Below are 144,179 nucleotides of genomic sequence, written 5' to 3'. Positions count from 1 at the left end.
TATATTAATATTATATGTGTCATATATAAGTTTATATGTGTGTGTATATATATATACTAAATATTTTTGGTTTTTACCTCTTGACATCCCCTGATCTCCTAGCACAAGATGTGTTATTAACTTTATTTTTCAACATTTAAGATATAGGATATTAAAGGCACAGTATGAATTAGGTAGCAGCAGATTGAACAAGATTTAAGAAAAATGTGGGGCTTTAGTGCCCTCTTTTGGAGAAGAGTTTGTATTTTCTTGGTTGCAGCTGGGAGAGTTGTACCACATTAGGGAGAACTGTGATTTGTTATTGTCTCTACTTAAAGATTAAGAACGGCATAAGGAGACGCGCATGGATACCAAAGTGACAAGGGTATCACTTGCAATTTGTCAACTTGGTTCTGCCAAATTATATTAGCTATGGTTCTCTTTCTGGGAAGTATCTGGTGTTCCCCCTGGAGGTTCTTTGAAAATTGTGCAGGGCAGTGGATAGGAGGCAGCAGCCATTTGTAGCTCACACACATTGTTGCTGCTCTCTGGATTCACCTTATTGGTATGAAGCTGCAGCCAGACTTGCAATTTCTCTTCCTTTCCCTGGATGCTCTTTCACCTTCTCTATCTTCTGGGCCAGGTGTATGTGTTTAGCTCCATTACAAAGAGCCCTTCTTGGCTTTTCGTCACCAAGATCAGAGGCAACAAAAATGAACATGTACCTCCACCTGCCCTCATAATGTTCCAGATCATGTTTGTGGGTTTCAGCCTGTTTGTTACGCCGCCATCCTCAGTAGAGACGACAAAAGCCTTATAGAGACTGTGTTACCACCTTTCACAATTGCGTAAGACCAATTCTTTTTAACAAATCAATCATTCAGTTTGTGTATCTATCCACTGCCTTTATTAAGCCTCATTGTATCACCTGCTTATAGAGTTGCATAGTTTTACTCTATGCTGATAACTAGTACACACGGCCTGTCTTGAAATCCATTTCTAAAAATATCCTTGCTGTTAAGGTCAATATTTCTTAATTAAGCATGAACAAATACCACTGTTGATAGTGAGTGCAGTTTTGAAGTCTAAATTCTTATGTTCTTATCTTAATATTCTTTTAAAAAAATAGTATGATTTACTTTTTCTATGAAGGAATAACAAAGCACAAGAAAGACATCTAGACTGGGCGTGGTGGCTCATGCCTGTAGTCCCAGCCCTTTGAGAGACTGAGGCAGGAGGATTGCTTGAGCTCAGGAGTTAAGAGACCACACTGGGCAACATGGCGAGACCCCAGCTCTACAAAATAAAAATAATAATAATAATACAAAAATTAACCAGACACGGTGGTGTGCACCAGTAGGCCCAGCTACTTGGGAGGCTGAGGTGGAAGGATTGCCTGAGCCTGGGAGGCCAAGGCAGCAGTGAGCCAATATCCTGATGCTGCACTCCAGCATAGGCAACAGGGCAAAATTCTGTCAGAAAGAAAGAAAAGAAAGAAGGAAAGAAATAAAGAAGGAAGGAAAGAAGGAAGGAAGGAAGGAAGGAAAGAAGGAAGGAAGGAAGGAAGGAAGGAAGGAAGGAAGGAAGGAAGGAAGGAAGGAAGGAAGGAAGGAAAGAAGGAGGGAAGGAAAGAAGGAAGGAAGGAAGAGAGGAAGGAAGGAAAGAAAGAGAAAGAAAGAAAGAGAAAAGACAACTAGAAATTTCCCCAGCATTAATGGACTTGTGAAAAATAATAAAATGTTTTATTTGTATATATGACAAGTTGAAATCTTTTTTTATACAAAATGTTTGCAAATTAATAAAAAACATAACATTACTTATCAATGTAAACATTTGTAAAATGTTAAGGAAAAACCACACAGTATTTTGCTCTTTTTGTGTTTTAAAAGCATAGAAAGGATCGGGTGTGGTGGCTCATGCCTGTAATCCCAGCAATTTGGGAGGCCGGGATGGGCGGATCACTTTGAGACCAGCCTGGCCAACATAGCAAAACCCCATCTCTACTAAAAATACAAAAATTAGCAGCATGAGGGCACCTGTGATGCCCTTGTAATACCAGCTACTTGGGAGGCTGAGGCCTCCACGCCTGGCTCATTTTTGTATTTTGGGGGTTTCTCCATGTTGCTCAGGCTGGTATGGAACTACTGACCTCAAGTGATCTGCCCACCTTGGTCTCCCAAATTGATGAGAGTACAGCTACAGCCGTGAATAACAGTGCCTGGTCCTGGGCTTAGATTTTGAATATATTGTATAGTAGACTGGGTTTCTGGTTTGATTAACAGGTATGAGGTAAGGAAGGGTCTCCAAGAAGTCCATTCAAAAGGACTAAGTTTTGTCTTTTCTTTGGGTGCCACTCATATTCTCACGAGGGCTATAGGCAACAGAGTGTACCAAGACTCAAACGTTTCCTGGCACAGTTTCGCCAGGGTCTGCCTTAAAGTTTGATGAGTCCTATTAACCTTGCTGGAGGATTGTGGCCTCTGTGAGGAGTGGAGATGAAATTTAATTTTCAAAGCTTCGGCTACGTCTTGGGTTATATTTCCAAGAAAACAGGGTCCTTTGTCGCTCTGCAAGGAGCAGGGGAGGCCAAATCCTGGTATGATCTCTTTTGGCAGTGCCTTGGCTACTTCTGTAGCTTTCTCTGTTCTGGTGGGGAACGCTTCTACCCATTCGAGAATGGCGTCTATGAAAACTAAAAGGTATTTAAAAACTCAAAAGGAAGGCCTTTGGGTGCAGTCAGTGTGCCAGTCCTCATCAGAACAGGCTCCTTGCCACTGGACTGAGGTTAATAAAGGAGGAGACCCTTGTTTTGTTTGCCCCATGGTAATTTTGAGAGCAAAGTTTACAGGCCAGAGTGACTTTTTTATTGTGGTTGTCAGGCCTTTACCTGTAAACACATGGTCCATGCAGGTGGTCATAGCATCCTGCCCCATATGGAGGGAATTATGCAAGTTTTTATCAAATTTTCATGGGTGGGACTAGCAAGAGTTTAAACCTATGAGCCTCCAACCCTCAGGATTTAGGGTCTTCTGATTTTCTTTAGCCTATGCTTGTTTTCTATAGTATAGGACAGATTTATATGAAAAGAATGGGGCCCGAGCACGGTGGCTCACATCCATATGAAATTCACCACTTTGGGAGGCTGAGGTTGGCGGATCACTTGACATCAGAAGTTCAAGACCAGCCTGGCCAACATGGCAAAATCCCATCTTTACTGAAAATACAAAAATTAGCCAGGTGGGGTGGCATGTGCCTGTAATCCCAGCTACTCGGGAAGCTGAGGCAGGAGAACTGCTCAAGTGAGAGAGGTGCAGACTGCAGTGAGCTGAGATCGCACCACTGCACTCCATCCTAAGCAACAGAGCAAAACTCCATCTCAAAAAAAAAATAAAAAATAAGAAATAAAGAGAATGGGCTGAGAAGAATAAGGTCATCTGGGCTACAGCTTCCGTAGCTGACGTCCTAGCTTCCCTGCCAGCCCTTGCATTGACCAATGCAACTGAGGAGTTTCCTTTTTGATGTTCTTGACAGTGAATGATGGCCAGTTGATTAGGATCATGCACAGCCTCATAAAGCTGCAGTATTTCGTTTGCACGTTTAATGGGGGAATTCCGGGCATTTAGAAGATCCCGCTCTTTTCAGATAGCTGCATGTGGTTGAAGCACAAAGAAGGCGTTCTTGGAGTCAGTGTATATGTTAAGTGCCTTTCCCTGACCTAGATCCAGGGCCCTAGGGAGAGGAACCAGGATCCAGGGTGAGGGCGATTAGCCCTGCTTTTTGTGTTGAGGTATTAGGTGGCAGTGTTTGGGTGTTTATTGTTTGGTATAGACTAAACACAGTACATCGTACCCTTGTTTTTCCATTTTTTAGAAAACTACTTCCATCAGAATGTAGAAAACTACATCATCAGGATTCTTGAGAACTGTATCTCTTAGATCTCTTCTACCTAAGTAGACCTGTTCTATGGTTTTAATACAGGAATGAGTTAGGTTCTCTGAGGAATTGACTGGCATGAGCAGAGCTGGATTAAGGGTATCACAAGTTTTTATAGTAACCTTGGGGGAGTCCAGGAGGAGAGCCTGATGTTTGGTGAGTCTTCCTCTCGAGAGAGATCTAGGAATCAGGGTTCTACAGAACCCGTACATTACAAGAAAAGTTCTGTGTTGTCTCTTGGTTTGGGAACTAGGCAACTGTAGTATGGCCAGTTTTCTTTTTCCCGATAGCTGCCTTATTCCAGGGGTTATAATGTACGCTAAGTAAGTTAATCTCCGTTTGGTTAATTGTGCCCTTTTATTTGAAAACTTGTATCTACTTGCTCCAAGGGAATTTAAGACTGTGATGGTATTCTTGTCAGATGTTTCCTTGGTAGGGCTAGGTATCAAGATGTTATCTACATAGCGTAGGACACTGCATTCCCTAAGTGGTAACTCTCAAAGATCTTTGTCTAGGGCTAGTGCAAACAGGTGAGGGCTATCTTGAAAGCCCAGGAGCTATAACATGCAGGTGTGTTGGTGGGTGTTCCCCATATTTGGATCTGTCTATTCAAAGGTAAATAGAAACTGAAAGGACAGGTGCACTGGGATTAAAAACACAACATCTTTAAGGTCTAGTACACTAAACCATTGGCAATGCCCTAGAGTTTGGGTTAACAAGATATAAGGGTTCTCTACCAAGTGAGAAAGAGAGTTCCTGCCTCGTTTATGATTCTCAAGTGTTGTGCCAGTTGATATTCCCCATTTGGTTTTACCACTGGTCAGAATAGGAGTATTACAAGGTGATTGGAAGGACACTGGTAAACCATGCTGCAAGAATCTAGAAATTAAGGGCTCAAATCCTTTCTTTGTTTCTAACGTTAGGGGATACTGCTTTTAATTGGGGCACCTATTGGGATCCTGTAGTTTAATGAACATAGGTTGAGCCCAAAGGGCTCTTCTGAGCACCCTGTCGTCCCAGATGCTGGATTTACTTGTTCTAAGATTGACAGACATAGGGAGATGATCTGCTGGCCCTTCAGTGAGGACCATTTGGTAGATTTGGTAGGGGCTGGTGCCTTTGGGTTGTATGTTGCCACCCATGTTATTTAATAAATCTCTGCCCAAGAACAGGGTAGGACACTCAGAAATTAACAAGAAAGAGTGTGACATAAACTGATGTGTATACTGACATGTGAGTAAGGAAGTAAAATAGTAAGAATGGGGTTGATTATTGACTCCAGTTATGGTACAACTTTTGGAATTAAGTGGCCCAACATGAGAAGTTAATACACAGTAGGAGGCCCCATTATCAATTAAAAAATCAATATTCTTACCTGCCACATCAAGGGTCAGCTAGAGTTCCAGATTGGTGACTGGAATGTTCTTTTCAGAGGGGCCGTCTGGATCCCTGAGCCTCCTCAGTCTTGAGTTAGTGCCATCTCAAGGGAGGATGTCCACTTTCCCCTTCGGGACCGAGGAAAATCCATTCCCCAGTGGCTATCTGGTTTACAGACTGGGCATGGCCAAGGGGAAGCTGTGTGCACTTTCTGGCCTGGTGCTCCAATTGCTTGCATTGAAAGCAGGCTCCTTGATGGCTGTTACCCTGTTGGCGACCAGTTTCGAAGCTTCAAGGTTCCTGTGGGTGACTTAGAGGTTGCAGGACACTACTAACAGAAAGAGCTATCCTTTTAGCCTGAGCCTTATCTCACCTGTTCTTGCACTGGACTCTGCCTTCCTCCTCAGCCAGATTCCTATTATGAAATACCCCAAAAGCCATTTCTATTAGTTGAGACATAGATGTTTGTGGCCCTAATTGTAATTTCTGTGGTTTACTCCTGATATCTGGGGTAGACTGGCTAATAAAGTTTTCTCCTGGTAACAGTTGGCCTTCAGCGGAGATAGGGTCAATGTTGTACTTTTGGAAGGCGCCCTTTAAGCACCCCTGAAAGAGGGCAGGGTTTTCCCTGTGTGATTACTTTGATTTTCTCATAGTTAACAGGTTTTTTTTTGTAATGCATGGTCTGATCCCTGCCAGGGGGCATTGGACCATGTAGGCCGTCCCTATTCTTTATTCCTCCAGACCTGTTGTAATTCCAACCTGGGTCGTGGGAGAGATCAGCAATAGCTGCCACTTCATAGGTGGCAGGCCAGTCAGCTGCCCTGCTATTTATGTATCCTTGACTGGCTACTCAGATTCTCTGTTGTTGCTGTGGAGTACAGCAAGGGAAAGGACAACTTGCATATACCTTTCCAAGTTAAGTCAATGGCCAAATTTAGAGCCTGGACTGCGTTGGTAAATGCATTGGGTTCCTCTGAGAACTGCCTGAGGTTTTGCTTGCACTGGATTAGATCATTTATTAAGAATGGAACATGTATTCTAATGATCCCTTTTGCATTTGGACTTCCGGTAAAGGGAGCAGTTTCACTGGTCCTGGATGATATGAAGTCCCACTGTGAGTTATTCCAGCTGGGCTAGTCCCTACTGTACAAGGCAAAAGAGAATAAAGAGGAGCATAAGCAGGAGTTGAAATGGGATTAAATTCTACAGAAGACTTTGATAGGGTAGGGTGTGCTGGGGACTTGGAAGGAGATGCAGGCCCCTGAGAGCCCCTATGTGGAGCTGGTGTTGTACTGTGGGCCCTGAGAGCCCTTCCCCTTAATAGAAGATAATCTTCTAGTGCATCTGTGTGGTTTTCTGTCTTACTGGGTTTAAGCCCACAGGTGCTGCATAGAGCTGGGTTCTGTTGTAAGGCTATAAAGGTCTGCCCATAGGGAACCTCAGACCACTTTCCCTCATTTGTACAGAAAAGATTTAGCCATAAGATGGTGTTAAAGTTCACATTTCTTTCTCCGGCCATTTTTCATTGTTAACTGAATTGTATCCAGGTCAAACAGTGTTACAAAACAAGGTAAGTTTTTATTTTTCTTCTTTAGCTCATCTAACCAAATGGTATTCCAGTTTTTAAAATATACATCCCAGAGTTGTTTTAGTGAGAGCAGAAGAGATGGGTCCCATGGAGCCAAGAGAATCCTGCAATGACAGACACATATACCAATGTCCAGGAGGTTGTGGGTGTTCCTATGAGCTAACCTAGACCATGAAGTGGTACAGGGCACTCACTTGAATCCCCATGAGACCGGGGCCCTAGGAGGTCACTGGTGTTTGCCATGCACCATCCTAGATCTCACCAGTACTGGAAGTCTCCAGGCTCAACCGAGGTGCCCCCGCTGCCAGCTGGGGGCCCAGATGTCTCACTGACAAGACTTTCCCTACCTCACCTAGAATACCTGGATGCATTCCCTGCGACCGGACATCTACGTGACTACACATCTTTTTTTCTTCTGGATAGAAAGTTTGCTGAAGGGCAATCTGAAGGATTATGAAAATGAATAAAGCCTGGAGCAATAGGGACTCTTAATGTGCCCTGAACAGAAAGTTTTGTCAACAGAAATCCAGATTAGAAAATAAATCACAATAGCCACTAAGCGGCAGTCAAGTATTGCCAGAGGGACAACAAACACTGAGTCTGAAATGTGGCCAGAAGGATGCAACACTAAGCAGCAAAATAGCCTGAATATTGAATATTGAGACCCACCCACAGGGTTAGTATAATTATGAATAGTGAATACTGCAGAAGTCGCAGCCGAAAGGAGAGCAGCACATATATTCACATAAAGAATATAAGTGACTTAAAATTTTTTTCCCCAGAATTTCACTGAAACAGCACATTACCATGCCAATTGAGCTACCCATCCTAACCAGCGTGTTTTCTGAACCCCCAAATCATAGTGATGTGTAGGTACAGAAGTACCCCATTATCAAATTGAAGGGATACATAAAGATCACACTCAGGTCCTGAAACGATAAGTACTTTGCAAGAGAAAGTGGCCCAAAACTCATGGCTTCAACTCTTGCTATGTTTAGCTTTTCCCTCTTTCTTCGGAAGAATTCCGAGATGGTCCCCATGACCTTTACCCTCTGGTGTTACTCTCATGATTACATTATAGGAAAAAATAATTTTGTATATGTAATTAAGCTCACTATTCACTTGATCTTCCTATAAGGAGATTCTCCAAGTGGGACTGACTTACACACAGGAGCCCTTTAAATGCAGAGCATTCAATATCATTGATCATTAGAGAAACACAAATTGCAAATTGAAACCATTTCACACCAGTCAACGTGGCTATTACTAAAAAGTCAAGAAATAACAGAGGGCTGGTGACGTTGTGGAGAATAGCGAACACATAATACACTGTTGGTGGGAGCGTAAATTATTAGGTTGGTGCAAAAGTAATTGCAGTTTTGACATTACAATTAATGGCAAAATCAGCAATTACTTTTGCACCAACCTAATAGTTCAACCATTGTGCAAAGCAGTATGGTGATTCCTCAAAGAGTTGAAAGCAGAACTAACATTTGACCCAGCAATGCCATTACTGGGCATATGCCCTGAGGAATAGAACTCATTCTAACATAAAGACATATGCACGCAAATGTTCACTGCAACACTATTCACAATAGCAAAGACATGGAATCAACCTAAGTGATCATCAATGGCAGACTGAATAAAGAAAATGTGGTACATATACACCATAGAATACAATGGAGCCATAAAAAAGAATGAGATCATGTCCTTTGCAGAAACATGGATGAAGCTGAAGTCCATTATCCTAACACAGGAACAGAAAACCAAATACTGCATGTTCTTACTCATAAGTGGGAGCTAAATGATGAGAACACACGGACACAAATATGGGAGCAACAGACACTGGAACCTACCTGGGGATGGAGGATGAGAGGAGGGAAAGTACCAGGAAAAATAATGGGAACTATGTTTAACACCTGGGTGATGAAATAATCTGTACAACAAACTCCCGTGACACAAGTTTACCTGTGTAACCAACCTGTACTTGTACCCTTGAACTTAAAATAAAAGTTTTTTAGAAAGTCTGGCACTCATCCAATCAAATTCCCCCTCTTTTCTGATGAGGAAGTATGAATTGCCAAGGTCCTTTGAGGGGTCAGGGGCAGGACCAGAGCTAAATGTGAGCTCACGTGAAGCTCAGCATTTTTTACCACATACCACCCTTCTACATATTCATGTATCCTGTAATTTTAATGCAAATAGCAATGTGTTTGGATTAAAATATCAAATATCAAAAAAGAAAGAAAGATGAAGAAGTTATATTGATATCAGATAAAGGAGACCAATAAATTCATTATTTGAGCATAAATAGTCCCTCTGTAATGGTCAAAATTCATTTCTCCAGAAACATTTAACAATTGTACAGTTGTATGCAAGTAATAAAATAGTCTCGAAAATATGTAAAGCAATAATAAGTAGAACTATTGAGAGAAATTGAAAACCCCACCATTATTGTGGAAGATTTTAAACGCAATTACCTCAATTACTGTTAAGTTGAACAGAAAAAAACAAGACACACATAAATGTGAACAATACAATAAACAAAGTTAACTTGTGGCCATTTATAGAAACCTGTACCCAGCAATCGAAATATAAACTATTCTCAAGCATACATGCAAAAACGGGCCACGGTCTCAACAATGTTCAAATACCTGGTTTCAAACATACTCTTTAAACAAAACGAAATTGAACTAGAAGTCAATAGCAACAACAACAAAATGTATTCAGAAATTTTAAAACTCTTCTAATAAGTACTTAGATATGAATGATAAGGAATATATTGCATACGAAAACCTTTAGGATGCAGTGAAAGTAGACCTTAGAGGAAATAGTCTTATGTGCTTACATTAGAAAAGGAAAAAAAGCCTGAAAATTGAGTTCTAACATAAGAAACTGGATGAAGAACAGTAGAATATACTCAAAGAAAGTAGAAAGAAGGTGCTAATAAACATAAAGCAGAAATTAATGAAATAGAAAAGAAATTGCAATAGAGAAAATAAATCCAAAAGTTGGTCCTTTGAAAACTAATAGCATAGACAAACCTTTGGGAAGATTGATAAAGAAAAAAATAATCCACAAATACATAACATTAGGAATGAAAAGTGGTATAACTATGGATGCAGCAAAAATTCTGAAAAGGGAAGGGAAACTCCTATGAGCAACTTTATATTAAATTCAAAAACTTAAATGAAATACACATTTACTTCTCAAAAGAAGATATACATGCGGCCAAGAAACATATGAAAAAAAGCTCAACATCACCGATTATTAGAGAAATGCAAATCGAAACCACGATAAGATACCATCTCATGCCAGTCAGGGGCTGAGGAAGGAGAATCACTTGAACCCGGGAGATGGAGGTTGCAGTGAGCTGAGATCGCTCCACTGAACTCCAGGCCATGTGACAGGAGCAAGACTCCATCTAAAAAAAAACAACAAATGCTGCTGAGGTTGCACAGAAAAAGGACTGCTCTTACACTATTGGTGGGAGTGTAAATTACTTCAACCATTGTGGAAGACAGCATGGTGATTCCTCAAAGATCAAGAGGCAGAAATACCATTTGACCCAGCAATCCCATTACTAGGCATATACCCAAAGGAATATAAGGCATTCACTTATATATATACATGCACTCGTATGTTCATTGCAGCACTATTCACAACAGCAAAGACATGGAATCAACCTAAATGCCCATCAATAATAGACTGGATAAAGAAAATGTGGTACATACACACTATGGAATACTATGCAACCATAAAAGGAAATTAGATCATGTCCTTTGGAGGGATATAGATGGAGTTGGAAGTCGTTATCCTCAGCAAACTAACACAGGAACAGAAAACCAAACACTGCATGTTCTCACTTACAAGTGGGAGCCAAATGATGAGTACACAAAGACACATTGGCGGGTGGGGGAACAGCACACACTGGGACCTGTCAGAGGGAGTGTGGGGGAAGGGAGAGCATAGGGAGAATAGGTAATTGACCCTGGGCTTAGTATCTAGCTTATCGGATGCTCTGTGTGGCAAATCACCAAGGCACACGTTTACCTACCTAACAAGCCTGCACATCCATATCCTGCACATGTACCCCTGAACATAAAATAAAAGTTGAGGGACACAGGGGAAGGATTTATAGGAGCTTCCTGCTATCTCTGAGAAACTCTTTGGTAAATGTGAAATTTCTTCAATATAAAAAGTGTTTTAAAAAATAAAACCACCACCTCACTGTGACTGATCCAGGAAAATCCTCCCTCTTTTTGAAACAACATTTAGAACACTTTCTGATCCTGCCCAGCTGGGGACATAGAATTGTGTCCGGAATTGGTGGGTTCTTGGTCTCACTGACTTCAAGAATGAAGCCATGGACCCTCGCGGTGAGTGTTACAGTTCTTAAACATTGTGTGTCCATGGTTTGTTCCTTCAGACTTCAGATGCGTCTGGAGCTTCTTCCTTCTGGTGGGTTGGTGGTCTCGCTGTCAGGAGTGAAGCTGCAGACCTTCACGGTGAGTGTTACAGCTCTTAAAAGCAGTGTGCAACCAGAGAGTGAGCAGTAGCAAGATTTATTGTAAACAGCAAAAGAATAAAACTCCACAGTGCGGAAGGAGACCTCACCAAGTTGCCGGTGGGGGGCTAAGGCAGCCTGCTTTTATTCCCTTATCTGGCCCCACCCACATCCTGCTGATTGGTCCATTTTACAGAGAGCTGACTGGTCCATTTTACAGAGAGCCGATTGGACCGTTCTGACAGGGTGCTGATTGGTGTCTTTACAATCCCTGAGCTAGACACAGAGTGCTAGACAGAAAAGTTCTCCAAGTCCCCACTAGGTTAGCTAGATACAGAGTACTGATTGGTGTATTTACAAACCCTGAGCTAGACATAGAGTGCTGATTTGTGCATTTACAATCCTTGAGCTAGACACAGAGTGCTAGAGGGAAAAGCTCTCCAAGTCCCCACTAGGTTAGCTAGATACAGAGTACCAATCGGTGTATTTACAAACCTTGAGCTAGACACAGAGTACTAATTGGTGTATTTACAAACCCTGAGCTAGACACAGAGAGCTGATTGGTGTGTTTATGATCCCTAAGCTAGACACAGAGTGCTGACTGGTGCGTTTAGGATCCCTTAGCTAGACATAAAAGTTCTCCAAGTCCTCACTAGATTCAGGAGCTCAGCTGGCTCCACCTAGTGGATCCTGTGCCGGGGCTGCAGGCAGTCCCAAGCTGTGCCTGCACTCCTCAGCCGATTCCCGTAGTCCTCTGTGGACTTCTTCTATTCTTTCATCCCTCTGTGGGACGGAGCACTGAGGAGCAGAGGGAGTGCTCCTCCGGGGGTAGTGCTCCTCCGGGAGGCTCGGGCTGCGCGGGAGCCCACCACGGGGGGCCGGCAGGCCAACACTGCTGGGGGACCTGGTGCACCCACTGCAGCTTCTGGCCTGGGTGCTAAGCCCCTCACTGCCCTGGGCTGGCGGCGCCGGCTGGCCGCTCCGAGTGTGGGGCCCGCCGAGCCCGTGCCCAGGCCTGCCGGAACTCGCACTGGCCTGTGAGCGGCCGCGCACAGTCCCGGTTCCCGCCCTCGCCCCTCCCTCCACACCTCCCCACAAGCAGAGAGCCGGCTCCGGCCTCGGCCAGCCCAGAAAGGGGCTCCCACAGTGCAGTGGCGGGCTGAAGGGCTCCTCAAGTGCCGCCAGACTGGACGCCCAGGCTGAGGAGGCGCTGAGAGTGAGGGCTGCTAGCACATTATCACCTCTCAGAATGAACACCTATTAATCAACCAGAAGCTGTCATAGTTCCTGTTTGATTCGTGTGTAGAATGAGAGCTCCAGCCACGGTGGCACCTGGTGCCCTGGGATGGGAAGCAAACTGTGCCTTGGGTGGTGAGTCCCACATAGCCGTGCAGGGGAGGCTGCTGCCTCCACCTTTCTGTGGATTTCCCCCTTCTCCTTTAAAGTTCGTGACTCAGGCCTCAGGTTTGGAGGTGAATTCTTCTATTCTTTCATCCCTCCGAGGGGCCCAGGTCTGTGCATGAAGGAAACCAGGCCCTCTGCACATAGTCTAAGACTGGCAGGGGCTTCTCAACAGCTGCAGCAGTTTATTTAAAACAAACAACACTAACAAAAAAAAGAAACTTCTGTTGTTCACAGAGGAATTGATACATGCCCGTGTCTCGCTGGGTGTTTTCCTCACAGTATCTCAGTTAATCTGTGCTGCTCCCAGTAGCTCTCAGTCCTGGAGCTTTCTCTCCTCTTCCTCCTTCCCCAAACCACCATCATCTCTTCCCCAGAAGGGGATAGTGGACTCTGTGCTGGCTACTGCCTCCGGTTTGTGCACTGCAGCTTGCAGTTGCTTTCGGGGTGCACATGCTTTCCAAGTCTGTCCATCAGCCTCCAGCTCCCTTAGCCTGACTTACAGGACTTACTGATTCCTGACTGTTGACAGTGATGACAGACAATGATGATGATGATGATGATAACGGTATTAGGGTCTGGATCCAATCTGCGTGGCTGCCCATCGGAGAGAGAAGAATGCACCTGTACCTGGAAACTCACAGGACACAGACCAGACCCATGCTAGTTCCATTCCAGGGAAGCCTAATTTATTTTTTAACACTGGACCTCAGAGAGCCAGGGCTTGGCAGAGGCAGAAAGGCATCATAACCGAGAGGTAAAAAGAAAGTGGTCATTTCCCCTGGCTTTCCCTTATACTTGGAAACTTGGCCAGTCAATGGCAATGTCTCTAGGGCCTCCTGCAGAGAAGATGCCTGGACCTGGTTTGGGGATGGTCTTCACATTTCTGTTCCATGGAGCATTGTGACCACTCCACAGCAAATAAAAAGGGGAAAGATTTAAAAAGTTGAAAAAATTTTTTAAAAAGTAAAAAAAGAAATACACATTTACAGAAAAATAACTGCATGTCTGGTGGAAATGAGTCTTTTAAATAAGTCCACTAAGTAAACACAGGGGAAAAATGAACCTTGACATTTACCTCATTACATATACCAAAATTCATTTGAGATGTGTCAGAAATCTAGAAGAAAACTTGAGACATCATCTTCATGCCTTTGGGGTTGGCAAGGTTTTCAAGGGCATAAAAAAGAAAGATTAATTGGAATTAATTAAATTAAGAACTTCTAATCATCAAAAGATACTATTAAGAGAATGAAAAGGCAAACAAGAGATTCATAGAAGATATTCATTTTATATATACATATTATATATTATATATTATATCTGAAAAAGGAGTTGAATTTGGAGCTCCTGCAAATCACTAAGAAAAAGATAACCAAATAAAATATGGGCAAAAGGGCCTGAAAAGTTACTTCATAAGGACATATACAAATGGCTGGCTACTAAATATATTAATAGTTGCTCCAACTCATTCACATCAGAGAACGGCAAATGAAAGCCATACGAGATACGGCTAAACATCCAGCAGAATAGCTAAAACTAACGGTAGTCTATACCATGTTTTGTGTAAATATGGTGCAACCGCAACTCCTATGCGGTTGGAACCAGATTGATACCCTGGCTCCAGAATGCCAGAATGATACACTGGCTCCCCAGCACTTCAGTTGGTGCTTCATCACAATCATTCATGGTGGTAGCTTCACAAATTGTGAAGTCTATGCATGCCATGGATTATACTTTCGTATCATTTCCCTTTGGCAAGAAGCAGGGCGCTGTGTTTTAGCCCAAAGGCACGACCAGATAAATTCCCTAATCTCAGCTAAAGGGTCTAGCCCAGGACTATCCACAGTACTCATTATGTTTCAGATTTCATCAAATCAAGAGAGAGAAACCACACAGTAATTCAAACAGTGAAAGTTGACTATTGAGAATTATTAACGATAACAGGGGAACAGAGTAACAAGAAATTGACTAGTAAGAAATAAAGAGAACTCTAAATACAGAAAGAGCAGATATAAGAAGTGGTCAGTATCCCCAACTGAGATAGTGCACCCAAAGAAGTCCTCCCCACTCCACCCCCCACCTCCCCGACATTGCTGAGATAGAACAGTTAAGAAAAAGCCAACCCACCTCCTTGGCTGAGTGAAAGCACCTGAGGCAGAATCGCCCAAGGATTGAGTTTGATCCCATAAGGAAGATTTTCCTGCTCAAAGCTGAGAAGGCGCACCCAAGGACAAATCCTGCCTAGGCTGAGATAGAACATCCAAGACCAAGTCCCTCCCCTTCCCATGCCCCCGCAACATGGCAGAGCTGAGCTAGAGCTCCTGGGAAAAGTCTTCCCCACAGGGCTGAGTCAGAGGCCCACCGAAGAGTCCTCTCCATAGATGAATTAGAGAACCTAAAAAAGACCTTAGCCCTCTCATAGGAGTGATAGAGCACCCAAAATACAAGTACTCTCCCTCCCCTAGAGTGGAAACAGAGCACACAAGTACGAACTTCTTGGTGGTGGAGTTAAAATACCACAAAGAATAACTCCCCAACTAAAGGATAGAGCACGCAAGGGAAAGTTCTACTCCCCAAAGTTAAGAAAAATTCCAGCAATGGTGAGTTAGAACATTAAGGATGCATCACTGTAGGCTTGAGATAGAGCATCCAAGGAAAAACCTCAACCCCAGAGCTGATATACAGCACCCGAGGACGAGATCGAGTATCAAAGGAAAGTGCCACACACACACGCACAGCTATGATGAGCATATAAGGAAGAGTCTCCTGCAGGTCTGAGATATAGCATCCAAGGGATGGTCCTCCCCTACCTGAGGTGGGAAACAGAGTATCCAAGGAAGCTGCTTCACTTCATGGCTGACATAGAGCAACCAAGGAAGGCATCCCCTAACATAATTATGATGAGAACCCAGGGAAGAGCCTTCCAACTGCAGTTATGAAACAACCAAGGAAAAGTCTCCTTCCCAAGGGCTGAGAGAGAGCCCCTAAGAGTCACCCCTCTGGACTGAGATACAGCATTATGGAAAATCCTTTCCGGGCCTAAGATACAGCACCTCCGAAACAGCCCCATCCAAAAGGGATGAGACAGAGCCCACAAGGAAACATTCACGTAGGGTTGAGGTAGGTCACCCAGGGAAGCTAAGAGCTTTCTCCCAGAAGTAAGTTAAAGCCCAGAGGAAGATTCATCACCTCCATGCTGAGACAGAAGAACCCATGACAGTCCTCTGTAGGGCTTGAAGACAGCATATGAGGAAACACTCACACCACCACCACCACAACCAAGGGTTGAAGCCCACAAATGGGATAGACCCAGCTGTTACTCAATGTACGCCAGAGAACTTGTTGGGGTGCCACACTGGCAGAAGTCATTGGAAATCTACCTTCGGGAATTTGAGGTGTAGTATCCAGGGAAGGATCCCTTTAACCCAGAGCTTAGATAGATTACCTTCCAAAAAGTTTATCCTGAAACACTGCTGAGATACAGTGCCTTGGAAAGAGCTCTCCACTACAGATCTTAAATGGAATACTCAAATAACCTCCCCCAACCCCCCAATGTTGAAATTCCATCCCATTCATCTTATCGCCAATATTGATATTTTGACCTTGCTGGGCATGGTTGCCCACGCCTATAATGCCAGCACTTTGGAAGGCTGAGGCAGGCGGATTGCTTAAGCCCAGGAGTTTGAGACCAGCCTGGGCAACATAGTGAGACCCCATCTTTACAAAAAAATAGGTATGGTGGTGCATGCCTGTGGTCCCAGTTACTCTGGAGGCTGAGGTGGGAGGATTGCTTGAGCCCAGGAGGTGGAAGCTGCAGTGAGCCCTGTTCACCACCACTGCACTCCAGCCTGAGAGACAAAGCAAGACTCTGTCTCAAACATAAAAAATAAATAAATAATAAAAAATTTAAAAATCCTGATCTTGCCAGAGGAGTGTGGCAGCACCCCACAAAATGGCAATAAAGTTGTTATGGTGCCTCACCACTGCTGAAACTTTCTAGAAACCTGCACTCTGGGAGTTGTGGGAAATGTACTCCCCAGGGCGCCTGGGAGTGATGCACATGGGGAGGCGTCTCACCACAAGCACGGATCACGTACGGTCCAAGGGCAATGGAAGGAAGGGAAGCCGCAGGCCACTGCGTACCCTACTCCAACAGAACACTGGGACCTGTGTGCGGCGCCAGAGTCCCTAGGAGAAGCCTGTCGCTCAGCGGGTGCCAGCCTAGAGAACCAGGAAGCGCAGCCCTCCCCTTCGCTGACTCTGGCGCCCTCTAAAGGCGGCCTTCGGTAACAACTGTACAGTGGACGTAGGCAGAGGAACACAGAACCTTCTCACACAACGGGATGAAAGGGTGAATTTGGAGCTGACAGGCAAATATATCTTGTGATATATTTGTCTGGCTTTGATAGCGGGGTAATATTGGCTTCATAGAATGAAGTAGTGTTTCTTCCTCCGTTATTTTTTTGAAGATATTGCTAAGCATTGGTATTATTTCTTCATTAAATGTTTACAGAATTTGCACGCAAAGCCACCATGGCTTGGTTTGTATTTGTGGAGAGATTTTAATTTACTAATTAAGTTCTTTTTCTTTCTTTAGTCCTATTTCAATTTTCTGTATCTTCTTGAGTCAGTAATTTGTCTTCTAGAAATTTTTCTGTTTTATCTAAGTTGTTTATTTTGTTGGCATAAAGTTGTTCATAATATATTCCTTTTAATTTCTATAAGGTCCATATTAATAACCCCCCCTTTCATTCTTGATTTTGATAATCTGTGTAGTCCTTTCTTTTTTTCTTGGTCAGTCAAACTAAAAGATTGTTAGGTTTATTTCACTTTTTCAGTAAACCAACTTTGGATTTCATTGATTTTTCTGTTTTTTTTTTATTTTATTGATTTTCTTCTACTCTAATTTCCATTATTCCTCTCCTTCTGCTTGCCTGTATTAAATACATCAATTTAAAACTTCAGGAATAACAAATTACTTGTTTCATAAAGGAGGATTTAGACATATAGAAATGCTTATGATATTGCAAGTAGCAGTCATTTAGACAAGTTAACTAGTAGGAAATTTGGTGTGCTGAAACCAGACAAGTTTTTTGTCTTGGCCTTTGTTGATTTTGAAAATATCAAGTCTAGTTTGTAGGAAGGTGTTTATTGCACGAGTAGTTTATCTTTGAATATTTTAATATTTAGAATGCCCACTTTCACTGAATCCCACAAGTTTACTTTTTTTCAAGCTTAAAGGAAAGTATGTATTAACCAGCACATACACTATCCTCTTTGTGCTTTATCTCTGGTAATCCTTATAAGAGTGCCATGAGTTAGATACTGTTTTATGCCCATTTTATGGAAATAGAATCGTGGAGCGCACATTTAAGCAGCTCTCAGAGGTTTAACCAGTTGGAAAAGTGACAGAACCTAGGTCTGTCAGATTTCAGAGATTGCACACACAATTACTATATGACACTGCTTACCGCTGTGAGTTCAGCAGAGAATTCCTTGTTAATATGGAAATAACAAAGCTGACAGTGTCCAGGATAATTGGCATCCGTCCACAAACCCTCTGTACCCATTTTGGTGATTTTAAGTGGGGTCATCTGTCCACTAAATTAATCAGATCTTAGGCTGGTCACACTTCTGAAATTGTACACCAAGTTTGTGTGTAAGGGTACTTTTCGAACAGGGAAAAATATCTATAGATTTCAGCAAGTTATCTTTGGATTTCTAGATATAGGGTCATGTCATCTGCAAACAAAGATAATTTGACATCCTCTCTCCCTATTCGAATACTCTTTATTTCTCTGTCTTGCCTGATTGCCGTGGCCAGAACATCTGATACTATGTTAAATAGGAATGGTGAGGGAGGGCTCCTTGTCTTGTGGAAGTTTTATGGGGCATACTTCCAGCTTTTTCCCATTCAGCATGATATTGGCTGTGGGTTTGTCATATATGGTTCTTATTATTTTGAGGTATTTTTTTCAGTACCTGGTTTATTAAGAGCTTTTAATATAAGGGGATGTTGAATTTTATCAAAGGCCTTTACTGCATCTATTGAGATAATCATGTGGTTTTTATCATTAGTTCTGTTTATGTGATGAATTACATTCATTGATTTGCCTATTCTGAAATGACCCTGCATCCTGGGGATGAAGCCAACTTGATCATGGTGAATAAGCTTTTTGATGTGCTGCTGGATTCAGTTTTCCAGTATTTTATTGAGGATATTTGCATCGATGTTCATGAGGAATACTGGCCTGAAGTTTTCTTTTTTTGTTGTATCTCTGCCAGATTTTGGTATCAAGATGATGCTAGCCTCGTAAAATGAGTTAGGTAGGAGTCCCTCTTTTTCAATTTTTTGGAATACTTTCAGTAGAAGTAGTACCAGCTCTTCTTGGTACCTCTGGTAGTCAGGAGCATATTCTTGGGTTATCCTTTGATGAAAACAGCTTTTAGTTAACCTACAATACCCTTGAATTTCATGTTTTATCTACCATCAACATTGCAAAGCATGCCCTACCCCTGCCTGACTCCAAGATCAACATGTTGGAAAAAAAGATTTATCATCACTCAACATACATGATGCTCTCAGAAAAGGCAAGTTGATTTTAATCTAGTCTCAGTGAAACAAAGGAAGGTAAAATGCAAGGTGTTATCCAAAGTCACACATGGCACACTCATGATTAATCAGAATGCTTGGGGAATTAAGCATATAGATAAATATAGACAGTGATGCATATAGATATAACGACATCTGTATATATCTATATGATATACCTAATGATACATATAGATAGTGAAGGGTAAGATAGATTGAAAAGGTAAATGTTCCCACCATGTCTGGGAACACCATGTGTGGGAACATTTACCTTTTCAATCTATCCTACCCTTCACTATCTATACGTATCATCTAATAAAGTATTAATCAGTATTTGTTAATACGTAGCTTTAAAGCACTGAAGGATAAGAAAGACTTTTTTTTTGTCCCCTAACAAGGGCTGAGACAAAATGATGCATACTTCATTAGAGAGATAATCATGTGTTTATTCCTTTAGTTGATGAAAACCACTCATTCCCCAAGCATTCTGATTAATCATGACTGTACCATGTTTGACTTTGGATAACAACTTGTATTTTACCTTCCCTTGTTTCACTGAGACTAGATTAAAATTAGCTTGCCTCTTCTGAGAGCATCGCGTGTGTTGAGTGATGATAAATCTTTGACCTGTGACTAAAACTTTATATTAACTATATAAATGGATGTCTGTGTATGCATATGAAGACTGTAACTTTGCAATGGTTGGATTTGACCTTAATGGAATATTTTCACTGATTTTTTCAGTAAATGAGTGGTGATGAAGTAAATCAAGTTGCAACAGGGCTTCAAAGCAAAAAGAAACATTCCAGAAAATCCAAGAGACACTCTTCATCTAAGAGAAGGAAGAGTATGTCCCTGTGACTAGACAAACAGGAAGGTGTAGGGGAATGCAATCTCTGGGCCTCAACCATGTCAAAGGACATTTGTAGTCATGTCCTTGAGGGATGAACAGATATGAGCACATTTGCAAGTGGAAGGGCAAGGTTCTAATTAGGTGCAACAATTTGGAGTTGCTGCGTTAGATGAATGAAGCAGGTTCCTGGGGCAGAAGGGGATGGTGGGCTCAACAAGAGGATGTGTCTGCTCACTTTCTGCCTGTCCTCACATTCCACTCTAACCCAGTGCAGTCTGGCTTCTTAGTGTACTCCATGAAACTACTATCATCAAGGTCACCAGTGTTTGCTGCATTTTGGCATTAATGTCTCAACAACATGTGACACAGTTGTTTACTTCCTCCCGCACGGAAAGCTTCTTGGGTCCTGAGACACCTGGATTTCTTACCGTGTTACTTGAGACTCGTTTTCCTCCTCTTTTTTGTTTTTCTCCTCTGCCTTCCCACTTCTAAATATTTCACATATTTAGCATGATCCTAGGCTCTCTTCCCTTCAATATACTATCTCCTTAGGTGATGCCATGCTGTCTTAGAATTTTAAATGATTCACACTAAAAAACTCTCACCATTATACTTCTAGACTACAACTTGCTCCTGAAATCCAGATTCAAATGCAGCTACACACGTGGTATCTCTACTAGCTGTCCAATAGGCATCTAAAATTCAACTGGCCCTACACGTTCAAATTTCTGACCTCCCTCTCTCCAAAAATACTCTACTTTTAGTCTTCACGATTTCAGTTAAAGATACTGTCCATTAAGTGAAACATCCACAAAAGTGTAACAACCAGATGTTCACAGGTATGGGGGATTTAGAAGTCCTGGTTTTTAGAGTTTGCAGCTATCCATAGTGCAAGTAATCCCACCATGGCCTAGTTCAAACTCTCAACATAAGGTCACTGAAGCAGATTCAGGAAGAGTTGGCAGCACTCGGCTCTCACAGTCAGTTCCCTAACACCTCCTGAACACCCCTGATGTACTTTCACTTAGTAGTTCAAGTCAAAATACTTAAAGTCACTTATGAGTTATCTTATGATTCTTTTATTACTCTCTCATTTCCCATCTCTTAGCAAGTCCAGCAGTCAGTGCCCAGTATAAATTCTGCATCCAACCGTTTCTCTCTATGCCTCCAGTGCACACTGCCGTGATCTCTGTCCAGGCTAGTACAATATCTTCTTAGCTCTGTGTTTCTAATCTTCACTCATCTATCGCATACTCTCTAACCTTGTGGCTAGATAATTATGTCAGCACGTAAATCACATCATGCCATGTCCCTTCTGAAAACCCATCTTCAACTCTCCTAAGCACTCAGAACAGACCCTGAACTGACTTTGGTCTGCAAGCCTCTGCATGGCCTGGCCTCTGTCACCCTCTCCTAACACAGGTCCCATCCATTTCCTCCTGGCTCTCTCTGCCTCTGTCCTTCAGCTCTGTAGTGCCCTGTCCATCCCCACTCCATCCCCTACCTTTGGCCTCACCGCATCCTGGAACTCTCCCTCTGCCTCTGCACAGGAGGCTCTGCTTCTTCTCCAAGGCCTGCCCAGTGGCACCTCTTCAGAAGGCACTGTCAAACCAGCAGTCTCCCCTGAGGCTCCCTCTGCTGCTGTCTCCCATAGGCCTGTGGACTGCTTCCCCAACACCAGCCCAGTGCTGCTTGCTTCATTTGCTCATTGTGCATGTACTGTCTGACTGCCCCATGAGGATGTGAGCTCCACAAGGGCAGGCAACGTTGCTCTCTGGGCTGTTTACTGCTGATCCCCAGCTCCTGGCATGCTGCCTATCACAGATGATGAATAAATGAAAGAGATGTCAGACCTGGAGTGAAAAGAAAGTCACTTTTTCTAGACAAAAGGGAAGGATCTGTAGAATCATATAAAAACACAGATGTGTGATGATTGAGTGGAGATAAGAGTGTTCAACTCCAATAGCCACCTCTATTTTCTCAGAATATTTGAGGTAGAAAGGAGGCAAGTTAAGGAGGGCTCACTTAGTCTGGCTTCCTGCTGCACACAGCATGGCATTTATAGGTGAACTGTACAAATAATATCAAATGAGAAATGTAAAGGACAGCAAGATGACACAAAATGATGAGTACAAAAACCTGTGAATGTTTATTCTGCTGTCGCACTTCTTTACTGCACGTGTTCATTATGCCAAGAGGTAAGAAGCTAGTTTTATTGTATTACCTACCTGATCTCTATTTGCAAGATCTGAGATTTCCACCTGGTAAATCCTTCTGTTTCATGAAATAAATAATTCCCTAGAAACTGATGAATACATAGCTGTCCCTCTGGGGGAGGATGGGACAAAACACACATCTTGCAGCTCAACCTCTTCATTTGGTTTCCAGATGCTAGCGTCACTCATAATGTCCATGAAGAGAAGATAAAAAATGGCCAACTAGCACCCGGTAATGTCGCGACAACAGTCCCACCAGCGTTTATTAATATGGCAACAGCTGATATTTCATACATGAGTATCAGGGATCAGTGTAATTTTGCTCTCATGTTATACTGTTCTACTTGGTTTCCACTATGCACTATATACATAGTGTCATGAGGGAAGAAAGTAATTTTGTTGTTTTATCTTTTCTGGCCTCAATTTTAGGGTTCTCAGATTGCTAACTGGTGTATCCTCTTTCTTCATGAGATGATTTCCTAGATACTGAGCATCAGGGGGGTATGCCTGTGCAGCTGACATAATGCACTTACCTCACAACTCAACCACCTCATTTGGTTTCCAGATGCTGCAGTCACTCACAACATCTGTGAAGAGAAGATAAATAACAGTCAACCAGCACCTGATAATGCCTTGCCGACTGCTCCACCATGGCTTGGTAATATGGCAGCAGCTGGAGTTTCATCCACGAGCACGAGAGATCTGTGTATGTCTGCTTATTATTTGGACTTATCCTACTTGGTTTCCATAAGCAGGCATATTTTCATGAACGGTGGTAGGTGGTTTTGTAGTATATTCTTTCCTAGCCTCAATTTGAGGGGTATCAGATGGCCACCTGGCATATCCTTCCCTGCTTTTTTAGATAATTTCCTAGAAACTGGGCATCAGACAGATAGGCCTGTGGAGCTGACATAATGCACTTACCTTACAGCTCAACCTCTTCACTTGGTTTCCGCATGCTACCGTCAATCCCAATGTCCATGAAGAGAGGAAGGAAAATGGTCAACTGCAAATGGATAACATCTTGTCAAATGTTCTATCAGGGCTGATTAATATAGCAGAAGCTGGTATTCCAGCGATGAGTACCAGGGATCTGTGTATGTTTGTTTATTAATTGTAGTGTCCTTGGCTTCCACATGCAAGTGTAGTGTCATGAAGGGAAGAAGGTTGTTTTGTTGAATTATTTTTCCTGGCCCCAATTTTAGGGGACTCAGATCATTACATGATGTATTCTCCTGCTTTATTGGATAATTTCCTAGAAACTGAGCATCAGTGGGATATACCGGTGAGGTTTTCATAATGCACTTACCTCACAGCTCAACCTGTTCCATTGGTTTCCAGATGTTACCATCACTCACAATGTACGTGAAGAGAGGATGGAAAACTACCAACCCCAAACTGATAATGTCTTGTCAACTGTTCCACCACAGCTTGGTCATATGGCTGCAGCTCCATCCACGAGTATCAGGGATCTGTGTACGTCTGCTAATTAGTTGTACTGTCATACTTGTTTTCGATAAGCATGCATATTTTCGTGAAGGGTAGAAGTCAGTTTTGTTGCATATTCTTTCCTATCCTCAATTTGAGAGGTCTCAGATGGTCACCTGGCATATCCTCCCCTGCTTTTCTTGATAATTTCCTAGAAACTGAGCATCAGAAGGATATATCTGTGGGACTGATAATGCGCTTACCTTACAGCTCAACCTCTTCGTTTGGTTTCCAGATTGTACTGAGGGGAAGAAGGTGGTATTGTTGTATATTCTTTACTAGTCTCAATTTGATGGGTCTCAGATGGCCACCTGACATATCCTCCCTGCTTTCTTAGATAATTTCCTAGAAACTGAACATCAGAAGGATATACATGAGTGGTTACCATAATACACGTACCTCACAGCTCAACCTCTTCATTTGGTTTCCAGATGCTACAGTCACCTTCACTGTCCCTGAAGAGAAGATGGAAAATGGCCAACCCCAATCTGATAATGTCTTGTCAACTGCTCCAACAGGGCTTATTAATATGGCAGGAGCTGTTATTCCAGCCATGAGTACCAATGATCTGGGTATGTTTACTTATAAATTGGATTGTCCTACTTGGTTTCCATATGCATACATATTGTCATGAAGAGGAGATGGAGGTTTTGTTGTATTATCTTTCGTGCGCTCAATTTGAGGGATGTCAGATCACCAACTGTGATGTCCTCTGGCTTTATGCAATAATTTCTTAGAAGCTGAGCATCACAGGGGTATACCTGTGGGGTTGACATAATGCACTTCCTCACAGCTCACTCTCTTCATTTGTTTTCCAGATTCCACTGTCACTCACAATGTCCATGAAGAGAAGATGGAAAATGACCAACCCCAACCTAATAGCATGTTGTCAACTGTTCAACCAGTGGTTATTACTTGGCAGCAGCTGGTATTCTGGGCATGAGTACCAGGGATCAGTGTATGTTTGTTTACTAGTTGTAGTGTCCTACTTGGTTTCCATATTCATGCATATTGTCATCAAGGGAAGAAGGTGGTATTGTCGTATTATGTTTTCTGGCCTCAATTTGAGGGTTCTCAGAGGGCTCCCTAGTATATCCTAGTTCTTTATGAGATAAATTCCTAGATATTCAGCATCAGAGGGGTATCCCTGTGGGATTGACGTACTGCACTTACCTCAGAGCTCATCCACTACGTTTGTTTTCCAGATGCTAGCGTCACTCACTATGTCCGTGAAGAGAAGATAAATAACAGCCAACCAGTCCCGATAACGTCTTGTCAACTCTTACACCAGGGCTTATTAATTTGGCAGGAGCTGGTATTCCACCCCTGAGTGCCAGGGATCAGTGTATGTTTGTTTACTAGTTGTACTATCCTACTTCTTTTCCATATGCATGCAGTGTCATAAATGGAAGAATGTAGTTTTATTGTATTGTCTTTCATGAGCTGAATTTGTGGGGTCTCAGATCACCACCTGATATATCCTCCTGCTTTATGTGATAATTTCCTAGAAACTGAGCCTCAGAGGTATATACCTGTCGGGTTGGCAAAATGCACTTACCTTACAACTCGACCTCTTCATTTGGTTTTCAGTTGCCACCATCAATCATGATGTCCATGGAGAGAGGATCCAAAATGGCCAACTGCAACAGGATAATGTCTTGTCAAATGTTCTATCTGGGCTTATTAATATGGCAGGAACTGGTATTCCTGCAGTGAGTAACAGGGATCTGTGTAGGTATGTTTTCTTCTTGCACTGTCCTTCTTGGTTTCCATATGCATGCATAGTGTCATGAAGGGAAGAAGGTTGTTTTGTGAATTATCTTTCCTGACCTCAACTTGAGGGGCCTCGGATCATCATATGATGTATTATCCTGCTTTATGGGATAATTTTCTAGAAGCTGATCATCAGTGGGATATACCAGTGGGATTGACATAATGCACTTACATCACAGCTTGACCTCTTCCTTTTGTTTCCAGATGCTACTATCACACACAATGTCCATGAAGAGACGATGGAAAATGGCCAATGCCAAACTGATAATGTCGAGTCAACTGTTCCACTGCAGCTTGTTCATATGGCAGCAGCTGGTATTCCATCCATGAGTAGCAGGGATCTGTGTATGTCTATTAATTAGTTGTACTGTCACACTTGATTTCCATATGCATACATATTTTCATGAAGGGTAGAAGGTGGTTTTGTAGTATATTCGTTCCTAGCCTCCATTTGAGGGGTCTCAGCTGGCCACCTGGCATAGCCTCCCCTGCTTTCTTAGATAACTTCCTAGAAACTGAGCATCAGAGGTATATACCTGTAGGGCTGACAAAATGCACTTACCTCACAGCTCAACCTCTTCATGTGGTTTCCAGATTTTACCATCACTCACAATATCTGTGGAGAAAAAACAAAAATTGACCAAACAGCACCTGATACATTCTTGTCAACTGTTACATCAGGGCTTATGAATTTCACAGGAGCTGGCATTCCATCCAAGAGTACCAGGGATCAGTGCATGTTTGTTTAGTAGTTGTACTGTCCTACTTGGTTTCCATACACATGCAGTGTCATGCAGGGAAGATGGTGGTTTTGTCATATTATCCTTCCTAGCCTAAATTTGAGGGGTCTCAGATCACCACCTGTGTTATGGAACAATTTCTTAGAAACTGAGTCTCAGAGGGATATACCTGTGGCATTGACATAATGCAGTTACTTCACGTCTCGACCTCTTTCTTTGGCTTTCAGATGCTACCGTCACTCAAAATGTCCATGAAGAGAGGATGGAAAATAACCATTACCTAATAACGTCTTGTCAACTCTTCTACCAGGACTTACTTATTTGGCAACAGCTGGTATTCCACCCATGAGTACCAGGGATCAGTGTATGTTTGCTTATTCAGTTGTACTGTCCTACTTGGTTTTCTCAGATTGCTAACTGATATATCCTCCTTCTTTGTGAGATAATTTCCTAGATACTGAGCATCAGAGGGGTATGCCTCTTTGGTTGATATAATGCACTTACCTCACAGCTCAACCACTTCATTTGGTTTCCAGCTCAACCACTTCATTTGGTTTCCAGATGTTGCAGTCATTCACAACGTCTGTGAAGAGAAGATAAATAATGATCAACCAGTCCCTGATAACGTCCCATCAACTGCTCCACCATGGCTTGGTAATATGGCAGCAGCTGGAATTTCATCCATGAGTACCAGGGATCTGTGTATGTCTGCTTATTAGTTGTACTGTCCTATTTGGTTTCTCTAAGCAGGCATATTTTCATGAATGGTAGAAGGTAATTTTTTTGTATATTCTTTCCTAGCCTCAATTTGAGGGGTATCAGATGGCCACCTGGCTTATCCTGCCCTGCTTTCTTTGATAATTTCCCAGAAATTGAGCATCAGATGAGTATATCTGTGGGGCTGACATAATGCACTTACTTCACAGCTCAACCTCTGCATTTGGTTTCCAGATGCTATCGCCAATCCCAATGTCCATGAAGAGAGGATGGAAAATAGCCAACTGTAACCAGATAACGTCTTGTCAAATGTTCTATCAGGGCTTACTAATATGGCAGGAGCTGGTATTCCGGCCATGAGTACCAGAGATCTGTGTATGTTCAGTTTTTAATTGAATTTTCCTACTTGGTTTCCATATGCATGCATAGTGTCATGAAGGGGAGAAGGTGGTTTTGTTGTATCATATTTCTTAAGCTCTATTTGAGGGGTCTCAGAATACCACCTGTCATGTCCTCTTGCTCTATGCAATAATTTCTTAGAAGCTGAGCGTCAGTGGGATATACCTGTGGGTTGAAATAAGGCACTTACTTCACAGCCGGCCCTAAATCATACTTCATGCTATTTCCACAGGCATTTAAGTTGGTATTATCTTATTCTCACACTTTCTTCCAATGGCATGGAGCCTTCCAAATTTATCATAATCTGGGAGTGGATGTGGGCCCTCAGTTGACTCACTTTGTATTTTTCTAGTTTGTACCTTTCCATGAGGATGCATTTTCTATTTGCATGTAGATGGTAAATTCTGTTTTGTATCCACTCTACCTCTTACATCTCATAGATGCTGTAGATATCCTCTGGTTAATGGAATACCTCTTTCATTTCAGGTTTTAAAAAGTTGTCTTAATTCAACAACTCGAGAAGGCACTTAAAGAAATAGATTCCCACTGCCATCTCAGAAAAGTTAAGCATATGAGAAAAAAATAATTGTGTTAGTGCAAAAACCAAGGAGATGCTGTAGGATGGAATAGGTTATTGCTGAAGCTTCCTATAATTTTGAATTGAAGAGAATTCCCTTCCAAAAGCTAAGAAAAAAGGAGGGAGCTTTTTATATTTAATAAATCTCTGTTAATAAAAGCCACGCTTTTGTTTGTTTGTTTGTTCTTCTGCCTGAGAAGGGGCATGAGTTAATAACTCACCAAGGTATTTAGTATTACAGTCCTGATTTCTGCAGCAGCTCACATTGTTGTAGCTGGAATTTCTCTCCATTTCTCATTCCCTTTGCCCTGAGATAGCATGTCAGCTGGTCATGATGCTTGGTCTGGCAGGATGGCTCAAACCTTCATTACTGAACAGTCTGGATCATTAGATATTCTGCCTGGATTGGGTTGCTGTAATTTCCCGTTAAGTGTAATAAACATGGGAGCACTAAGAAGCTCTCTAGATGTATCAGACGTACTCTTTTTTAGCCCCTGGTGTAGTGCAATTAATCCTCCTTTGGTCATCAGGTTTGTCACCCCAGCCAGTAGATGACCCCCTCCTTTGCCTCTAGATGGAAGATGCTGAAGAGACCAAAATGGCCAGGTGGCAGCATCAATCTGTTTTCAATGGAGTCACTGTTGTGTCCCTTGTTGAAAGCATTTCTTCCTTTGGAACTAAGACTTCTAGTTCAGGAGAGCCTAAAGTAGGAAGGACAGGAAGCATTTATTCTAGTGGATCACTGAGGTGAATAGTGAGTAGGGACACTCCCAGTTATACCCCTTCATTCTAAGACTAATGAATCCTGACAACTGGAGAAAAAGCAGGCTATGTTGGATGCAGATATACAGCAAACACTGCTTCCTAAAAGTAATTTCTTAGACCTGCAAGGTATTGCCACCTAGTTAGCAGTGTAACTGAGTTGTACAAGGTCATTCCACGTTTCTGTTGATCCAATCACTTTAACATAATGGGGGACACTTTGGGAGGCTGATTTGGAATAAAAAAACTATGAGGCCAAGGCAGTATCGTGTCTTTAAAAAGATGATGGGGGATAGGGAGATATAAATAATAAGACCAGTGATTTCTCATGAGCATGGGGCCATAACTGCACTTTATTTTCTGGAAAGTGAGTGCCTTGTTTGGAGGTGATGCTGTGTGGGATACCATGATGGTAAATAAAGCATTTTCTAAGTGCACAAATGTTTATTTTCTGAAATTACTGTGGATGGGAAGGAAGATCCATATTCAGAATAAGTGTCTATTTGAGCAAGAACACAGTCCTGTGCCTTCCATAGTATAAGTGGTCCAGTGTAATCACCTGCCATCCGGTAACTGGCTAATCACACTGGAGACAGGTGCCATATAAGAGACTCAGTGTTGCCCTCTGTTCTAGGAGATTGTACTCTCAGCAATGACTATGTTGCAGAATTTTGCTTCTTAGTTCAACTAAAACTGAGTTCTTGTCACACGACCAGGGAAGATTAGGTTCGGGGACACATTGAAGGGTGAGGAGCTGAATTTATTGGTTGAAAAGGAAAAATAGGAAGGAAAAAAAAAAACTCTCAGCAAAGCGAGAGGGAGTCCTGCTAACAGGCCCCCACCTCACAGATTGATTCTGGACCGCCACACAGGAACCAAAGAGACCAGGCTCCCCACCACCACCCCTGCACAAGACGCAAACTTCCCTTGGCCCCACACCCTTCTCCCAGTACACATGTCGCCATTATGAAGAAAGGCTGGGAAAAGGCTAGCAAACAGTGCCAGTTCTTCTTCTGGGTGTGGGTTTCATTCGGGAGCAGCAGTCGAGTTTCTCAACTTTCAGGCCGTTTTAGGCTTGAAGAAGGGGTTTCACCCAGGACCCTTGGCTGTCTCATGTCTCTATCAACTGTAGCCAGGTTGGCCTTGGTGAATGGAAGTCCATGCTACTGAGGCATAATCTCTATACCTGTCACCTTGGCCACTTTGTGAGCTCATGGGCTTATGACACCAGTGTTGGGGAAAGAGGCTGATTAATATCTAGATAATAGGTACTTTATCCTTCAGATTATTAAAATTCTGCTCTACTGAGGTTACCCTTTGCCGAGAACTCTCATGAGACCTAAGTATCTTCATATTGTATATCCATTTGGACTAGTGTGTCCACATATTTTTTCCCAGACCTCCTTGTCACAAATTTCCAATCACGTGTCCACAAAGTCCTTGAACATACAGCCAATAAAGGAGACACCGCCTATACATGGATACATACTGATAGGTCTGGCCATCTCTCCTCCACACAGGAGCACTGCTCAAACATCTTCCCTCTGGGAGGATTTCCCTTCCCCACTGTCCTTCAGAGCTGTCCCAGTTGGGCCTGTCGTAATGAAGCTGTCCACTTCTGGCTTTTGTGGTAGGCAGGCATTATGAACAGACTGAATATTTGTGTCCTCTGAGAATTCATATGATGAAACCCTAACTCCCATTGGGACGATATTTGGAGGTGGAGCCTTTCGGAGGTAATTAGCTTTAGATGTGATCATGATGTTTGGGTCCCTATGATGAGATTAGTGCCCTTATAATTAGAGAAAAGGGAATTTGTTCTTCCATGCTTCTTCAAAATGTGAGGATGCAGCAAGGTGGCTGACTGCAAGCCAGGAAGAGGACGCTCACCAGAATTTGAGCATGCCGGCACCCTGATCTTGGACTTCTAGCCTCCAGATCCGTGAGAAAGAAATGTCTGGTGATGAAGCCATTCAGTCTGTGGTATTCTGTGATAGCAGCTCGAGCTGAGACAGCTGTAGTCTGATTCCCCAGACTCCCCTCTCCTGTATACTCGATCAAGCACTAATCCAAGTACTGCTATGGTTGGATTTTGCTGGATAATTAATGTCTCAAGTCAGTTGACCCTGAGACATGAATGTGGTGCGGTTGGGCCAGACCTGGCAGGGTAATCCTTGAGAAGTACAGCATTTTCCTTACCAAGGAGCAGAAGAAGAGGTAAGAGAGTCAAAGCACAAGAAGGATGTGACACAGCAGGCCTGCTTTGAGGGTAAAGCCATGCTCCCAAGAAGGTATAGAGTGGCCCTAGGTGTTTAGTGCAGTTTCTGGATGACCGCCAGCAAAGAAATGGGAGCCACATTCCTACCACCTTAAGAAACTAGATCTAAATGAGCTATAACATGAATAAGCTTAGAAGTGGATTACTCTGCAGTCTCCACATCAGCATCCAACCGGCCTGACATTTTGAGTTGGCCTTGGGAGACACCCAGCAGAGACGCCGGTTGAGCCTTCCTGGTCTTGACTTGCAGAAGTGTGGATAATAAATATGCGTTGTTTTAGGCTGCCCAATTTGAGGTAATTTGTTGTGTGGCAATAGAAAACTAATACACGTGCTGCCAGCCCATTATAAAGAAAGAATAGTAAGTAAGCCAGGCCTAGGGATTTTTTTATTGTTTGCTTTTGAGACAACTCTGTTCATAAGGGACCTCCCTTGGAGCCATCGGAGTGGGTTCAGAGCACTTTTTCTTTTTCTAGGTCAAACTCAGAAGTAGCAGATTTTCCAGTCATTAGCAGGTAAGTCACAGCAGCACACCTCAATGAGGTACATGTTACCATAATCAGAACCTAAGGAAGCCCACTATTTTGCCTGTCCCCTTTGAGTGGCAGGAAGGGTGAGATGTACCAACTTGCCGTTCACCTGATAAATACTATGCTGACGTGCCTCTGAGCACTTGACCACTAAATATTTTACTAAGTAAAAGGCCCCTGATTTTTTTGTGTGCAAATTGATACTTTGATTGTCATGTCAGTATGTTATCAGTGTGTCTAGAGTAGTTGCTAGGTCCTGCCCAATCAACATAATGTCATCAATGCAAAGTAATGGTGTCACATGGTGGGAAGGAAAGGAGATCAAGATCCCTAAGGACTAGTTTGGGACATAAGTTTATGATGCAGGATGCTTTCCTGACTCCTTCACAGGACTCATGACAGGGGTGCCCAGCCACTTTGGCACCAGCAGGAGCAAACACCTTTTCCTTGGGTCCGCTGCACCCCATCCCTCATGGGAGGCAGCACATAGGCAAGTGAGTGTGGTAACTGGCCAGTTGCTTTGGCACTGGCAGGAGCAAACTCCGTGCAGGCACTATGGCACCATCCGGGTAGGACTGCCTGCAACCGCAAGGCCTGAGAGTGCGTGTTACAATGCTCTCTTAGCTCCGCCATCCACGGACAGCAGTGTATTATCAGCTTAGTGGGACCTTTGCCTCATTGCGGGGGTGGCTGCAAAGGCAAAGGGCCAGTGTGACAGCCTTTTTGGGTACCAATACTCGGTGGGTCCCAAATTCTTGTCTGGTACCCAAGAAGAATGAGGTCACGCAGACTAATTGAAGGATGGTGAGTGCAGAGAATTTTATTGTGCGATGAAAGTAGCTCTCAGCAGAGAAGGCAGCTGAAAAGGGGAGATGAAGGGCAGGTTGCTCTCCCCTGAAGTCAAATCGCCTCTCTGCCTCTCTCCTCTGAAGTCAAGTTGCTTCTCCCCGACGTCTAGCCGTCAAGTCAGAAGTCAAGTCACCTCTCCCTGATGTCCAGCTGCTTCTCCTCTCTACTGGATGAATCTGGGGTCTTCACAAACATGGGACAATGGGCAGGGTGGGCCGTAGGTAGTTTTGGAAAAGGCAACATTCAATTGGTAAAAAGACATTATTCAGAAAGAACCAATTGGCAGGACGTGGCCAAGATAGGATGGAAGTTGTCACTTCAGGCTTTTCAGCTTGAGGGTGGGTTTCACCAAGGACCCACCCTTGTCTGCCTGGAGTTTCTCTGCCTCCTACCTGTATCACTTAGAGAGTTGATATAAGACTGAGGTAGGAAGGAAAAGGGTTTTCCTGGCCTTGCCAGCTGAAAGCAAACAGTTCCTCATGATCTTTAAAAAACATGTATAGAGAAAAAGGCATTCACATGACCTCACACACGCACACACACACACAAACTTCTGTGTGAGTATAAATGCATATATAATGTTAAATATCTATCTAATGTTAAACATCTATCTGTCTACATAAAAGGGAGTTGTTATGTAAAATTGGCCTGATATAGTATTTTTACAGGACTATGCTGTCTGTATAAGGTTGTTATCTCGGTATAATACTGGACAAGGGGGAAAACATTTCTGGACTTGCTAAACCGTATTTTGTGCTAGAAGAATAGAGTGGAAGCACCTGGTGAGGGTGCGTTTGCCGAAATACTTCCCTCAGTAAGCAGAGAGTTCTCACCCCAAATACTTGAGGCTCCTGGGTCTGGCCAAGGAGCAGCCCTGTGCAGCAGGCAGGCTGGACATTTGGCTTCTTAGACTCTGTTCCAGCCCTAGCTGCCTATGACCTGGGATTTGTCTTTCCCTTCTTGGGGCCTCATTTGTAATATCTCTGGAAAATGGCAATCCTGGGATAACTGATGTCTGACGTTCCTTGTGGCCTTGACAGTCGTGTCTGGGTAGATTGCTTTCCCTGGCCACAAGAGTGGTGTGTTTCTGTAATTCCTTTATTCTAAAGACTTTTGAAAGCCACTTTGTTGGAATACCAGTCATTTCCCATCAGGAGCTTAAAGCAGTCGTCAGACACTCGTTATGATGTTTCCCTCATTCAACAAATGTTCCTTGAGGGTTTTCTAGTGCTGGTTCTCTCCTAGACGTTGGGGAGATGATGGTGAAAAGGTCACATGATTGGCATTTCACCATCTTATGCATCAGGGTGCCTCTGGTTGCAATGAGCAGAGAATCTGCCTGCCTGTGGGAGTGGCCCAGGGCGTCACACAGTGAGAAGCCTGCAGGGAAGCAGGCAGGGTAGGGCCAGGACTAGTTTCAGACGAATGAAGTAAAATTTTAGGGGAAAACAAGGCACTTGGTAATCAAGATGAGGAGTAGTTTGCCATAATTTTTCAAAAATCAAAATTAATACAAAACATCCATAATGACCGATATATCAAAATTTAAAATAAAGGCAGGATTTGACCTTGCACCTGCAGAGCCCTGAGCGTCGTGCACGTGGAGGGGACACATGGGTGCCACAGGCTTATTACTTAAAAACGTCTCATTTGCAATTTTCTGAGAAGGCCACTGCTTCCTTCTGAGGGAAGCTGGCAATTGTTCCCTTTCTATGCTCATGCAATCTGTAGTGCCACAGGGTGGAAAAAAAATAGTTTGATTTAATTACAAACATGTCTGTGCAATTTTTGACAATATTCTAAAGAACATTCAAGTGGGTCATGCAAATTTTATTCATTAAAATATTTGACTTTTCAGAAATGGAATTTCATCAAATATCAAACATTTTCTAAAAAAGTGTTCTTTCCTAGGAAAATAGCAATTATCAAGAAACTTTTGTACTTTATTCACTGAAGGCAGTTATGAAAATTACACTGGTGTTCACTTCATTTTTAAACAATTAATTTTCAAGAGTTTTTAAAAGTCAGATTTGTTCAGAAGCCTGGTGTGAAATTTTTTTACTCTTTATAACTATTTATTTTTTATCTTTATATAAATTTTTATGTACATCGGTGTAATAACTAAATATTTTAAATCACACAAGTATCCATAATTAATATAAATTACTTGATTATGTGTGAGAGAGCACATTTACTCTACACGGACTATATCATTTAAAAGTAAATATTTTTGTAAATTATGCTAAAATTATTTAGACAGTTAAGGCATCAAAGGTAAGTGGTGTAATGTTCAATAATGAAGTACAATGCATGTGGAAATTCATCAAAATTACAGGAGTCACTCAGTTATGAGGTTGACTAGAAGAAAGTATTGCAGCTAATGAAAATAAATGTTTTCCTATCATTGACATTATTAGAATATAGTTCCCCTCAAATCCACTGAAAACTAAGGAAACTTTTTGAAATTGTGAGAAGAAATTGAAGAGGAGTGTTAGATATTTCAGAAACACGTGGACTTGAGATTGAGCTAATGAAACAAAAGGGGTTTACTAGAAAAAATATGGAGAAGACCAAGAACAACATGCAGATTCTAATGTATTCATATAATGACTGGAGAATTTTTAAAAGACAGGTGTGTGGCCGGGCACGGTGTCTCACACCTGTAATCCCAGCACTTTGGGGAGCTGAGGCGGGAGGATCACTTGAGCCCAGGAGTATGAGACCAGCCTGGACACCATGGCGAGACCACATCTCTGCAAAACATACAAAAATTAGCTGGGTGTGGTGATGCACACCTGTAGTCCCAGCTACTCAGGAGGCAGAGGTAGGAGGATTGTTTGAGCTCAAGAGATCGAGGCTGCAGTGAGCTGTGATCCCAAAAGTGCACTCCAGACTGGGCAACAAGCGAGGCCCTGTCTTAAAAAAAAAAAAAAAAAAAAAGTTTATTCCAAATAATATATGTCTTTATCTGGTTCTCTGTGAATAATTTTTAGCAGTAATGTGAGAGAATCTGATGTATGAAACTCAAAAAAGGGGGTTCACAGATTGGAAGAATTGAAATAGAATTTGGAAATATGAGAATTTCCTGTTCCAGCATAATGCTTTTCCAAAATGGAGGTGTATTATGGTATGTATATGCAGACTCATAGCTTAATAGATGATGGTTTGCAGAAGGTGATGAAATCAGCAAAAGTGGTAGAATATTTTGGGGTGTTGTTGACGGCTGTTCTGAGACATTGGTTCTTGCTTTCTTAGTTTAAATGAATTTAAACAAGAGGCACACAGGAAAGGAGATGTAGCATATTGTAATTTATTGCAAAGGAAAAAGAATATTTTGAAAGTTAGCTGCAGAATACACCCTGAGAGTGACAGAGAGGATTCAGGGCTGGCTGCTCGTAAGGATGAGACAGCGTTGATTATCACTGGGGAAACTCCCCTTATGGGAGTCTTACATGATTATTCATAAGGAGGTGGGAAGATGTGTTACTAGTAAACATGTTCTGGGTGGTCCTCTGGGTGCACATGCCCATCCATGCTTGGTCATACATCACATGTCTCATTAGCATTTTAAATCTCCATCCAGGGGTGTGTTTTTTACTATTTACAATGAGCAAAGGGTCAGTTTGAGGATGGGTAAAATCAAAGTGCGCATCTCTCTACAGAGGAAATTCTCTACTGAAGATAGCTTTGCTTGAATGAGCTTAACTGCAATGTGAATGCTGAGGCTTATTGTGTTGGCTGTATGGTCCCTACGGTTGCTGTGTGCCAAGGCCATGGTCACTTCCTTGACTGCCTACCCTGCCTCAATTCCCCTCTAAGAGATCTTAGGGCCTATAATCATATGGGAGGTGGAGGGGCTAGGTCATTTCTTCTGAAGCTGCTTCCTGCTGAGTGGGGCGTTGTCCCTACCTAGCCTGGGCCCTAAAGTCTCTTCCTGCCTGATCTAACGCGGTGTGAACCATGTAGTTCACGGGACTGGTGGGCAAGAAGTGAGATAGCTCATTAGGAGACCAAGGTTGAAAGCCTTTCAAAACCATCATGTGGACCTGAAATTGCTGTAAGGAAGAGAGTAAGAAATCAGCATTTTAAACAAAATCGGACCAAAAGTTAAAGCTTAAAATATGTTAATGACTGGCATTTTTAAAGGGAGCAAAGCAGACAATAGCTAATGCTTCCAGATTCCCATGGAAGTTAATAATGTGTATTGACTGTTGGGCCTGATATCCCCATTCTGTGGGCCAGTGAGTTTGTCCCTGGAGATGTGCTAGGATGCCAGGCCAGTCTTATAACGGCCCACATCTGGCATATCCCCAAATTTTGGTATTTATGCAAAGTCAACAAGGTTGAGTTAAGTTTTTGTTTGTTCGTTTGTTTTTGTTTTGAGACGGTGTTTCACTCTCGTAGCCTAGGCTGGAGTGCAGTGGCACAAACTCAGCGCACTGCAACCTCCACCTCCTGGGTTCAAGCAATTCTCCTGCCTCAGCCTCCCAAGTAGCTGGGATTACAGGCATGCGCCACCACGCTCCACTAATTTTGTATTTTTAGTAAAGATGCGGTTTTCCCATGTTGGTCTGGCTGGTGTTGAACTCCTGACCTCAAAAGACCCGCTCGCTTCGGCCTCCCAAAGTGTTGGGATTACAGGTGGGAGCCATGGCGCCCAGGCCTGAGTTAAGTTTAATAGTCTAACAGTATGGTTAATTACTTCCCCAGCAGACATGCCAGTGTCTCTAAAAGCCCTTAGTGTATGGCAGGCAAGTACCAAGAAAATGTAGATGTTACTTTTCTTTCAGATTGGCTTTATGTGGAATTGTGTTTTTAAATAGAAATTTTAGAGCCTCTATGGGTTGGCAGGTGTAATTAGTAGCTACTCTGGTTCCTGTAAAGATTTATTGCATAGTTAAATTCTGGTCATATGAGCCGGACTTGCTATTTCTTGAAACTTGACAGCCATTGCGGTGGTTGGTAGTACTTGCTAAGACCCTTCCATTTAGGAAGAAGTCGATTGCCCAGGGGGCCTTCCTTCCAAGTTATTGATAGGACCCAATCTCCAGGGAGGACTTGCGGGATGTTTTTCGTTTGTCCAGGTGAGGGCAGCACTGTATTGCTGTATTCCTGGATAGCCTGATGTACTGGGCTTAGATTTTTAATTTTTGTTATTTATTTATTTATTTATTTATTTATTTATTTATTTATTTGGATAGCAGAGTGTCACTCTATCTCCCAGGAAAGAGTGCAGTGGTGCAATCTTGGCTCACTGCAATCTCCGCCTCCCAGGTTCAAGAGATTCTCCTGCCTCAGCCACCTGAGTAGCTGCGATTACAGGCCCACCACCTCGCCTGGCTCATTTTTGTATTTCAGGGGTTTCACCATGCGGTCTCGATTTCCTGACCTCAAGTGATCCGCCCCCTGCAGTCTCCCAAAGTGATGACAGTACAGCCATGAATCACCACACCTGGTCCCTGGCTTAGATTTTGATTATACTGTATAGTAGATTGGGTTTCCAGTTTGATAAACAGGTCTAAGGTAAGGAAGGGTTTCCCAGAAGTTATTGCCAAAGGACTAAGTTCTGTCTTTTCTTTGGATGCCACTCGTATTCTCATGAGGGCTATAGGCAACAGAGTGTACCACGACTCAGAAGTTTCCTGGCACAGTTTTGCCAGGGTCTGCCTTAAAGTTTGATTAGTCCTATTAACCTTGCTGGTGGATTGTGGCCTCCATGAGGAGTGGAGATGATATTTAATTTCCGAAGCTTGGGCTATCTATTGGGTTGTAGTTGCAGGAAAACAGGGTCCTTTGTCGCTTTGCAAGGAGCAGGGGAGGTCAAATCCTGCTATGACCACTTTTGGCAGTGCATTGGCCACTTCTGTAGCTTTCTCTGTTCTGGTGGGGAAAGCTTCTACCCATTCGAGAATGGTGTCTACAAAAACTAAAAGATATTTAAAAACCTGAAAGGTGGGTATTTGGGTGCACCGAATTTGCCAGTACTCATCATCATTGTTTGTTTATTTCTTTTTCCAGAGATGGAGTTTCACTCTGTCACCCGGGCTGGAGTGCAATGGCGTGAGCTCAGCTCACTGCAACCTCCGCCTCCCCGGGTTCAAGCTATTCTCGTGCCTCAGCTTCCCGAGTAGCTGGGATTACAAGCATGCGCCACCATGCCCCGCTAACTTTTGTATTTTTAGTAGAGACAGAGTTTCACCATGTTGGCCAGGCTGGTCTCAAACTCCTGACCTCATGATCCTCCCGCCTCGGACTCCCAAAGTGCTGGGATTACAGGCGTGAACCACTTCGCCCGGCCCTTGTTTTTTTGGTTGTTGTTGTTCGTTTTCCCCCAAGGTAATTTTGAGAGCAAAGTTCACAGGCCAGAGTGACCTTTTTTATTGTGGCTGTCAGGCCTGTACCTGTAAAGTTATGGTATATCCAGGTGGTTGTAGCATCCTGCCCATGTGGATGGAATTATGTAAATTTTTGACAATTTGCCACTATGGGACTAAGGAAGCAAGAGCTTTTGGCCTACGAGCCACCAACCCTCAAGTGTTAGGCTCCTCTGATTTTCTTTAGCCCATGCTATTTCTTAGTGTAGTATAGTATAGGATGAATTTATACCAAAAGAATGGGATGGGCATGCTGTCTCATGCCTGTTATCCAGCATTTTGGGGTGCCAAGGCGGGCAGATCAATTGAGGCCAGGAGTTCGAGATCAGCCTGGACAGCATAAACCCCTTCTTTATTGAAAGTACAAAAATTAGCAGCATGATAGCATGTGACTGTAGTCCCAGCTACTCGTGTGGCTGAGGCAGAAGAATTACTTGAGCCCAGGAGGGTGCAGTGAGTCGAAATCAGGCCACTGCAGATCAGCCTGGGTGACAGAGTGAGACTCCGTCTCAAAAAAATAAAAAATAAAATAAAATGAAGAGAATGGGCAGAGAGGAATAAGGCCAGCTGGGCTACAGCTTCCGTAGTTACCATCCTATCTTCCCTGCCCAGCCCTTGCATTGTCCAATGAGACTGAGGAGTTTCCTTTTTGATGTCTCTGATCGTTTTTCCTTTTTGATGTCTTGATCCTCTTGCTTAAGATCATGCACAGCCTCTAAAAGATGCAGTATTTCTGTTCCATGTTCAATGGGGGAATCCCTTGCATTTAAAGACCCCATTCTTTACAGATAGCAGCATTTTCTCCTGGTAACACTTTAAATATGTAATTACATGGCCTTCTGGCTTTCATTGCTTCTAATGAGAAATTGGTTGTTAATCTCAGTAAGGATCTTTTCTGACAGGTAATTTCTCTCTCACTGCTTTCAAGATTCTCTTTGTCTTTGAACAGTTTGATATAATGCTTTTCAGTGTGGATCTGTTTATCTCCCTTAGAATTCCTTGAGCTTGTGGCATGTGTAGATTCATGTCTATTATTAAATTTGGGAGTTTGGGGCCAATGTTTCTTTAAATATTCTTTATGCTACTTTCCTTCCTCTCCTTCTGGGTATCCTATTGTATATATGTTGTTAGGCTTGATGATGTCCCATAAGTCTCTTAAGTTATGTTCATTCTTCTTAATTCTCCTTTCTTTCTACTCCTCAGACTGGATAATTTCAATCAACTTATCTTCAAGTTCACTGACTGTTTATTTTGCCTGATCAGAGTTGCTATTGGCCCCTCCTCCTGCCTTCCTCCCTTCTTCTCTTCTCTCCTCTCTCTCCTCCCCTCTTCCTTCCTCTCCCCCCTTCCGTTTTCCCTCAGCCATCCATCCTCCCTCCTTCCCCCACTGCTGAAGAGCATGCCACATGGGGGACGGGCTAGTTACTTGCTCCAGCGGCGGATGAGCATGGTGTCACCCCAGCCCTGAGTGCTGGGAGCCATCTGGCCTGCATCCAGCCTCCCTGATTGTCTCTTGTCCAGCCCCATGCCTGCACCTGTGTGCTCTAACACATTGCACACCGAGCAGCCATGGGCCCTGAGCAGCCACCACCCCGATCATGCACTGGACTTGCCTGCAGTAGCACAATGAATGATTTTAGAATCAAGAATATGGACCACATAGCCCCTGTGGCTAACAGTTACGGAGGGACACTGAGGCACCAGCCAGGTTTTGACACTTTTTATGGGTCTCTGTTTGCTGTTTTTCACTCTCTAAATAAAGAGCAAACACTGTAAGAAGTGCCAACAGGCTTGGACTCAATTTCTCATGACTTGCCAACTGTACATTGCCCTTGTTAACTCTGTATAGCAAGGCTGTGATGACTCAAGCTTTAAAAGCTACCTTCAGTGGCTTCAAAAAGGAGAAAAAGTGCTTTGGCATTCCAAAGAAACCCTGGCTGTGGAGTGAGCAGCAAGTATGCCAGTGGCTTCTCTGCACTACCAACAAGTTCAGTCTGGTGAACGTGAATCTCCAGAGGCTTAACATGAGTGGCCAGGTATTGTATAACCTTGGCAAGGAGTACTTTCTGGAGCTGGTATTTGACTTTGTGGATGACATTTTCTGGGAACATCTGGACCAGATGACCGAAGAAAACCAAGAAAAGACAAAAGATCAATATAAAGAAAATTCATGCCTGAACTCAATTCCTCATTGGTTTAACAATACGTTAGGTTTTGGCATAAAGCAGGTACCCTATGGTATGCAAACACACAATTACCCCGAAGGCAGCCTCCTGGATGGCATGTGTCCAGCTTCTGCAACCAGCATGCCCAGCTCTGAACAGGAGTTTCAGATGTTCTCCAAGTCTCAGCTCAGCTCTGTCAGCCTCAAATATGCTCCATCAGTCAGGACTTTTTAGGCAACTTGAATTTGCTCACCAACAATTCTGGGAAGCCTAAAGACCACAAATCCCCTGAGAATGGTGCAGACATTTAAAGCTGTCTGCTTTTTTTTAACGTTTAAATCACGAAGCAGACAGCTTTGAGAGCTCAGGCACCTGGAACAGCCAGTCATCCTTACTGGATGCACAGCAGGTTCCTTTTTTCGAGAGCTTCAAAGAAAACTGCAGCCAGTCTCTCTGCCTCAAAAAATTGACCGTGCATTTCAAGGATTACATCCAAGAGAGGAGCAACCCGGTGGAGCAAGGCAAACCAGTTATACCTGTGGCTATGCTGTCCGGCTTCACAGAAAGTGGACCTGTTCACCTGCGGCAGTTTCTCCTGGAATTTTTGTTAAGACAGTCTTGCCAGTCATTTCATCAGCTGGAATAGGGACAGGTAGGAGTTTAAACTTGCCAACCCTGACAATGTTTCCTGCCAGTGGGGAATCAGGAAAAATAAGCCCAAGATGAACTACTAGAAGCTAAGCCTGGGTTTACACTACTATTAGGACAAGAACATCCTCCATAAGATGTCAGGAAAGTGCTATATGTGCTGCTCTTTGTGTGACCTCCAAAACTTGCTGGGGTTCATGCCTGAGGAACTGTACACCATTCTGGGCTTCCAGCCCAACACAGAGGGCTGAGGTCTCTGGGACCACCATGAATCAGGCCAAGGCCCGTCGACTGAGTGGAAGTCCATCCTGACCAACTACTCCAAGGACCCAGGAAAGACACGAATGAATATGTCTAGGAACGTCTCCAAGAAGCAGTGGACTTATTGCATCCAAAACCACACCTCTTGACCAGGCTTTCTCTCTTGTGGCAGAGAAGGCAAAGCTAATACTACTCACAGTGCTTTTAAATGAAAATGGTCAAGAAACAGGCACTGGGAAGCCATCCTGGCTCCTAGCAGGCTATGGGAAGGGATGGTGCTGGCTGTTTGAGAGTCTCAAAGGAGCAAGCATATCATAAATGCACACAAATTATTTTTCCATTTTCTTTTGTGTTTTGCAACCAGGAACAGAAAATGCAAAAACTCCCTCTTTGTTTGAGATGGGTAGGAAGGTGGGAAGTAAACAGCCATGCCATTTCAGAAGTCAGTCTGTATATATTATTATTATTATTTGAGACAGGGTCTTGCTCTGTTGCCCAGGCTGGAGTTCAATGGTGTGATCATAGTTCACTGCAGCCTCCACCTTCTGAGCTCAAACAGCCCTCCCACCTCAGCCTCCTGAGTAGCTGGGACCACAGTTGCGTATAACCATGTCCAGCTAATTAAAAATACATATATTTGGAGAGATGGGGTCTCACCATGTTGCCCAAGCTGGTCTTGAACTCCTGGGCTCAAGTGGTCCTCCCACCTTGGCTTCCGAAAGTGCTGGGATTACAGATGTGGGCCACTGCACCTGGCCTCAAATTTCTTTTGTACTCGGCCATTCCAAGGGTGGGTCGAAATGCCAAAAAGCAATCCTACCATGTTTCAATGACTTCTCTCCTAATTCAGGATTGACTTGGTTGCTGTAAACCTTTTACTGTATTCTAGAGTTCCAATAAAACTTGATTCTGACAGGTTTTTTTTTTCCAGTGTTTTCCATGTTTCTTGAAAGTGACTAGTCCCCAGGGTACTCTACTCTGCCATTTTCACTAACGTCACTCAATTCTGTGAGTGATGTTTTGAAGTTTAAATCCTTATGTTAACATCTTGTTTAACAGCATACGCTCTTTTTCTGAAAGGAATAACAAATCACAAGAAACATATAACTAGAAATTTATCCAGCATTAATGAACTTGTGAAAATCAATAAAATGATTTATTTTATATATGCAAAGTCAAAATCTCTTTGTACACTTTAATTTTTGCAAATTCATACAAACATAACAATACTGCTCCATATAAACTTTGTATAAACATTAAAGGAAATATACACTTTTTTTGTTCTTCTTGTGCTTCCAAAGCACAGAATATATAAGTCCATCTGAAGACTTTCTATCATTACATGCAAGAACAAATGTCAGAGGTTGGGGGCAGCCTCAAGTGCACTTTGTAATGTCTCTAGACAAAAGAGAAGAGAGTTGGAGGTAGATTGTTTGGTGACTCTCCCTGCCCCTTCCCACAGAGAAATAAGTTACCCGAATAGCAGCTTCTTACTTCTTTGATTCAAACTATCCTGAATATTGCATGGTTTAAAAGGCACAACTAGGCATTGTTGAAAACTTTGTTCAGCACACATAAGATTGCCATTTCTTTTCTGTACACCTATTCTTTCTGAAGGACACAGTAAGAGCACCAAGTTGCGCTCCACTTGCAGGTGGCCCCTAGCCACTCTGAGAATGCCTGGAATGGCAAAGTTCAAAAGAGTGACCTCTCATTACCTGCGGTAGGGGCAGCGGTGTTTACTGAATTTAGCCTGCTGAATTAATAACATCACCTTCCTCAATTGAGAAAAACAAAACAATTCATACTTAAAAAAATTATTAAGGCAAAAGCCCAGCTTTCACTGCCAGATAATCATAAAATTCAAAAGCCCCACTGCTGCTTCTTAGCATCTGGAAGGCAATTCCCTTGACTCAAACATTTCTGGAGGCTTCAACAATATCCCATTCCATCCTACAGCACAGAAAACTTGTCATTTTTTTCTCATTGGTCTTTGCACTAACATGACGATCTGTTGTTGATGTGATTAATGTTGCTGAGAAGGTGGTGGGAATCTATTTTTTCTAGTACCTTCTCGAGGTACTGAATTAGGACTCGTCTTTTAAACCTGAAAATAAAGAGAAATTTTATTAACCAAAAGATACTTAAAGTACTCATGATGTTCAAGGCACTGTGTGGGATACAAAGTGAAGCTTACAATCTACATAGGAATATAAAGATTGTCCTCATGGAAAGATACGGTTTAGAGCAAGTACCAATAGTGGCAATTGAGGGCCCAAGCCTACCTGAGACTATGATAAAACTAGAAGGATGAATGAGTTGAGTTCAGGTAACATAAATCCAAATACTTCTGGAGACAACCTTAACTATGAGTGAGGGCCAGGGTTTGAGAAAAAAGCAAGGCAGAGCCTATTCCTCTCTTTGTCCTGCACTGGGCCCTACTGCTCTAAAAACAAAAATGAAAAACTGAAGAGTTCCTGTTTTTACCCACCTTGCAGCTTCCTTGATGGTAAATTCAACAAACTGTTTCTTCATCTCCAGAGGTCCTTGCACTTCTTCAAGCAAAATGAAAATTCTTTCATATTCTGAAGATATTTAAAAAACTTCAGTATTTTTATAAAGATGAAAGGGAAATAAAATTTAACTACTGTACATCCTTAGTAATTGTTCTTTGTGAGTGGAGAGTTAGATGTAGTTTGTATTTTAAACATTCGGATCAAAATATCTGCATGCATCTACTAGGGCAACTCTTGTTAACACTAACCAAATGTAGCAGGCTGAATAGCAGCTGCTTAAAATTGTCCACATTTTAATCCCTGGAACCTGTGAATATGTTACCTTATACGGCAAAAAAGACTTTACTTTGCCGGTGTAATTAAGTTAAGGATCTTGAGATGGGGAGATTATCCAAGTTTATGCATGTGGGCCCAATGTAAGCACAAGTGTCCTTATAAGATGAAACAGTAGAGTTAAGGTCAGAGAGAAAACATGTAAAGACAGGAGCAGAGGTCAGAGAGGAGAAAAAGTGCTAAGGGTGTTTTCATGAAAATGGAGGAAGGGGCCATGGGCCAAAGAATACAGATGGCCCTTAGAAGCTCGAAAAGGCAAAGAAAGAAATCCTCTCTAGAACTAGCAGACGGAATGCTGGTCTGCCAACACTATTTTGGCTCAGCAAAAATAATTTCAGAATTCTGACTTCCAGAACTGTAAGATAATAATTTGTATTGTTTTAAGCTAGGAATCTTTTGGTAACATGTTATGGCAGCAAAAGGAAGCATTACAAGAAATAAGGGGAAAAAACAGGAAAATATATACTGTACCTTTTTAGCTAAAGCAAGAGGAATTGCCTTAAACTATGTGAAAGCCCAATATTGCCCCCAGTGTACCTCAAGGGGTAGTTTGAATCTATAGTGAATCATAGAATGAGAGAGACCTCCTGGTGCATTATTGATAGACGTTCTTTCACTACTTACTTCGTCCAAACTTTCGAACTTCCTTCATTAATTGATGTTTTATATCAGCATTGATTCCTTGTGCCATAGCAGGAGTGATTTGTAATGTATTTGGCATAGTTCCCAAAGTAGATGCTACTGGGTCTTTTTGGTCATCAACAGAGAGACTGCAGTTTTTGGCTCCTCCTACAAATGCGTTAATACCAGGTTTTTGAATCAGCTCATCTCTGCTGAGACTTGTGAAGTCATCAGATAGAGAATCCAATTGGTTGGGTGGCATAAGATCTCCTGTCATATTTATAAGCTCTGATGGAGCAGATTTTGACAGGAAGCCATCAGGTGTGATCTGACCATTTTCCATCTTCTCCTCATGGCCATCGTGAATGACAGTAGCATCTGGAAACCAAATGAAGAGGTTGAGCTGTGAGGTAAGTGTATTATGTCAACCCCACAGGTATATCCCTCTGATGCTCAATTTCTAGGAAATTATCTCATAAAGCAGGAGGATATACCAGGTGGCGATCTGAGACCCCTCAAATTGAGGCCAGGACACATAATACAATAAAACCACCTCTTATTTTCTGGCCCTATGAATACATATGGAAACCAAGTAAGACAGTACAACTCTAAACACACATTCACAGATCCCTGGTACTCATGCGTTAGTGTCAGCTTGTTATGCTTTACAAGTTGAAAACAGCAAGTCTCACTTTATTTCATGACTTCTCAAATTCACATACAACCTGCCATGCTTTACTGAGCTGGAAGCCAGACAACTTGGATACACCACAAGCTGCCTCCTCTTTACATCAAATACATTCTGAGAAAATAGAGGTGGCCATTAGTGCTGAAAGTTCTATAACACACTCCATCACCAAAAATCCCTTTTAGTGTATTATCTTTCTAATTCTTCTTTTCTGTGTCAGAAAAGTGACTTTCTTTTCACTCCAGATGTGACATCTCTTTCATTTATTCATCGTCTGTGGCAGGCAGTGTGTCGGGAGCTGGGGATCAGCAGTAAACAGCCCGAGAGCAACGTTCCCTTGCCCTTGTGGAGCTCACATCCTCATGGGGCAGTCAGACAGTATATGCAGAATGAGCAAATGAAAGAGGCAGCATTGGGCTGGTGTTGGGGAAGCCATCTACAGGCCTTTGGGAGACAGCAGCAGAGGGAGCCCCAGGGGCTCCCGTGTTAGGAGAAGATGACAGAGGCCAGGCTGTGCAGTCTTGCAGACTAAAGCTGGTTCAGGGTCCTTTCTGAGTGCTTAGGAGAGTTGAGAATGGGTTTTCAGGAGCAACATGGCATGATGTGATATACATGTGGACATAATTATCTGGCCACAGGATTAGAGAGTATATGATAGATGGGGGCTAGTTTAGAAACATGAAGCTGAGATAAGAAGGTATTGTACTAGCATGGTGAGAGGTCACAGCAGTGTGCACTGGAGGGATAGAGAGAAATAGTGGGATTTAGGGATGTTGAACATCAAGTTTCCTGAACTTGTGAAAGGTATCAAAGCGAGGGAAGAATAAGAGAAAAATCATGATGACTCTATGGTTTGTCACCTGAACCACTGGGTAAATAGTGTTGAAGTGTGGCAGGAGTCAGGGCACAACTGCCCTCCAGAGCATTCTTCCTGACTCTGGTTCAATGATCTCAGGTTGATAGCTTGACATTGATAAATATTAGCATTATTTACATAAAGGAAATCTGCAAACACTACAATCTAGAGCTTTTCTATGCTCCTCAACCCTGACAGATGTTAAAGCTTTACTGGCACATATCTGGATGGTGCCATTATCTGCAATGTGGAAGGCTATAAGTAGAGCTGTTTTGGAGAGGGGCAAGTTCAAGAGTTCAGTTGAAACTCATGAAACTTACTGAGTTTTATTTGTCTATTAGACACCTAAGTGGAGATGTATGTCCACAAGTAAGTCTGAGTCTGAATTTGAGGAGCAAGTAATATTCTAGAGATATAAATATCAGAGTTGTTGAAACATAGATCAAATTTAGAGCCCCAAGACTGCATGGGGTCACCTAGGAAGAGAGTGCAGTGAAGAATAGGAGAGGTCCCAGGATTGAGCTTTGAGGCCCTATGATATTTAGAGGTGGAAAGAAAAGGCAAAACCAGAAAAAGAGGATGAAAGGGAGTTGCTATTAGAGGGAAAAGAAAGCTATGAGCTTATGGTGTCTGAGAACCCAATGTACCCATGGAGGAGGGAGTGAATAACTGTGTCAAATGCTGCAGAGAAGGAATGGCAATGTGCTGCAGACACTAGTGACCTTGATGAGAATGTTTCAGTGGGGTCAAGGAGGCAGATACCAGACTGCACTGGGTTAGAGCATGCATAGGTGGTGATAACACAAAGAGCAAGTGCAGATCCACTCTTGCCCCTACTGCCAGGGAAACCTGCTTTATCCTCCTCACCCTTGCAGCCACTACAAAAGGTCGCAGCAAACATGCTCACCTCTTTCCATTTCTCCATTAATTACTGTGGTATTTACTTGGTAAGCAATGTATTCATCACTGTTAATTACTATATAATTTTTTCACCTTATGTAGATTGAGATCCTTGAAACAGGTTCTCTGCTCTCTGTGGGGATTATTGTACCTACCACATAGATGATTTAGTAATGGCTTACTTAATGAACACAAACAACATAAAGGAAGGAATAGAGAAAGGAAAATAAAATTGTTTAGCGTTTTAGTCCTCTAGGAGCCATAAGGAAATCACAACCACTACTCTATACCTGTATGTACAAGGGTGGGTTTTATGAGGTTTGGATAAGATGGGAACCACGAGGCTGAGGGTGGTCCCTTTCCGCCCACATGGTTAGTTACAGTAGGTGGTGTTTGTGGTTTCCTCAACAGCAGGGACATACTCCGCCTTCTCTTAGATGACATAGGACTGCTGGGTTCCCCTGGACGTTTCACTTTGTTTTGTGGCCCTGCTACAAACTCATCTGCTTCATCAATCATCATTCCCTAAAAAACACATAAATGAACGTATTTCATTAAAGACCAAAATGCAACTATTATAAAACTGCAAGCACTCTTAATATGCATACATAATCAATCTTACATTGTATCACTGTCTTTTTTTCTTTCATTTTTTAAAATCCCATGCCAGATTAATATAATATAAATATTAATCATGGGCCGAAGATTTACCTTACCCCACCCCAACTTTGTTCTTAGAGAAATGCAACTCAATTTTAATCCAATTTAAATGGAACAAGGAGGAAACTAACATACAGGATGTTGTTCCAAGCAAAACATACTACAATAATGATAAAACAGAAAGTATGCAAATAAGCAGCATTATTCAATCAAAATGAGAGAAGTACAAACCACTTTGCATCAACCCTTCATAAGGGAAATACTTTCCTTTTTTGTGCTTCAAACTCATATCATTAAACAACACTGATTATCACTGTACAGTATGCTACGTGTAGATGTTGAAAGGCAGGCAGGTGGAAAATGTAACTCCCCCGTCTGCAGCCTCACAAGGATTCAAATATGCCCACTTTGATGCTGGGCAGGCAGTGAGGAGGCTTTTCACTCTTGAGGGTAGATAAAAGATGAGAGGCAGCAGTGTAGAAGTCTAGCCAAGAGCTGTTCTTGTCCAAAGACAATCCAAGAACATGTGCCCTTATTATTTGAATAAAATCATATTAAATGACTTTTCCAAAGGATTTTTTACTCATAAACAATACAGAAAGGGGAAAACATTTTCACTGAGAATTTACTATATGCCTGTTCATGTTGTAAACAGTGTACATGTACTCATTTAATATCATGCAGAGTTCTATTAGTTAAGTGTAATTTTTTTTTTTTTTTTTTTTTTTTGAGATGGAGTCTCACTCTGTCGCCGAGGCTGGAATGCAATGGTACGATCTTGGTTCACTACAATCTCCGCCTCCCGGGTTCAAGTGATTTGCCTGTCTAAGCCTTCTACAGTAGCTGGGATTACAGGCACCCACCAGCATGCCTGGCTAATTTTTGTATTTTTAGTAGAGACAGGGTTTCGCCATGTTGGCCAGGCTGGTCTCGAACTCCCGACCTCAAGTGATCTGCCTGCCTCGGCCTCCCAAAGTGCTGGGATTACAGGCGTGAGCCACCTCGTCCAGCCTAGTTAGGTGTAATTATTATCCCCAGTGCTACAAAATGAGGAAAGCGAAGCACAGAAAGATAAACTGAGGATTTAGGTGAGGTGGACTACCATTTAATTGAGGATTGAGGTGAGGTGGAATACCTCTGAATCTAGTCTTGTCACAAAAGAGATTATTGTGTGGTCTGGGCCTTAATACCAATGGTCTCCTCCATGAGTGCAGCTATAATCCCATCTGTTTTCATGCTTTAATAGGTAAGTCAGTATATCTCTCTCACACTCACACACACACACACGTCCCACATTTAGATTTTTAGTAGGACCATTCAAGTAAAACAACATCACTTAGTACTTCATATTTCAAGGGACGCATTCATCGTTTTCTAGATCAAGCACTACAAATATGAACCATGGGAACAGGAAATAAACTGTGATTTCGATATTAAAGAAATTAGTGTGTGGTGGGATGAATATATACTCTGGAGTGAGAAAGACGTGGATTCTAATCCTTGCTCTTATGTGCTGTGTCACAGGTAAGGCATTTGACCACTGCGGCCCTTGATTTCTCCCTTTTAAAGGGCAAACAGTAGCATTCGTCTTACAGAACAGTTGTGAGCATTAAATGAGATCATTTAAAACACCAGCTCCTACTAGTACCCAATACATGGCAGCTCTGACTTTATTCAACCAAAACACTGTTGCATCAGGAGGCTCCCACTAAGAGCCTAGGTGTCATATTTTATTGTTTAAACAAACAAATGGAGAACCTCTGATTTGTATTCATCTTGCCAAAAAGAAAATAATTATATAGCAAGAATATCCCAATTTAGGCAGACATAGGCATAGGTATCCTACCTTCTTATCTTGTTTAAATGGATTGCCAAAAGTATGCAGTCTTTTGGGTTGGTCTGGATCAATCTCTCGCAGCGGAGAAGCCAATGTCTTCAGATATTCCTGATAGTTACCCATTTGTGCAACTGGAACACTATGAAGGGAATCTGCAAAATCACAGGAAAAGGAATTGATGCTTATAGCTGAAGCGTATGGTCCTTTTGAGAAGACATCATAGTTTGGTTTAGCAGTGTGTCTTGGCATCCAATAGTATTTAAAGTCTCGAATCTAGCATTCTAGGATCTAGAATCATCTCTCTTCACCCCAATCATAACTTAGTCTTACCATTACTACTGCCTACAGGCTCACATCGCTAGGATTAGAACAACTCCCTTGCCTTCAAACCAGGTTTGAGAATGGGCTGACCCTACACCACCATCCCAACTCAAATCACCACATATTTTCTGCATTTCAAAGAGTCTAGGCTCTACGGCATTCTCTTATCATCCAGAGAATCTTGGTTAGTAGGTCTTACTCACTGAGAATTTGATTAAATCTGTAGGTTCTCTTCCTAGAAAAGCCCTCTTACACACAAAACTTTGTGTATAATTTCAGGGAATTGGCCGGAATAAGATTTGCTCATTTTAGTAAACAGGTGAGCCTTTTTAAAATAAACAAAATGGAGTAAATGGAATTTGTAGTCACAATTATCCTCAATACCATTAGGTTGATTACTTTCATTTAAATGAGGTATTCTCTACTGAGTTTATCACAGTAGGCTGGGTGTTATAGTGTTTGGGTGTGCAGATTGGGAAATCTCATAGATCTAGGTTCTGCCACTTTCCAACTGGCTAAACTTGGGCAAACTACTAAAATGCTCACTCTCAGTTTCCATGTCCATGAAGTGGACATAAAAACAGTATCTATTTCCTGGGGTTGTTTGAAGCTTACAATAGCTAAAGCATGGCAAGTGGAGTGTACGTGCTGATTAATGCACACTTGCCCTTAAACTTGAAAAAAAAAAAAAATGTGCCTGGTAAACAGACATAGGGATTCAGTGAAAACAGGTATTTTATACATTAAAATACTATAAAATAACCTACTCATTATGCAATAAACACCTTCCTGTAAGTCATGCCTGGCATTTTCCAAAAAAAAAAAAAGTATTTCACAGTTATTTTACCTTCATCTTGTCCAACAATAAACTTGTGCGTTTTCAGCAGATTGGATCTCATTCTGGTCAGCTGGTCTAAAAGACCTCTACGGGGAATATCATAAGCATTTCTGTATGTCTGAGGTTTCAAATCCTATTTGAAATGAAACAAATAATTTCAGCTATTCCTGAGGCTTTTAATATAGAAATATAATACTTATCTCTCTTAAAATGTTATTGAAGAGCATTATATCAATACAACTGACTACAGCAGAATTTTCCCAGTGGCAAAATTCCACTTGCTAGCCTTGTTCTGCGTTGTAACACACCTACAGGGTATTAAAGCCACAGGACTATCCCTTTTCAAATATTTCATTTAAAACACCAAATCCCCAGATTGATACCTGTGGCCACCTTGCAGGACCACTGCTTGTACTCTAGATGTATTCATCTGGCAGCCATGGAGGGGAGGTAAGCTGCTGGGATCTCCCCTCAGGAAAGCAATGGCTGATCCTGCAAGGAATGCAGTTAGCAGAGAGCCTCCCGCTGCTGTGGTACCATAGGGTGCTGCAGCACTGAGCTGAGGCCATGCCCTTCCCAGGCTGCCCATGGCCAGTAACAGAGAATGGCAGGGTGTTAGGGCCTGGCCAGCTCTGCCCAGCGTGGTCCTCCTCTATGGGAAATCTTGGTGCTAGAGGTCCCCACTGGGCTGGCCAAGACTTTCTCCAAGCTACACCAATGTCTGAGCTTCTTCACACCCAATTCTTCTTCATTTCTCATTCCTCTCATAGGTGATGGGTCAGCTTTGTGGCTTGGAAGCTCTCCCTGCCTACTCCAGCTTCATCTCCCCTTTATCTTTCATGGGTGTTATCCACAAAATAAATCTTATCCATTTAATTCCATATTGATATCTGCTGACAATTCCTAAACTGGTCCATCATTAACTACTAACTCCAAAATAGGATTGTCCATTATTTCAAAATTAAAGGAATATGAAAGACATAAATGTATCAGACAAGTTCAAACAAATACAAACTATTTATGTCACAATTTACCTTGTTTAAGAGCCCAATTTGGAAGCCAGCAAATTCTTTGGTGTTCAATTCTGTCAGCCTAAGCGCAGTTTCCCCTGTGATTTCTTTCAATAGTTTTCTAAAATTTTTATTGTGAGTCAAGGACATGCCACCTCCAGAATGATTTTTCACTTTAATTCCAATTTCCTGGGGAGGTTTCTTCCCCACTGATGCTAGTATTCGTTCTGACTCTAGTTTGGTCTAAAATGAAAGTACACAATGTGTTATAAAAAATCTACATTACCACTGTCATTTTTACTACTTAAGAAAGATAATACTTTCAGAACCCCACAGAACAATTTTCAGTTACAAATCACAGAAAAATGGATAATTAAACATTTTCCTGTGCTTCTCTGCACTACCACAGCAAACAGATAGGGGGCGGGAAAGACAAATAATATGGCTTTTTGTTGTTTGTTTTTGTTTTTTTCTTTCTCGTCTAGTGTCAAAATTATAATAAAATCATGGAGAGAATAAAAACCATGAATAAGAATTTCATTCATAGATATTTAAAAGCACATTTTGTTATGATAAAATCTAGTCTAAGTGAACAGGTTCATTTCAGACTCAGACATAAAGGTTTAAGACTCTGTATTTATATATGTAAACTAGTGCTAAAATTCATCGATTGGCATTATATCTGAAAAAATTGAACTATTTATCTCTAATATTGGACTATCCAAAAAAGGTCTTAGAAGATAATGCTTAATTTAACAGATATTACCAAGTAAATAATTTGTAAAAAGCCTCTTAATAGGCATTGTGATACCATATTGATTAATATTGTGTGAGTGTATTCTAGCAATATATATTTGGCATATTTTGTGTTTTACATAAATCTGAAATGGCTCAAGAAACACCGGTGACCTAGTTATTAAATTAGTAATTTGAGCTATTATAAATTAGCTATGATCTTCTCTTTTTCTCAAAAAGATGGAATTCCACCAATGTTTGGTAAACCTAAAATAATTTTGGATTTCTTGTGGTTTGGTCAGAGATATTTATTAATTTTCCCTAATTATTGGAATTAAGTCTATGCTTATTATCGCTAAAAAATTCTTAAGTCATGAAATATGAGATAAGAGAAAATGAAGCGTCTGTTTCCTCAAATGGTCTTGAAAGCTCATGCATAAAATGATACATGTGCCCCAAAAGGTCCCAGAACTTGCATTAATTAAAATATCTGTACACTATTCTTCCTTGTGGCCATACCTTGGTGACACAGCCTTAAAGGCTTAGGTAAACATCAAATTTTTAAAAAATCGATAGATCAATAGATAAATAAATAAATAACCAAACCAAAACATTTACAACAACCACAAAAAAATCTATTAGCAGAGAGGTAAGGAGGTTAGGGGGATACTTGGTAGATTAGAAATCTGGGGTTGCCCTTACTTTCTTTTGCACTTATAAGCACACTGGACTGGTAGGAGCTGGTAAGCTCCAGACCATACTTAAGTTGTCAGTTCCTAGCAAGGTGTGTCGGCATCCCAATTGTGGAGTCACTTTGGTTCTTTGGTGAAATCTGATGTTTTTCTCACTACTCTCCATTTCCTAAAGGCCAAACTTCCAAACACATCCACCTTGAAGCATTATCACCACTGCGAATGCTACTATTGTCCCCTACCTGGGAATACCTTTGTGCATAAGGTAAGTAAAACTGCTACATTAGTTTGTCATATAACGTAACACATTCATATGGAAGTAAAGCTCTAACTCAGTAGTTCTCAAATATTTCCATCCTACAAGAATGGGCTAAGTAGAGGTGAGAAGTATGATAAGGAACGGTGAGTGGAGGATGAGGTACTAATAGAGAGGGGCAGGCAAGGGACAAGGTGAATAATGGCAAATGAGGAACAGGTGGAGGGTGAGAAGAGAGGAAACTGAGCTCCACTCTTCAGCTCCCCTTGGGGTCTATCACCCTCCAGTGTGAGGAACACTGGTCTCATCTCCCCACTCTCCAGGGGAAAGCATATAGTTCTTTATCCAAGGGCTAGCATGTGAGTATAAGTCCTTCACATGCCTGAAAACTAATCTCAGACAAGTCATTCAATCACACCATGCCTCAGTGTGCTGATCTAAACAGGAGGGATGCTGTAGCCCAGAGTGATCTGAGGAGGAACTAGGTTGAAGATAGACAAAATGTGACCCATGAGAGAAGTCTATTAAGCCTCTGCCCCATATCAACCAGCTTGTGGGTAGGACAAACTGGCAGGCAAAAGGAGAAATGGCACAGCATCAAATGATACTGACAGACCCTTAACTGCAGCTTAATGGTGAAGCTAGAAGCCATAGAGAATCACATTATTACTAATCCATAAAGTGTAGAGATATATACACATTTAATTTGAAAAATTACAGTTACACTAAAGAATAAGGAAATGCACTTCTGAGGGCAAAGGATTTTTGTTTGTTTGTTTTTACCAATACTACCTGTTGGCTGAGTTTTTTAAGGTAAGAGATAACACTGTAACTAAGTCCACAATCTAAATTATCTGATATCAGATTTGGAGCTCCCATCATCCTTAGTGCTTTCTTTAATGGCTATAAGGAAACAAAATACACAACAGTAAGAATAGAATAAATCTTAAAATACTCAAAGTTCAGTTATAAGGGGCAAAGGGACATGATTCATTTCTTAGAAGTCAAGGTGCTGCACATAAAACCAAACATGGAACATTAAAAAGTGGCAATGAAAATAGCAGAGAAGTCAGGAGCAGAAAGTAAAAAAAAATCAGAAGAGAGTGGGATAAGAAGAGCAAGTAACAGCAAATTCAAACAAGTAAATTGCATTCAATCTTATTTCCCAAATCATCAAATCATTTCACATTGCATTTTATTGTTTGCCCCATTACTGCCATGGTAAACAGTAACACACCCCAATTTCTCCTCCCAGTGACACCAATGGTACCATTTAAGATTCTGCCTTTTCACCTCTAGAAACTTGGCTTAAAGTTTGTCACATCAACCTCTGAAATGATTTTGGTAATCTTGATTTAGGTTATATCACCAGTTCAAAATCATGAATACTTCACATTATAAAAACCAAAATGAGGTCAAGTCATTTCTTAATCTGTTTAGATTTCACCTCCCACCACCAGTGCCCCAACTTCATGCTGTGTCTAGGACACATTTAAGAGGCAATAGGCAACTGTAATGTCTTCAGATTTTCTTTTTCCAGAGGGAAACCCCATACTGAGAATTTCTAGAGTTAAAAAGGGAAGTTGATGTAATATATGAATCCGGATCTATTTATTCTTAAATTCCAATATTATAATTTCATAAGGTTACTTTTAATAAGAGAAACATAGATGTGTTTTATAAAAATAACCATGGCAGTTAAAGGAATAAAATAGAGAAAACAGTTCTCTTTTGTGCCGCCATGACATCTCCAAACTCTTACACATGATTTGAGAAGACAGTGACAACACAAATATCTGTAAAATAAAAAGATATCTCTCTTATTGCAACAGTAAAAGCTTTTGATCACTAACATTTTTTGTGACAAGAATCATCATTGATACAGTTAATACATATATACACACAAATACATACTAATAGGTAGTATGGAGGCAGAGTTTTTAAGTAGCTGTCAAAAGCCTGTCGCCACTTCAGATTTGGCTTAAGCTTGTGAACTTTAAACAAGTCATCTGTAATAGAAAAATAAAATATTACATCATTCTAGTACTGAGTTCTAAAATATAATCAAGCAACCCACATCTAGAAACTTCAGCTTTTAATGTAGATGAAAATTTCACTGGCGTTTATTTGATTATCTTTTTTAGTGGTTGTATTATTTACCAAAATTATATATAGTATTTTTTCTAAAAAATGAAATAAATTCCTAAGTTACATATTCCTCTTTCATCTGCAATGCTACATGAAATACAATATTAAAACAATGATTTTGATCCACTTGAAATATTTTCCCAACCTCTTACATATTGGTAACTCTAGTAATTTTCACCTCAGGGGCAATCCATGGTCACTGGTTGATGGAATAACATTTATTTCATTTAAACATAGAGGGTGTTATACATTTTGCTGAAAGGTCAAGGTAAGAGACTTTACAAAGTATATATGAACAAAAGCTAAGCCTATAATTTCTAGGCAGTGATGAGCAAGCTCTAAAACTATATTTTGGGCCAGGCGTAGTGGCTCACACCTGTAATTCTAACACTTTGAGAGGCTCAGGTGGATGAATCACTTGAGCCCAGAAGTTTGAGACCAGCCTGGGCAACACAATGAGACCCCCATCTCTATAAAAAAAAACAAATGAAAATTAGCCAGGTCTGGTGGCATATGCCTGTAGCTGGGGAGGTTGAGGCAGGAGGATTGCTTGAGCCTGGGAGGTTGAGGCTGCAGTAAGCTGTGATCGTACCATTGCACTCCAGCCTGGATGACAGAGCAAGATCCTGTCTCAAAAAACATAATAAAATAAAATAAAATAATAAAATAAAAATTTTAATCAGTCTATGCTTTGTTTAGCCATATTTCCCTGCCTCTTCATTTTATTTTTTAATTTCCATGATCACACATTTTGAGCCAAACTTTAGGTCACTCACTGACCTAAAGTCATTGGGTGATACTAAAAGCACTATTAAAAGTAAGTACAGATGTTAGGTTGAAGTTTAAAATTCTGTACAACAACTAAACATGTTTCTTGAATACCATGTACTAAAAGTATTTGAACTAAAAATATTTACCTAAGTAGACATTCCCTATCTTTTCACACTTAAATTTAATTATTTTAATAATCTAAATACATTTTTATATACTGCATGAAAATTTCCTTCACATCTCATTATTTCCAAGTGTAAGAAAAAAATATTTTTTCTAATATAATAAAAATATAAAAATTGGAATCCCCAGACATCAACATGAATCTGCCACATATACTATAGGTACCAAAGACACTATAAATTCATGCTTTATTTTGTGTCTTAAGGTTTTATTAGTATTTTTTTAAAAAAATGCTTTACTTACAGAGACAAAACCATCCCTATCCCACATGCGTAATTTACTTACAAATAGGGCTATTCTTTGAAATTCTGAATTACTTTAGTTAAGAAAAGTGACATATTTCCTTCCTTTTACAGCTATAATAAATTATTCACTCCTGCTGAAACAAATTTAAATGAATTTACAAAGTCATAAAACATAGGTCTTTTGTTAAAGATTTGAAGATATTTCTGGTTCATTGCAGCAAGTGGAGCCTTTAACGACCATTCATATCCTGACAGAAAGGAATGAGAGACCATGGGTATATCCTGTTATACCATGTCTTTATGTGGAGTCTGTTGGGAATTAGGCAGATTTTGGAAACTAACAGACAAACATAAATACTGGAGAAATTTTTAGATATATAATACTCTTTGTATTTCTAACAATGCCAAGTGCAATGATTCCACCAAGGAGATCGTTTAGGCTAATTATTTTCTGCCAGAGTTTTAAAATGGGGGTCAGGAGAAGAAAGATAATCTTCTGCAGTCTAGATTAAGAGTAGAGAGCTTCTAGTGTGACAGTGCCTTAGTCACTACCTCTGTAGCTCAGCAAATTATTTCCATAGGATTAAATACCCATTCACATGGACTCCCTAGGATGGTACAGTAAAGGTGTCATATGAACAATTAGCTGATCAACATTTGAAAGAAGAGGTGATGGGAGTGTAGAATGAATGAAAGTAAAATGATACTGCCAACACCTCAAAAATGACTGGTATTTTCTCTTCCAGTTCCTTTCTCCCCATTTCTTTCTTCAAAGAGAGGGAAGACCTGGGTTTGAGTTCAAGCTCAGCCACATCCTTAGCTCAGTGAGTTTGGAGAAATCGCCTTTGTAAGCCTCCATTTCATCTATAAAATGGGTCAGATGATAATTGCCTTACCACAAGACTATTCTAAGGAACTACATAATATATGTGTGAAAGCCCCATACAAAATGAAAAACAAACAAACCAGTATAAGCTGTTAAGCACCAGATACATAGTGACTGATACACATCAAAGTATCCTGCTTCTATTCTCTATCCTCCTACCTCTCCCTTTCTTCCTCCTGATCATACTGGTTTTAATATGGAACTACATTTTATTTTTTACACAAGCCCTCAGTTCTGAATTTAAAAGAACAGGTTGATTGAATGTGGTATATTTAAGAAAAGGAAAAAAAACTTGTTACAAATGCTCTAATTTCTGCAGTTATTAGGTCTCAATAGAAAAATTAATTTCCTAATTGGGAAAGAGTCCTTTGCTAACTACAACAATCTGGTGACCTCCTTAATGACATGATTCTGGTAGCTTATTGATACAATTAAGCCTCATTTATCTATTCCAGAAAATGAGATGTTTTATATTTTCTAGTAAGTTTTAGTGCATAAGTAATTAAACTTTCATGACCTTAATTTGATTGAAATCTGGTATTAATAAAAAGAAAACAAGGGACACTATTATGAACAATTACTGTACTATGTAGTAATATAGTGATGCTTCTGGACTTATGAAGTCTGTGTAACTTAACTTGCCCTTTTACAAACTGTCCCTCTCCACTAAAACTGTAAAATTATACAATAACCGTACAGTATATTCTTAGTATAAGAAAGCAGTGCCTTCGAGAGCTACTAAGATAATGTAGATATTAATAACGAAAATAATAACAACATTTATTGAGCACTTACTATTTGCCAGGCAAGTTCTAAACAATTTAACTGTATTAACTCATTTAATTCCAACTAAATCCCTTTGAGGTAAGTACTATCATCATCCCCATTTCACTAATGAGGAAACTGAGGCATAGAGAGGTTAAGTATCTTGCCCAAGGTCATGAAACTAGCAAGTAGCAGAGCCAGATTCATACCTGGGCAGCTATGACCTCTAGCCCAAACTCTTAACCACTATAGATGTTAAACTACCCAGAGAATTAAGTAATTATGGAAATGTTGAGTTTTTGTTTATTTCAGAAACTCACAAGGAATCCCAAGTTTGGACTTCAGGAGCTCAAGGACCTCCAGCCTCAAAGGGTGTTAAAAATCCTATACTCCTCAGAAAACACAGGTTACAGAAAGGCCTGGAGATGGATATTTGAAGCCAGGGGGCAGAATGGGAACTGAGTCAAGATCGGGATGGACCCTAGCTGAATGTATGGGATTAGGGAACAGGGGAAGAGTCAAAGATGCCTCCAGAGTTTCTGGTGTGGGATGTCTGCATAGACATGGTGATGCCACTAACTAAACTGTGGAGAGAGGAGGAAGAGCATGGTAAGGTAAGAGTTCAGCTTGGCTTGAAGACACTCTTGAAACATCCAGAAGGCTGTTGGGCAACCGAAATAATTTAGGTCATCATGCTCTAGGCAAGGTTGGAGTCTCAGTGTTATAGGCTAAGGAAGACCAGGCACAGATGCCACACATATCTTACTGGTGACAGAAGACACTTCAAACAGAAGAAACACTTGACATTTGAGGAATAGAGTGATACAAACTAAAAGGTGGCCAGGAAGACAGTGTCAGGATTTGACTTGGCAGAGTGCTGAGGAGTTTGGGGATGGGCATCACGTTGCAACTTAAGCAAAGAAGGTTTTAGGCAAAAAAGAACTGAATGCTTGATCACACTATAATCATTCCTCTTAACCATTATGTCATGCCTTCATCTGACCTCTATTACCTGAAAGACGAGCAAAGGCAAAGATGAGAGGATGGGTCTTGCTATTGTAAAGTGCTCTATATCCTGATAGCTACTGGAAGACCAGCTACTCTAGTTAAAGGAATTTTCATGGAATAATCTGGAAGGCAGGCTGGACTTAGACAAAAGATGGGACCCTATAGCTCAGCCCATAATAGTTGCATAGGACTTTCACCACTGCTCAGTAGTAATGAGGTCACCGCTACCCCTATGGTGTCAGTAGAGGTCAAATGTGGAAGACAATGAAGCATTCCTACCTCTTCCAGCCAGGAAGGTATCATTTTAGGGGGGATCCAGAACTCCCACCCGCACACAACAATAACAAGGAGACCCCTCCCTTTTGGTGTCAATGAAGACCAAGTGGCGAGCCTGAACTTCTACCTGGCATGAATGAGGCAACACCTCCCAATTTCTCCAAAAGAGTGTGAGAGGAAGTAAGTTAAAACAGAAGGTTTAAGTAAGATCCAGAGATTCGTAAGAAAATACTGAAAATGTACAGGAAAAAAAATCACTTATACCAAGAACCAGGAAGATCTCAAACTTATTATTGTTATTATTATTTTTGAGACAGAGTAGCACTCCATCACCCAGGCTGGAGTGCAGTGGCGTGATTTGGGCTTACTACAACCTCTGCCTCCCAAATGCAAATGAGTGTCGTGCCTCAGACCCCTGAGTAGTGGGAATTACAGGTGTGTACCACCATGCTCGGCTAATTTTTGTATTTTTAGTAAGGACGGGGTTGTACCATGTTGGCCAGGCTAGTCTGGTCTGGAACTCCTAACCTCAAGTGATCCACCTGCCTTGGCCTCCCAAATGCTGTGATTAAGGTGTGAGCCACCGCGCCTGGCCTCAAAATTAATTTAAAAAGACAATTAAGGGATGTTGACACCAAGATAATAGAGATGTTAAAAATATCCAATTTAAAGCAGCCATCATAAAACATGTTTCAAAAAATAATATGAGCAGGCTCGAAACAAATGAAAACACATGCAAAGAAATAGAAAATAAGAATAGAAGATATAAAGAATAACTAAATGGAAATTTTAGAATTAAAAAAATACAATAACCAAAACAAAAAGCTCAGTAGATAGGCTCAACAACAGAATGCAGGGGACAGAGCAAATAATCAATGAACTAGAAAATAGAACAATGTAAATTACCCAATCTGAATAACAGAGAAAATAGAATGAAAACAATGAACGGAGCCTAACGAACCTATGAAACTACAAGAAAGGATCTAACATTCATGTCAACAGAATCCTGGAAGGAGAAGAGAAAGAAAGTGGGGCTGAGAAAGTACTCAAGGTAATAATGGCTGAAAAGTGGCCAAATTTGGAAGGAGAAATAAACCTACAGATTCAAGAAGCTCAGTGAACCTCAAACAAAATAATCTCAGAGAAATGCATGCCAAGACACATCATAATCAAACTTCCGAAAACTAAAGGCAGAAATAAATCTTGAAAGCAAAGAAAAACAATACCTCACTTACAGAGGAAAAACAATTAGAATTAAAGTAGATTTCTTATTAGAAACCAAAAGAACAGAAGGCAGTTACACAGCATTTTGCTAGTGCTGAAATAACAGTACTGTCAACCGAGAATTCTATACCTAGCAAAAAAAAAAAAAATATATATATATATATATACACACATATATATATATACACACACACACAAAAATATATATATATTTCAGGAATGAAGGGAAAATCAAGATATTCTCAGATGAAGAGAAACTAAGAGAATTTGTCACTAGCAGACCTATCCTTAAAAAACAGCTAAAGATGTTCTTTAAACAGAAATTAAATATAAAAGAACAAATCTTGAATTATCAGGAAGAAAGAACAGGATATGCCAAAATATGGTTTAAAACAATAGACTTTCATCCTGAGTTTTCTAAATTATGTTTGACAGTTGAGGCAAAAGTTATAACAAGGCCGCATGTGTTTCTAATTGTACATAAAATAGTTCAGATAATTTTAGTATAAATGGAGGAGGGTAAGGGAATATAATGAGAGATAAAGTTTCTATATTCCACTCAAATTAGTAAAATAATGAGAACGAGTAGACTTTGGTAATTTATGCATATATAACACCTGGAGCAATCACTAAAAAAGCTATCCAAACAAATATACTTGAAAGTACTATAGGTAAAAGAAAATAGAATTCTAAAAAACGTTTAAATAACCCAAAAGATGCCAGTAAAATGAAAACAGAGAAAAGAAAAATAGAACAAAGAGAAAACAATAAGATGGCATACTTAAGCCCTAACATAACAATAATCACATTAAATGCAGATATCTAAATACAACAATTAGAAAACAAAGATTGGCAGAGTGGATTAAAAAACATGACCCAAAAATGTGCTGTCCATAAGAAACTCACTTAAACAAAATAGTTACAGGCAAGTTCAAAGTAAAATGATGGAAAAAGATATATAATGCAAACGTCAAAGAAAAACAGAAGTGGATACATTAGTAGCAGATAAAGCAGACTTAAGAGCAAAGAAAATTAGCAAAGATACATTACATAATGATCCATCAAGGAAGAATACACCATGATTCTAAATGTATATGAACCAAGTAAAAGCTGCAAAATAGTTGAAGCAAAAATTGATGGAACTGAAAAAGAAATAGACAAATCCACAATTATAGTTGGAGACTTCAATACCCCTCTCTCAAAAACTGATAGAGCAAATAGACAGAAAATCAACAAGGATATAGCAGAACACCATCAACCAACAGGAATAATTTAACCCTTCTAGAATATCCTACCAAACAACATGAGACCGTACATTATTCTCAAGCACCGCTGGAATATATATTAAGACAGAAAATATCATTTGCCATAAAGCAAATGGCAACATATTTATAAGAGTAGATATCAAATACAGATGTGTCCTCTGACCATGATGGAATTCAAGCTAGAAACTAGTAACAAAAAGATAATAGGTAAATTTCAAAACACTTGGAAATTGAACAATACACTTCTAAATAATCTATGGGTCAAATAAGTCTCAGGAGAAATCAAAAGACAAAGTAAAGTGAATGAAAATGAAGGACAACATGTAAAATTTGTGAAAAGCAGCTAAATTAGTTCTGAGAGAAAATAAAGGCTAAGTACTACTTACAACAGGAAAGAGGAAAAGGATCAAACCAATAATCTAAGATCCCATACCAAGAATCAAAAAAGAAAAGCAAAACAAACAAAGTAAGGAGAAGAAAGGAAATAAAGAAATCAATGAAATTTTAAAAAGAAAAAAATTGATAAGATTAATGAAACAGCTGGTTCTTTGATGAGATGAATAAAAGTAACAAACATCTAGCAAGGCTGACAAAGACAAAGAAGACATCAGATCCATGTTATCAATACCAAGAATAATATAGGTGATATCACTAAAGACTCTGTACACATCAAAAGGACAATAAGGGATTGCCAAGAATGACTCTACACACACAAATTTCACAACTTAGATGAAATGGACAAATGGACTGATTCCTCAAAAGGACACATAACCACATTTCACTCAATTAAGTACATAATTTGAATAACCCTATAACTATGAAACAAATTGAATTTTAAAATTAATAATTTTAAAACTCCCAACAGGAATGTTTAGAACTAGATAGTTTCACTCAGGAATTCTATCAAATTTACAGAATGATTAATACCAATTATACACAATCTTTCCCAGAAAACAGAATAGGAGAAGCACTTCCCAATTCATTTTATGAAGAGCTTGTATTACCTTGATACTAAAACCAAAGACAACAACAAAAAAGACAACTACAGGCCAATATCTTTCATGAATATAAACACAAAATTACTCAACAAAATATTAGCACATAGAACTCAGTAATATATATGAAAAGAATTATATGCCATGACCAAGTGAGATTTATTTCAGGGGTAGAAAGCTGGTTCAATATTTGAAAATTAGTGTAATCCATCATACTTACAGACTAAAGAAGAAAAATCATATGGTCATATCAAATGATGCAGAAAGAACATTTGAGGCCGGGCCCAGTGGCTCGCGCCTGTAATCTCAGCACTCTGGGAGGCCAAGGCAGATGGATCACCTGAGGTCAGGAGTTCAAGACCATCTTGCCCAATGTGGTGAAACCCCATCTCTGACTGAAATTATAAAAATTAGCAAATCATGGTGGTATATGCCTGTAATCCAGCTACTTGGGAGGCTGAGGCAGGAGAACTGCCTGAATCCAGGAGGTGGAGGTTGCAGTGAACTGAGATCATGCCATTGCACCCCAGCCTGGGCAACACAGCAAGATTCCATCTTAAAAAAAAAAAAAAAAGGCCGGGCGCGGTGGCTCGCGCCTGTAATCCCAGCACTTTGGGAGGCTGAGGCGGGTGGATCACGAGGTCAGGAGATCGAGACCATCCTGGCTAACATGGTGAAACCCCGTCTCTACTAAAAATACAAAAAATTAGCCAGGCGTGGCGGTGGACGCCTGTAGTCCCAGCTACTTGGAAGGCTGAGGCAGGAGAATGGCGTGAACCTAGAAGGTGGAGCTCACAGTGAGCCGGGATCGCGCCACTGCACTCCAGCCTGGGCAACTGAGCTAGACTCCATTTCAAAAAAAAAGAAAGAGTGAGCATTTGAGAAGCTCTAACACCTATTTATGATTTTTAAAAACTCGGAAAAATACAAATAGAAGGGGAACTCTTTAACCTTTTTTTTTTTGTGAGATGGAGTTTTGCACTGTCTCCCAGGCTGGAGAGCAGTGGCGTGATCTCGGCTGATTGCAACCTCCACCTCCCGGGTTCGAGCAATTCTCCCGCCTCAGCCTCCCAAGTAGTTGGGACTACAGGTGTGTGCCACCATGCCAGCTAATTTTTGTAATTTTTAGTAGAGATGAGGTTTTGCCATGTTGGTCAGGCTGGTCTTGAACTCCTGATCTCAGGTGATCAGACTGCCTTGGCTTCCCAAAGTGCTGAGATTACAGGCGTGAGCCACCGCACCCAGCCAGAACTCTTCAATTTGATAAAGAAAATCTACAAAAGCATTATGCTTAATTGAAGAATGAATAGTGCATAGTCAAGCACTGATGGAACATACATCTTACCACTGCCATTCAACACAGTGCTGGAAGTTCTCTACAGTACAGTAAGGCAAGAAAAGAAAAGAAAAAGCATAAAGATAAGAATAGAAAAGGTAAAACTGTCTCTATTTGCAGGTGACATAATTGTCTACATTGAAAATTTCAGGGAATCTATAAAACTCTCCTACAACTAATAAGTGAGCTCAGTAAAGTTGCAGGATACAATATTAACATAAAAATCAACCGTATTTGTATATACTAGCAGTGAACATGTAGATACCAACATCAAAAATATAATACCATTTGCAATTACTCAAAAAATGAAGTAGGTATAAATATAACAAAATATGCACTGTATTTGTATGCGGAAAACTGCATAACACCAATGAAAGATCAGAAAAGATCTAAATAAGTATTTGCAAGTCACCTATCTGTCAGAGGGCTAGTATCTACAATATATAAAGAACTTCCAAAACTCAACAGTAACAAAAGCAAACAATCTAATTAAAATATAGGGAAAAGTCAGTTCACCGAAGAACATATACAATGGCACATGAGCACATAGAAAGATGGTCAATATTGTTAGCCATTAGGGAAATACAAATTAAAACCACAGTGCTATATCAGTATACACCTATCAAAATGGCTAAAATTTAAAAAATACTAACACCACCAAAGGCTGATGAAGATGCAGAGAAACTGGTTCACTCATACACTAATGGTGGGAATGTAAAATAGTATAGCTACTCTGGAAAACACTTAAGCTGTTTCTTAAATAACTAAACATGCAACTACCATAGGATCTAGCAATTTCACTCCTGGGCATTTACCTCAGAGAAGTGAAGACTTATGTTCAAACCTGGAAGCAAATGTTTACAGTAGCTTTATTCACAATAGCCAAAAAGCATAAACAACACAGATGTCCTTCAACAGGTGAACAGGTGGAGAATCTGTGGTATATTCATGTCATAGTTTGTAAACTCAGCAGTGAAGAGGAACAAACTATTGATACTTGCAACAACCTGAAGGAATCTCTAGAGAATTACACTGAGTGAAAAAAGCCAATCCCAAAAGGTTACATACTGAATGGTTCCATTTATATAACATTCTTGATATAATAAAATTATAGACATGTAGAACAGATTAGTGGTTGGCAGTGGTTAAGGAGGGGATGGGTACAGGAGGCAGGTAGATGTGGCTATAATAGGGCCTCATAAGGGATCTTTATGGTGATGAAAATGTTCTGTATCTTCACTGCATCAATGTTAATATCACAACTGTGATACTGTACTGTAGTTTTGCAAGATTTCCATTTGAGAAAACTGAGTAAAGAGTATATAGGATCTTTCTGTGTTATTTCTTCTTAAAAAATGTTATTAAAAATTGTGTTTAGGCTGGGTGCAGTGGCTCATGCCTGCAATCCCAGCACTTTGGGAGGCCGAGGTGGGCCAATCACTTGAGGTCAGGAGTTTAAGACCAGCCTGGAAAACATGGTGAAACCTCGTCTCTGCTAAAAATACAAAAAGTAGCTGGGCGTGGTGGTGCGCGCCTGTAAACCCAGTTACTTGGGAGGCTGAGGCAGGATAATCACTTGAACCCAGGAGGCGGAGGTTGCAGTGAGCCAAGATCATGCCCTTACACTCTGGCTTGGGTGACAGAGACAGACTCTATCTCAAAAAAAAAAAAAAAAAAAAACCAGAAAAGAAAAGAAAAAGAAAAAGAAATAAATTGTGATTAAAAACACGTAATACTTACCATCTTAACCATTTTCAACTGTACAGTCCAATAGTGTTAACTGTATGCATATTGCTGTGCCACAGATCTCTAGAGGTTTTTCACCTTACAAAACTGAAACTCAGTTACACACTGAAGAACAAGTCCCCATTTCCCCCTCACCCAGCCTCTGTGTCTATGAGTTTGACTACTTTTAATACCTCATATAAGTGGAATCATACAATATTTGTCATTTGGCTTATTTCACTTAGCATAAGTCCACTAGGTTCATCCATATTGTAGCATGTCACAAAATTTCCTTCTTAAGGCTAAATAATATTCCATTGCATGTATATATACCACATTTTCTTTATTCATTTATCCAACAGTGGCATTTTTTTTTTTTTTTTTTTTGGCTATTGTAAATAATGCTGCAGTGAACATGGGTGTGCAAATATATCTTCAAGATTCTGGATTCAATTCTTTTGGATATATACTCAGAAATGGGATTGCTGGATCATATGGTTAATTCTATTTTTAATTATTTGAGGTACTTCTGTTTTCCATATTGGTTGCACCATTTTACATTCCCAAGAGTGCACAAGAATTCCAATTTCTCCACATCTTTACCAACACTTCTCATTTTCTGTTTTTGTGATAGTGACCATCCTGAGGGGTGTAATGTAATGCCTTACTGTAGTTTTGATTTGCATTTCTGTAATGATTAGTGATGTTGAGCATCTTTTGATATGCTTGTTGACAATTTGTACCTCTTCCTTGGAGAAATATCTATTCAAGTCCTTTGTCCATTTTTTAAGCAGGCTATTTAGGGTTTTGTTTTTGTTTTGCTATTGAAATGTAAGACCTCCTTATATTTTTTGGAATTTAAGCCCTTATAAGATATATGGTTCGCAAATATTTTCTCCTATTCCACAGGTTGCCTTTTCGCTCTGTTGATCATGTTCCTTGATGCACAAGCTTTTAAGTTTGATACAGTCCCATGTATCTAGTTTTGTTTTTGTAGCCTGTGCTTTTGAGGTCATCTCTTTTTATATTATTTCTTACAACTGCATGTGAATCTACAATTATCTCAAAATAAAAAGTGTGTAAGTGGTATGCAGTATCTGTTCTTCTGTGTCTGGCTTATTTCACTCAGCATAATGTTTTCTAGCATAGTACCTACAGTTAACAATACGGATTGTGTACTTGAAAGATCAGTAAGAGGGTAGATCTTATCAGGGCAGGAGGAAACTCTTGGAGGTGACTGATAGGTTTATGACATAGATTGAGGTGATGGTTTAATGGGTATATACTTATCTCCAAACTCATCAAGTTGTATACATCAAGTATGTACAGCTTTTTGTATGTCAATAGATCAAGTAGATCAAAAAAATGTACTTAAAAATAGAAAAATAATACCATTAACAGTGTAAGTGAAGATTACATAGTCTAATCTCTTCACTTTATAGTTGTGGAAACTGAAGTCATAAAGACATATTTAAGAAAAGGGATAAATAAATCTGCAAAATACAGATACTTTTTTACTGGCAGTCTTATTAATCTGAAAGATATAACCTATATTATATGTTAATGATAATCAGCTCTTAGAAAGAGAACATCCCTCTTAGGTTGGACTAAGAAATAAAGTAGATAGGTTATATAAAATAATCATGCTAATACATTTATAATGACTCATTCTTAAACTTCTTAACTCAACATTTGAAAGTATTGCAATTTCAGTATATTCAGTGTATGTTGTATTTATAGCACTAAAAGTCTCATAGTTTTAGTGATCATATGAAAACTTAGTAAAGATTTGACTGTTTTTGCAAAAATTAAGAAACTCCATGAAATAAAAACATTTACAACTTTACAACTAGAAGGATACTGTGCAGTAAGTACTACATTACTCTAAACAGATGTGGCTCTTCAAATAAGGGGAAAATATCTCCACTCCATTTTCATTAGTATCTGAGTAACAGCTTCTTGAATTGTTCCTTTTAGAATCTTGCTATGGAAACCACAGCTTCTACAATCACAGTCATTGCAGAATTTGCTCTGGTACCTATTTCCTTAACTCCCTACTCTGCCTAAAACAGATGCCTCAAGAGCATTTATCTTCTGAGGAGAAACAAGCATAAGCCATTACTCCCACCCCATGGTAGCTTTGTTTTGGTATTTTTTGGCCCAAACTATACAAAAAAGCCAAGTGCACTTCAAACTGGGGACTGGGGGTGGGGCGTGCATTGGAAGTTGCAACCTGAAGAACAGCATAAGAATCACACACTGAAGGTCAAGCTTCTCTTCTGTTTGATGTAAAAACAACAAAAAGAAGACAAACAAAACAGAAAACAGTATGCAAATTCTATCCTTTCAAATCAGTTTTTTACTGTCATCTACATTTAAAATGCTTAGTCCATTATGGATTTTTCATTTCCGATGTATTTTAAAGATGATTCAATGGCACATGTTTTACTTACCTAAAAGAGGAAGTAAAACTGGGTAGTTGTAAGGCATCACAAAGAGGTTTACACAAGTTAAAGTCGTACTGGCTTTTAAATAACCAAATGGATATCCAAGTTCATTGTACTTTCCACTGCTAGTAACAAATACCTGAGAAGAACATGAAGTAATGCACAGTGATGACAATAAGGATTTTATGTCAAACCAAACCCACAGTAACATTCCATAGCAGCATCTATGGCACAATTTGATTGTAATTTTAAAATAGCAATAGTGTTTTTAGCCTACGGTTACGTCAAAATATATTATACTAGGCCAGACTCATGTACTAGGATTACAGGTGGCTCACACTTACAATCCTGGCACTTTGGGAGACTGAGGTGGAAAGACTGCTTGAGGCCACGAGTTTGAGACCAGCCTGGGTGACAAAGGGAGACCTCATCTCTATAACAAATTTAAAAAAGTAGCCGAGTATGGTGGCATGAGCCTATGGTCCCAGACCCTTGGGAGGCTGAGGCAGGAGGATGGCTTGAGCCTGGGAGCTTGAGGCTGCAATGAGTCATGACTGTGCCACTGCACTCCACCCTGGGTGACAGAGCAAGACCCTGTCTCAAAAAAATCATACTAAATATGAATGTTCAGATTGCAATTCTTCTATAAATTATATTAAGAAATGAAACTATACTATGCAACAACCATTCAGAGACCACAGGCCACATCAACGGTACCCACATATTTACTTACTTAGCAAAATGAAAAATAAAGCTGAAATACTGCTAAGAGGAAACGAGCCACTAAAACAAATTAACTTCTCAAAAGAACAAGTGGTAACCAATGCAGACTGCGAGGAAAATAGAACATAGTCCCATGCCTGAAGCATGAAATTACAAAAACAAAGCCTACTTAAAGGATTATGTAAACAGTCTTCATTGTACTATTATTAAGTCTTTGCTCTATGCTCTTTGCTGCCTCCTTCCCCTACCCATTTATTCATTTTTCTTTCAATAAATATTTACGGAGTAACGTATTATAATAAGCCAGGCACGGGTGCTAATTATTTTGAGGCAGCAAAGAGATACTTTGGGTCAACCTGGAAGGCATTTCTCTTATAAATTATGCTGGTAGTGGCCAAGTGCGGTGGCTCACGCCTGTAATCCTAGTACTTCGGGAGGCCGAGGTGGGTGGATCACCTGAGGTCAGGAGTTCCAGACCAGCCTGGCCAACATGGCAAAACCCCATCTCTACTAAAAATTGCAAAAATTAGCCAGGCGTGGTGGCGCGCTTGTAATCCCAGCTACTCGGGAGGCTGGGCAGGAGAATCACTTGAACCCGGGAGGTGGAGGTTGCAGTGAGCTGAGATTGTGCCACTGCACTCCAGCCTGGGCAACACAGCAGGACTCCGTCTCAAAAAAAAAAAAAAAAAAAAAAAAAAAAGTTACACTGGTAAACATTCAGTGAAGATTAAAACATTGATCTTCATTCCATGTGACTATTTTCTTACTCCTTATTGATTTCCTGATGTGATTCCTGTATCATCAGCCCCCATACAGTTGATATGTTGTGCTGGGGTCCCCTAGCTGCCATGTTTTCTCTGTTCCATGTTCAGTCTTTGGTCCAAACCACCAATATATACTTTTGGAGACCTGGACCTTTACTTTTCCAAAGTCCTTTGGCAGAATCGTTTACAACAAAAGTCAAACCCTGACGTTTAACAGAATCCATTTACCTTGCTAGTTCTCGCTACCACCAATATCACCTACCAATTCACTACCTTCTTATAATATTAAGTTATCACTAAGAATAAGTTGTTATAATTTATGTAATGTAATTTATGTAATTTATGACCCCACAGAACATGAGTTGTACTAAAACATGAGTCTACTAGATTTTGTGTCATAATTTGAACGATAATAGAAACAGATAACTACAATAAACCATGTTGGATTTTATTTCCTAAGTGTATATATTAGAAGAGAGGAAAAATTCATCAAAGAAAGATTTAAAAAATCACATGCACAAGGCAATCAAGGGTCAGCTCTATGATTCCCATGAAAGGAAAAGCACTGTATTTTGTTTCTTTCTCTCTTTCTCTTTCCTACCTTCCTTGGCCCCTTGAGTTTTTCCAAATTCCTCATCAGCCACAGATTCATAGATTTTTAGGGTTCCAAAGGATCTTTAGAGCTAGTTCAGACAAAATAAGTGCCTCGTGCAAGGCCACATAGTTGGTGACAGAGCTAGGGTTAGGCTCTGGTCTCCTTTGTGGTTTTGCCAAATTTCCTGGCCACCGGTTCATTTTATTCTTTTTCACTACTGCTAATTCATCACATTAAGAATACTCTAAAACAAAGTAACATAAAGTACAGGAAAGAGGCAAATGACATATTTAAGGGGTTGTGCAGGAGCAAGGACAGTATTTCTTAAGTTTCTTGGAAGAAGGTTTCCAAGAAATGTGCTATATAGAAAAGAGGGGTTATTTTAGGGAAAAGCTATAATTTGTAATTTTATTTGCTTTCATTGTAAAAATGTTTTTCAACCCATAAATTCAAAGGTCATATCTTTATTTTAAATTAGCAATCTATTATCCATATCTCTACATTTCTAGCACTTTTGGGGTAAACTGTAAGTATATAGCTCAATGAATGCTCACTAAGTGAAAGTACATGTGTAAACAGCACAAAAGTCAAAAAACAGAACATGGCCAGGCACAATGGTTGATACCATCATCCCAGCACTCTGGGAAGCCGAGGTGGGAGGATTGCTTGAGCCCAGGAGTTTGAGACCAGCCTGGGCGACACAGTGAGACTCCGTCTCTATTTAAAAAAAAAATTAAAAATTAGCCAGGAATTGTGGTGTATGCCTGTAGTCCTAGCTCCTTTGCGGGGGGCTGAGGTGGGAGGATCACTTTGTTTGAGCCAAGGAGGTCGAGACTACAGTGAGCCACGATTGTGTTACTGCACTCCACCCTGGGCAACAGGCTGGACGCTTCTCAAAACAAAACAAAAAACAAAAAAGAAAAGAATGAAAGAAAGAAACAGAACAAAACCAGACATCTCCTTGTGTCGTCTTCTATCCACTACCTTGCATCCCCCCAAGAGAAACCACTATCCCGACTTCTAACAGAGTAAGTTAGTTTTACCTCTCTCTGAAAGTATATAATACAGAATCACACAATATGTAATCTTTTCTGTCTAGCTTCTTTGCTCAGTATTATGTTTGTGAGATTATTCTGTTTCTTGTGCTTTTACATTCTTGCTTTAAGCCTGCTCCTTTTTTTCTAACTAGTTGTAGCATCTTGAGAGAATTTAAGTAGCTTACAGACAACTTGTAGCAATAATCTCACATTTTAAGATAAAACAGATGGCAGTCTGAAAGTGTTCCTTGCATAAATAGAGCCTAACAGTTACTGATTGCTATAGAGTCCTATATATTAATAGAAGTAGAACATATATCTTTACAGTTTAGAAATAGAACATACATCTTTACAGTGTAGGGCTTTTTTGTTGTATCCACATAAAAAGGCTGTGACTGCCATCTCTGAATTTTTACAAATTAAATTCCATAGGTGACTCTATTAACCAATTAGCAAATCCTTCTGGCTTAAGTGTAATACTTGGAAGAGCCAGTGTATTATATCTCTATGCATTTGTCTCATCCAAGTTGCAAAATCCACACTACACACATTAGTGTGATTTGTACTACAGGATGAAGACTTTTATTATATTACACTAATACAGAAATTAGTTTCAGGGCTTATGGTTCTCTGCCTAATCTATCCTGTACTCCCAATCTGTCAAGTTCAAAGTAAGGGCTACACACCTTGTTTCAGCTGCAGATGCCATACCTGAAGTGAATTACATCCTTTAGATTAGGGATTCTTAAGCTGGGGTCCATGGGTAGACTTCAAGGGGTCCCCCAAATTCTCAAATATACATGTTTCATCAGACTCTATTGCTTTAAATGGCAATGTACAGTAGACTAACGATTCATATTAGTCTGAAATTATTTGCCTGGCCCTGTTGCTTATTTGACAGCATTCGTGAGAAACATTATTAACAGAGTCAGTCCAATTATTTTGAGATTAACCTTTGAAGCTTCTTAAAACAATTCCCAGATCCTAGAGTGGTTACAGACATTCGGCTAATAGGTAAGGATAAGTACCTGCCAGCAGGTATGGGGAGACTTTCGTTCCAAGATATACTGGGTTAAGGGCGAAGGTTCAAGTTCATATTTGTCAAAAGGAAGTTTGTCTATTACCATTGGCTCACAATCTATACAGGAGAACCTCACAACAGGATGAGATGTTCGTGGAGGCTAAAACAATTTTTTAAAAAAAAAGCAGAAAAAATGGTTAGGTCTCAAAACAAGCTTATACTTCTGACAATTCTGCAAGTCCTTTTATATTTTGTTACATTATCACTCAGATACAGACTACCATTTTGAGAAAGAAGATTACTAGATCTCTAGGAACCACCAATGGCTTCCACGGGAGGGCTCAGATTCTTTACTATCTACTTGACATTAGGAAGAGGAAAGGTAAATTACAACACTCATAACTAAAATTTCAGTGAGTTGAAAAAAACTGTTTTGAATATGTTTAAGAAGTTATTATGAGTCGTAGGATGAATGTTGAATTTCAGATCTATTTTATGACCTCCAAGAATTCCCTGCCCTTCATTCCTTTGTACCATGAGGTTACAGATAGTCCAGATACGTTGGGAATGAAGAAATCCATGCAACTTTCTAATAAGGTAATGAGAGGGCTAAAGCCATGAACAAGCAAGATGAAAAACAGTAGAGGGATGGAAAGGGCAAGATAGAGACTGATAAAGAGCCAGTCACAACGCCAGGGCCCAGATGAATTTTTGCAGCATTGCTAACACCAATGTGTTTGCCTTGAATAGCTGGAGCTGGGGATGCTTTGTGCTGGGCTTCGAAGGCCTGTGTACCTGGGGTACTGGAGCAGATTAATGGAGAAGCCATTTAAGTAACAGGTTTAGCTTGTGTGATTGGAGAGCACCAGAGAAATAAAGGCGAACAGCAAGGGCAACATGGAGAGAGAGGGCCACAGGACAAGTCCCAGAGACAAAGTAAGAAGTGGGTCAGCCTATTCTTATTGAGAAATCTGTAAGGCTAATATGAATATGATAAAATATCTCTGCTTCCTTTATAAAAACATATTCATTTGCCTTTATAATTTACAATTTTAAGATGTTTGGGGGTTGAGAAAAATAGCTCTTAAATGAACTTTTAAAGATGGAGGACAATGTATTACAGTTAAAATGTGGTGTATTTTGTGTGTATATCTATCCATAGAATGGTTGATACAAACAAACCAACAGATCTAGTGTGCTTCACAATTTACTGGCGTGTTTGTGTTTTGCCTCTTCATGTTGATTATCCTTAAGGTAATAGAAGAGAATATGACTGATTAAACTTATCAGAAAAAATAAACAAAATTTAAAAAGAAAAAAAAAAAAGATGGAGGAATGGTAACATGAGCTATGTGTGAATTACTTGTAATGTCTTTTATTCTATTTTGTTTTTTCCCGAGTTAGTTTTAATTAACCTCGTAAAAGGTTTCTGACTCCTTAGATTTGAACAGGTAAAAATGTAATAAAGACAAGAGTGATGACTTGTTGCTAAGAAAAATGAAGTAAATTTGCCATAAAACCTATACTCTGGAGTTTGGAAGGGCTGATGTTTCGCAGGCGTAACACCTTGAAGCCCTGAGGAGAGGAGTGGGACATTTACCCTCACCCACAGCAGGGGCCGAAAGGATTCTTCAGTCTTACATTCAGGTCTTTCATGGCCACTTCTGAAAAAAGCGCAGAAGCCTAAAAGCAGTAATCCAGGAGAAAATGCAATTCACTGTCAGAAATTTCTAAAACTGAGACAGAATATAGATTAACTGAACCAGGAAGATGTTAAATAGAAGAAGTAGTGATTTGTTTGTGTCCCCTCCTGAGCCCACACTAGGGAGATTACTCAGGCCTTCTTACAATTTGGGGAAGGGGAAAGAAGAGAAAAGAGAGAGTGGGTTTCATACCATCTCCCTAATTACTAGACACTGCCCTCCCTCCAAAAGAAAGGCCAATTGATTTGGCACTAGGAGCAACTATAATAGTAAAGTCTCTCCTACCAAATGCAGTGACCAAAAAGACAAGTTCTTGCTTAGAGATTATTTTTTAAATATTGATTAATTACCCATCATTGAAAGGTATATTGCTACAAAAGTCCATTGATGACAAAAAGATGACAAGTAGGAAGAAGTAGAATTTTGAATATGCTTTTAATATGTTCCCAGAACCTATCCAAGGTATAAACTATGTTCAAACTTCCTGAGGCTGTGCATGAAAACCAAAGCCAGTACATTTTAGACATTGTGTTTGCCACATAAATCAAGCCAGCTGCTCTGAAATGAAAACCAAGTAACAGATTATAACAGCATCAAAAACAGCAATGTTTTAACATCAAAAAGGGCAGCTCAAGTGGCAAAGGCAACTGAAGAATGACAAGTATCAGAAAATAAAGGAACTCCTTTGATTTTACGCACAAAGCTAGACTTCCAGTAAGAGATAGAAGGCAAAGGAGGGAAGACTTACTTGTCTGTGGCATGGCATAAAGGCCTCAAAGCTATTTTAAAAGGTTCACTGTAATCAGAAAATTGAAAATCCAGAATGATGTTTACCTTTTTGTTTTATGACACTTACTAGTGAAGGTAAATTCTGATCTGGCCAAAAAGATTCTGGAATTGGCCAATGTCCAACAGGAACACCAGTTTTAGAGTTAGGTCGTACATAAATGAGCTTATGACAACTATGCCATGGCTGAGCAGCAAATGAATTGCTTGGCCTAGATGAATCCATAAGTCCATCTAAAAGTTAAACAAAAGACAAACTAAGGTGTGAATTTCCTTTTACAGCTGCTGATCTTCTTGTACAAATTTTCCAGCTGAAAGCAAAGTCCCAAATAAAACAAGAACAATGATTCATGAAAAATGAAAGAAAAAAAAAAGTAACTCTACTAGGATTTCTAAATGTTCTCTCTAGCAACTCTTTTCATCTAATCTGTCTCTTCTAACCCAACACCCCGCCCCCCACCATTCTTAACCTAGTAAGAGAATATGCAGTTATGCAGAAAACTATGGTAAAACTGGTTTTAAATTTTCTGAGACTCGTACACATAAATTAAAAACATCAAAACACTACAGTTATTTTTCAAGAATTCAATTACTAAATTAGGCAAATGAAATTGTTCACTCCCTGGTATAGTTTTCACATTTCTGGAATTGACACAAATAGATCATAAATTCCATTTATATATTCTTTCTATTTCCAAATACATGAAAAAAAGTGTTCTTTGCCAAACAATTAGACCCAATGACCACAAAGGCAAAATAAAAACTAGCCAAATTCACTTAAAGATATAAGAAATGCAGACAATGTGTATATAGTTGAGGGGAGCACAAAGCAAACACATCAAGTTTATCATGGGTGAATTCACTATGGTTTCTCCATCCACCATCAAAATTCCATGGACAATAGGTGCTGCATAATGCTGAATAATGTATCCTGAATGCATTTTAATGATTTAAACCAGTTCATTTCCTTCCTCCTTCTCCCCCCCACCCCAAATCAGGGCAAGGCAGACTTACATAACCTTTCAATGATAATATTTGTAAAAGATACGTTTTAATGATTTCAGTCTCATTTTTCTTAAATTACCAGTCATTTGAATAACTTATTTAAGCATTACTTTAAACAAGTAATTTCTTTAGACTAGGAGATTTAATGGGTCTACTGTGCACTAGGGAAAAAGACATGTAATGGCTTTGGAGGACCCCCCTTAGGTTGAGTTCACAATTCTGACAATGTGTATTTTTCTGAGGAAAGGGTTCTTCACTTTCATCAGAACCTGAAAGGTTAAGAACTCTGGACAAAGGAGAACTGGAGCTAGAAAAAAAATCTGAGCCATTTACATGACACCAGATCCCACTAGGACTTCAATATGTAAGTTCCCAGTTTATGCTAAGATAGTGAGCACGAAATTTTGGATTGCTAGCAGTATAACATGCCCTTCCTACACAGCTAATTTAAAATAGGCTGTGGAGCCTCAGTCTTTTATGGCAGATGTTCTTAACTTGGAGGTCCAAAAAATCCCTGAGATTATATACAAAATTGTGGATGTGTTACTTATGTCTGTATTTATAGGGAAAGGGGTCTATATTTTTTCCAACAGCTTCTCAAAAGGATGAGGACTAAAGAGCAAAACAACAACAGTAACAACAACAACAAAAGATCAGGAGCCACAGGATCCACTGCTTCAGACAGAAATGTATAGATTTCTGCCCTTATGCATTTGACCCCTTTGTTCTTGGTCAAGGCAATTAAAACATATAAATCAGGCTAGACAAGCACTGTGGTAATAATAATGGAAAATACACACACACACACACACACACACATACATACACATGGACTTCCTAGGAGCTCTGTTCGTGCAATGCATTACCATGGAAGTCTTGCAATGCATTACCATGGTGCTTGTTTAGTTCCCTGATCCCTCTGAAATCCATCTGCATTCAAGTGATCACAAACATCCATTCACAAACTATCTGGAGATTCACTACAATTTAACTTCCCCTATGCAAAAGTCACCCTACTTTCATCAATTTTTAGATGTCAAACTTTCTGTGAAATCTCATTTGGAGAAAAGGTTGCTCAACCCTTAACTTCAAAGTGAAAAAGTGACCGGGAAAATACTAGTGTAGGATCTTAGAGAAGATGAGCAGTTCCTGGATAAACATTCATAATTTCTTGCTGAGGTGCAGAAACTAACACATATTTCATAAAGATGGCTTAGCATATTTGGCACTCACAAAACAAAAACCAGATTATTATTTAAGTACATACCATAGTGAATCTCCAGACATTTTGTGAATAGAGAAGTGAATGAGTCAGTGCAATCCAAAGACTGGGACCAGAGAATATAAAATGCACCAGGAAAAGGAAACACATTCTTAGGAACATCCAACATGAAATTAAAGTTGTTAGAATTTGGCTACCTGACACATATACATAGGTAGTTGTTTGGATGGATGTTTGTAACCACTCAAATGCATGTGGATAGTGAAGACTGTGTCTATAATAATTTATTTAATGTCTTCTCATTCTCCTATATAACACTTTAGGGTTAAAAAAGTTTATCTACTATACCTTCTCCAATAGGAAGTGGATCTGGTCCTGTTTTTTCAAAATTAATAACTACACCACTCTGAACTTTTTGAACTAGAGATTCTAAACATTGATTCAACATTCTTTGTGTTCTCACACAGTAGGAGCGACCTATCCCAGAAGGAAAAATAAACAGCACAAGTTTGATCAAATAAAATATAATTTCATAATATAAGCATTTTAAAATCCTAAAATATAGATTGAAATAATCATAACTACATTGGCAGCAAGTATCATACCAATGATGACTTTAAGCAACAGAGTTAAAAGGCTTTGAAGGAAAACAAGTAAAGATTGGATATGGCATTTAATGAAAAATATACTCTATGCTCTGAATTTTTCCTTCAGAAACGTTTAATATTGCCAATACCTCCTGTGACTTCACACATCTGTGTGATGGCAGATTCATCAGTTGGTACGCTCCCTAGTTGCTCTGGTTCGGTAGAAGCCACTCCAGGCAAACGCAATACCAGGGCAAATAACCTTTGATCCCAACGAAAAGGTTCTTTGGTTAGTTCACTTCCAGGCAGAGGGGAATTCAAAGGAAGATGGAGCTGATAAGGCAAAAATGTGAAAAGGTTCATCATAACAACCCATATAAAAATGAAGAAAGAATTAAAGGGTTGACTTTTTCTTTCATGTAACTCAATAAAATTAAGCAATCTTTCAAGGATTACCAAGATGGGTGATTTGACCAAACTGATTCTTAACTGGAAATGCCTCCCACAGAAATAGCTACATGTTCCCTGCCATTTAAACAAAATAAAAAAAAAAAAATCTCACCTCTTCTTGAACACCAGCAGTACTTGTTAACTTGTTTCCATCTGTGATGGTAATTAAAATAGATGGTTCTAAAAAAAATGGATTTCTCCCCTAAAATACATTTAAAAAGCATTAGAGCCATGTAAAGTAATAGAAGTGTATTTAAACTTTTACATTTGCCTTGCCAATGATCTCTCAAGAATATGATAAAATTTGTCTGGATAAATAAGGAAGAAATGATCAGGGAATGAAATAGGTGGGAATCAAAATAACAACCCCTGAAGAGGTAATATTCAGTATAAACTGAGAAATTCTTATAATTCAGTAACTCCCCAAACCATTAACATTTAAATACCTCTCTCACTCTGCTTTCCAAGTAATCATAAAATAATATTACAAGATTATACTGGCATTATCATCCACCCTCATGAATCATTCACTTGAGTCAAAATCCTGGCACAGATAGGACACTAGTGACTTACGTGCTGCAACCTGGAGAGTGACTCTGGTTACTGTGAGCACAGACTTTAGAGGAGGAAAGGACAATGGGAGCAACAGCAAATGCTACTCTGCCTTCTTATCCTAGAGCTTTTTCATCAAATTGGGAGGGGCAGAGGAGTTAAGGACACTGAAAGTTTCTTTCCAATTGTCTTGTTCCGATATTTCTCAGCCGTTTATTCACATCATTCTCAAACATCTGATTATCTCATAGTAGACAATTTTAGCTATTCTATTATCAAGCCATATACAAGAACCAAAAGAAGAGGGATTTTTTAAAAGTATATATTTAAAAGGTAATATGAATCTCATTTTTGGAGGTTATGAAAAGTAGCAGAAAACTCAGTAACCATGCCCAATTTTAAATTCTTACCCCAAGCCACCAAAATAAATTAGCTGTACTCACTCAAAAATTTTTTTTACCTGTCCATAATTGTCTATTCCAGATATTAATCTATTGAGATTTAACAAATCAAATGAGGATCTTAGAGCCTGACCAAGAGTAGTCAGTCCAGAAGCCTGAAGATTTTTTAGTTCGCTCATGAATGTTGCATGATTTTCCTTCCAACCAGCCTGCAAACCAAACATTTACAAAGAATTTCTCAATTACACAATGAACAATATATAAAGTACAAACATAAACAGCAAGTATCAAAACTCTAAGAAATTTACCACTCCTTAACCTAATTCTATTCTATATCTTCACTGATCAGGTAGAACTAAAGCAAGCAGTTTCGGAAAGACCTGCTAGCTCTAATGATCAACTGCAAAGAACTGAAGTCAAAAATACTTCGTCCATTATGGCTGAAGGACTGTGGCTCAAGAGGTCCAGTTTTCTATTCAGGCTCAACCAAACCTGCCAACACACGTTACCCTAGCTTGACATTGATGGTAAGCATGGAGTAAGGGGCAGAGGAAGGAGTAGTTATTTTTTAAATGCATTGTCCTTGGTAGAGACAAACAATTAGTTATACTGACTGTCTGAGCTACATTAATTCTTCTAACCAAGATTCTTCCACCCAAGCAATATTTTCACTTTTAAGCAAGAGTAAAGAGGGAATAATAGGAATAGAGCCACACTTATTTGGATATAACCCTTCTGGCATCTTCAAGCATTCAGAAAGCCCAAGATCTAGAATAAGAGGAGAAAGAAAAAGAAACAAAAAGTTTTGGCAAAGAAGCAGCGTCCCCTAGCCACGCCCAGCAGCTATGAACAGCAGCAAACAACCAAAGATCCAAGGTCAACAGCCAACATGCTGTGATTGATTGCTCTGTAGAATAGAAGGAAGGAAAGGATCGTGCTGACTGGTCTGAGATGGGTATAGAAACAAAGCAGCAAAAAAATGCTGAGAAGAGAAGCTAAAAGAAGAAGGTGGCAGCTAACAGGAAGTCACAGAGGAATGGGCCAGCAAGAAAGAGAGAAGACGGCACAGCTTGGCAACAGAGTGGAACAGCCACTTGAGCCTCGGAGAGCCTGAGAGCAGCAGTGTGATATGCTAAATGCTGAAGTTATGCCAACCAGGCCAGTACAGCGGGAGGTGGAAAACAAGAGCAAATGGTACCGAGATAAACCAAACCATTTGAATTTCACATTTAGCTGAAGGCATATAGTCCATTATCCATGCAACTACATCAAACACTCTTTTCTGGTTTCATGGTCTTCCAGAGCAATTTGGATTAGTAGAATGACTGAGAAGTAAGAAAGGGGTCAGGTTATTGGCTATGAACCCTGTTATGAAATACCTGTGTGACCTTGAGCAAACCAGTTGGCTTATTAGGACCTAAGTTGAAAAGGAGGATGATCTGATAAGCAGGGACACTGTGTAAGGCTGAGAATACCACCTCGCAGAGTCATTCACATCGTAATCTGTGAGAGTGGCACCCCCTAGGGTTAAACAGAACACAACCTGCATAACCCTACAAGGTGAAGGTGATCTTGGTTAAGATTCACTCCAGGTCCAATAGCTGGCGATTCTTGTGAAATTAAAGATGTGCTTAGCTTGTTGTCTTTTATTTTAATATTCCTAACATATCCTATAAGTCGAAGCATTTAAAAGTTAAAACTTTCCAGGTGCTCTTTTGGTCAAATTGTATATATATGACTTTTAGCACTGGGAATATAGGGAATGAGAATAACTCTTTATGGCCCAAGGAAAATCTTATTGGACTAGATAAACTAAACTTTAGTGAAAAGGAATCATTATGGTTTAAAGTGTCCTTTCAAATATCTGGAACTATCAGTAGTTGATTATAAATCATACAGAATTAGGAAGTTAGATTTCTTCTTTGGGGTAGAAAAGAAAGGTGTACATTTGGGTGCAGGAGAGGATCAATTCTTTCTTGTATTTATTCAACAATTTTTTTTACTGACAAACTATGCTATACTTGGCAGAATGCTACGTGCTGGGGATATAGAGAGGAATGAGCTCTTGAGGGGTTCCTGCCACAAAGGAATAAGAGATGCATTTATGGAGACTGAAAGAACAAGTGACCAGAGAGTGAGGGAAGGCTTCTCACTGAAAATGGGACATTTGAGAAAGCCTGATGGGATGAAGTGAAGATCATGAGACTCACTGATGTGAGGGGTGGAGGGGACTGTGCAAGAGAAGAGAACAGATAAAAGGATAGGACTTACTTGAGAACCACCAGTAATCTGATTATCATTGCTCTGGGCACATGGCAGGAGGCAAGGCTGATTAAGATAATTTGGGTTCTGACTATAAAGTGCTTTGTACACCATGCTCAGCAGACTGGATTTTATCTGCTGGCCCTGGGAAGAACTCAAGGTTTTAAATCCAGGGAGTGGTATGATCAGATCTGTATTTCACTAAGATCTCTGCTGGTAGTTGGAGAATAAATTGTGGGGTGGAAGGGAGGCTGAAGCTTGAGGCAGGGAAACTGGTTTGGAGACTGCTGAAAGAGCTTATGAGAAAAGTGATGAAAGCCTGAGTTAGGGCAGTGGGGATGGAGAGGATGTTGCAGATTAAAGAAGTATTTCAGAGGAGGAGTCCTAAGGATTTAGTAGCTAATTAGAGGGACAGGTGAGAGAGAAAGGGTCATGCATTATGTTGAAGTTTCTGGCTTTCCCAAACTTGTAATGGTGGGCAGGGGTCCTTTACCCTGAAGCCATTATATAAAATTGATTCTTGTTTTTGGAGTTACTTCATTTAGCAATCTTATTTCCACACTGGAAACAACGGTTATATATCAAATTTGAACTCCTGAAGGGCCATGTGGTAGTTCAAGGTATAATTTTAAAAAACTAGTGGACTGTTTGGTTTGGTAAAGGGCTAGGATAAGATTTGGGTACCACTTTATGACTCATCATGATTTAAAATAATGTGTCCCGATTGTTAGTGGTGTTATTCATCAATCTGTCTTCAAATTTTCCTTTAGAATATGGAATGAAAGCATTTTACAAATATTAATAGTTTTCTTCCTTCCCCTCCCTCCCTTCTCTCCTTCTCTCTCACTCTCTCTCTCTCTCTCTTTTTCTTTCCTTTTTTTTTTTGAGATGGAGTCTCACTCTGTAGCCCAAGCTGGGGTGCAGTGGCACGATCTCGGCTCACTGCAACCTCCACCTCCCAGGCTCAAGCGATTCTTGTATCTCAGCCTCCTGAGTAGCTGGTACTACAGGTGTGTGCCACCATGCCTGGCTAACTTTTTGTATTTTAGTATATTCAGGGTTTCACCATGTTGCCCAGGGTAGTCTTGAACTCCTGAGCTCAGGTGATCCACTTGCCTTGGCCTCCTATAGTGCTGTGATTACAGGAGTGAGCCACTGTGCCCGGCCCAGATATTAAAAGTTTCTGTATCTAAATCTCTGACATTGTTTTTAGGTTAATCCCTATTCTTTGCAATGAATTGGATGATATGGGAAATTTTTAATGCCACTCCTACCTCAGTACTACAAAGTACGTAGGCTACATTTACTACCAAGAGCAATTAACTCTTTGGTAGGGGTCCAGCTCCCTATATCAAGAGAAGAACCAAATGTCCCTACGTCCATTGCTCAACATGCTGAAGGAAAAAAGGCCCACAGATTTATTGAAGTATTTAGAGAATCTTATTAATGTGATAAATTTTTTCCAAAAAGATAATTATAAAGAGATAGTGAGTATACATTAAATTACTTTACTCCAAAGATATTGTATTCTTATGTTAGTAAAAACCTTCACTCCTGATAATAACTTCCATACATTCTTACAGAACTTTACTGTTTACCAAGCACTTTCACACTTCACATTGGCTTAGGACAACCCTATAAAATAGGCATGGCATTAACATCCCTATTTTAACAGACAAGGAAGAAGTGAAACACAGTTATGTCTTGTTTATGTGGTGGCAAGTCACATTCTACAGCTGCACTATCTGATACAGTAGCTTTTAGCTACATGTGGTTATTTAACACTTGATGTATGGTTAGTTTGGATCAAGATGTGATATAAGTATAGAATGCATTTGGCATTTTGAAGATGCAGAACAAGAAATGCCAAAATCTCATTATTTTTGTACTGATTACATGTTGAAATGATAATGTCCTAGATATTTTTGGTTACATAAAATATTTTAGTAAAATTAATTTTACCTGTTTTTACTCTTTACTGTGGCTAGTAGAATTTTTTAAATTATGTGTATGACTGGCATTGTATTTCTATTGGACACTGATGTTCCTAAAAGACCTGAAGTTGAGGTATGAGAGCCTGGCCTTAAAAGCAGCAGACAGTAGACACACTACAGAATCCAAGGCGGGGTAAACAGGAAAATCAGTCTGATAGTTACATACAGGACAGCCTGGAGGAAGGTGAAGCTGTAGTCAGAAGAAGCTAGGAGGTTTGAGGCCAGGCGCGATGGCTCACACCTGTAATCCCAACACTTTGGGAGGCAGAGGCTGGCAGATTGCTTAAGCTCAGGAGTTCGAGACCAGCCTGGGCAACATGACAAGGCCCTGTCTCTTCCAAAAATACACACACAAAAATATAGCCGGGTATGGCGGTGCGCACCTGTGGTCCCAGCTACTCAGAAAGCTGAGGCGGGAGGATCACTTGATCCCAGGAGGTGGAGGCTGCAGTGTGCCATGATCATGCCACTGCACTCCAGCCTGGGTGACAGAACCAGGGCCTGTCTCAAAAAAAAAAAAAAAAAAAAAAGGAGGGGGAAGATGAGGCGGGCAGGAGGAGGAGGAGGAGGAGGAGCAGCAGCTAAGAGGCGTGAATAGTAAGTCACACCTAGGGAATCAAGACCTGAATTCGTATGGAAATACAGATGAAAGAGTTAAATGAGAAACATGTGAAACAAATAGGACAGGACTTGGTGACAGAGCATGGGGCCAAAGGACAGACAGTAAAAGATGATTACAAGAGGCCTAAAGAATGGAGGTTTAGGACAAAGGAGTAACCTGGGATGGGTAAAATCCTAAGCTAAGGGTTTATTATCTTCACAGGTCAAATTTTAAAAGTCTCTCCGAGGTAAAATAATCATGATGATGACTAAGGATAGCTAATATTTATCAGTGCTTATATGCTAGGAACTCACTTATACTAAGCATAGCATGTAATATACATCCTTCTTACATGAACCTCACAGCCACCCTCTGGGTAGGTGCTGTTATTATCTCCACTTTATACATGAGGATACTGAGGCTTGGGAAAGTGAAGCAACTTGTCCAGGCCAAACAACTAGGAAATGGCACAGCCAAGATTTGAATCCAGATAGCCTAACTTCAGAGCCTACCAATTGAAACCACTCTTCCACACATTATGGATATCGGCATACCTCATTTTACTGTGTTTTGCTTTATGGCACCTCACAGATATTGCATTTTTTACAAATTGAATGTTTGTGGCAGCCCTGTATTATCAGTGCCATTTTTCCAACAGCATGTGCTCACTTTGTGTTTCTCTGTTACATTTTGGTAATTTTTGCAATATTTCTAACTTTTTCACTATTATTATATCTTTTATGGTGATCTATGATCAGTGAGCTTTGATGTTACTATTGTAATTATTTTGGGGCACCATGAACCATACCCATATAAGATGGCAGTGAACTTAATCGATAAATGTTGTATGTGTCCTAACTGCTCCACTGACCAGCTGTTCCCTATCTGTTTCCCTCTCCTCAGGCCTCCCTATTCCTTGAGACACAACAATATTGAAATCAGGCCAATTAGTAACCCTACAATGGACTCTTAAGTGTTCGAGTGAAAGGAACAGTTGCACTTCTCTCACTTTAAATCGAAAGCTAGAAATGATTAAACTTAGTGAGGAAGGCATGTCGAAAGCTGAGATAAGTAGGCATCTTGCACCAAACAGCCATGTTGTTAATACAAAGGAAGCTCTTGAAGAAAATTTAAAATGCCACTTCAGGAAACACAGGAGTAAGAAGAAGAATAGCCACATTGATGATATGGAGAAAGTTTTAGTGGTCTGCAGAGAAGATCAAACCAGCTACAACATTCCCTTAAACCAAAGCCTAATCCAGAGCAAGGCTCTAACTCTTCCTAGAGTTGACAGAATGAATCTTCAACTCTATGAAGGCTGAGAGAGGTAAGAAAGCTGCAGAAGAAAACTTTGAAGCTAGAAGAAGCAGCCACTTCCATGTCACAAAAGTGCAAGGTGAAGCAGCAGGTGTTGATATAGAAGCTGTAGCAAGTTATCCAGAAGATCTAGCTAAGATCACTGATGAGAGTGGCTACACTGAAGAACAGATTTTCAATGTAGATGAAACGGATTTCTATAGGAAGAAGACACAATCTAGGACTTCCATAACTTGAAAGGAGAAGTCAATGCCTGACTTCAAAGCCTCAAAGGACAGGCTGACTTTTTGTTAGGGGCTAATGCAGCTGGCAACTTTAAGCTGAAGCCAACATTCATTTGCCATCCTGAAAATCCAAGAGTCCTTAAGAATTATGCTACATCTACTTTGCCTGTGCTTTAGCAATGGAACAACAAAACCTGGATGACAGCATATCTGTTTACAGCATGGTTTACTGAATATTTTAAGCCCACTCTTGAGACCTAATGCTCAGAAAAAAAGATTCCTTTCAAAATACTATTGATCATCAACAATGCACCTGGCCACCCAAGAGCCCTGATGTAGATGTACAAGGAGATCAACGTTGTTGTCATGCCTGCTAACACAACATCCATTCTGCAGCCCATGGGTGAAGGAGTCATTTTGACTTTCAAGTCTTATTATTTAAAAAATACATTTTGTAAGGCTATTAAGAAGTACATTTTGTAGGGCTACAGCTGCCACAGATAGTGATCCCTGTGATGCATCTGGGCAAAGTTGAAAACCTTCTGGGAAGGATTCAACATTCTAGATGACATTAAGAACATTCGTGATTCGCGGGAGGAGGTCAAAAGATCAACATTAGCAGGAGTTTGGAAGAAGGTGATTCCAACCTTCATGGATGACTTTAAGGAGTTCAAAAGTCCAGTTGAGGAAGTAACTGCATAAGTGGTAGAAAGAGCATGAGAACTAGATTTAGAAGTGAAGCCTAAGGATGTGACTGAATTGCTTCAATCTCATAATAAAACTTTAATGATTGAGTTGTTTTCTATGAATAAGTAAGAAAGTGGTTTCCTGAGATGGAATCTACTCATGGTGAAGATGTTGTGAACATTGTTGAAATGACAACAAAGGATTTACAATATTATATAAACTGAGTTTATACATCAGTGGCAGAGTTTGAGAGGACAGACTCCAATAAAAGAAAATAGAAAGAAGTTCTACTGTGGATAAAATGTTATCAAAAAGCACTGCATGCTTCAGAGAAAACTTTCCTGAAAGGAAGCGTCCACCAATGCGGCAAAATTCGTAGTTGTCTTATTTTAAGAAATTGCCACAGCCACCCCATCCTTCAGCAACAACTACCCTGATCACTCGGCAGCCATCAACATCGAGGCAAGAGTCCCCACCAGCAAAAAGATTATGACTGGCTGAAGGCTCAGGTGATCATTAACAATTTTTTTTTAGTAATAAAGTATTTTCAATTAAGGTGCATACATTGTTTTTTAGACATAATGCTATTGCACACTTAACAGACTACAGTATCGTGTAAACAACTTTTCTATGAACTGGGAAAGCAAAAAGTTCTTGTGACTCAGTTCAATGTGGTGGTCTGGGAATTGAACCTGCACTATCTTCATGGTAAGCCTATATTCACTTCACAGATATGTCTTGTTAGATTAGTTTATACGTTTAATAAAAAAATTTTTTTTTGAGACGGAGTCTCGCGCTGTGTCACCCAGGCTGGAGTGCAGTGGCGCGATCTCGGCTCACTGCAAGCTCCGCCTCCCAGGTTCACGCCATTCTCCTGCCTCAGCCTCCGAGTAGCTGGGACTACAGGCGCCCGCCACCACGCCCGGCTAGTTTTTTTTTTGTATTTTTTTAGTAGGGACGGGGTTTCACCATGTTAGCCAGGATGGTCTCGATCTCCTGACCTCCTGATCCACCCGCCTCGGCCTCCCAAAGTGCTGGGATTACAGCCTTGAGCCACCGCGCCCGGCCAATAAAATTTTAAAATTTCACTTTAAGCCTACTTTCCCTGACATCTAAGTACAGAACAATTAGGTGTGGGGAACAGTGAATCAAGAATTAGAAGGGCCTGGTCTATTCCTAGCTGTCTCAAACTCGCTTGGCAAGTGGTCCAGAGTAAGTCAGAGTAAGTCAGAGTAAGTCCTGGGGCTGTTTCCTCACCCAAGGAATGAAAGGGCTGAAAAACCAACTCTAAGGTCCCTTACAGTTTTTATATCCTATAATTCTATACCTTCCTTTAATATAAATCAGACTTATGTATCTTATAATTCTACACCCTGTAACAATCCTTTATGTAAATCTGACTTACAGAAAGAGAACACCTCCTGTCTCAGTAAATATGTTAATTCAGGTTGGGTTTAAGTTTCCATAGTCAACTAAAAATGTCTTTTCATACCAACAGAAAAACATGGGCCTTTCTGTCACTGACAGAAAGTGACCTGGGTTCTTGTCCCAGCTTGATCTGACTAGCCACTAGCTATTTATTCTCCACTTACATCACCACAGGAAGGAGAGAATTTGCACTTTTCTCCTCAGAACGGCAAAGCCTAAAAGCAATGTTTTCTTTTTTATTACCCTCTGCACCCACATTTCCACCTTCTCATCTGACTGGTTGGTTTGCAAACAGGAAACTAGCATGCTCTCTGCAGGCCTGTTGCTGAAGCTCTTTTGAATATTCTGGTATGTTCTCTGACATGTGGTGCTTAAGGGGTAGGTTCCACCCCTACAACAGACCCATAGGGTAGGTCTGTCAATATGTGAACTACTTGGAAGTTTTTCATGAATACACATGTAGGCTATATCCTTTCCTCCAGCTTTGATCAGGAATAAAGCTGTAATCTGGAACTCTGGTTGGCTTCTGGGTCTTATTTCTCAATAGATTTCAAGTGGAGGAGGGAAATGAAGGAGTGTTATTTAGCGGCTCCCCTAAACTTCAGTATCCCTCAGTATCCTAATACTTGTCCTTCCTGAACTTCATCCCATTTTAGCCAGGCCACTTCTCTGATTCATTGATTTTCATTGATTTTTATTTTTTTAAAATAGAGAAGCCTTTTCCTCCATTGAAATCTTGCCAGGAACTAAGAACAAGTAAAAGAGATAAAAGCAGATCAACTGTCCTCGAAGGGGATGTGGGAGTGGTGTCAGAGGCCTTTCTGAAAACTTCTGTTCTATCTCTAAAGGTCACTTGTAATCCTTTTCCAAAATGTTAGCGACCTTACTAACATTTGAAAAATGGTATAATGTTATAACACAGTATAATGTACAAGTTCAATAAACATGCTGTTAATTTCCCCAGCCAAGGTAACTGATAAAGATACTTAGGGCAGCTGTACCTAAATTTCCACAAGAAAAGTAACCCTTGTGAATGGTATATGAATTGACTATTTATAAATAAAAAAAATAGTTGAATGATTAATATTCTCTAGGATGGTAGCTATTTAAAGGGACTGGCAGTGAATCTTTCCAAACAGTAAAAAGAATCCTTGTACATTATGAATTTTCACAAGCCAGGCTCCTTCACACAGCAGTGACAGAACTTCTTGCTGGAAGGCTCCACTTGTTGTGTCCCCCTGACTTGGTGCTGAGCCACTGCACTGACTTGTTTTAGGCACATACATCCCACAGCCTATCTGGACATTCCCCTGAGCAGTGCAGTCCAGTCCAAATCTTCCTAGCTTGTTAGCAAGCCCTTCACAATGAATGAATGAAAACCTTGTTGACATCCAGAAAGCCAATGCATGTTGCTTTCCTCTCCTTGACAAGACTTTTTATCTTTTATTAAAGGAAATTAAATCAGCCTGGTAATATCTGCCATTCGTAAGCCCATGTTAGAGGTCTATCCTGGACATTGGGCTCTTCTAGGTGGTTATACAAACTAAATGATTAACAGATTTGAGTATTTTCCCAGATGTCACAAGTTAAAGCCAAAGAGTCTAAATTTAGCAGAGCCATCATTTCTCTTGTTGAAAGATAAACTATTTTCCTTTTTCCATCTGCTCTCCATAAGTTTGGGGAAAACTTGCTCTGAAACAACCCAGAAAATTTGCATAAATCAATTCCAACAGTATTTTTCAACCAACTTACTTTCTTCTTCAATTTAGCATTCTGTCATCTTTGTCATCACAAACTGTTCCTGCATTGGTAAACTCACCAGTGAGATGGAATGACATGAAAAATAAGAAGCCCTGCTTTTCCAATCATCTCTGTCTCCCGAGGAGACAAATGACTTTTCTCTTGGTCTTTGCCCTGAATATCTGGGCAAGTTAAAACTTCTCAACTTCGAGAATTTTCTTCTCACAATTACAATGGACTCCAATTTTGATAACAAAGACAAGGTTTACTTGCTCTCTTAGGTAACAGAACACTGTGACAGCTGAATCACTTTAAACTGTTTAAAATATCTTTGTAAAATGATTTTTACAGCTAGCACACCTATAAAGGAGGTTGTTACAATTATGAAGTACACACTAAGAATACACTATATCATTACAAGAATAGAACTGTCTTCCTTCTTGTACCTCCCCTAAAAGCTTCCTTCTTGCTTATATTTTCTGATCCTGACACAACTTTTTACCTGATACTCTAGCAATTTGGCTGGATTTCACTTTTTTGTGCTTTACTCACTTGACTCAAGGTACTAATATACTTCAACGCTCAAAGGAGGTATTATACTATTGTGTGTTTTAAATGTATAGTGTAGCTTTAAAATTACTTTTTAAAGAATATCCAAGGCTGGGTGCAGTGGCTTACGCCTGTAATCCCAACACACTTTGGGAGGCTGAGGAGAGAGGATCACTTGAGCCCACAAGTTCAAGGTCAGCCTGGGCAACATAGCGAGACCCCTCTCTCTACAAAAAAATTAACATACAAATTAGCCAACCATAGTGGCATGTGTTTGTAGTCCCAAGTGGTAATCGCTTGAACCCGGGAGTTTGAGGCTACAGTGAACTATGATAACACCACTACACCCCAGCCTGGGTGTCAGAGCAAGACCTTATCTTTAAAAAAGAAAAAAAAGAAAAAAAGAAAAAAAAAAGAATAACCCGTTCTCTTGGATTCAGTTTTATAAAAGTTACTTCCCCAAGGGCTTTTCTTAGTGTCCTGAACTTGCCAAAATGTGCAAAGTTCATTTTATTTGATTAAATCAGTTCTCTCCCTGAGAACTCTGAATGCCATCATTCTGTGTTTTGATCTACCAATTTTCCTCCACACACTTCAGGAGATACTACCAACCAAGACTACATATATGAAATCTAGCTTACTTGTGTCTTCTACTTTTTAACAAAGATATTAAGAAATTTACCTCCCCCAGTATATTGCAGAAATATATTTAACAGTCTGTGGCCTGCTGCACTGATCTTCAGCAGACAGTTAAAGACTCACGTGATCACATATTTTAATGAAACTGGGCAAAGAAATGATTCACAGTTTGGTTCCACTGACACATAGTTCACCATTTTGTGTTACTGACATCTTTAAAGTAATACTTAGTATGAAGTTTTTTAAGCATATAAACAATCATAAGGATCTAGAAAATTTACAAAATACGTTTATGAAGTTTTCAATTCTTACCCCAGGGAATTACGATAAAATCGTGAAGCAGCACACTTCTCAAAGTTTACTGGAAAACATGATAATATCAAAAGAATCTGACCTTCACCAGTGGACAGTAACATGTAGAAACCAATAATTTTAGAAGCTTTTCTCCTCCCTCCAAAAGTCAATTGCACTGCCACTGAAGCAGAAATATCTTAGAACTTACTAAACTTGGTCATATGTAAATGTAAAAAGTTTCCTTTCCCAGTCTCAGACCACTTCGACTGCAGCTATCAACTAATACCTATTATCAGGAAAAAAAAAAAACTACTATTGCGCATATCACACGTTCAGTTGGTTACATTTTGGCTCATTTTATGGAAAGATACACAAAATAATAAAAATGTTTGGCCTTGGAAAAAACATACATGGACAGGAGTGAGACTAAGCCACCTAAGCATTGCAGAAAGTGTTGAACATATGAGATAGCAGAATGGCCATTTATTACTTTCTGAAGATTACACAGCACCTCCTTCCCCAGGACTAATTATTTTAGGAAAAATTCTTCCATGAGAACACATGGACACATGGGAGGAACCACAAACACTGGGTGGGGCCTGTGAAGGGGGGCTGGGGAAGGGAAAGCATCAGGAAGAATAGCTAATGGATGCTGGGCTTAACACCTAGGTAATGGGATGATCTATGCAGCAAACCACCATGGCACATGTTAACAAACCTGCACATCTTGCACATGTACCCTAGAACTTAAAAGTTGATGAAAATAAATAATTTCAAAAAATTATTATGAGCTACTTTTTACATGGTAAAAGTAATATGCATTCATTGCTAAAAATCCCAACAAAATACAAAGTTAGTTAGTCTGTCTGTTCACCAAACCCTCACTCTCACTCTTCCAAAGTATTGATAGGACTCTGTCATGAACATTATTAAATTGTTTACAGCAAACAGAATTGACATCAATAAGATTGAGTGGCATTTACCAATTTAACCACTAAGTGTGTGATATAGCACATTAAACACCTCCAGGACCTCTTTTCTAAAATTTAAAGTTTGTTGTTGTTGTTTGTTTGTGTTTTTGAGACAGGATCTCACTTTGTGGCACAGGCTGGAGTGCACTGGTGTGAACATAGCTAACTGCAGTCTTGTAATCCTGGGCTCAAGTGATCTTCCCACCTCAGCCTCCTGAGTAGCTGGGACTGCAGGCATGTGCCACTATACCAGGCTAATTTTCTTTTTTTAAATTATTTTTTGTAGAGACAGGGTCTTGCCACGTTTCCTAGGCTGTCTCAAACTCCTGGGCTCAAGTGGTCCTCCCACCTCAGCCTTCCAAAGTGCTGCGATTACAGGTGTGAGCCACCATGTCCGGCCTAAAGTAATTTTTAAGTCACCCTGAATTCCAAGCCTCAATTATTCCACTTCCTGCCTTTCAGTTATACAACTCTCTCCTGTACTTTTTCGGAAGGAGCCCTGGAAATAATCTAGTCTAATCCCTTCATTTAATAGATGAGGAAACTGACACCATAAAAGGTTAAGTGACTTGCCTGGGGTCATGTGTGTAATTAGTAACAGACTCAGGCTAAGAACATGGATCTCTTGCCTTCCAGTCCAGCACTCTTGACAGAGCTATTGAAGTGAAAAGGACACAGTTTGCCATACTACATGACAATAGATGGTATGATCTACTAGACAGGATGTACTATGTCCACTTTTTAAAATCTGATTTTATAAAAGTACCTAGCTATTGCCTAAATCTACCTCTAACACACAACTCAAAGGCATCACTATGAAATGGAGTTTACAAACCTATATAAGCTATTAAGAAAAGTGGAGAGCTTTGCTCTGCTTATCATCAACATCCTCCTTCAAGAAATAAAACAGGAGGGGGTCTCCACTTTCCAATGTCATGGCTATATTAAAGGCTAGATATTCTCCCTGGAATCCTGTTGTCCCCTGTCTAGTTTTGTGGGCTATCTTTGGCAGAGGGACTGGCCCTTCTGATTAAACAGCAGTGCCTCCGGGCAACTTCAGGCCAATTTAAATTAAACCATCTTGGTCTAGAGTTCAGGCTAATCAAACCCTAAAGGTCATACTCCAGCTCCCACCCTCCTTCCTTCTGCAACTTCTCATCATTATAATAGCATTTTAAAGCATGTTCTGTCATGTCCTCACCCTCAAGTCACACCCTTAATGGAATGCTTTCAGTTTACTTCCTCTTCTCCCCTAGGCCTTCAGCTCTCCTGGCTCTGTATCTCTTCTTCCTTTGATTAACTGATGCTCTAAGGGCTGGCATCAGGAATGGGGAGATACACTCAGAGAGTAGAAGAGACAGTGCAGGGCTTCTGTGGGAAATGATGGGAAATAAGTTTTTAACGACACGTGGAACAGATACTAGAGAGCTCAGAATGGCATGCTGGGGAATTTAGACTTGACCCCATAGGCATGGGGAGACTGAAGGCTGGTGGGGAGGGTGATATGATAAAACCAACTTTTTTCAAAAGTTAGCAGTTGATGTAAGTCAAGACAGGAATTTTGGAGGCACTTGGGAGTCCAGTTAGAAGGTTGGTACAGTGGTCAAAGCATAAAAACATGAGAACCTAGATTAAAGTGATGGCAACAGAAACTGAGTCGAAGGAACACACGTAAAAGAAATTTCAAAGGGATGGCAGATAGGCCAGAGTAGATGGAAGGCAAAACAAACAAACAAAACAGATGAATAATGACAGAGGTCTGACTGTGAGCTGACAGCAGGACAGACAGTCAGGGGAGATGCGTGGAGATGTAACGCAGTCAGTTGAGATGCCTGAGTGAAAGCTGAAGATGGTGAAGCATCAGTGTGTGTCGAAATATTTGGAACCACGAATGAAGCAGGATACATTCCCCAAGGGAAAGACTTTGGAAGACAGAGAAATAATTATCAGAGAGAGAAGTGGAGAAACAGAATATAGGAAGTAATAAGTTGTGGAAGGGAGAAGTAGTTAGTTTCAAATGTAGTCAAGGACAAAGAGGATGAATATTGGTAATTTTGCCCAAGTAGCTTGACAATAAATCTTAGGACCTTAATAAATCATATTTACTTTTCTTAACAGTACTGTTTTTCAGTTGCACAAACAAAAATGTTTCAAGACTTTTTGTTCAATTGCATTTAAATCCTGTGTTTGGCTCCTGATACTAACTTCACTGAACTATTTGAGCTACAGGGCAGGATATAGATAATGAAAGAGCAACTGACATTAATGAGTAGTATAACCAGGGGGAAATGGTTTAAGATACAGAATTCTACTTTTTCTATAAACATCTGGCACACCACCCAAAAGTCTTCATGCAATGTTTCTCTGGTTAAGACCCCACTGACTGACATCTCTATTTCTCCTCTAAAATCCCTCTTCTACCCCAGGCCATCTAACTAGACAGGAGGGAAGAAAACCAACAATCTGACTATGATGGGGTGTGGCTTGAGGAAAATGGGAGAAGTGGTTGAAATGAGGACCACACCAGCAGATAAGGCTCAGGCTGATACACAAAACTCTGCAAAGGCATGATGGTAATCCAAACCTTTTTAAAAACCATATCTACCTCCTCCAGAGGCTATGGATTAGAAAAAACAAATGGCTCATGTGGAGTACACTGAATATCTTTCTTTTCCTCATAAGAAAAGCATTTATCAGGAGATTGGTAAAGTGAAGAAGGCATATCAGTTTCTAGTGGCTATTATGAATAGATAGCCAAGGACTACCCTGCTGCTTTTACAAAACTACCACTATTCCTATAGGGCCTACTCAGGCTAGGCCACCAGTTCACATCCTCCAGTCCTCAACTATCTCATACTCCATCAACTGAGAGTCTCAACAACTCTGTATCTGTCATCAGTAGGGGCATAACTGTGGGACATCAAAGGCAAAAATGTTTTACAAACAAATGTACCACAATACTCACCCAGCAAGTCAGAGAAATATTAAAAATAATAACACTAGCAGTAATAATTTTCATTCACTGAGTGCTTACTACAATACCAAGCACTATTACATTAAAAGCAGCTATAAATAACAGCATGATAATTATGTTTAAAAAATGATGGCTCTAAGACATGCATCATAATGAGAAAATACCAGTGAGAAGTTATCAAAAGGAATGTTGTGTCACAATTCATAGGAAAAGTGAAGAGGTTAATCACTGAATAGACTGGAATAGAGACAGACCTGGGTTACTACTGGCTGTGTTACTTAACCTCTCTGGGCCCTGGTTCCCTCATCTATAAAATGAGGATAATAATAGTACCTAGTAATACCAGTACACAGGCTGACTAGGAAGAGAAACTAAATAAACATTTTACATTCATTGGCACATTGCCCTGTACCTAAGCATTACTCAATAAATGTCAGCTGCTATTATTTGAAAGCTATTTTGTGATTGTTCATTATTACAAGGAAGCAAAATAAATCAAATCATATCTGAAATACAGGGATACGCTATACAAGCTAGATAACACCTTCGACCATAAGATGGGATTTAGGAGGATCCAAAATTAGGGATATAAAGTGGTCCTGCCTCTTATAGATGCTATTCATCAGCATATCTATACATCCACCCAGCCTCAGAATTAGACATTGGCGCTTCTTCCTTAAATGGGAGCCATTATAGTTACCAAAAAATAACAATCACTCCTGTGACCTCCACTAGGAGGATTAAGTTTTGAAAAAGTTAACGACTGTCAGAAGTAAGAATCCTAGGAGCCCTCCAGTCATGTGGCCTCTCCCTCATTTTAACGCTACTGATGACTTGCCATGATATAAGACAAGGGCTCCGCTGGGGAACATCAATAAAGTTTTCAAAAACCGCAGTGATACAAATTCCCCTCTTAAGTTTTACACTATGCCAAACTAGAGTATTTATTCTTTATCCTCTAAACTTTATCCTCTAAACTTCCTAAAGAATGCTGCTCCTGAGAATTATTGGGCAAAGTAGCTATGTAAATCTAACAAGGGACATGTTACATATTTCTAATAACACTGAAAGCATGAAACATTCAGTACTACTGGTGAGCACATATTATAAATGGAATTCTGAATTACTGCAGTTACATTCATTCACATACATATTCCATTATACTTAGCCCAGGAAAAGACTTCTAACCCAACCAGTTGGATCACCAACTGCATCCAAAAGACTAAGCAACCAAACTGGCTTTCAATACAAATAAGAATGGGATGCTTTCATATTTTGCTCCATGAGCAAGGGTTATCAAGCCATCAACTCTGAACTATATGATAACCTTTCATGCACAAATAAGTCTTTTATCACGGGGTGGGGGGGGGCGGTGTTCATTTTAAACGGAACTTCCAGAGAAAGGATCCTCCTTCAGAAACAATTCCTAGGATATGAACATCATAAAATATCTTAAGAAAGAATATAGACGAACACTGCTGTCTAATAGAAATATAGCGCAAGCCACATATGGAATTTCAAATTTTCAACTCGCCACATTAAAACAGTAAAAAGAAACAAGTTAGATTAATAATGTACTTAACTCAATATATCCAAAATATTATATTTTACACTGTCTGTTGCAGCACCCACTGACAGACTAGCTACCTTTCAAGTGCTCAATAACCATACGTGGCTAAGTGGATGCTGTGCTGAACCCTGTAAATGTAGCCAATCTATGAATAGGAGTAACTGGCATATGTGAAGAGCCACGCCTACCTCCACTGCCACCTCAGCCCCTCACCCTCTCTGCTGGAACCTTTACAGTGTTCCCACCCCTCATGGAACCACAGTCCACACCGAGTTGTGAGGAAGAAGAGAGAAGGAATATGTTTTCCACAAATCAAGTTGGAAACTTAAACCCATTTCCCATTAAAAACAATGATAAACACAATAGGTCTATGGCTAAATGACATTAAGAGTTAAAAAGGCTTTCCTGGGAGGAAGGTCTGGGAAGGTAATCACCACTTCCAACATTGTATCCAGGAGATAATGTGTTCCAAGTTCCCAATACACAGTTACAAAGGGACTGCCTGGGTCTCTCATTTACACTCTTTTGGTAAAAGGCAACTGGGAGGAGGCCATGTTTACAGAGTTTTTCATTTAAGGACTTAAATGAAACATGTAGTTTCCATTCTTCACTGCCCTTCTCACTCCCATAAGGAGGGTCCTTCAATCCTATCCTTCTCTATAAAACACATTTATTCCTGAGATGTGGAACCACTGCCATATTTTTTCACTCTGTGAAACTGAGAATCCTGTGTTCTAAATTATAATTATCTTCCCAAAGCAAAGGCAAACTGAAAAGAAAAAATGATCTGCCCTTTCCTTACCTGTGCCCTGCACTTCACCATCTCTCTACTCCCACCCCAATCCCAACCATAAGGCCAAAAGCTCTCAAGCAACAAGCACTAATACAACTACAACTTCTGGGTCTCCCTAGCCTTTTATTCTCCCCTCCCTTTAGCTCACTTAAAAGGTAATTATAAGCAAACAAGCATACAGACAACAAGTTTTGTCGTATTTCTCTTCAGTTCTACCTAAGAGCTCTGCATCCCAGAAGAAATGTACAAACTCTAGCTTGTAGGTTTCAAAGCCTTTCTGTGGTCTAGTCTTAACTAGTTATAGTCTTGAGACACATCAGATTCTCCGAGTCCTGTGCATCCTCCTCCCTCATCTCCAATTCTCTGGTTAAGAGTCCACTGCTCTTGATATTTCCCATATCCTAAGCAACCTTCTCCAGTCAGCTTTTTCCAGTGACTATCCTCAAGACCTTTAATGACTAGGACCATGTCTTTTACTATTCTGGTCCCTCCTTAGGCCAGATCTTTCTGATTTCACCTTAGGCCCCTATAACAGAGCCTGGTGCAGAGGAGATGCTCGAGAAGTATATGGCAAATGAATGCCTAGATTGCTGTAGTGTTGATCTACTGTTAGACTTGTCTTTTGGAAACACCATTTTGATCATATCACTACAATGGTGATAAAAGTCAGAACAGTAATTACATGCAGGGGAGAGATGGATTGCAGAAAGATGCAAGAGGCATTTTCCTGGTTGATGGAAATGTTATATATCTTGGCCTGGGATGGTGGTTACATGAATGTATAAATATGAAAATGCATCAAGTCATCAGGATTCATGTATTTTCTGTATATAAATTATACTTCGATAAAAAAGGAAAAAAGGGAAATATATACAATTATCTTGTAAAAAATACAATAAGATTCTACCATATTATAAACTTGAACCTATATGAAAATGCTAGCTGTAATAAACATTAAATATATCAAATTGTTAATAGTGATTACTCTATGGGGAAGAGTTCCAAGAATGAGGTAAGCTTTGACATGAGAGAAATGAGTAGCTTTGACACTTACATATTGCTTGAAACCTTTTTTCCATTTGTTGAGTACATATTAAAATCTACATGCCCCCTTAGGTACTAGGGATACAAATACCTAGAAGTTCAAATATTTGCCCTTCAAGAGCTCACATTAGGGAAGTCAACATGAACACTAATAGTCCCCATATAACATGCTAAATGCTGTATAGTTAAGGTGTGGACAACACGTTAAAGGACCACAGAGGAAATGGTTACACTGCTTGGAGTAGGGAAAAGGCAGATGGACAAAATGACTTTCAAGAACATAGAATAAAGAACTGAGGTATGTCAGGCCAACCAATGTGTCCCAGGCAGAGGGAATAACATTTACAATGGCACAGAAGCAACTGGCATAGTGTGTTTGGAGAGGACCTAATTTTTCATTGTGAGTGAAGCCTGAGGTCCATGAGAAGAGAAGAGAGGGCAAAGACATGGTAAGATAGGGCCAAATCATGAAGGGCCATGGAGGCCTGGCCAAGAAATTTACTATTATTGGGAAATGTAATGGAGTGCCACTGATGGATTTTTTTTTCATAGGGAAATGACTTTATTTAAAGAATGATCAATCTGAGGGCAATGAGGGGAAGGAATCAGTGGAAAGCAAGACTGGAAGTAGGGAGAACAATTGAGTGACTGCTTGCAAGTGAGAAATGATGAAGGTTGAAACGAGGAGCAAATAAGAATGAATGGATACAAGAGAGGTTGGGGATACAGAACAGACAGGCCTCCACAATTTTGTCAGGCATATTCCCTAGTCATCTTCCAGCTGGTCCCTAGTCTGAAGATTGTATTGCCCAGAGGTCTCATCTTCTACTATTGACTCTCCCCTTTTCTTATTTCAAAATAATTATTGCTGCATGCCATAAATGGCCAGTAAAGGAAGGTAGATAAGAAAGCAAAATCATGGGAGAGGCAATTCATTGTAAAAGTCAATGCACTGCCTGTGTGGCATTTTGAGTTTTAAAAGCATCTTTCATTGTCTAAGATTGCTCTCACAGGCCATGTTGCTACTATTTCACTGACAAGCTCTTCCATAGCTTCTTAACCACAATTAAAGGCTCCCATAAAAGTCACTCCTTTTGCAAATAAGGTCTATAAAATATATTCATGGGCATATGAAAAAGTTATGTCTTAGTTAAAATTCTTAAAAATGCCTGTGACATATATCATTTTAAAAGCTTAGATTACTTCCTAAATCTGTAAGCCAAAATTTTGCTATTTTCTCATACATGTTGTCAAAGGCATGCAGACACTAGTAAGCAAAGCTAGCTACAGGATGTGAAAAGGCAACACTCGGAAAATTTTACTTTTTCAAATGTATGTTTTCAAATTACAGACTTAGAATACTTCTTTGAAACATTATCATTTCCTATTTATAAAAATCTTCTGGCCAGTATTTTATACATATGTTTCAACTATTTCTAGAAAAGTAACTCCATTTTATGTTTAAAAAAAATAATTTCCTTCAACGAAAAAGAAATAATTTTAAGAAAGTAGCTTCCAACATAAAACTATTTTGAATACCTTTGTTAGTATATACCCTACTCTAATAGCTTACTTTCTTTCAAAGTAATAGTAGTGACAAGCCTACCTCTTCTATTCACTGAATAAAAGGAAATTATTATTCATAGCAAAACAAAACATACAAGACGGCAGAACCTCAGCCAAGACTAAAAAGAACAATTATACCAAAACATCCCAAAACATAACACTTTTAAAAACCACATATTAGTTTTACAAGGATACATTAGACATTTTTAAGTGTTAAACAGGGTTTCATGCTAGCTGTGTACACTGAAGATACCACGGTATAAAGGTGGGGTTAACACTTGTAACACTATGCATAAAACTTGTCTAGAAAGCAACATAACAGACGTAGCACATGATGCTTACATTTCATATACTTTTTATATGGTACTTAAGTCAAACTTAATTCCATCCATGCAAACCTGGACTGCAAGTAACAGGTATGACTAATTTTAAAAGAGCACACAGGTATATAGTAAGGAGTACGCGGTAAAAAGGTCCGAAGTCTTTGGTGAAATACTATATTCACATATTCAACATTATACGTTAGTGAAAATTTTCAGTCACAGTAACTTTTCACAAGATTTATTGTCGGAGCTTGTAAGTGGATATACTGGGAAGAGTTGCACGCCTATTAAGAAAAAAAATCTTCCAACCAAACGCACAACTCATGTCTGTTATAACACCAATAGAAACAAACCTTCGAGTAGAAAACAAAGTTCATTTTACAGTGTTTAGACTTGGATACAACCAAGACCTAAGAAATAAGCAGTTACTGTGAAAAAAGAGAAACAATGGTCCTCAAACCTTAGAGAAATTTTAAAAAATACACTCATATTCTGCAAAAGAATAAGCTACCAATAAAATCCTAGCCAACATCACTTTGCTGAAAAGACCTTATGAGAGTGAAGTTTTTAAGTAGGAACTAAGGTGCCCGCTGACAATCAAAGAAAGACCTATTTGATAATCAGTGTGACAGAAAACAGACATTTATGGCTCCCAGCTATTAGCAAGTGAGACTAGACTAAATTTTAAGAAAAAAAAATCACCAGATGTTCTAAAATTTCAGACCTTCCAAGCTGGTTAGTCCTAAAAGCAAAGAACAAATAGTTACCACATGCTGAGAGGAGGGTTGGAGGCAGGCTGGCAAGAGAGTGATTGAAAAGAGACTCAGAAAAAGAAAATGCTACCAAAATATGGCATATTATTAATTCAGGTATAGAGGGCAAAATGACAAGAACATCGTTAAGATCATTAACCTTTCCTAGAACATGTAGTTATCACCTAAAATGAAAAACTTTGGAAAGATAGACTAAGAAGAAGATAACCAACGATTAATAATTAAACATATTACAAAAAGTATCTTCCCATATATCTGACCTACATAACGAAAAAAAAAATCAAACTCAACTTGGAAACGTGCTTTTTCCTTTAGGAAAAAAATGGCAGGATAAAAAGAACTATCTGATGAAATTTCCACTAAAAACAAAATCCAACTTTTCCTGTCTGTTCTATAGGATTATCTGGAGCCTTTAAAATAGCATGAATGAATTACACAGCCATTAAAAATTTTAAGTATGAAGGCTATGTGGCGACCTGGAATAATTCATGGGATAAAAATCGTGGAAAAAGCAGAATACAAAGTAATATGTGCACTGTAATCACAATGCTAGGTTAAAAGATGTAATGATGGTTATTAAGAATGAGGTTTATTTCCTTTCCCAAGTTTCTGTAACTACTGTTTTGTTAAGTTTTATAGATGGAAAACTATCTTTAAACAATCCTTCTTGGCATATGGAAAAATGATAAATAAGTTGTTCCTTTTTTTTTTTTTTTTTTTTTTGACGACAGAGTTTCACTTTGTTGCCCGGGCTGGAGTGCAGTGGCATGGTCTCGGCTCACTGCAACCTCCACCTCCCGGGTTCAAGCAATTCTCATGCCTCAGTCTCCAGCGTAGCTGGGATTACAGGCGCCCACCACCACACCCGGCAGATTTTTTTTTTTTTTTTTTTTTTTGGTATTTTAGTAAAGACGGGGTTTTACCATGTTGCCCAGGCTGGTCTCAAACTCCTGAGCTCAGGCAATCCGCCCATCTCGACCTCCCAAAGTGCTAGGATTACAGGCGTGAGCCACCGCACCCGGCCAATAAGTTGTTCCTTTAAGGAAAAGAAGGCACACTGCTTTGTGGTTTATCTTTTTTACTACTTCCAATTAAGGAGCATGTCTTCAAATGGTCACACTACAAATGGTCGGTTCTTATCTACATTAGTAGTCAAAGGGTGTAGATATTCAGACCTAGGATGTATAAACATCTCCTTTTCTATGTGGAAAAAAATGATCACATCCTTTTGGGAAAACAGACATTTTAAAAAAGCTTAAGGCATTTTGAAAGATGTCTACTTGTTCCACTTTTCTAAATGGATAGAATCACAAACTGAAAACAAAGTATCGAAAAAAAGAATAGTTTTAAGGGGAACCTACTAATTAAACTGTTAACCGAAGCTACGAGTTACAAAATTAGTTTCTCTTTGGTTTCCCTATGCTTGAAGGAACACTCTTTGGCCAACTATTCAGCTTGGTAGGTTCCATTCATTAAAACACCTCATTCTACAGAAACGGATCACAACACATCCAGACTGCGTCTCCCTACCACTATTAACGATTATTCTGAGGAAAAAAGAAAAAGCCTAACAAAAAACGTCAAGGATTGTGGTAGTATTTTTAAATTTTCAATATGCAAGCAGGACTCCTATGCAGGTTGGTTTAACAGTTTAAATTCCATTTTATCTGGCCACTGCAGGCAAAGCAGCAGTTCTTTATCTCCTCACCATAGGAACATAAATTACTCCCCAGAGGCCGTCCTCCCCACTTTTCTCCTGTAGGTCAGAATCAAATCATCGAACTTGACTATTACAAATGCTCACATTTGAGTCCTCCCCTTCCTTTCTTTCTTGTCCCTGGATTAATTCCTACGTGGCTGGCACAAACCTAATTTATGATGTAAATAGGTAGAGCGGGTCCCTAAAAAGCTCTCCCCTGTGGGTTCGCACTCGGCACGTCCCCCTCCGTGTCGTTGCTTCGCTGGAATTTCCAATGAAACAGTAACAGTAGCTAAGGTAACTGAGAGCGGGGCTGAACCTGGCCAGTTCCGGAGGAGAAACGCAATGACTTTCTCCGGGTCTGGGGGTGGGGAGGCTGGCATCGCGGACAGATTTCCGATTGGGCGGGGGTGGTGAGAGGCCAACGAGTGCAAAGGCGGTTGTCTGGTCTTTGAAGGCCGGCGGCTGGCTCTGCCACGCTCTCAGCAGGAAGGGGAGGGGAGCGGGAGGAAGGGGGGGAGAAGGAGGAGAAGCGGCGAAGAGCCCAAGGAGTGGGGAGGAAGACCGGGGGAGGAAGGAGGGGCCGGAGGAGGAGCCCACGCTCCGGGAAAGCCCGCGCGCCCAGCCCGCAGGACCTCGGGGCGGAGTCGCAGGCTCCGCCCGGCCCCCCGGCCGCGGCCGCACCCTCGCGCGGTGCGCCTCGAAGGGGCGGGACCGCCTCGCAGCCTCCCTCCGGGTTTCTGGCCCTCCTTCCCCGCTCCTCCCTCCCCTCCCTCCTTTCCATCTCAGCAGCGCCCTCAGTCTCCCTCTCGCAGGCTCATACAAAAGCAAAATGTCCGCCATGTTCCGAGGCAGCTGCGGTTGTCGCGCCACGAGCTCGGCCCTCCTGCGATTTCTCCCTGGGGCTGCTCCTCCCTGGTCCCCTCTCCCCGACCCCAGGTGCGACAGCTACTCCGAAGCCGCCGACGGCACCACTCCGCCCGCCCTCTGCGCCCCCCCGCCGCCCGCCCCGCCGGGCGACGCAGGACCGCCTCGGGCGGGGGCAGGGGGATAAGCAGCCCCCGCCGACTTGCTCCCGCTTCCCGCCTGTCCCCCCACCCGTAGCCCCTTTACCTTGATGCAGTACGGGGGTTCGTCGTAGGTGACCAGCATGTACCTGTCTCCGCGGCTGGCCGGGTCCCGGGCGCGCAGCTGCGGGGCGAGGGATGACGGAGGGGGTCGCGTAGGAAAATAGGGGGGAGGGCGATACAAACGTTACAGAAGCACCTCAATCCACACCCCGAAATCCCTCGGGAGCTCTCCCCATCTCTCCCCTCCCCTCCCTTTACCTTCAAGAATAACTCCACAGCGCCTTTGGCAATGTCCAAATAGGAGGTGCCCAGGTCAGTGCGCTGGTTCATAGAGGCGGACGTGTCTATGAGGAACAGCAGGATGGGCATCTTCTCCCGCACTCCTGCCTCCGCTCCCCACTATCCTGGCCCTCTTGCCCTCACTGCCGCGTACGGCCACCCGAACCCTCAACTCTCGCAGAGCCGGGGGGCAAGGAGCAAGAGAAAGAGGGGTAGACGGGACGGGACGGATGGGACCGCTCCTGGCCTCCTCTTTCTGCAGCCCCACCTCCTCTCCCTCCAAGGGAACTTGAAAGTGTGAGCGTGTGTAGCCCTCGGGGCCCTCCCCCTTCCTCTCTTCTGCTGCCACCACTACTGCCGCTGCCAGGACTACTGCCTAAGCATCCGTCCGCGCTCACTAGAGCGCTCGCCCCAGACTGAGCGCCGTCTCTGTTCACTGACAACTTCTGTCTGCTCACCTACCATCGGCACCATGTGACCAGAACCCAAGCCATTGGCTGCCAATTATGTGGTATTTGCATATTCATTAGATGACAGGACTGGGGGAGGGACTTGGGCGAACCCTGGGAGTTGAAGTTTGAACCCAGGCAGAGGGTAAGGGGAAGTGTTAAGGACCCTCGCTAGGATTCTCCTTTAAAGGACTTGGAAGCAGTTCAAATGATTAGTTCGGGTGATTTAGATGGATTTTTCTGTCGCTCTTCAAAGATGGTGATTCGAAAGGAAGAGTGAATTTGAGCAACAGTTGTACAGAAGTACAGAAGCAGATGCTTGGACAGTCTGCACAGAAAACGCTTTGCTAACTGCAATCGATCAATCCTGCCAGTGGCGAAGACGAAAATATTTCAGAAGCAGCAAACTTCTTTCCTGGCAGGACGTACTCACATTCCTTTAGATCCCTCCCCCGTCTTGATCAGTATTTGTGAGTCGGTTGCTGGCCTTGCATTCCACATATATCTATGTGGAAAAGGAAACTAAAGCTTAAACACAGTTACCTAAACTGGCCTTTTGTATGCACAAGCTTCTTCAGTTTCACTAAGCTCTTTGAAACATTGGCCTGCCTGTGATAATTCCACCACTGTTCTCTCTGCGCAGCCTTTACACAAGGAGGTTTGCAAACCTAGATTGTGATTCAACTCACACATTTATTTATTTATTTATATAAATAAATAAAGAAGATCTCGCTTGATCGCCCAGGATGGAGTGCAGTGGCCCCATCATAGCAGTCTGCACCGTCCGGCTCCTGGGCTCAAGCGATCCTCCCATCTCAGCCTCCCAAGTAGCTGGGACCACAGGGGAGGGCTCTCAACTCACATTTATTGAGCACCTATGAAGAGCCAGGCACCCACGGTAGCCTTGTTTAATCTTTGAATTAATTATGGCAGATGGCATTATATTCATTTCAGTAAAGGAAAATGCAGATCCCTGAGGTTAGGGTAACAATGTCGGATACTCTCAGGTCTGGCTCTGTGAAGAGCCAAACACACTTGATTGACTACTTCATATGACACAGTTTTAAAATTTGGACTTGTGTATTCCTGGCAATTACTATGCACAATGTGGAATCCAGGGCTCCAATGAGTTTGCAGTTTCATTGAGGAGAGATGATGACATACACATATATAATATTTTATATCTTTTGATCGGGCGCGGTGGCTTATGCCTGTAATCCAGCACTTTGGGAGGCCAAGGTGAGTGGATCATTTGAGCGCAGGAGTTTGAGACCAGCCTGGCCAACATGGTGAAACTCCCGTCTCTACTAAAAATACAAAAATTAGCCGGCCATGGTAGCAGGCGCCTATAGTCCCAGCTACTTGGGAGGCTGAGGCAGGAGAATCACTTGAACGCAGGAGACGGAGGTTGCAGTGAACTGAGATCACGACACTGTACTCCAGCCTGGGTGACAGAATGAGATTCCGTCTCAAAAAAAAATAAAAAGTCTTTTATATATTCTATGTACACATTATATATATATATATTCGGTGTATTATATATTTTTATATGTTATATATATACATTCAATACATTCTCAGAGAAATACGATTTTAAAATAAGTCATATGGCAGTATATGAATCAGGGACAAACAAGGATGCAAATTAAAAAGTGCTATGGAAACAATCGTCCAGTGGTCTACAAATTCAGAGGATTTCATGAACAAGGCACAAAGGTGGAAGAGAGGGAATCTGGTTGGAAGGAATGGTATGAACAAAAATTCAGCCAAAGATAGTACTATGTATGGTGCATTTCAGGCCATTCTGGTGGAATGTAGGGAATTAATGAAGAAATAAGTATGAAAAAGATACTAGAAGCCACCATTTCCATTCCAATACAAATGTTAATGTAGAAGGGCAATGCCTACATGGGCTAGGGTACAAAAAATATAGGACTGTTGGGGGCAGTGTGTTAGTTTTCTACCGCTGTGTAACAAATTATCACAAATTTGGTGGCTTCAAACAACACAAGCATTTACTATCTCACAGTTTCCATGAGTCAGGGGTCTGAGTTTACCTGGGTTCTCTACTTAGTCTCATAAGTCTGCAAAGTGTCAGCCTGGAGGTTCAACTGGGAAAGAATTGGCTTCCAGGCTCCATCAGATTTCTGGCAGAATTCATTTCCTTGGGGCTGTATGCTGGTGACCAGAGACTACCTTCAGGTCCACCTTCTGTTGCAGGTCTGTGCCATATGGCTTTCTCCATTGGCTGTTCACAACATAGCTGCTACTTCAAGGCCAGCAGAGAAATCTGTCACTCCAAGATGGAGCCTTATATAATATAGATAATCTCGAGAGTGACCTCCATTACTTTTGCCATATTCTATTGACTAGAAGCAAGCCACAGGTCCCACCCACACTCAAGGGAAGAATATTATACAGATGTAACACCAAGGGTTGGAGATCATGGGGTCACCTAAGAATTCTGCCTAACATTAGATAGGGATGGGATTATTAAGATGGGGATGTGATTATTTCCTGGAAAGAAACTTTGCCTAGTTCACAGTTTTTGTGAGATTGAGTCGTGCTCTGTCGCCCAGACTGCAGTACAGTGGCGTGATCTCGGCTCACTGCAACCTCTGCCTCCCAGCTTAAAGCGATTCTCCTGCCTCAGCCTCCTGAGTAGCTGGTACTAGAGGCATGTGCTACCACGCTCAGCTAAGTTTTGTATTTTGAGTAGAGATGAAGTTTCACCATGTCGGCCAGGCTGGTCTCAAACTCCTGACTTCAAGTGATCCACCCACCTCGGCCTCCCAAATTGCTGGGTGTGAGCCATTGTGCCCAGCCTGTTAAAGTCAATTTTGAGTAATACTATACAAACTTTCAGCCCACCAAATAAATGCTTTGGGTTGATTTGTTGCTTAGACTACCCTTTGGTTGAAGAATCATAAGATTTCCCATAAGGAGTTTATATTTTATTTTGTGAATATCTATATATGTATGTGTGTATGAGAGAGGAGAATAAGGACTGCTGAGCCATGATATACCCCAGTTTACAAATGGTATTTTAAGATGACATTAAAAATCTCCTTTATACTTTCCTCCCAACTTTTCAATGAGTGTGCCTTACTTTTATAATCAGAAAAGGGGCTATGTTAAAAATTACATTAAAAGTATTGTAAAAGTTATTCCAATGTGAATATTACTGAGACAATTTTCAAAAATAAGTTACCAGCATTAGTGAAGCACAAATACTCTCAGTCACACAATGCTCCTGTGGTCGAGCATATGCATGGTCCCACAGAGTGACCTTTTAGGGACAAGATATTCTCCCCATGCAGATGAATGCCTTTTAACGTATTTATTTTTTTCTAACAAGACATGTTATTGATTCTTTCTGGCATAAATGCAAATGGAATTGAAATGATGTAAACATAGAATTGAAAAATATTTGTGTCTCAGTATAAACTACAAAAACGGCAATATACAAAAAAATAACCATGTAATGGATTTATGGGCTTATTCAGATTAAACCAGACCCCAAGCTATCACCAAGAACCTTCTCTTCATCACTTCCTGGAGGAAAGTAAGCTCTGTATTATGCTGGAAAGTGTGTAGACTTCTCCACTGTGTTTCTTTGGCATACATCAACACTAGCCCATACAAAGCCGTTTCTACATCTTTCTCTACTACAGAACATCAGCCTCTTCGTGTTGTAGGTTCTTTCTGCCTTGGGTTTGTTTCTTGTACTAGAATGTAAACTCCTTGAGAGCAGCTAGAGCCTATAACCAATGCCTGGCGCAAAGTACTTGCTCCATACATGGTTATTGAAAGAAATTGTCAAATGTGCTGTGGTTTTCATTCTTTCATCATATTTCCATGGGCTTGGGGTATTATCCTATAGCTCCTTTCCTAGGGTTACCCAGCCCTCCCATGTTGCCTCCTGCCTGCCATCTCTCATGGAAGCAGGGTAGTAGACCCAGCTCCCCTGTCCCTGAGGATCCAGGGCCATTTGGATTTGGGCTCCAGAAGGCCCCTTCAGGCCAAGGCATTGAACTGACAGTCCTCACTGCTTACCCAGAACCCTGGCAACTTCCCTTTTGTTCTACTCATGCTTCCTTATGAAATGGCTCTTTCTGGGGCCACTGCTCACTGTTTGTCTCCTTCAGTCAAATCCTCTTCCAACTGCTCCCAAATTTCAGGCTGTATGACCTGCATTAACCATCCTGTCTTCTTTTCGATTTTCTCACTTTTTTGAAATTGTGAGCTCTTGAAAAGAGTTTCCTCTTTCCTCTTCAAGTCCTTGCTCCTCATATACTGCTCTCCTGGTCTTCATTCCCTTCACACAAATGTTCACAGACTTTGCCCCATGTTTACATTTTATGTTGTGGTGTGATCCGCCACCATACAGCTGATGCTTTGTTTTGGTGAGAGTCAGTTTGATTTTTCACTCTCCCAAGATTTGTCACCTCTTGTCTTTAAGCAGTCCCTAATCACTATCTTTTTATTTTTATTTTTATTTTTGAGACAGGGTCACACTCTGTCACCCAGGCTGGAGTACAGTGGTGTGCCCACAACTTACTAGAGCCTCAACCTCCCTGGCTCAAGTGATCCTTCCACCTCAGCCTCCTGAGTAGTTGGGACTACAGGTGCTTGCCACGATGCCTGGCTAATATTTAATTTTTTTTATAGAGATGGGGTCTCACTATGTCGCCCAGACTGCTCTTGAACTCCTGGATGCAACCGATCGTCCCAACTCAGCCTCCCAAAGTGCTGGGATTATAGACATAAGCCACCAGGCCCGGCCCTAGTGACTACCCCCTCCCAAAGCCCACCTTTCTTGGTTTAGAGGGGAGTAAAATCTCCCTGTCTGGTTTCTCCAGCACCCTCTGTCTCCTCAAGCCCATGCAATCTGGTTATTTTCCCTGCACTCCATGGAAACGGCTCAGAGGTCCCCAGTGGCCTACTTCTGGCCAAGTCCAATGGTGTGTTCTGTATTTCCTTTGTTGATTGCAGAGCTACTTGTTACATGACTTCGTGAGCTCCGTCTCCCAACTACCTTGTTTTTCATCTCCTGCAATTTCACCTGGGGTCTTCCTACACCTTGGACCATTTGTTTTCACCTTCACTGACTGTTAATCTTTGTCTCACTCCATGGCTACCTATTTTCCTCTCACTGTCTCCACAAAGGACTGTTATTTCCACAATCTTTATTCACTTAGTCATTCTTTCTTTCTTTTATTCAAATACTGCTTGGGTGGACCTTCTATATGACGGGCAATGAGTATGCATGTGGGAAAAAGGGAAACAGCATATTGTAGTGGTTAAGAGCTTGGATTTGGGGGTTCAAATTCCAGCTCTGCCATTTACCAGCTATGTGACCTGGGACAAGTTTACTTAACCTCTTTCTGCCTCAGCTTCATCATCTGTATAACGGTAATAATAATAATATTTCTTTGGATTGTAATGATGATTAAATGAATGAATACTTATTCTTTTTTTTTTTTTTTTTTTTTTTTTTAGAGACATGGTCTTGCTATGTTGCCCAGGCTGGTCTCAAACTCCTGGGCTCAACCATTCCTCCCACTTCAGCCTCCCAAATGTTGGGATTACAAGTGTGAGCCACCGTGCCCAGCCCATGAAGAGCTTAGAGACATGCTAAGCACAGAGTAAGCTCTATTTGTGTTAAATAAAAGCAAGAATAGATATAGTTCTGGCCCTTGTAGAGCTTACATTCTAGTGGGGAAAATAGTCAAAATAATAGATGTGATATTACATTGAGTGCTATAAGAGAGGAAATACAGGGTGTTATGGAAGCACCAAGAAGGAAAGTATATTCTAGAGGGGGTGGAGATGTCAGGGGGGCATACAGAGAAGGTTTCTTATAGGATCTGACTTTGCTTAGGAATTATCCTGGTGAAGGAGGCTGGTGGGGGGTGAGGAATAACACACCGAAGGAGGAAGAGTGTCCCAGGCAGGAAATGGGGAACGTGGATGAGATGGTGAGAGAGACTGACAGAGACCCCTTGGAAAAAAAAGGAAGTTCTGTATGACTGTAATGCAAAGGAGCTGGAGTGGGGGAATAGGAAGAGGGGAGAAATGGATAGAAATGAGTTTGAAGAGGTTAGCAGGAGCCAGATCATGCAGGGCCTAGTCGGCCCTGTAAGGAGTTGAATTTTATCGTGGAGACAACGAGGAACCATTGAATGATTCTCAGCAGATCAGGTTTCGGTGATATTCTTCTATCTTCAGCACAGAGAATGGGTTAGATGAGGACAAAAATGGAATCCAGAAGACAAGCGAGGAGTCTATTTCTATAATTTAGGTGGGCTGAATTGTAGTGGTGACAAAAGGGTGGAGAGAAGTGTATGGGTGCCAGGTACATTTAAACGGTAGGGTAGTCAGGTCCTAGCCATTGACTGAACATGGGGTGTAGGAAAAGGGAGGATTCAAGGGTGATCAGCATTCTGGCTTGGGCAATAGGGAAATTGTGGGGCTACTCACTGAGACAGAAGACAAAGGAAGAGATGCATTTTGGGGCAGGTGGAAGTTATTCAACAAATATTTTGTAAGCAGTGCCAGGCATTGTTCCAAGATCTAGATACATAGGCCAAGATTCCCTGTCTTGGCACATTTATAATAAATAAACAAGTAAATATCTAGTATGTCAGATGGTGATAACTACCATGGAAGAAATAAAGTCAGGTAAAAAGTTAATCTTTGTGCAGAGGGCAAGGTGAGTTTGACTTGTCTGTGGGCCACCCATGTAAAAATTACTAGGAAGCAAGCTGACTGAGCAAAGTATAAAAATAAGCCTCGAAGAGGGGAGAAGCTTCCCAAACAGATTTTGGGGGAATACACTACAGTTGTGAGTGCTGCTTTTTTAAAGCACTAACTATGTATAAGGTAAAGGCCTTGGCACTTTGCACATCTTATCTCAAGGCACCAATCTTGTGAGGTAGGGCCTACTATTTTTCCCAGGTGAACGTGAGGAAACTGGCGTTCCTCCGCTGGTCAGCTGCCTGACCTCTGAGCTCAAGCTCTTTTTCTCCTCTCTGCAGGAACAATACCAGAACGAGAAGGTATGTGCTGGGTGTCTAAGAGCCCAGACACACATTAGAAGAAGCCCAGCATGGAACCAGCTCACTGGCAGAGAAGCACAGGAAACCTGGGCACTGCCCTGCAGTGCAGCAGGATGCAGAGGGGCCAGAGAGAGTGAGTCATCCAGGCATGAAGACTGCCCTCCCTCAGCGCACAAAAGACTGGCCTTGGATAACCCATCTTGTAGGACTGTATGGGACCTGATTTTGCTGTGATCTGCCTATGGACAGTTGTTCTACCCATGCTCAGGAAATCCTCTTTCTGAAACCTGATGGGAGAAGGGCTGGTGAGGGGTGAGGAGTGGTGGCAGTGTTGGGGTTCCCAGAGAGCTGAGGTGAGATCCAGACATCTGTTGATCAAGGGCAGCCAAATGCGTAGCACAAACTTAGTGCTCCCTTCTGCCCAGGGCTCAGGCACAGCAAGTTATATGGACATTTATAGACTTGGTTACTCTGAGAGGTGGTGTAGGCTAAAAATAAAAATAGCTGGTGATGAAAGTTGACCCAGGGCAGCCCGCACAAAGCTCCCCAGCGAGTCTTGCCACTTGGGTAACTTCCTCTCACAAGTCAGGGTGTTGGAGCCTCTGGGCTGAGGCCCTGGAATCTTGGTCTTTCCCCTTCACATTTTCTGTGGTGTTCTCCTCATACCTCACCACCCTGAAGCCACTGCCCATGCCCCCTGTGGAACTCACAGGCAAGAGGGTCATTATTCTGTGTATGGAACACCAGGGATGTACGCAGTGCACAGAGAGTGAATTCTAAGCATTCAGGTGGGGAGGACCTTGCCACAGCCAGCCTCAGCCTCTCTTGCCTCCAGAAACCTAAATGCTTCTCTCTCTCTCCTCCTCCACATCCACCAGACCAGCAAGTACTATTGAATTTCTACCTTCTATATCACTTAAATTCATCCCCTCACTGCTTTTCTCCTGGCTGGGTTCTTTGCAACTTATTTAGTCCATAGTACTTACATGCCTTTAGTTTCCCTTTTAACTTCTGGGGAGGATTAGTATTGTGAAAAATCCTTAAACAGCTTCTATACCAAGACATTTCCACTAACAAAAAAGAAACATTTTCTTGCTAAAGCATAAGTTTCATCATTCTTCCCTCTTCTCCTTAAGGCTATGTTTTCTAAATGACAACATTTAAACTATGTTTGAACATGTCCTTTATTTTATTTTAACTTTTATTTTAGGTTTGGGAGCACATGTGAAGATTTATTATATAGCAAACTCATGTCACGGGAATTTGTTGAACTAAGCCTAGGATCCAATGGTTATTTTTTCTGCTCGTCTCCCTCCTCCCACCCTCCACCTTCAAGTAGGCCCCACTGTCTGTTGTTCCCTTTTTTGTAAATATGTCCTTTAAAATGTAACAATAGTAGGATCATATTTTTACTTAGGTGTAGTAAGAACCCCTATACCTAGCTTATTTGTCATAAATGACTTAATTTTCCCAGTTTTGCCTGTTTCCCTTCTACCAAATGGAGAACGAAGAACTATTGATAGCAGAGCTGGCTGGCCTTGTACAGCCACAGAAATCACTTACTTAGTGTTCAGGTCATCAGATATTTACTTAGACCTGCTCTACTTGACACTTTGCTAAATGCCTAGGGTGAAAAGATAAACAGGACATGGCTTCTGCCTTGATGAGCTTCTATTCCACTGGGGAAGGCCAGAATAGAAACAAATATTTTCAATAGAGTGTGGGAAATGCTCTGAGAGAGAGAGAGAGAGAGAGAGAGAGGAGAGAGAGAGAGAGAAATGCACAAGGTTCTATGTGAGCACAGAAGGGTAGGACTTAGCCAGTCATCAGGGAAAGACTCCTGGAGGAGGTGGTATCTGAACTTGTCCTGAAAGGAAGAATTCATGATGAAAAAGAGGCAGTTGAGGCCGGGTGTGGTGGCTCACGCCTGTAATCCCAACACTTTGAGAGGCCGAGGTGGGCAGATCACTTGAGGTCAGGAGTTCAAGACCAGCCTGGTCAACATGGCGAAACCTTGTCTGTACGAAAAATACAAAAATTAGCCGGGTGTGGAGGCAGGAGAATCACTTGAACCTGGGAGGCAGAGGCTGCAGTGAGTTGAGATCATGCCACTGGCTTCCAGCCTGGGTGACAGAGCGAGACTTGGTCTCAAAAAAAATGAAAAGAAAAATAGAAGCAGTTGTCTCCCAAAATAAAGGGACTAGTAGGAGCCAGGGTCTGAAGCCTTGAAACAGATTAATGTGTGTGTAGCCCCAGCTAGTGGTCTGCTCAGGTGCTCTTTATTGGCCACTGCACCCATCCCACAGCTGCTGTGAATGTCGGCTGCCCCCTCCCCTTCTTGAGGACAACTTTAAAAGTTGTCCTCAAGAATGGGAGCCTCTTTGGCACCAAGTCACATCCCCCCCGCCATCCCCCACAACCTGCACCCAATGACTGCCTAACAAAGATGGGATCATCTTTGTGGTGTCATTCGTGATTCCCAGATTTGGGGAAGCAGCCAAACCCTCTCTCCAAGTGAGTTCACATTCTTGCTTAGGTTCCTCCCCTGCCCTATCCTGCTTCCCTCACCCCCTTCTTCCGGAAACTCTCCTGTAGTAAATTACGAGGACCTGAACCCCTGCTTCTAGAGAACCTGACCTCAAATAGTATGTTCAAAGAACTTCTAGACATTTGGCATACCTTGTACTTAAGGTGTGAGTTAAGGAATAGTTGGAAGATGAAATCCAAGAATTAGACAAAAAGCCAGATCATAGAGGACTTTGTATGCCATATTAAAGACTTTTTGAGTCTTTTTAATTTTTATATTGGGCCTTTTAAAGATTAAAGCACCCTTCCTCAAATCATGGTCCTTTAACAGTGTAGCTTCCCCACCTTTAGTGAGTTGTTCATTTAGGTTAAGGCATTGGGGGATCCTGGGTTCCTTAGCCAAATGCCCATCTTTCTCAAAGTGATAATTCATTAAGCCGTGAATAGTCGAATTCACCTTAAAGTACAATGCAGTGCGACAGATTCCTTTTTAAAAGATAGCCATACCTATACATTTATCCCACCCCGCATGCCCTTACAATGTAATGTGACTAACACTCTTCCCACTGGGAGGTGGGGTCTGTGTTTCCCACTCTTAAATATGGGGAAGGGGGCTTATAACCACACTGGTCAATGGTGTACAGCAGTGGCAATGCTGCGTGATGTCCAAGGCAAGCTTCTAAAAGGAAATATGGCTTCCACCTGGATCTCTCTCTCTCTCTGTCAGGATGCTCTCCTTTGGAACCCAACCACCATGTTGTGAGGGAGCCAGACCACATGAAGAGGCTCCATGTTGATGTTCTGGCTGACAGTCCCAGCTAGGCCCCCAGCTGACACCAGTCACCAGCCTGACATCAATTGTGAGACAATGTGAGTGAAAGAACCATCAGATGATTTCCAGCTCTCAGCTTTTGGATCCTCCAGCTGAGGACACAGACATCGTGAGACAGAAACAACTTTTCCTTGCTGAGCCTAAGTCTGAATTCCTGATCTACAGAAGCCATATAAATAATAGATGATTATTAGTGTTTTAAGCCACTAAGTTTGAGGGTATTTTGTAACAGTAGGCAACTAATACGTCTTTCTAGGCTCTGAAGTCATGATTTCCCCTTTAAAATCAGCTCCTCTGGCTTCCCTACTCAGGTTAATGCTATCTCCAAAGTTCTTTCAGTGACTGAGCTTTTTTTAACTCGCCCTTATCTCTGCACTTACATAGAATTAGTTGTCAGGTCCTATGGTTTTTCCTTTCTATAGTGTCTCTGCCATCTATCCTTGTCCTTGGTACATGCCTTTCTCCAGATTAAACTAAGGCTCAGCTCTAATTGTTTACATACTCCTGCTCTAAAACTGTCAACTTTCACAAAAACACAACTTCCACATGGAATTTCATAAATCTATTCCAAATTTATATATTCTAAACATATATATTCTGAATATATATATATATATAGCTACAGAAAACATACTTTGCTTGTTCATTGTAACAAATTCAGATTTGCGATAATATAGATGTGTACCCAAAAAAATAGATGTCTCACTTGTCAGAGGTAATTACTGTTAACATTTGATATGTTGCATTCCAGGCATTCTTCTAGGTGTGAGTATGTGTGTATTCTAGGTATGTAGGTATATGCCTATATACATACATGTCACAAACATTTTTACAATAATAGGACCATAGCTCACATACTGTTCTGCAATTCAGTTTAGGGGTTTCTTTTAACCTAATACTACTTCCTGGATGTCTTTTTATGGCAGCACATGCAGATCTACTTCATTCATCCAAGAAGTGGTATAGTATTGTACCATCATTTAAGTCTTTCAAAAGGATACTGGTTACATAAGTTTTAATATACAATTGGCTATCCATTTCCATAGATTCCACATCCACTGATTCAACCAACCACAAATGGAAAATATTTTTAAAATAAGAATACAATAATAAAAATAATGCAAATTTTAAAACAATACAGTATAGCAATTATTTATATAGCATTTACATTGTTTTCATTATTGTAAATAATCTAGACATCTCTAGATTATTTAAATCATCTTTAAAGTATATGGGAGGATGAGCGTAGATGATATGCAAATACTGCCATTTTATATAAGGGACTTGAGCATCCTCCAACTTTGTTACCTGAGGGGGTCCTGGAACCAGTCCCCTGTGGTGGGGAGACACCAAGGGACAGTTGTATACATACAACATAATACTATGCAATCATTAAGGTAGACAAGGTAAATATTTAAAGCATTGACACAAAAAGATGTTCAACATATTAACTAAAAAAGACAGAAGGTATAGTATGATTCCATTTTTGTATATATGCATAAAATATCTGGAAGTATATATACCACAGTGTTAACAGAAGTTATTTCTGGGAAGTGCAAGAGTCTGTGAATAACTTTAATTTTTTTCTTTGTTGTTTGAATTTTTTAAAAAGCTGTCAGAAGGGAGATTTTCCATTTTGCAAAACATTGGATAAATGATGTAAATGTTAGAAATGTGCTACACATAGATAAAATGACGAAGGAACAACATGGGAGAAATGATGAGAAAGCAGTTAAAAATCTGCAGTTGACACAAATTCACATCTGTTAACTGTGGGAACTAATTACAGATACATAATTAGACTTAAAATCGAATGGACTTTACAAATAAACAGACCATTTCCCAATGTTTAACACAATAGAAATACACTTAATTGCTCCTTGACAAACATGTGTGGTAAATTAAAATTCTGGATAAATTAACTCTAGTCTAATAAACTACCAAAACAATGAGATATTTGAGAAAATAACAATTTTCAATTAAAAGAGAAAAAGCTTTCATTGGCTTCTCATCACTTAAGGCTGTTACCCAAATTTGCTTGAACATCAAAATCACTCCAGGAAATAGAATGGAGATTTCTCAAAGACTGAAAGTAGATCTACCATGCATTTAATCTGGCAATCCCACTACTGGGTACCTATCTAAAGGAAAAGAAGTCATTATATGAAAAAGATACCTGCACACATATTTATCTCAGCACAATTCACAATTGCAAACATGTGGAACCAACTTAAGTGCCCATCAACCAATGAGTGGATAAATGAAATACGGTATATATTGTGTATTTATGGAATACTACTCAGCCATAAAAATAATGAAATAATGTCTTTTGTAGCAACTTGGATGGAATTGGAGGCCATTATTCTAAGCGAAGTAACTCAGGAATGAAAAGCCAAAATACAAGTGGGAGCTAAGTTATGAGTACACAAAGGCATACAGAGTGGTATAATGGACATTGGTGACTCAGAAGCAGGGAGGGTAAAAGGGGGATGAGGGATAAAAACTACATATTGGGTACAGTGTACACTACTCAGGTGACAGGTGCGCTAAAATTTCAGACCTCACCACTGTACAAGTCATTCATGTAACCAAAAACCACATGTAGCCCTAAATCTATTGAAATTCACTCTAGGCATTGTTAAACACACACACACACACACACACACACACACACATTACAGGTATCACTCTTAACCTAAATCTGATCACAATCCGAGATCTAAATCCTCACTGGAGGGGTCTGGAACGCTATATTTTTAGCAAGTTCTCAGGTGATTCTTATGCTCAGAAAAGTTTAAAAAACATTAACTTAAAGAAATAATTACAAATCCTTTACCTGGACTTTAAAAAGTCTCAATCATTCCTGTCATCATTTGCAACTTCTTGTGAGGCATAACGTTGTTTCAGTTTCTGGAATATATTGGATATCACCCGAGAGGGATTTTTTTTTAAATCACAACAAAATTCACATACCATAAAATTCATCTTGTTAAACAATACAATTCAATGGTGTCTAGTATGTTCACAAGGTCATATAACCATCACAACTCTAAGTCCAGGACATTTCTTCACCTCCAAAAGGAAACCACTCCATGGCCACTAGCAGTCACTTTCTATTTCCCTCGTCTTAGTCAGTTTTCTGTTGCTTATAACAGAATGCCTGAAACTAGGCAATTTATTTTAAAAAGGAATTCATTTCTTGCAGTTACGGAGGCTGAGAAGTCCAAGGTTGAGGGACTGCATCTGGTGAGAGCCTTCTTGCTGGTGGGCACTTTCTAGAGTCCCAACATGGCAAGGTGACTGAGCATGCTAGCTCGAGTCTCTCTTCCTTTTCTTATAAAGTCTTGGCTGAGCATAGTGTCTCACACCTGTAATCCAAACACTTTGGGAGACTGAGGTGGGATGATCACTTGAGGCCAGGAGTTTGAGATCAGCCTGGGCAACATAGTGAGACCCCATCACTACAAAACATAAAAACTGATCCAGGCATGGTGACATGCACCTGTAGTCCTGGCTACTTGGAAGGCTGAAGTGGAAGGATTACTTGAGTCCAGGAATTGGTGGCTACAGTGAGCTCTGATCCCATCACTGCATTCCAGCCTGGGTGACAGAGTGAGATCCTGTGTCTACAAGTAAATAAATAGATAGATGATAGATAGATAGATAGATAGATAGATAGATAGATAGATAGATAGATAGAGTAAGCCACTNAGATAGATAGATAGATAGATAGATAGATAGATAGATAGATAGATAGAGTAAGCCACTAGTCTCACTCCCATGATAACCCATTAATCCATTAACCATTTAATCCATTATTGTATTAATCTATGCATGTCAGGAGGGCCCTCATGATCCAATCGCCTCTGAAAGGCCCCATTTCTCAATACTGCCACTTTGAGGTTAAGTTTCAACATGAGTTTTAGAGAAGACATTCAAACCATAGCACCCCCCTCAACACATACAACACTACCAACCCTGACAACCACAAGTCTAAGTTTGGGCTCTGTGGATTTGCCTATTCTAGACATTTCATGTCAATGGAATCACATACTATGTGACCTTTCATGATTGACTCCTTTCACTTTACATATGTTGTCAAGGTTCATCCATGTTGTAGCATGTATAATATTTCATTTCTTTTTATGGTTAAATATCCCATTGTATAAATATAACACATTTTTATTATCTATTCATTAATTGATGGATATTTAGGTTATTTCCACATTTTAGCTATTATAAATAACTCTGCTATGAACATTCATGTCTGGGAAACTTTTAAAACTACAGAATTCCCAGGTCTCACTCCACACCAACAGAATCAAAATATCTGGGGGATAGGGAATAGGTAGTGCTTGGACATTCTTTTTTTAAAAAAAAAGTAAGCTCACTAAATGATTCTAATAAGTAGTCAAAGTTGAGAATCATTGAGCTAAATATCTTAAGGCAGTAGTCTTAAAATGTGATCCTTAAACAGCAGTATTGGATAGGATTTGTTAGAAATACAAATTCCCAACCCCCACCCACATTTACTCAATCAGAATATCTGGGACATGAGCCCAGAAATCTGTTTAAACAAGCCCTCCAGGAAATTCTGATGCACACTCATTTGAGAACCATTGTGCATCACATTAACATCTTAAAATCCCCCAAATTCTGAATTTCAAAATAAATTTGGAGACTTCCATTTACAGAAAGATAGAGTAGATATTCCTCCCCCCACCACCACTACTCTTCCCACTAAGTACAGCTAAAAACTTTGGACTTTAAAAAAATAGAACAAGCCAGGCACAGTGGCTCACCCCTGTAATCCCAGCACTTTCGGAGGCCAAGGTGAGAGGATAACTTGAGTCCAGGAGTTTGAGACCAGCCTGGGCAACACAGTGAGATCCCATCTCTAAAAAAAAAAAAAATAGCTGGTTGTGGTGGCACATGTCTGTAGTCCTAGGTATGTGGGAGACTGAGGTGGGAGGGTCGCTTGGGTCTCAGAGGTTGAGACTGCAGTGAGCCATGATCATGCCAATGCACTCCAGCCTGAGTGACAGAGTGAGACCCTGTCTCAAAAAATAAATAAATAAAACAAACATAAGACACTGAAAAGTGGAGAGAAGGTGGCAAATAAGGTAGGGACCTTGGTGGTAAGTTTCCTTTTTGCTTCATATATCCCAGACTGAGTACTAGGGAAACTGGCAACCCCAAGTGCCAAAAGATGTAGGCAAAAAAGCCCCAAGGAAAGCCTGGTCTCTTTAGCTAGAGGACAAGGAAAGGGGCAATCTAGCAAGAGTGGAAACTTTTGGGTAATAATTGCTCTACTCCAACCAAACCCCATAGAAAATACTGTGGCATCAATGAACACAAGCAAATAAATTCCTAGTGGGGTGTCTAGACTTCCATCCTTAACAGGCTGTAACAAGGTGCTCCAGTGCACCTTCTAGGATGGTGGCAGAGGAGGCCTAGTGGAGAGTCAGGACTTCGTCACTACCCAGTGGAAAATAATCCACTGCACACTCCTATACCTGCCCTGTGTCAGTGACTCCAGATGAAGAGCTGTACTAAGGCATTCTAACCCCACCCAGACAGTTGGGTATAAAGGAGACCATATGAGAACCCAGAACTACCAACGTTTCACAGCAGTAATGGCCCCACTGCCCCCCACAGGTATCAATGGAGGCCAACTGGTAAGCCTGGATTTCTTCCATCTTTCAGTAAGAAGGCAGTGTCTCCCCTTTCCCTGCTAAAACAGTGTCATAGGAAACCAGCTAAAACCAAAGGTTTAAGTAAGAGCCAAAGTCTCTGACATAATATAAGAATGTCCAAGATTCAATAAAAACTCACTTGTTACACAAAGAACCAGGAAGGTCTCTAACAATGAAGAAAGACAATCAGTAGATGCCAACTACTATTGATGACAGAGATGTTAGAATTAGCCAAAAAACATTTTAAAGGGGTTATTATAAAAATACTTCTAGAAGGGCCAGGCATAGTGACTCATGCCTGTAATCCCAGCACTTTGGGAGGCTAAGGTGGGAGAATCGCTTGAGCCCAGGAGTTCAAGACCAGCCTGGGCAATATAGCAAGACTCTGTCTCTACAAAAATTTTTATTGAAAAATTAGCTGGTTGTGATGTTGTAAGCCTGTTGTCCAAGATACTTGGGAGGCTGAAGCAGGAGGATTTCCTGAGCCCAGGAGTTCAAGGCTGCAGTGAGCCATGATCACATCGCTGCACTCCAGCCTGGGTAACAGAGCAAGATCCTGTCTCTAAAATACATACATACATACTTACAACATGGAATACTATGCAGCCATAAAAAAGAAGAAGACCATGTCCTTCATAGCAACAAGGATGGAGATAGAGGCTATTATCTTAAGCCAACTACCACAGGAACAGAAAACCAAATAAGGTATGTTCTTATTTATAAGTGGGGGCTAAACATTGAGAACATATGAACACAAAGAAGAAAACAACAGACACTGTGGCCTACATGAGAGTGGAGGGTGGTAGGAGGGAGAGGATCAAAAAACTACCTATTGGGTGCTATGCTTATTACCTGGGTGACAAAATAATCTGTACACCAAACTCCTGTGATATGCAATTTACCTATATAACAGGCCTGCACATGTACCCCTGAACCTAAACTAAAAATTAAAATAATAGAAAATATCAGAAAAAAAGATGTAAAGAGGAAACAAAATTGAAATTTTAGAGTTGAGAAATACAAAAATTAATCTAAAATATTTAATGGGTGGCCTAACAACAGAATGGACAAGACAGAGGAAATAAATCATTGAAGTTGAAAATAGAGCAATAAAACCTTCCCAATTTGTATAACAGAGAGCACATAGATAGGGAAAATTGAACACAACCTCAGAGACATGTGAGACTGTAACAAAAGATCTAGCATTCATGTCAACTCCCCCTGAGTCTCAAACGAAGAGCTGAAAAAAGTATTCAAAAAATAATGGGTAAAATTTCCAAAATTTGACAAAAGAAATAAACATACAAAATCAAGAATTTGAGCTAACCCAAATGGGATAAACCAAAAGATATCCAGGCCTAGACAAATCACCCTAGAAATTCTGAAAACTAAATAGAAAAGGGAAAGTTTGAAATCATGAAGGGAGAAATGGCATTTTACAGATGGGGAAGACAATTCAAATAATTATGATTTTCTTATTAGAAACCATAGAGGACAGAAAAAAGTGACCTAAGTGCTGAAAGAAAAGAACTATCAATCCAAAATTGTATATCAAGCAAAAATATCCTCCAAGAATGAAGGTGAATTCAAGACATGAATCTTCACATGAAGATTAAGGGAATATGATGCCAGTGAGGAAAAGTGGTTCATGAACGTCTATAAACAGACAGGAAATAATAACTAAAAGAGTCTCAGATTATCAGGAAGAAAGAAAGATTAAAATAATGAATAAAAATAAAAGTGAATACTATAGATTTTTGGTCTCCTCTTGAATTTTCTGAATTATTGTTGATGGTTGAAACAAAAACAATAACACTACCCTGAACTCATTGTCAATATAGGCAAGGGGACTATTCAAGACAATTATATTATAAATGAGGGAAGGTAAAGGAATACAAAGAGAGATCAAGTTTCTGTTATTTCCCCAGGCTGGTAAAATAATGACATTAGTAGACTGTGATAAGTTATGTATATATAATGTAATACCTAGAACAACCACTTAAAAGTTGTACAAAGAGATAAACTAAGAACTAATGTAGAAAAATCAAAATTGAATTCTAAAACAATGTTCAAATAATCTACAGAAAGGCAGGAACAGAGAGGACCATTATATAATGATAAAAGAGCCAATCCACTAAGAATCCTAAATGTGTATGTATTGAACTGCAGAGCTGAAAAATTTGTGAACCGAAAACTGATAGAACTGAAAGGAAAAACAGGTCCACAGTTGTAGTTGAGACTTCAACACCCCTGTCAACAAGTGATAGAATGACCATGCAGAACATCAGCAAAGACACAAAACAGCCCAACAACACCGTCAACCAAAAGGATCTTATCAACATTTATAGAATACTCTATCCAACAACAGCAGAATGCACGTTCTTTTCAAGCACCCATGGAACATACTACCAAGATATACTATACTCTGGGCCATGAAACAAACCTCAACAAATTTAAAACAATTAAAAGTGCTCAGAGTTTATTCCCTGGTACAATGAGATCTAACTAGAAATTAGTAAGAGAAAGATAACAGGAAAATGTCCAAACGTTTGGAAACTATAGAACACATTTCCAAATAATCCATGAATCAAAGCAGAAGTCTCAGGGAAATAAAAAATGCATTGAACTAAGTTAAAATGAAAATACAACATACTATAATTTATGGCACCCCACTGAAGTAGAGTTAAAGAGAAAATGTATTGTACTAAATACTTACATTAGAAAAAAGGATCAAATCGATAATCTAAGCTTCCACCTTAAGGATCTAGAAAAAGAAGGGCAAAACAAAGCCAGCAAGGAGAAGGATAGAAAAAGCAAAGAGCAGAAATCAATGAAATTGAAAATAGAAAAAAAGTACAGAAGATCAATGAAAAAAAAACTTGCTTCTTTGAAAAGGCATATAAAATTAACAGATCTCTAGCAATACTGAAAAAGAAAAAAAAAAAAAAAAAAAGAGGTGACACAAATTACTAAAACCAGGAATGAAACAAGGTATCACTACTGACTCTACAGCCATTAAAAGAACATAAAAGAATACTATAAACAACTGTACATGCATATATTTGAGAACTTAGATAAAATGTATCAATTCTTTGAAAAGCACAAACTGCCAAAACTTACTAAATGTAAGATAGAGAATTTGAATAGTACTATAATTATGAAGGAGATTGAATTTGTAATTTTAAATCTCCTTAAAAATACATCTCCTGGTCCAGTGGTCTCACTGGAGAATTTTACCAAGTGTTTAATGAACCATTCACACTAATTATCCACATATCTTCCAGAAAAGGGGAGGGGAATGCTTTTTCAACTCTGTTTATGAGGGCAATTTTACCCTGATACCAAAGCCAGACAAAGTGCAAAAACAAAAAAAAATTCACGTAACTATAAACCAGTATCCCTTATAACTTAGATGCAAAAATATTTTTAAAATTAGCAAATAGAATTCAGCACTATGTAACAATTCTACACCATAACCAAATGGAGTATATTCCAGAGATGCAAGGCTGGTTCGGTGTTTAAAAATCAATCAATGTAACCAACCATATTAACGGGCTAAAGGAGAAAAACAACATGATTCTATTAATCAATGCAAAAAAAAATTTTTTTACTAAATCCAACATCTTTTCATGATTTTTTTTTAAAAAAACCCTCAAAAATAGGAAGAGAGGGTAACTTCAGAAAATGAAAAAAAAAAAAAAACAACCTTTCACGTTAGCTGTATGTTGTTCAGCTAACATCATACTTAACGGGGAAAGAACTAATGATTTGTTTTACAAAGATGCAAAAACAATTCAATGGAGGAATGATAGTTTTTTCAACAAATGGCAATAGTGTAATTAGATATCCATAGGGAAAACATTAATGTTGATCTAAATCTTATAGCATATGCATAAATTAACTCATGACCCCAAAAACATGATTCATAAAAGAAAAAAATTGATAAATTGGACCTCGTCAAATTGAAAAACTTCTGCTTTGTGGAAGAACCTGTGAAAAAGATGAAAAAACTAGCTACAGACTGGAAGAAAATATTTGCAAATCACATATCTAACACAGTACTAAGTGTCTAGAATATATAAAGCATTTTTAAAACTCAACAGTAGCAAAGCAAATAATTCAGTTAGAAAATGAGAAAACAAAATGAGCAGACATTTCACTGGAGGCAATATGCAAATGGAAAATAAGCCAATAAAAAGCTATTTGTCTTGGTCTGTTTTGTGCTGTTATAGCAGATTAGCTGAGATTGGGCGGTTTATAAAGAGCAGATATTTATTTCTTTTGATTTTATTTATTTTTAATTGATACATAATGATTATACAAATTTCTCGGGTACATTTCTGGAGTCTTGGAAGTCAAAGTTTGAGGACCCTGTGTTTTGTGAGGGCTTTGTTGCTGCATCATCCCATGGTGGAAGGTGGAAGGGCAAGAAAGCATATTTGTGAGAGAGAGGAGGGAAGGGGACCCAAACTCATCCTTTTATCATGAATCCACTCCCATAATAACTAATCTACTTTCATGATAACTGCATTAATCCATTCATGAGGGCAGAGCTAGCATGGGCCTCATCACTTCTTAAAGCTCCCACCTCTCAATACTGTTGCATTGAGGATGAACTTTTCAACACATGAACTATAGGGGACACATGCAAGCCGTAGCATTATTCAACATCATTAGTCAGTAGGAAAATGAAATTAAAACAATAATGAAATATCATTACAGTACACTTTTCAGAATGGCTAAAATTAAAAGAAAGTAGTAAAACACCACCAAATGCTGGTGAAGATGTAGAGAAACTAGATCATTCATACATTGCTGGTGGGAATGTAAAATGGTATAGCCCCTGAAGAACAGTTTGGAAATTTATTTAAAATGAAACAGATACTAATTATATGACCCATGATAAGTGCCATCACTGGGCATTCATGCCAGAGAAATAAAAATGATCACACTAAAACCTGGCACTATCAGCCAGGCATGGTGACTCACGCCTGTAATCTCAGAACTTTGGGAGACCAAGGTGGGTGGATTACTGGAGGCCAGAAGTTTGAGACCAGCCTGGCCAACATGGTGAAACCTTGTTTCTACTAAAGAAGAAAAAAATACCAAAATTAGCCAGGCGTGGTGGCACATAATCCCATAATCCCGTGGTGGCCTGTAATCCCAACTACTCAGGAGGCCGAGGCAGCAGAATTGCTTGAACCTGGGAGGCAGAGGTTGCAGTGAGCCAAGATCATACCACTGCACTCTAGCCTGGGCAACAGATGAGACCCCATCTCAAAAACAAAACAAACAAGCAAATGAACAAACACACACAATAATAAAACATGGTAATATTAAGATGGAGTGCTCCAGACTAGGAAATGAGAATGGTGGTACAGGCCTGACCCTTTCTAACCCAATTTCCACCTATTAAAGTTTTACCAATCCTTAAAATAATGTTTAAATATCAGAAATTTCGTATTTTCTACCTAAATACCTCTGCCATGGCACCCTCTTTACTGTACCATGACTTTCAGTTATTCATGCACAGCTTTTCTCTCCCCTACTAGGCTGTGAGATCCTTGATTTACTTTTTCTTTACGTACCTCACCACATCATCTGGAACAGGGCTTTGTATCCCCAGTTAGTGGGAGTGGCCAATTTCTAGGACCCAAGGTTCTGAGGCTGTAGTGTGCCTCAGAGCCATGGAGGATGCTTGTTTCAATGCAGAATCATGGGCCTCATCCCAGATGTAAAGAATCAAAACTTCCATGTGTAGAATCCAGAAGTCTGCATTTAACAAGCTCCCCAGCAGATTCAGGCAATCAGAGGATCACACAGTGAGAGCCTCTGGCTAAGGTTGAAGCTTTCAGCTGAGAGTAAGGTCTTGTTAAAAGTTACACATGTCCAAGTCTTATTGTATCTTGCAGTATTCTTTCTTATACAGCATCTCAACCTTGGCTACACATAAGAATCACCTTGTGAACTTTAAAACATTTGCATGCCCAGACCACACCACACGCCAGAGCAACTAAATCAGAATCTCTGGGGGAGGGCAGCCCAGCGTATCAGTACTCTTTAAACCTCCTCAAACAATTCTATTGTACAGCTTTGGTTGGGAACTGCGGTGAAAGTAGAAAGGGTAGTAACATGATCAGAATTCACTCTAAAATAGCAAGAAGGCAGAGAGAAGCAAAGTGATCAGGCTGGAATGATACATCTTGGTACTTGCTAGGCCTTTAAGTGTGGAGGTGGAGATGGAGTAGGTAGAGCTACTGCTACAGATTGAGCCCTGGATTATCACTACAGTCCGGACATTATATTATGTGGCACTTAGCTTATTTTGTTTATTTTCTGTTGCCCTCCACTAAAATGTGAACTCCATGAAGGCAGGAATTACCTTGTTCCCCGCTGTCTCACCAACACACAGTGCTAATCAAGTATGTGTGGCATGAATCAAAAAGAATGAGTTACATTTGGAAATCATCTGCCTCAAAATTGCCTGGGGCACTCATTAAAACAACAGATGCCCTTCACTGTTGCACTATTGCTCTTCTTTCTGCTCTGTCCAGTAGAAATAACATTCTCCACTAATGTTCCCTTTTCTTACTCATTAGGCCAGCCTTCATAATTATCCCAAATAAAACCCTTTCAAGCTAGTTAGTAGGATGAGTGCATTCATTCATTCATTCATCAAATATTTATTGGTGAATAAGTGCTAGACTCTGGAGAAACAGCATTCTAGTAGGGAACACCTACAATAAACAAATGAACACACTAATGCATATATAACTATAAATGAGGATATGTTCTGCAAAAGAGAAGAATACAGTGTACTATAAGAATGAATAACAGGAGAACCGAACAGACTGGAGAATCGGGGATGGCCTCTCTGAAGAAATAACATTTCAGCAGATTTGCAGAATGTGGGACAGTTAGTCAGTTGAAGAGGGTCAGGGAAGAGCTTTCTGGGCAGAAGAAACAGGATGGGTGAGTGTCTAGAGTCAGGAAAGAGCTTGGTGCTTTTGAACTGAAAGATGGGCAGAGTAGCTACAACACAGTAATAAGTGGCAGAGTAGCTGGTGAGAAGGGCAGGACTCGTTCATGTAGGACTTTGTAGGACAGGAAGGAGCTTGGATCTCTTCCTAAATGTGAAGGGACACCTTTGGAAGGTGTACGTATGGGAATGATATGCTCTGATTGGTATTGCTGCTGTTTAGAGAGAAGACTGTAGCAGGGCAGGATTGTAAGCAAGGAGTCCACACGGGAGGCTCCTAGTGTGCTTGAGTGGAGTAGTGGAGGTGGGGAGTAGTGGACAGATTCAGTAGTGGATGGATTTTTGCTGGAGAAATGTGTCTTTTTCACCACAGCTGGTGACAGTCTCACTTCAATCATTTCAATTGAAAAGAAACAAGTATCTTAGGTTAAATCAGTGACACACGGATTCTTTCAAAGCATGATCTATCTATACATTGGTTTGTTAACTTACTTTTTTGAGGTACAATTTAATTCATTTAAAGGCACAGATCTTAAGTGTACAGTTTTATGGTCTTTAAAAAATGTATACATCCATGTTACTATTATCCAAACAACTCCAGAAAGTCCCCTTATGTCTTCTTCCTAACAATCCCTTAATAGACATCCCTGTTCTAAATAACCATTGGTTATTTTTGCCTGTTCTTGAACTTTACATAAATGGAATCATATTTTATACATTTTTTGTGTCTGGCCTTTTAAACTCACCATAATGTTGAGATTCATTCAAAACTGTATATAACAGGAGTGTATTTCTTTTTATTGCTAAACAACATTCCATTGTATGAATAATCATAATTTGTTTATCAGTCTTTCTGTTAATGGACATTTGAATGGTTTCCCATCGGTTAACTTCCAGTTTGAATTGTTTCATTAGTAGACTAGGATACAGTTTCAATTCACTTTTTTTTCTTTTTCTTTTTCTTTTTTTTTTTTTTTTTTTGAGGCGGATTCTCACTCTGTCGCCTAAGCTGGAGTGCAGTGGCATGATCTCGGGTCACTGCAACCTCCACCTCTCGGGTTCATGTGATTCTCCTGCCTCAGCTTCCTGAGTAGTTGGGATTACAGGCAGGTGCCACCATGCCCAGCTAAGTTTTTTTATTTTTAGTAAAGACGGGTTTTTTCCATGTTGGCCAGGCTGGTCTTGAACTCCTGACCTCAGGTGATTGACTCGCCTCGGCCTCCCAAAGTGGTGGAATTACAGGTGTGAGCCACCATGCCCAGGCTGAATTCACTTTTTAGCCATATCCTATCATTGTCTACTTCAAATTTCCACCCATTCTTACATATTTCCCCTTTTATTCATCAATTCCCTTCTTTAAAAAATTTTAACATTTTCTATGGGAATTCTCTTTTTATCCCAAACCAATTCTAGTTAACAACACATTTTCTGGAAGTCCTCATAGTCTTGCTCTATTTGTGTCCATCTCTAGAAAACAGATGATAAAAGTCAGTTAGATTATTACTAGAAAATGCATAATATGTTTTCTTTCGGAATGATGATTCTTAGATATGATGGTAATTCAGGTAAGTGATGAGGGCTGTGTCCCATTTGTAATTTTAATTTCATATTGAATTTAGGTATTTCTCAAAACTGGTAAAATAAGTGTTAAAACCCTACATTATGCAAAACAAAAAAGTTAATGAGAAAAGTGGCATTGTTTTACATTTTTTTGCAAATTTCTTCAATATCTAGAATAATAAAAAAAACAGCTGGATTCTCATATCTGCTTCCGTGTTCAATCAGTTGCCAAATGTTGTTTTGGTTGCAGTGTGTGAAAGAGAATCAGGACTCACATAGATACAGAGTTGGAACAAAGAGGAATACTTCATAACTTTTGAAGATAATTGTGGATATTCTTTGTTGATATGCACCAAAACTCAACAAATGGTAGTTTCTTTTCCTTGTTACAATTTTATTGAAGTATGATGGACATATAATAAACTACTAATACATATATTTAAAGAGTATAATTTGATGTTTTGATATATATGCATATATATGCAATACATGCATGCAAATATATATATATATATATATAGTGGCTGTGTAACAAAGTACTCCAAAGTTACTGACTTAAAACAATAAACATTTATTATATCACAGTTTCTGTGGGTCAGTAATCCAGCGATGGCTTAATTGTGTGAGTGGTTTGGGTTCATGGTCTCATGAAGTTTCAGTCACAACCACAGCTGGGGGTGCATCCAAAGGCATGACTGAGGATGGAGGATTTGCTTTAAAGATGGCTCTCTTGCACGGCTATGAGCAGAAAGCCTTAGTTTTTTTGCTGCCTATTGGGAGTAGGTCTCAGTTTTTTGTCACATGGGCTTCTCCATTGCACTGTTTGAGTGTTCTCATATGTGACAGCTGGATTCCAGAATAAGTGATCCAACACAGAATGCACTCAGTATGCTGCAGTGCTCTTTAGAACTTAATCTTGGATGTGACATAGTGTAAATTCTGTCATATTTTATTAATTAGAAGTGAGTCACTGATACCAGCCTGTACTCAGCGGGAGAAGTAGACTATGTCTCTTGAAAGGAGGTATATCAAAAGAATTTGTGGTTTTGTTTTTTGTTTTTTGTTTTTTTTTAACGGAGTCTCACTCTGTCGCCCAAGCTGGAGTGCAGTGGCATGATCTCGGCTCACTGCAACCTCTGCCGCCCAGGTTCAAGCAATTCTCCTGCCTCAGCCTCCCGAGTAGCTGGAATTACAGGCGCCTGCCACCACACTCGGCTAATTTCTGTATTTTTAGTAGAGACGGGGGTTTCACCATGTTGGCCAGGCTGGTCTCGAACTCCTGCCCTCAAATGATCCACCCACCTCGGCCTCCCAAAGTGCTGGAATTATAGGCATGAGCCACCGCGCGTGGCTGGTCTTGAACTCCTGACTTCCTGATCCACCCGCCTCGGCCTTCCATTGCCACAATCAAGATAATGAATATATCCAGCATTTGCCAAAGTTTCCTTATGACCCTTTATAACTTTACGACCCTTTATCCTTATGACCCTTTATGACCCTTTATAACCCTTATGACTCCGTTCTGACCCTCTCAGCTCCTCAACTCATCCAGGAAACCACTGATACACTTTCTGTAACTATAGATTCATTTGCACTTCCTTGAATTTTGTACAAAATGAATCAATAGATAAACTCTTTCGTTTGTCTTCTTTCACTCAGCATAATTATTTTGAGATTCATCTATGCTGTTGCCTATATTAATAGTTAATTCTTTTCTATTGCCAAGTAGTATTCAATTTTAAGAACATACAACAACTTATTTATCCAATCACCTGTTGATGGACATTTGGGTGGTTTCCAGTTTGGAAATATTACAAAGAAAGTTGCAAATAAATAAAGACTTCATGGACAAGTCTTTATATGGACATATGTTTTCATTTCTCTTGAGTAAATACTTAGGAGTGAATGATTAGGTCATATGGTAGGTATATGTTTAAGTTTTTAAGAAACTGTAAAACTGTTTTCCAAAGTAGTTATGCCATTTTAAATTCCCACCAACAGTGTATAAGAGTTCCAGTTGCCCCAAATCCTCACCAACATTTAGAATGATACATTTTTAAAATTTTAGCCATTCTAAGGAATGTGTTGTAGTATTCATTATTTTAATTTAAAGTTAATGATGATTTTAGTTAATGAGTAATGACATTGAGGAATTTTTATGTATTTATTTGTTATCCATATATATTCTTTGGTAAAGTGTCTGTTAAAATATTCTGCCCTTTAAGAAATTGAACTGGGGGCTTCAAGATAGCTGACTAGAGGCACCTGGCAATCGCCTCCTCCGCAAAGAAAAACTAAAACAGCAGTAGATAACCACGTGTTAAATAGAGCTTCTAAGAGAGAACACTGGAATTCCACAGGGAAGGGAAAGGGACCATCTGAGAAAGAGAGGGAGGCAAAACAGCTGGCTCAACCAAGATAGGCTCAGAACCAGGAAAAATTCCCTATTGTGGGTAAAAGGTAAGGAAGATATCCTCAGGGGTACACATTACCACCATAAATTCCTGCAATCCTAGCCATGGGAGAGCCCCTTGGCGTTTGTGGGCCTTGAGCTTAGTATAGGGAGCTGCCTAGAGTGGCAGGTGGTGCAGGTGTGCCCACAGGAATCTCAATCATGTATGCAAGTGCCAGCTGTGGTGAGTGGGGCCAGGTGATCCCCAGACCCCAGATGACATGCAAAAGCACTGGTGGTGACAGAGGTGGGGCATGCCTGTCCTCAGGCTCCAGGATGATGTAGGGGCAGGCCGGTCTGTAGTATAGTTCTTCCAGCTTTGTTTTTCTTTTCAAAATTTTTTGGTTACTTTGAGTCCTTTGCATTTCCATATAAATTTTAGAACAAGCTTGTTAATTTCTACAAAAATGCATGTTAAGATTTTGTCTAGAGTTGCATTGAATATGCAGATCAATTTGGGGAAGACTGACATCTTAACAGTATTGATTATTCCAAGTAGTGAACACTCTTCCTCTCTTTAATTAAGTCTTTTAAAATTAATCTCAGCAATGTTTTGTAGTTTTTGGTGTACAGCTTTTGCGGTTTTTTTTTTTTTTTTTGACAAATTTATCCCTAAGTGTTTCATACTTTTGATGCTACTATAAAGAGTACTTTAAATTTCAATTTCTGATTGTTCATTCCAAGTATAGAAAAACATTGTATAATAATCTTATATCCTGCAACTAAGTTAAAGTCACTTCTTAGTTTTAGTAGCTTCTTTGTAGGTTACACTGGATTTTCTCTATCATTTCTTCTGAAAAGAAAGATAGTTTAATTTCTTCCTTTCTGATCTGGATGCTTTTTCTTTTCTTGCCTTAGTGCACTGGTTTGAATGTCCAGTACATTGTTGGATAGAAGTGGTAAGAGCACACATCCTTGCTTTGTTCTTGATCTTAAGAGGAAAAACTGTAATTTTTCCTAATTAAATATAATGGTATATGTAGGTTTTTGTGTAAGTACCCTTTATGTTCGGAAAGTTCCTTTTTATTCCTAGTTTGCTGAGAGGTTTGTTTTTAATTGGGATTAAATGTAGTATTTCCTTAAGTTTATTGAGAAAATAATATGTTTTTAATTTTTTAATCCATTAATATGGTGAACTGAATTAATTTCCGAATGTTAAACCAACTTTGCCTCCCTGGCATAAACCACACTTGATATCAATGTATTCACTTTTTAAATATATCTTGTTGAATTTGGTTTTCTGAGATTTTGAGAAGAATTTTTACGTCGAAGTTTATAAAGGATATTAGTTTGTAACCACAGACCTTTTCTTTTCTTGTAATTTCTTTTTATAGCTTTGGTGTCAGATAAATGTAGGCCTCAAAGAATGAGTTGAGAGGTATTCTATTGTCTCCAATTTTTTGGAAGAGTTTATGTAGTTTTACTATTATTTATATTTAAATGAGTAGTAGAATTCACCAGTAAACTAATTTGGCTTGGTAGTTCCTCTTAAAGTTTAGTTGTAACGTGGAATGTGAAGTCATATCAATGAATGTTTTACATTTATCTTTCAACTCAAACAACTGGACAAGTGAAACAACCACTATACTTCAGTGCAAAATGGAACTACTTTATGCATACTTCTCATTTCGTTACTTTGCAATATAAAAGATTTAATAAAAATGATAATTTTTCCTCTTTCTCCAAAGGCATTCTTAAATGAAACTGCTTTTTTTTTTCTCTGAGTATGTGGTATTGAAGACTACAATAAAATGTGTTCTTGAAGACTACAAAAGCCACTACAAGTTAGTGGTTTAGTTCCACTGCCTTGATTCATTCTAAGAGGCTGGCAGTTTTACTCACCATTGCTTTTGCACTATCTGTGCAAACTTCAACATAGTGAAAAAAACGAATAATATTTTGATATTATATTAGTTTTGACCTTGTGGACCCCCTAAGACTGTCTCAAGGAATTGTATGGGTCCACAGACCACACTTTGAGAAGCACTGCATTATAGTATGAGGATAAGTATTCAAATGTTCAGCTTGGATTTAATATCCCAGTTACATTCCATGGTGCCTGTACTGATGGTTCCCCAGTGAATATATAAAAAATCAAAATAATGAGAAATTCAATAAGAAGAGTTTCTCTCTACTTAAAATAAGATCTTAAAGCAAGTAAATCACAAGTGAAGAAATACAGGCCTTTAAAAGTATAATAAGCCAGTTGAATCTGTTTCTCCCAATTGACTTACACCATACTGCAATTATTTATCTTTGGTTAACAAAAAAAAAACTCTCAAGTTTCAAGAAAGTAACCTCAATTACTTGCGTGTCACCGTACCTCTTCCACCTCCAGTTTCCTTATCTGTAAAACTGTGTGGGAGGTGGTGGTGATCATAATAGAATCTACCTTATAATGCTATAAGAACCAAATGAGATCCTGAATGTAAAGCATGTAAATGCTGAATTAATATTAGCTATTATGCTAATGTTCTATCTCATTCCTTTTATGACTGCATTGTATTCTGTAGTATGAATGGATCAAAATTTGCCCTGGTCATGCCATATAGTCTGATAGCTCTGGGAACTTTGGAAGATAGGAGTCATGGGGTTGGAGTAATATAATTTTGGAGGTGTTGAATTTTCTACCAGTTTCATTTCATGTAATCACTCAGTAATTTAAAGTAGGTTAAAAGGTAGATTAATAGAGATTCCTGTAGGATTTCCATTGTATGGATGGATAAAATTCATTTGTAATTTATTCCTGGAGTACTTAAAATTGCTTAATTCTTTCAAGGAAGTACTTCTCACCATCACCCCTCACCACTATACTAATATACACACATAGGCACACACACACACACACACACACACACACATCTTGTTTATTAATTATTTGCCTAAAAATTTCATGATGACAAATTTAGGCCAGGTCTGACTGAATTATCACAAAATCTGAAATCTAACTGTTCAAATCAGAGAAAAAAAAAGCAATTTTGGAGGTGGTGAAGGAGCTATGTACTTTCTAATAGATGCTGGTCCAGGCTTCAACCAAGGCAGGGTTTCTCAGCCTTGGCTCTTTTGACATTTTGGACTGTATAATTCTTTGTTGTGTGTGTATCTGGGGTAAGGGGTGCTGTGCACTGTAGGATGTTTGACAGCATCCCTGGTCTCTTCCCACTTGATGCTAGTGGAACCCTTCACCCCGTGTCATGACAACCAAAACATCTCTAGACGTTGTCAAATATCACCCAGTGGGCAAAGTCGCCTCCAGTTGAGAATCACTGAACCAGGCACTCAAGAAAGACCCTTCTGGCTGGACAGAACAGTACAGAAACAGAATTGTATAAGGAAGATGTTTTTTAGATAATTTTACTTAAATATCTCTGTTGGAAAAGACAACAGCAATAATAGCAGCTATTATTTACTAAGTGCTATTAGGCACTTTGCAACATTAATCCTTACAGCAACACTATAGATATGAATATTCCCATTTTACAGATGAGTAAAACAATACACAGAAAGGTTAAGTTACATGCCCAAGAGAGGGACAGAGCTAGGATTAGTATCTGATCTAATTGACTTCTAAGCTCATGCTCTGAACCATTGCAGTATTAATTTTGTTAGAAATGCAGCTTCCTCTGTGGGATGTTAATATTTAGCGCACCTTGTATAATCCTGTCTGGTGACCCTATTGGGATAACTGAGTTGCGCATAATTTTAGATGAGAAATTGAGTAGGGGGTGACTTCCTGACCCAGTACGTGGGATAGCTTTGGGATAAACTTAATTGAAGTATTACTTTGATGGGTTACAGAGACGTCTGAGGTAAGATCAAAGAGACATTTGTATAAGGCCTTGAGGGACCAAATTAGCCATCTCATTGGTTCTAGCAGCCATGACAATAATTAGTCAAGCAGCCTTTCGAAGGTGCTGGTAGGACTTTCCTGATACCTCTGATTATCTCCCTCAAGGGGAAATGAAATCACCTTTGATTGACCCCAGACCTGGCTGCTAAGCACTTTGGTTTAGTTGAAGAGAAAATATTTGGGGAAATGTTAACCATGCACTCTAACCTCTAGGGCAGGGTTCTGCCAACTGCCTGTCACAACCCATTAGGGGTCATGAAATCAATTGAGTGGATCATGAGCAACACTTTTTTTAACCCAGTTTACATGACTCCTTTTATTTCATACACTCATGGACTAGACCATTGTAAAGTAATATGGATTACTAAAGATAGCATTATTTTTATGACATCATTAATTATTATTTCTTGTGTTCTTCGCATATTTACATGTGTTATAGTTTTTTCATTTCTTTTTTTTTTTTTTTTTTTTTTTTAGACAGGGTCTTGGTCTGTTGTCTAGTCTAGAGTTCAGTGGCATGATCACAGCTCACTGCAGCCTTGACTTCACAGGTTCAAGCAATCCTCCCACCTCAGCCTTCCAAGTAGCTGGGACCATAGGTGTGCTCCTGGTTAATTTTTGTATTTTTTGTAGAGATGGGATTTCACCATGTTGCCCAGGCTGGTCTGTAACTCCCAGGCTCAAGAGATCCACCTGCCTTGGCCTTCCAATGTGCTGGGACTACAGGCGTGAGCCACCACGCTTGGCCTTTTTCTTTTACTGATACACAATGTGTTACATATTTATAGGGTACATGTGAGTGTTTGCCACAGGCATAGAATGTGTAATGATCAAGCCAGGGTATTTGGGGTATCCATCACCATAAGTATTTATCATTTCTATGTGTTGGTATCCATGAGTAACATTTAAAAACGGAGAAGACCAGAATAGAAAGTATTATGGATCTCATACCTTATAGGCAGGACCAGCTAAATAATTTGTTGGGCCCATTGCAAAATAGAAATATGGGGTTTCTCGATTAAAAGACAGAAAATACTGTTGCTAGAGGGACTCAAATATAAAGCTCTTTTCTTTTTTCTGCAGTCTCTGTCTTGACTGGCTGGCCATATTGGACTTTTTTTTTTTTTTTTTTTTTTTTTTGAGACAAGGTCTCAATCTGTCGCCCAAGCTGGAATGCAGTGGGACAATCACGGCTCACTGCAGCCTCAAACTCCTGACCTTCAGCGATCCTGCCACCTCAGCCTTCTGAGTAGTTGGAACTACAGGTGCACACCATGCCCAGCTAATTTTTAAATTTTTGTAGAGACATGTTTCACCATGGTGCCCAGGCAGTTCTTGAACTTCAAAACTCAAGGAATCTGCCCACCTCGGTCTCCCCAAGTGCTGGGATTACAAGCGAGACCCACCGCGCCTGGCTGCCACAGTGTTTTTTATTTGCTATTTATTCCAACCCTAAGTTAAAAAAATAATTTAAATTATTAACGTAAAATTTACCATTAATCTTTATTAGGCAAGGCCAGTTTAAAGACATAAATATAAAAGCACTTGACTTATATGCAGAATCACCAAAACTACACAATTTATATTTTGTAGCTTTTACCAGAACAGTGGAAACGCTGCACAAAATGAATTGAAGTGTTTTTATTTCACTTCCGATACATGCACATACTAAAAATAGTCTCTGCCTTTGGTTTACTGGTGAGTAAGGCATGATGAAAGAGAAAGGGTTGATGTATCTTTTCCCTTTTTTTCTATGTCATCATTTTCAGTATAACTGGTTGACTAATACAGGAAAATAACACCATACGATATAATAGGGTTCCTTGGTTTTCATATTTCTTTCTTTCTTTTCTTTTTCTTTTTTCTTTTCTCTTCTTTTTTTTTTTTTTTTTTTTTTGAGACAGAATCTTGCTCTGTCGCCCAGGCTGGAGTGCAGTGGCGCGATCACAGCTCACTGCAAGCTCCACCTCCTGGGTTCACCCCATTCTCCTGCCTCAGCCTCCCGAGTAGCTGGGACTACAGGCCACCACGCCTGGCTAATTTTTTGTATTTTTAGTAGAGACAGGTTTCACCATGTTAGCCAGGATGGTCTTGATTTCCTGACCTCGTGATCCACCCACCTCGGCCTCCCAAAGTGTTGGAATTACAGGGGTGAGCCACCGCGCCCGGCCAGTTTTCATATTTCTTAGACTTCCATTGCGTTGAATTCTGTCTGTGAAATAAGATCTCGTTCAAAAGGTAAGCAGACTTCTTTGGTCTGTCACTACCCTACTCCACACCGCTTTAGTTGTGAGGGAACACACCTTCTTCTCCTTTTGAAACTTGCTGAACTCGCAAGCATTGCCAGTTCACTGCAGTTGTTTTCTCCGGGGGAATCACAAACACTATATGTAAATGAGGGAACAAGAAACACAGATTTTCCGCATCTACTTCGCTCACGTGCATGCTCCACTGTTGCATTTGACTTCCTTTACAACACACAAGTTCAAAAATAAAATTATTAAAGATTCCTAGACAGTGGTAGCAGAACATTAAACCAACTATGGGGCTCTTCTGAGCACGGGGCCCTGTGCTACTATAAAGGGTCACACGCTTAGGAAGCCAGCCCCGAGGATAACATACTGTTTGTGAAAGTTTTACGTCAAGTGTGTGTGTGGGAGTGTGTGGTATGTATGTACTGGGGTCATCGTCAAAGTCTGGGAATCCTGCTTTAGGAGAAGGCCAGGCTTCTCCCGTTTCCTCCCCTACTAGGGGTTAGAGCTTCCTCTGGGAAGAGTCAAGTGATTTTAGTTAGAACAGGACTAGGGCTAATCTCTTCAGTGCAGTGCATGTTCTCTCTGTTCTGTGTTCTCCCCTGCCCCTGCATCTCATGTGGCTGGTATGACAAGACAGGCCAGGATGGTCTCCTCTTTATAAGCAGGCTGCCTTGACCTTACTCAAAAAGGAAACCAGGGTGGGCCAAGGAGAAAAAAAGCAGAACTGTCTTGTACCTGCTTAGGCTTTACTTCTCGTCTAAGCTCATTTAAGCTCAAGAGGCAAAAAGAGTCCTTTCACCTCACACACAGCGGGCCAGTTTACCAGGGGTAAGTAACTATTAGGTTGGTGCAAAAGTGATTTTGCCATTACTTTTAATGGCAAAAACCATGATCACTTTTGCACCAGCCTAATACTTTAGCAATTCAGCAATAAGTAGGCTCTCTCCTGGGGCATCTTTGTGATTATATCCTACCCTTGGGAATCTGTTGGAGTATGGGTGGCAAGATGGGCTTCAAGGATCCAGAGAACCTTAGCCATACCTGCTTTTTTCACTATTAACATAATAGGTCTTGACATCAGTGTTACTTTTTACATTGTAAACATTCCATCAGTTCCACAGAGAATTCAAAAGATAAAGAAAATTATGTGGAAGAAAAGTAAAATTGCCTGTTATGTAAAATTCCATCATAAACACTGTGAACATATTTTGTATGTTTTTTCCACTTATTTTTCTATGTGTATACGTTACAATTAAACACAATGGATCATATTGTCTATAGAAGTTTAATCTGGTTTATTTCACTTAGCATTATATTACGAGATTGTTTCTTTCCCCTAGACAGTGCTGCACATGCACAGAAAAATTTCTCTCTCTCATGCACACTTAAGATGCATTGATATCATTGATTAAGGTAAAGTTAAGTCAGTTGTTTCTTGTAACTAGAAAACATTTTTATTTCCCTATTAGTTTCCCTCTTGGAGGAGACCTTATTCCAAATTTACTCTTTGTTCCAGTAATTTGCACTCTCTGCCCCGAGATAGTAAGAAAAGAGTGAAGATATTTTCTTGTAGCTAGAATCAGACTTCTACACCAAGTTCAACTCTTTATCAAAATAATATTTACCTTTCTTACATCTTTCTAAGTAACAAAACTTTGAATGTGATATCCATTTTATCTGTTAACCAAATATAAAACCTCAGTTATGTGCATCTTTTTTTTTTTTTTTTCTAAATAACGTGGCAGCCCTTTGTCCCTTCTTGCCTTTAAAACCCGACCTACACAGGAAGACTTTCTCTCTCCTGATGCTTACCTGAAGTTACCCTGGGCTCTAAAATGTGTGCCATTTTGCTCCAGTGTCTGGCTTCCTGCTTCCTATCCTTTATAGGGAGCCTTCTTTCCTTTTCTATGTGTATACGTTACAATTAAACACAATGGATCATATTGTCTATAGAAGTTTAATCTGGTTTATTTCACTTAGCATTATGTTACGAGAGCTGTCCACTCTCCAATAGTGTTTTAGGGACAGTATTTTATTGATGAAGATAGAACTGTGGTTTAAAAACATTAAATAGTTAAATTATCATAGTAATTATAAACAGTAATTATTCATTTTCCCCAGAATATAATTTTAAAAACACATTCATGCAGAATCAAAGCAGAGGTTTTGAAACAGATACAGTAGAGGTCCTTCTGGGAATCAAATCAGCGGATTCCCAGCCTTCCCACATTGGCTGATCCCATGGTTCTTGAACTGAACCTCCTCCCCTAATCCTCCTCTTCCTTCGCTTCTAAGAATCACTACCCGTTTTCTTCATAAGAGTTAACACTAGCCAGAGAGGGATGGTTACACCCTGGTGATCTTCCATTACATCCAAACAAGGAAAGAGCATTTAGAGAGAATTTCTAAGGAAATACCTCTGTCCATGTCCTTATCTTAAGTACATCCTACAAGAGATAAAAAATGACAATGGCAACAAGCCAAGAATCTCATAGCTCTCGTTATCTTGAGTTTACAGGGTATGAAAATCACAGAATGTCAAACTCTGGAAATCATCCCATCCTTCATTTTGCAGATGCAGAAAAAGATCCAGAAAGTAAAGGACTGATTTGGAAGTCACATATCTAGTCGGTGGCAGATCTGGGACTAAAAGCTCAAATTTCCAGATTCTGATTTCAGCACTTTTAGCTCTGCCAAACTATCTAAAACTGGGAATTGCATTACTTGTAGAATGATTTTAGGCTCTAATGAGCAGCAGCTTGCTGAATGCTAGAACGGCCAAAGGAGACTACTGCCACTTGCTGGTAGCATATGTAAATTGTTGAGAGTGTTGCTAAAAGGGAAATGCATTCATTCATTTATTCATTTAATTCCACAAATATTTACTATCAGCCTGGCATGTGCAAGCAATATCCTGGGTGCTATGGGGATGGCGGTGGAGTCCCATTCTCATGGGCCTGACATTTTAGTACAGAAGTCACAAAAAACAAACAACAAATTATTTAGTAAAAAAGTGGGAGTTCAGGGAAAGGACAGTTTCATGCTTTCTCACAGGGATCTGGGAAGAAGAGGATATGGAGAAAAGATTGGTGAATTTGGCTTCAAAGGACAAATAGTTTAAGATTTGTTGAAATGGTGATAAGGCAGAACACTCAATCCTAGATCTGGTTAAGCATTTAAAGCCTGAACTCTTAATTAAAAAAAAATAGGTGTGTATCCATGGCACACGTTTTCCTATGTAACAAGCCTGTGCATCCTGTACATGTATCCTGGAACATAAAATAAAATAAAATAAAACAAAACAAAATAAAATAAATAAAATAATAATTTAAAGATAAGGCCAGGCACAGTGGCTCATGCCTGTAATCCCAGCACTTTGGGAGGCCGAGGCAGGTGGATCACCTGAGGTCAGGAGTTCAAGACCAGCTTGGTCAACATGGCAAAACTCCATCTCTACTAAAAATACGAAAATTAGCTGAGTATGGTGGTGCCTATAATCCCCGCTACTTGGGAGGTTGAGGCAGGAGAATCGCTTGAACCCAGGAGGTAGAGGTTGCAGTGAGCTGAGATTGCGCCATTGCATGCCAGCCTGGGCAACAAGAGTGAAACTCTGTCTCCAAAACAAACAAACAAACAAACAAACAAACAACAAAAAAAGATAAAAAAAGAAGTAAAATCTACTGAGAAAAAAAGTTGTGTATATTTATAGGATACATGTGATGTTTTGATACAGGCATACAGTGCGTACTAATCACATCAGAGTAATTGGGGCATCCATCACTTCAAGGATTTATCATTTCTTTGTGTTAGAAACATTCCAATTCCACTATTAGTTATTTAAAAATATACAGTAAATTATTGTTGACTGTAGTCACTCTGCTGTGCTATCAAATGCTAGATCTTATTCATTATATCTGTGTTTTTGGACCCATTAACCATCCCCACTCTAAAACCTGAACTCTTAAACATTATGCTGTATAGGCCTTTTGATTGGGTTGAGATTTACAGTTGGAAAATAGCATAAGGCCCTGAATGCCACGCTAAATGATTTGAATTTATTCTGGAGGTAGCCAAGGATGGTTTTAAAGAGAGTCATCTGATCATAACTGTACTCTTGTCCCAAAAGCACTGAGCATTTGGATTAGGGCTTGAGAGCAGATCAAAGATGACAGTACAGAGGAGTAGGTTCCATCAGAAGCTCTGATGGCTGGTAATTATTCTGCAGCTTTTTTCTTCATGGGATCTCACTATGTTGCCCAGGCTGGTCTCGAACTCCTGGGCTCAAGCAATACTCCTTCCTCGGCCTCCCAAAGTGCTGGGATTACAGGCATGAGCCACCGCCCCTGACCAATTATTCTGCAGCTTTAATTGCTCAGAGCCTTTTGCTAAGCTCCACTCTGCTACACTTGGCTGCTCACATTGAGAGCTGCCAAATCTATTCCCTGAGTTACAGAGTAGATCAGGACTTTGTCAGAAGTCAGCTTTATTCAAATATTTTATTATATGTAAAAATATTTATACATATATAAAAATAGATATATAAAATATATATGTATTTTATATATGTATATATGTACAAATATAAAGTACATCTATAAAAATGCATATTTTTTGGAGGAAAGGTTTACTTTTTTTCTAGTTTAATATCATTTACTGATTCCAAAATTTTCTAACATTACAGAACTATTTTTTTAAACAAACGATTCATACTGTTTTTAGTTTGCTTTATTAAATGGCTTATACAGCACAAATTGTCTTTGCATATCAGTACATGTAGATCCACCTAATTTTTTAAAATGCACCTTTCTGTATTTTTCTGAGTTCCTCTATGGATAGACATTTGAGTTCTTTTCATTTTTTTTCTATTACAAGCAATGATGCAATAAATATATTTATACATAAATCTTTGCACATTTGTGGAGACGTTTCTACAGGAAAAATTTCTAGCACTATAAATGTTGCATCACTGGGTCTTATGAGTTTTCTTTTACCAGATACTACCAAATTGACGGATACTACCAAATTGCCCTTTGAAAATATCATACCAATTTATACTTTCAGCCAGGATGTGCTGGCTTGTTCATACCCTCTTTAATAGTATCAAACTTTTACACTTTTCATACTGGGATAGACAAAAAAGGATATCTTATATTTCCAGTAATCAATATACATTAAGCATTCATATTTCGGGGGAATTAGGAAGCTAATGCTAACTGGCCTCTCTCATTCTTCCATATAACTTGCATATATTCTCAAAAGGTTGTTGGGGTCATTTTTCAGGGCCTGGCATGTTAGACACTCATTCTGGGAACACACACCATATGTA

General features: G+C 40.1%; 1 protein-coding gene and 2 pseudogenes across 8 annotated transcripts; 2 read left to right on the top strand and 1 right to left on the bottom strand.

Annotated features, from left to right (window-relative positions):
- Window positions 1-20,130: 20,130 nt before the first annotated feature.
- LOC112615279 lies at window positions 20,131-27,562 on the top strand (annotated as a pseudogene).
- A 12,937-nt stretch (window positions 27,563-40,499) lies between these two features.
- LOC112615277 lies at window positions 40,500-42,003 on the top strand (annotated as a pseudogene).
- Window positions 42,004-43,142: 1,139 nt separating this feature from the next.
- On the bottom strand, window positions 43,143-105,645 carry INTS6L (integrator complex subunit 6 like). 8 transcript variants are annotated; one of them, XM_025372188.1, is made up of 19 exons: window positions 105,173-105,635; window positions 104,958-105,035; window positions 80,456-80,605; window positions 79,556-79,645; window positions 79,143-79,326; window positions 78,755-78,883; window positions 76,250-76,413; window positions 73,698-73,850; window positions 69,557-69,689; window positions 56,191-56,285; window positions 55,069-55,179; window positions 52,618-52,836; window positions 51,593-51,716; window positions 50,434-50,576; window positions 48,218-48,452; window positions 45,487-45,861; window positions 44,505-44,598; window positions 44,084-44,120; window positions 43,143-43,411 (listed from the first exon to the last, which is right to left on the bottom strand). In XM_025372188.1, exons 1-19 carry the CDS (start codon window positions 105,281-105,283, stop codon window positions 43,352-43,354), a joined length of 2,685 nt encoding a protein of 894 aa, XP_025227973.1. In that variant the 5' UTR covers window positions 105,284-105,635; the 3' UTR covers window positions 43,143-43,351. The 8 variants fall into 8 exon arrangements, 7 of the variants coding, with proteins under 7 accessions (XP_025227973.1, XP_025227972.1, XP_025227975.1 ...); XM_025372187.1 differs by having other exon boundaries at window positions 43,143-44,120; window positions 105,173-105,645; XM_025372190.1 differs by lacking the exon at window positions 55,069-55,179 and having other exon boundaries at window positions 105,173-105,645.
- Window positions 105,646-144,179: the final 38,534 nt, after the last annotated feature.

Source organism: Theropithecus gelada, chromosome X, assembly GCF_003255815.1.
Source record: "Theropithecus gelada isolate Dixy chromosome X, Tgel_1.0, whole genome shotgun sequence".
In the NCBI taxonomy this organism is placed as follows: Eukaryota; Metazoa; Chordata; class Mammalia; order Primates; family Cercopithecidae; genus Theropithecus; species Theropithecus gelada.
Note: the sequence above shows the minus strand (reverse complement) of the source record. Positions and strands in the feature narration are given on the sequence as shown.

Excerpts from the sequence above, each read along its gene's own strand:
- INTS6L (XM_025372187.1), bottom strand. The coding sequence starts at position 105,283 with ATGCCCATCCTGCTGTTCCTCATAGACACGTCCGCCTCTATGAACCAG. Across the intron at positions 50,577-51,592 it reads TATTGTTGGACAAGATGAAG|ATTCCCTTCATAGTGTTCCA; the intron begins GTAAAATAACTG and ends GTGATTTTGCAG. Across the intron at positions 45,862-48,217 it reads ACCCACCCTTGTACATACAG|ATGCTACTGTCATTCACGAT; the intron begins GTATAGAGTAGT and ends TTTGGTTTCCAG.